Consider the following 144,179-nt stretch of genomic DNA (forward strand, 5'->3'; position numbering starts at 1 on the left):
AAGTTTGCTGTTATTATTCACACCTTCTATACGATATTATTCACACCTATCCGCCTATAAATTATCAGTGGTACGAAACGTCCAATGCCCTCCTACACAAATGTCAGTGGCACGAACTGGTAGTGGCACGAAACGTCCAGCACCCCCTACGTTGACGCCCCCCCCCCCCCCCCGAGCTCCCGAGCCGCTTAATTTATTCAAGTAATGTTAAACGCACTGTATGCAAATTATATACATTGTAATTTGCACAACAAAGTTTACTTGTTTGTAACCCTATAAAAAATAAAAGTTCCGGTGTATTTTTGTGGTAAATCGCTGTATCTACTCGGCTGAGAATGAAATGGTCTTCAAGACTAAAGAGTTTATAAAAGTTAATTAGGAATTAACAACATAATTTGGCAAGTTATACGTTGATTCTGACGAACTTATACGTGGTAAAATATGGTAATTACCAAGAATGTTTGTATTAACCGTCAAAAGTAGTTTATTTCTAATGGAAATAATTTATTAAAAACTATTTTACCACGTACAGTGTAGCTGTGTAGGTCTTTACACATTATCCTAGTCCATATAAACGGACTCCCACTCCCAGAGCCTTTGATAATTTTTGCCATGGCGGCTCTGGCAGTCCATATGCACCCCTTCATAAACATGGGTGCAGTTCAGCGCAGAGAATCCATGCGCTTCACTAAACAGACGTCGTTCAAATGAGGAAAATAATGAATAAACTTCATAAACATGTTAAATTTACCTGAATGGCAATCTACAGATGTTATCCTTTGCATGCAACCTATAAAAACACGACGATGTTTCAACACACTTTTCTCGCTGACATGTTTATGTTTAAAGTTGAATCAGTGTATTCTGTTTCGAATACCACATCGTTATCTACTTTATAGGCTGAATCTGTTTGTCCGAAAATATAGAGTCACGAAAAATAATAATTAAAACAGGGCTTGCTTTGCCATTCGCCAAATTAGCCAATGCAAAGACCTATACCAATCTGTAATCTATAGGTCTTTGGCCTATGGCTACAAATTTGGCTACAGAAAATTATATTTGGCTACAACTTTTTCTTCATTAAAACCACAATATAGCCAAAAATAGACGAATTTTGCAATAGCCAGGTGAATTTGGCTAAAGAAATTTTTGAGCCAGGGGAAGCCCTGTTTAAATCTAAAAAGGAGGGTGTCCGAAAACTTGGAGTGTCCGAAAACTTAGAGTTATTACGGTAATCCCAATAAGTTCTTCCTTATTAAACCAAATTCAATGTAAAAAGAATACATCTCAAATTTGTTTAGCAATTCAATCAATGCAAAACAGCATAACAATCACAATACCTGTTAGGCCAGAATTTTTTAATGAAATGATTTCGGACCTGCCAACTCTAATTTTTGAAGAAACAAAAAATAAATAAATTGAATCTTGATTTTTTTTCGGATGCCAAAAGGTGGCGTTTAAACACAAAATGGGTGCCGGGTTTAAGAAAAAGTTCAATTGTGCTGGAATTTACCAAAACCTATACCACCAAGAACGATACAACGCTTTCACTACGTTATTGTCAATTATACCGGTGTGTACACAATGCTGCTAACTGAATAATTATGCAGCAGTCAAATGAAATCCTGAATAGAATCGATTTGTAAGTAAATAAATTATAATTTCTTTATGATTTTATAAAATTGATAGTATTAAAATGACTAAAAATTATTATGAAAGCAATAAGAAAACGATTTTAATTCAACAGGTGCCCGAAATGAGAAACCCATTTACTTTAAATCTTCAATATTTTACACACAAATACGGTCATATTTTAAAGAATAAAATTGAATGTGTTGTTTAATGCAGTTGTAGTGAAGAACTTGTGCATAAAATACGTGTTTTTTCCTTATTTTCAATGGGTACAAAATGGGTAATTCCTGACTGGTTCGTACCAAAAGTTCAAAAATCGCAAAATCTACAGTTTTTAAAACGATTTCAAACCATGAATATCCAAATAAAAATAATTAATTATTTGAAATAGTTTATTTTATTTTTTCGGGTTAAAAATGTGCAGTTGTATCCAAAATGAAATTCCCTTGTCCAACATGTCAGGCACTTGGCATCCGCTGTAAACATTGCAAAAACTTGACTCTTTGAACAATGGGTTAGTGATGGAAATAAACTAATTTTGCAAGAAAGAAAAGCAGGAATGTTTGTATGGCCTATCAGAGAGGATACACAGACTGTAGAGAGAAAGTTCATTCTTGATGTTTTCGACCTGCCAGAGTGCATTACCTCAGGACGCCAGTGTTTTTTTCTCCAAAATATGAACATTATGACATATTAAGATAAAGATAAGTTTTATTTAAAGTCGGCAAGACAGCAACAATACAAACATAAGATCATGCGAGCTTTTGAACCGACTATTGTACAACAAGGGTTTATAATAAAAACAAATGTAAATCAGCTACAATGTTTAGAATGTAAGTTACATGATGGTTACACAATTGTAATGGATTCGAGGCATAGTATTAAGTTAAGACACATCATAATTGCAACTTTACAGTAAATGTTCAATCTCCAGTCCTTCCCAAAATTATAATTTATTGCCGGCCATGAGGTCCTGTAATCATGCAGCCTTTTCCGGCCCAGAATGATTATTTCAGGCCCAAAAAGTAAAAGATGACGACGAAAGACAAAGATGACATTTTTAACAATATTTTAATATTATCAGATTAATTTAATGCCCTGCTTGCCTACAAATTAATCAGATATAACGGGAACCAAAAGTATATGGTATCGTTTCTCTCCCTTTGCGAATCTGCTCATATAGTGATGACGTTGTGTGTAATTTGCATTGACGACGCAGCAAAAATCTTCGGATACCGTATATACATGTACGTCATTCAAGAAATGCAACCAATGAAAAAATGTTTTACATGATTGGAGTGTTCATAAATAACTCAGTTAATCCCTCCTTTTGCCTTGAAACTTTTCAGGAAATAGCTTATGGAATTCCAAATTTTGCCATAATTTTATAACCGGACACGAGGTCCGGTAATATTAGAATCATTTCCGGATTTTCCAAATTATTATCGGAAAAATCCGAGGACCGACGGTATTTCGGAAAGACTGAATCTATAGAAGAAATTGTTCTTTTAAACAACACATGTATTGCAAGTAACATTACTATTGTTTAATACATTTAAGAGCAAAAGGGGTTTTCCTGATTTTCCTGAGAAAAGATATACCTACCTTGTTTATATATATTATATCAGATTTTTTTGTCAAAATGATGAAAAATGTTGTTTTATGACATATTGATAGTGTTTAAATGACTTGAACACGTGCCCAACACCTGTGCTCCGAGTCTGTGCGTTTATTTGATTTCACATGGTTTTACATGTGACCCGCGCGTGTTTAAATTTAGATCATTTCTGTCCATGAACAGATATTGAAAAGCCCTATCTTTGTACTGAGCATTTCTTGACCGATTTTGACCAAATTGTTTGCACATCTGACGTAAATACCATCACATTTTGACTCAAAATCACTTTTTTGCGACACATAACAAAAATGGGAGAACATACCAACATCAACTCGGCCATCTTTAACCTTTGATTAAATGTATATTTATGTAAATGATGTTTTTATATACCATTTCAGGTAAGAGATTGCAAATAAGTGAAGTTGTACTTTGTTTAAAGCAGGGAAAGGAGAGTACAACACAATAAAATTACACTGTTACTCCAATATAGCACTCTCCGTTAGAATGCTGAATCCAATATAACGCAGGGGTTGATTGGATCCCGTTTTTTCTCCAACCTTCCATTTCTGATTCAAATCCATGTTATGCCTTTACCACTTTTATTTTGTTCAATACTTTTAACTATGTAAAGACATGAATGATCTGATCTATAGCTCGTTATATAGGAGTCACTTTGTCGGTCTGTCTGTCTGTCGGTCTGTCCTGAAAGCTTGTCTGGGCCATAACTAAGTTGTTCATTATGAGATTTTAAAATCATTTGGCACAATTGTTCACCATCATTGGACGGTGTGTCGCGCCCAAGAATTACGTCGATATCTCAAAGGTCAAGGTCACACTTTGAGTTTACAGATCAAAAATGGCCTAAAATGAGCTTGTCCGAGCCATAATTTTGTCGTTCATTTGAGATTTTTAAAATCATTTGGCACATTTGTTCACCATCATTGGATGGTGTGTCACGCGAAAGAATTACGTTGATATCTACAAGGTCAAAGTCACACTTTGAGTTCAAAGGTCAAAAAAGGCCATAAATGTGCTTGTCCAGGCCATATATATGTTGTTCATTGTGAGATTTTAAAATCATTTGTTCACCATCATTTGCTGGTATATTGCACGAAAGAATTATGTCAATATCTCCAAGGTCAAGGTCACACTTTTAGTTCAAAGGTCAAAAATGGCCATAAATGATAATGGCATAATAATTCTTAAAAGTCACTATAAATTAGCTTCTCTTGTTTTGTGAAGACAGCATGCAAAATAGTCTGTGTCAATGCGGCAATTGGGGGTATACGTCACGTCTGTAACAAAGCTCTAGTCTGTTGTGTAATGTCAATAAAGGTGTGAAAAACTCGCGTGTCAGTGTTTATTACATGTTTTCCTTATCAGAGCGGTTTCGGTGCGCTAATTTCAATAAGTGCAAGCGGGATAATTGCGCACAGTATAAAACAAGTTTTTCTGTCATTTCATTATCATTCTAGTATTTAGTAGTCATTTACTCTTTCAGTTCGTGTACGAGAAATTAATTAAATAATCTAGACGATTTATGTACATGCTAACGCACTGTAATTATTAACATGAAGTTGCATAACATGGATTTGAATCAGAAATGGAAGGTTGGAGAAAAAACGGGATCCAATCACCAACCGCGTAATATTGGATTCATCGTTCTAACGGAGAGTGCTATATTTGAGTTACAGTGTGTTGAACATTTATTAATTGGGTTTTATTTCATTATAATAATTGACATACAACCATAACATGTATGTCTCTAAATTTTTGGACACTCTTAATTTTTAGCTGGTCGTTTTCGGAGAAAACCCGAGGTATTGTCATAGCCAGCTCGTCGTCCGACGTCCGCACCGTGCTGAAACCTTAACATTTTGTTAAGGATTTGAACATTGGCTCTTAAATAAAATTGCTTCCACCTGCAACTTTGAAACTTCATATGTAGATGCACCTTGATGAGTTCTGCACGCCACACCCATGTTTGGGTCACTAGGTCAAAGGTCAAGATCACTGTGACCTTTAAAAAAAAATTATTTATTCAAAACTGCACCCATAGCCAAGCATGGCACCTGTTATGCGGTGCTCTTGTTTTATATTTGTTGTATCTAAATTTTAGGACACACAAAAAAGTTATTATTTTTAAGTGTCCAAAACAATTACAATAATGCATCCCTCATTAATTAGAGGTCACCCCTTTCCCCAGCTAGCGGCCAGCAATTTTGCATCCCAAAATACAATCAAACATGTAGATACACATGGAAACGTAGCGATCACAAGGCGGTCTTGACCTTTTTTAGCTCGACTATTATATATGAAATATATATAGTGGAGCTATCCTACTCACCCCGGCATCGGCGTTCCCGTTCCCGTTAGCGTTAGTGTGCAAATGTTAAAGTTTGCATACTACCCCAAATATTTCTTATGTCCCTTGACATATTGCTTTCATATTTTGCATACTTGTTTACCAATATAACCCCAACCTATAAACAAGAGCAGACAATTGTATCAAGCATTTGGTAAGAATTATGGCCCTATTTATGCCCCCTTTCAAAGAAAAGGGGACATATAGTGATCGGACTATCCGTCTGTCTGTCCGTTCGTCTGTCTGTCCGTCTTTCCGTCACACTTTGCGTTTAGGTTTCGAAAAATGCCCTTTGAGATATACCCTTCATATTTGGTATGCATTTGTATATAAACAAGGCCTTTCCATACGCACACAATTTTTTACCCATGACCTTGACCTTGAACTTAGGGTCCGCGTTTAGGTTTCGAAATCTGCGTTTAGGTTTCGAAAAATGCTCATAACTTCTATGTCCCTTGAGATATAACCTTCATATTTGGTATGCATGTTTATATGGACAAGGCCTTTCCATATGCAAATTTTTTTTTACCCCTGTGACCTTGACCTTGAACTTAGGGTCCGCGTTTAGGTTTCAAAATCTGCGTTTAGGTTTCGAAAAATGCTCATAACCTCTATCAAAGCGTTTATAAGGGGCATAAGTCATCCTATGGTCACAGCTCTTGTTTCACTAAGAATATGCATATTATTGATAAATCTATGTTAAAGTTTGCGTACCACCTCAAATATTTACTATGTCCTTTGACATATTGCTTTCATATTTTGCATACTTCTTTACCAACATGACCCCAATCTATAAACAAGAGCAGACAACTGTATCAAGCATTTGACAGAATTATGGCCCCTTTTATACTTAGATAATTGAACATTTTGTTAAGTTTTGTGTTTTGGTCAATTTTACTCCTAAAGTATCATAGCTTTTGCTTTTTAGACTTTGGAAACTCGCTAACTATCATAAGGGGACTGTACAGGGCAAGTTGCATATCTCTGGTTGGCTTTTAACGGAATTATGGCCCTTTTTTGTCTTTGTAACTTTGAATATTTTTTTATGTCCCCCACCACTATAGAGGGGGACATATTGTTTTTGCCCTGTCTGTTTGTCTGTCTGTTGGTTTGCACCAACTTTAACATTTTGCAATTACTTTTGCTATATTGAAGATAGCAGCTTCATATTTGGCATGCATGTGTTTCTCATGGAGCTGCACATTTTGAGTGGTAAAAGGTCAAGGTCATCCTTCAAGGTCAAAGGTAAAAAAGACTAAATCAAAGCGGCGCAGAAGGGGACATAGTGTTTCTGACAAACACATTTCTTGTTTTATTTGGTGTTTAGATCCCATTTACTTCTAAAGTATCAAGGCTATTGCTTTCAAACTTCAAATACTTTCTTGCTATCATGATGTTACTGTACCTGGCAAGTTGAATTTGACCTTGACCTTTGAATGACCTTGACTCTCAAGGTCAAATTAATAAATTTTGCGTAAATTGCCATAACTTCTTTATTTATGATCACATTTGATTCATACTTTGACAAAACAACACTTACCTGACATACCACAATGGACTCCACCCAAACCATCCCCCACGCCCCACCCCAGAATCCCCCCCCCCCCCAAAATAAAAACCAACAAAAAAAACAACCTTTTTTTAATTTTTTTGAAAGATCATCTATTAAATTACCACACACCCAAATTATACCCCCCTCTCCATGATGGCTTACGTTATACTGTCAAGCACTCAAATAGTCGAGCGCTCTGTCCTCTGACAGCTCTTGTTCATATTACAAATATGCATATTAGTAAATTCTAAAATGCAAACGAGCTATAGATCAGATCATTCATGTCTTTACATAGTTAAAAGTATTGAACAAAATAAAAGTGGTAAAGGTTTATAGAAATTTAATAATGCATTGTTATCTTATATAGAATCAGTAATTTATACTTTGTATTCACTGATTATCTTAGCATTCAGCAAAATTGGTATTTTCTGATAGTTATGGTGTTTAGCAAATCTTGTAATCACTGATTGTCACTGCAAAACTCGATGAATATTTCAGTTGTTTACCGCACATCCATTGCTGTTTCTTTTCAGTGTCCATAGGTGATAGATGCTCTGTAGTCATGAGCTTCTGTGGATCAAGGGACGGCTCGCTGAGTGTGAGGCACGGTGTACTGAAGAACAAATGCTTCGTGGACGTGTTGAACATCATCCCTCACGCCGTGATGATAGTCATCAGTGTGGTCATCATCCTAGTCTGGAGGAAATCCATCCTGGGACAGCTGAAGGCAAAGACTTGGGTCCATTTTAAGTGTCATTCTTTACGATGGATCGTCACGCTAACACTCACGTTTGTTATCGCGTTAGATATTGTAGAAGGGTTTATCTCTGACTTCATTGATCCAGACAGTGTCAATTATCATATTTTGATACCACCATGTATATCGTTTATCAGTACCGTGTTGTCGCTAGTTCTGTATCACAATATAGAAATGTGGAACTCGCCGAGATTCCTTCTCATGCTGGCACTGTACTGGACCAGCTCATGTGGTCTAAAGGTAATTCATGTATATTGTAGCAACATGTATACATGTATATGGTGCTCTGGGAAAACTGGGCTAAATGCATGCGCATTAAGTTTCATCCCTGATTAGTCTGTTCAGTCTGCACAGGTAAATCAGGGATGACACTTTCCTCTTAAACTGGAGTTTTGAAAAGAAGGCCATTCCTTTGACAAAAAAATACCAAAAAAGCAGAAAGTGTCGTCCCTTATAAGCCTGTGCGGACTGCTCAACCTATTTTGGGATAACATTTTGCACACATGCATTTAGCCCCATTTCCTCATTTATACATGTATATTTCTTAACAGTTAGTGCATTATACACACATATACCTATATATTGTTGTCTTAAATATTCACCAATGCATAAATTACTATTATTTTACACTAATGTTTTTGATTTTCATCTTTGTACATAAATTATATGCACATATTTCAAGGTTTCATTTATTTTCTGACATAAGTACCGTGTGTAAACAAAGAAAATTGAAACTTTACGTAATTAAAGCATATACTCGTCATCAAAATTTGTGATCTGTTAAATTAACATCTAAAGACAGGTTGACATAATATCAGGGACATTTGATCTGTTTCTGGATGCTGCTGGACATATGGAATGTTTGCAAATATAACTGTTTATTTTTTCACATGACCATTGATATCCCTGCAGTTGCTGAAGGCATTTACCCTGTACCAGAGTGAGATACAGACTGTCCACCTGCGTCTGTGGACCTGTTGGATACAGGTGGCACTATACGCCTCACTGGTTGTCATAGAGATAGTCGTGCTTCTACTGCAGGTGAGGTGCAGCATTTTTGTGCTGTAAACTTAATGCCAATTTGCAAACACTCGTTTCGGTGACATACAGCCATTGTGTAGATTACTATATATCATGACGACTAAAGATATATATCATGTTGTTTGTATCTAAAACGTTGAATGCATAGTTAATTATCACAGGCATTTCATTAATCCCCAATAGCGTTATCATGTCCATCGTTAATTCGATTGTTATTTGTCAATTTTGACAAGAGTCACAATTTCTTTTCTGTATTGTCTGTCATTTTGTTAGAATGATGTAAGACAAAAGGTGCGCATAGAAACAAAAACATGGGCAACCATCTTAAGTATTTTGGTTACTCGGAGTAAGACTAAAGAGCCCAGTATATGTACCATGTACATGTAGAGTCATATGTATCTAATACTTTCTTTAAATAAAATAATTGATAACTAATCGACAGCATTGCTAATATGATTCTCTTTCTGTGAATTATGTTTGAATATTGTCTGAGTTGAATCATTTCCTTGGCCTTGATTAATGAATAGTATAAAACTAATTATTAATGCACAGTCGCAAATTTTTATGCCCCCTGATCAAATGATCAGGGGTATATTGTTGTTGGCCTGTCTGTCTGTCTGTCATTCATTCATTCATTCATTTATTCTTTGTGTGTGTCCCAAAACTTTAACCTTGGTCATAATCTTTGCAATATTAAAGATATTTGGCATGCATGTGTATCTCATGGAGCTGCACATTTTGAGTGGTGAAAGGTCAAGGTAATCCTTCAAGGTCAAAGGTCAAAAATATGGCTTCAAAGCAATAGGGGGTATTGTGTTTCTGACAAACAAATCTCTTGTTAAAATTGATTAATTGCACTGAATTGCTTCAAGCTTAAAAAAGCTAGCTGCCTAGCCAGACTGCCAACTTTTGAATTTGAGTTGCACAGGCCAAAATCTACTGGCCCCAGGCTCACGACAACCACTAATTTCTAGCCCTGAATGACACACCACACAGTGACACATGTGATGATGGCATTTATTTTGAAAGACCTGTGTACCATTCTTAAGGTCAAGGTCACACTAAATAGTCCACCCTCAAATATACAGTCAAACCTGAATTCAGCGGTCAGTCAAGGGAAATGAGCAAAGTGACCGTTGTCCACAGGTGACCGTTGAATTTGGATCACAATTTTAAGATGGTTTGTCAGTTGGCAATATTGCTTCGTCGTTTCCCCACCCAGTCATTTGCATACAGTGTAAAACAAATGCCCATTGCCGTTAACTAAGCATAATAACAGAATTTACTTACATTGAATAATGCAGAATAATATCTTATAGATTGATTTAATTTCATATTGTTATTAAACTTAAGCAATGACTTTATCAACGCAAGTATAATTGTTTACTCATGCATCTCGATCATTCAGTTAATAAAGCTTGTCACGTGCCGTTGACGTCACATCCGTACAAGTCAAAAAGCAGATTCGCTGTCATAAACTGATAGTACGGTGTAATTGTACCGTTCTAATTCAAAGAAAAAGACGCAAAAAGTTTGTTAAAATTTATTTGTACGCAAACATCACACAAAAAGCATTTTAATTCAACAACCTCATACAAAATACAAACATTCATTCATTCTTTATCTAAAAAAACCATAGCACATCATGCACAAAAAACAAGATAACTTATCACCCAAAAAACTTACAAACATACTCAACTATTATCACTAGCAACAATAAACAATTCACTCCAAGCTAAAAAAACTCGCTTATCTTCTTTTGACCACTTGCACACTTGACCCGGTGCGCAAAGAATTTGTCCTGAAATTTCAGGATGGAGTCAAGCATCACCTGGTTTTTCTTTGACAAAGCAACGTTCTTTTGGTGATCAATGTACTGGCATGTTTCGCTGACGGAGCAGACGGTGCTGGATGATGGAAGTGCAGAGTTATCTTCCTCCTCATCAGATTCTGCATCCGGCTGTGTGGCTTCAGTTCGTCCATAAGTTCCGACGCCGGCCTCTCCCAGTCCGTGATGTTGGTATCACAAATGGCCAGGTCCTTATGAATGTCCGTCAGATCCCCAATGTCTTCATCAAACAGATCCGGCGAAACACACAGCAACGCGAATGGAATATCGTCTTCAGTGTCGTCCACAAAATAGACGGACAAATGGCGTGCTGTGTTTTTAATTTTCGCGACTCGAGACGACTGACGCATAATCGTTGATTTCAGTTAAAACAGGATTTTTCGAGTGGAATATAGTGGCCGTAGGCCGTTATGGAAAGGTGGCCGTTAAATTCATGTGTAATATAGAGTGTTTTTCGTTGGGGGGATTCCAGCCTGACCGTTGTCTGCAGGTGACCGGTAAATTCAGGTGGCCGTTAGGTCAGTTTCGACTGTATGCATCATAATGTTTTTGCAAACTAACTAATAATCATTTATCAGTCAATTTTATAATAACTTGCACCAAATGTTCAATATTTGGTATCAACATGTTGGGGGACATGATCTGTGTCTACTCCAAAGTTCAAGGTCCTACTGTCAAAATGTCAATGCTCAAAATATGGGCATAAAACTGCTCATGTAGGCTGTAACTTTTCTAATATAACTGGCAATTTTAAATAGCATGCCTCACATGTTTTTATTGTTAATGGGATGTATTGCATTAAATGCATATGTCCCAAACTTTAAGCAGTGATTTTTTGTTGCTTTTATTTGTTACAGCCTGCGCGATAAACCATGAAATTGGGAAAAAATAGCATGCTAAACCATGAAATTGGGAAAGATAAAGCATTATAAATGTGATTATAAGTAACAGAATTAAAATTGCTTTTTAATTGCATTTTTGACAGCATTTTTATTAGCTCATCTATTTTTTGAAAAAAAAATATGAGCTATTGTCATCACCTTGGCGTCAGCGTCGGCGTCTGGTTAAGTTATGTGTTTAGGTCCACTTTTCTCAGAAAGTATCAATGCTATTGCATTCAAACTTGGTACACTTACTTACTATAATGAGGGGACTGGGCAGGCAAAGTTAGATAAATCTGGCGTGCATTTTGACAGAATAATGTGCCCTTTTTATACTTAAAAAATTGAAAATTTGGAAAAATTTTGTGTTAAGGTCCATTTTATTCCTTAAGTATCAAAGCTATTGCTTTCATACTTGCAACACTTACTAAGTATCATAAGGGGACTGTGCAGGCAAAGTTATGTAACTCTGACAGGCATTTTGACAGAATTATGTGCCCTTTTTATACTTAGAAAATTGAAAATTTGATTAAGTTTTGTGTTTAGGTCCACTTTATTCCTTAAGTATCAAAGCTATTGCTTTCATACTTGCAACTCTTACTAACTATCTTAAGGGGACTGTGCAGGCAAAGTTATGTAACTCTGACTGGCATTTTGACAGAGTTATGGGCCCTTTATACTTAGAAATTGAAAATTTGATTTAGTTTTGTGTTTTGGTACACTTTACTCCTAAAGTATCATAGATATTGCTTTCATACTTGGAACACTCGCAAACTATCATAAGGGGACAGTACAGGACAAGTTGCATAACTCTGGTTGTCATTTTGACGGAATTATGGCCCTTTTTTGACTTAGTAACTTTGAAAATATGGTTAAATTTTGTGTTTAGATCCACTTTACTTCTGAAGTATCAAGGCAATTGCTTTCAAACTTCAAATACTTTCATGCTATCATGAGGGTACTGTACATGTACCTAGCAAGTTGAATTTTACCTTGGTCTTTGAATGACCTTGACTATCAAGGTCAAGTTATTAAATTTTGCTAAAATTGCCATAACTTCTTTGTTTATGATTAGATTTGATTGATACTTTGACATAACAACTCTTACCTGACATACCACAATAGACTCCAACAAAACTATCCCCCACGCCCCCACCCCAGAATCCCCCCCACAATTTTTTTTTCATTATTTTTTTAAAGATCATCTCATAAATGACTACACCCTCACACTCCACCCCCCCTCCCAATATTTTTTTAACATGGTTAAAAAAACAAAAAAAAAATTGTTATTATTTTATTTTTTTAAATAACCCCCCCCCCCAAAAAAAAAATTAATATTTTTATATATATATGTATTTTTTTAAACATCATGTAATAAATTACCACACCCCACATTATACCCCCCTCTCCCTCATGTAATAAATTACCACACCCCATATTATACCCCCCTCCCTCCCCCCAAACTTCCCCCCCCCAACCTCTTCCCCCCCCCCAATTTTTTTAAAACATCATGTACTAAATTACCACACCCCACATTATACCCCACCTCTCACCCCCTCCCCCCCAACCTCACCCCCACAACCTCCTCCCCCCCAATTTTTTTAAACATCATCTAATAAATTACCACCCCCCCACATTATAACCCCCTCTCAACCGCACCCCCCTACCCCCCCCAGCCCCCCCCCCCCATTTTTTTTTAAACATCATGTTATAAATTACCACACCCCACATTATACCCCCCTCTCCCTCATGTAATAAATTACCACACCCCACATTTTACCCCCCTCTCACATTACCACACCCCACATTATACCCCCCTCCCCCCAAACCTAACCCCCCCACAACCTCCCCCCCAAATTTTTTTTAAACATATAATAAATTACCACACCCCACATTATACCCCCCTCTCCCCCCCCCCTCCCCCCGAACCTCCCCCCCCCCATTTTTTTTTTTTTTTAAACATCTTAAAAATTACCACACCCCACATTATACCCCCCTCTCACCCCACTACCCCCCCCCCAATTTTTTTAAACATCATCTAATAAATTACCCCACCCCACATTATACCCCCCCCCCTCACCCCCCCCTACCCCCCCCCCCCCCCAATTTATTTTTTTTTTTCCCTTTTTTTATTTTTGAAAGATCGTTTAATAAATTATTGAATATGAACAATTTACCCATGATGGCTTACGTTATACTGTCAAGCACTCAATAGTCGAGCGCGCTGTCATCGGTAGGGTGGCATATAGCAGTTGAACTGTCCGTCAGTATGTCAGTCAGTCTGTCCGTCCGTCCAAAAAAAACTCTAACATTGGCCATAACTTTTTCACTATTGAAGATAACAACTTGATATTTGGCATGCATGTGTATCTCATGGAGCTGAACATTTTGAGTGGTGAAAAGTGAAGGTCAAGGTCATCCTTCAAGGTCAAATGTCAAATATATGGCGTCTGTCCGTCCGAAAACTTTAACATTGGCCATAACTTTTTCAATATTGAAGATATCAACTTGATATTTGGCATGCATGTGTATCTCATGAAGCTGCCCATTTTGAGTGGTGGAAGTTCAAGTTCAAGGACATCCTTCAAGATCAAAGGTCAAAAAATATATTTTAAAGTGGCGCAATAGGGGGCATTGTGTTTCTGACAAACACATCTCTTGTTTCCATTATTTTTGGAAGATAATGTAATAAATGACCACATACCCACACTATACACCCCTCTCCACACACCCCTCCCTCCTTTGTGATTGAAGTATTGAGATAGGTCCCTTCACCTTTAAAAGAAAAATGAGCGGTCTGCACCCGCAAGGCGGTGCTCTTGTTTTATAAAGTGCTGCTTTTATTTCTTCTTACAATAAAGACAATGTTTAGTTAGTGCCCTTTTGCTTGCATATTAAACTTGCAATAATCTATATATTCTTAATGCATATGAATCTAATCATTACATGTACACAGATCCACTAACATATAAATCAAATCATGTTCGTCTCTTCAATTTTTGAACGATACTCATCTTAACTGCTTTAACTTTGCGAGTAGACTGAACTCCAATTTTCCAAGTTCCAACACTGGTTTCCGTGACACACATTCACTGTGCAGATTTCTAATAAATATTAGTTGTTTTTAATTGAACCGTAGACTAAGTCCGTAGTATTTAGCGTTAATTGACACACACATTAAATTAGTTGCTAATAACCATATGATATCCGTTGTTTATTTGAATGTTATTTATCATTTTCGCCTTTCATCGTAATTTCGCTTCTGCTTGCCGCCATCTTGGACGGTGAGGTAAAACAGGCGTGCTCAATCATGATACATCTACTATCTCTGGTATCCTCCACAATAAAGAGATGTGTGGGTAGCAACGTATAATTGTACATGTTTGGCTACATTTAGTTTAAACCTATTTATTTTAGCTCGATTGCATCGAAAGCCTTAGGCTTATATAAACGCTCTTGAGTCCATTTCCTGGGCCTAGAACCAGTACTTGGTGTCTTTGGGGGAGATCTTAAGAACGCTCCAACGGTGGGGATCGAACCCGTGACCTCCAGGTCGCTAGGCGGACACCATATCCATTACACCACGGCGACCTTTTTGGCTACATTTGCGAACCAATACGTAAGTCAGTTGTTATTCGGCGACAACTCAACATGCTCGATTGGCACTCATTCTACGACATCATCGCTGAACAACATTCTAATGTTATTGGGTTTAATTGGGAAAATTTGGCATTTTGGGGGGAAATTTGGTCAGATATTTGGGCAAAAATGTTGATTTTTGTGATTGGGCAGCAGCCGAATATTGGTGGTAATTTTTGGCAAAACAAATCGCTGTCAAGGTCGCACTGTCAGTTTTAAACAGTATAAATGATATTCTTGACATCGGGGGCAAAATATTGCAGACACGTCTAATTCGCCATTGGAGCATCTTACAAAACTCAATTTTAATATCTGTCCCTCAAATTCATTGTCAATATCTTTTTTGTTCCATTTCCAGCGCTATGCCTGCTACAAGAAGTGTCGAAAGGTCCACCCAGCTCCCGGCTTAGAGAAGACGAGATACTACGCCACTTACGCCAACTTTCTTTCAAGAGTTACCTTCTCCTGGATGAATGAGATTCTGGTGGAGGGATTCAAAGCTCCACTTACCATTGAACAGCTCGGAGCCTTGCCTCAGGTGTGGGAATGGATTGGTTACGTTCAATGAGAATAATAGATGTGGATGGACCGGTTCCTGATCAATGGATATAAACAATTGGAATGGACTGGTTACTGTTTAATGAAAGTAATAAATAAGGAATGGACTGGTTACTGTTTAATGAAAGTAATAAATAAGGAATGGACTGGTTACTGTTCAGTGGGAATAATAAATAAAGAATGGACTGGTTATTGTTCAATGGGAATAATAAATAAGAAATGGACTGGTTATTGTTACATAAGAATGAATCAATTGAATGGACCTTTTATTGTTTAATCAGAATTGATAAATGGTAATGGACTGTTTTCTTTTAACATGTTAATATAATTGATTTTTGGGAATAGGATGCTATATATATGGGAATAATTAAATAATTATTTATAGACATGTTCTGATATATGTTGAAACCTTAAAGCATTGGTTTGAACTTCTATTCAATGTGTTTTCATTTGAATTTTATCTATAACTAAAGAGATGTTTATCTCAATGAAAACTAGTAAAAAAAGCGATAAACATGTAAATGCTTTTCCTTAATTATTCTCACAGACAGACACGTAAACAAATTTTTACATGTTAAGCTCATCTGAGTACAATGTGCTCATGGTGAGCTTTTGTGACAGCCTTTTGTTGCGAGCACTCTTAGAGGCCACATTTACTGTCTGATCTTTATGAAATTTAGTCAGATGATTTGTACCAATGATATCTTGGATGAGTTCAAAGATGTTAGTACTGTAAAAGTAACATTTATAGTTCACTCTTCATGAAACTTGGTCAGAACATTTGTTCTAATGATATCTTGGGCTGCAGAGAACAGGTCATTTCCTTTGTATCTCAGGTGAGCGACTTTTAGCCTTTCAGGCCTTCTTGTTTAAATAATATTTTTGGTTGTCATTTGTTATGGATGATGCATTTAGTTTGAAGTTTGCATGTTGTTTATTATATTTCAGGAAGAGAAAACAGTAACAAACTACAAGAAATTCTTCAATGCATTTGAAGTAGAAAAGGTAGAACATGTTCAATTTATTATATAAGAAAACTTAATTTTTAATGTATTATATAAGAAACCTGTTTATATTGTGATATATTTGACAAATTAATTTCATAAAATTATTTTATCTATTATCTATTATTACAAAAATGTGAGGTACTAAACACACAACCAGTCACTTAGTTTATGTAATGTATTGATAATTAAAAAAAAAGAAAATTAATCCCAAGCATTAAAAACTTTTTTGCAATGTGAGATTTTTTAATGTTCCAGTTCCATTCAAAATAAAAATCAATGATCTTATTATTTGTTTGTTCCAAGCAATTGGCAGAAAAAAAAAATCAGCTGCCTTCATTGCATCGAATATACCTGCGCGCCTTCTGGCCATACATCGTCCTGGGGGGAATCTGTCGGCTGTTCGGAGACCTATTGGCCTTTGTGGGGCCGTGGTGTATAGAGAGTATAGTGAATTTTGCCTACAGCGCACTCAACAGTAATGGGACAGTGAAGTTGCCGCAAGCTCCCAGCTTGCCAAATGCTACCTTCTATATGATACAGAATGGTGACAATGTGACAGTTGATGTGACAGAAACAGGTGTACCAGTAAGAATTCATAATGTGATTTAAGTATGTGATATAATTGTTTGATGCCACAATATGGCAGTTATTTAACAATGGATTTGAAACTTAGGGGTGTGCCAGTTAGTAAACAGTTTGCAATGTGTCAGGAGTTTACAATTCAACTACATGTTTCTGTTTTCAAAAAGTATTACACACTGAATATTATGTAGTATATATTTTCCCCCATGCATTAAGCCCAGTTTTTCCAGTCCTACATTTCATTACAGCACAAGGAGTACTTTGTGACAGTGACAGACTTCCTCAACAACGGGTATGCCCTGTGTGGGGTGCTGTTCATGTCCACACTGCTCCAGCACACGCTGCTACAGAACCACCACTACTTTGTGATCAGGGAGGGCATCAGGCTGCGCTCAGCGGTCCAGGTAGGCTATTAGTTTCATAAAGAATTACATAAAATTGGATCTCGCTCTGGAAAAATTGGGCATAGTGCATGTGCATAAAGTGTCGTACCAAATTGATTTTCCCGGAGAAGAGACTTCCTTTAAATTAAAAATACTGATAAATCGGAAAGTGTTGTCTCTAATTAGCCTTTGCAGACTGCACAGGCTAATCTCAGACAACACTTCACACACATGCATCCATGCTGGTTTTCCCTGAATGGGACACAACTAAAGTGGTTTTCTCTTTTTTTTGGCTCAGAAACCATCACTGCTGCCCCTATGTCAACTGATTAGTGTTAAATATATTTTTGCAAGTACATTCCAGAAACCTGAAATAAAAGTTAATATGTTAGTACTATAACACCAATTGATTATCAAATGTTCATATAAATTGCCTATTCAATCAATGGAATAAAATTGTCATCAGCTGTGTTGTCGTCCATCTTAAATATAGAGACTATGCCATGGTCTTACCCTCTACAGGTGATTGTTTGCACTGAACATGAGCTGTGCTGTTGTCCACAATACATACAGGTAAAGAAACTACCATGTATGTGTTCTTCTTCCCCCACCCCCTCCCTGTAGGCAATGGTGTACAGCAAGGCCCTGAGTTTATCAAGCCTGGTGCTAACAAGCAGCAAGACGACCATGGGCCAGATCATCAACCACATGTCCATGGATGCCAACTTTCTTATGATGCACCTGTTCTTCATCCACTACATCTGGGCCACACCTTTACAGGTAGTGTGATGTGATAGCATGACGCATACCTTTCAGGGCTTGATGGGTTTTTTCAATGCACATGTTCAGTCATACTAGTTCCCTAAAATTTCACCAAAAAGTTACATGTCCTTACCATAAGATGTAATTTTATATGCTGTGTAAGTTTTTAATAATGCTGCAAAATATTATGGTAATATCTAAACTTGAGGCTTATTTGATGAATCATTTATTGGCATAGCATTACTAAGAACAGTTACCCATAATTTTGTCCGTAAATCTTTACAACGTTCATCTACACTTTCTCACAACTGTTAACTGTAATAGGTGGTCACATGTATTAGCTATGGATGGAAACGAATATTAAAATATTCAAACATTAAGATAGTATTAAATTAGGGGAAGATTTTATCCAAATTTCCGATTAGAATATTTGAAAAAAAATCAAACAAGCTTCCAAACAAATGATTTTTTGCAAACAAACTTACAAACAAATGTATAAGTGCAAAGTCATTTTTTTGTTTTAAAGCAGACAACTGTTGTGTATCAATAAGATCTTGTGTAGCGTTAAAAGTAGATTGTCTATTTTAATCTTACATCAGGTCATCTATGTTTTGACTCCCAGATGGCCATCTTCTTTTACTCTTCCAGCTTCTTTGCATGTGGTCATGTACTTGTATGTTTATTATTTGAGGTGGCCATCTATGTATGGTCTTACAGTTGTATATTATTAAAAGTCACAGCTGGTGATCTGGGTTTAACCTAACAGGTGATCATCTATGTTTTATGTTCCAGATGGTCATAAATGTATATATTTACAGGTGATCCTCTGTGTTCACTCGCACAGGTGGTCATCTATGTTTACTCTCACAGGTGGTCATCTTTGTTCAATCGCACAGGTGGTCATCTCTGTTTATCCTTACATGTGGTCATCTGTGTTTACTCTTTCAGGTGGTCATCTCTGTTACCTATAACAGATGGTCATCTATGTTTACTCTTTCAGGTGGTCATCTCTGTTAACTATAACAGGTGGTCATCTATGTTTACTCTTTCAGGTAGTCATCTGTGTTAAGTATAACAGGTGGTCATCTATGTTTACTCTTTCAGGTGGTCATCTCTGTTAACTATAACAGGTGGTCATCTATGTTTACTCTTTCAGGTGGTCATCTCTGTTAACTCTAACAGTTGGTCATCTATGTTTCCTCTAACATGTGGTCATCTGTGTTCACTCGTACAGATGGTTATCTGTGTTCACTCTTACAGGTGGTCATCTGTGTTAACTGTAACAGGTGGTCATCTGTGTTTACTCTTATAGGTGGTCATATATGTTAACTCTCACAGGTGGTCATCTGTGTTTACTCATACAGGTGGTCATCTATGTCTCCTCTTACATGTGGTCATCTGATTCACTCTCACAGGTGGTCATCTGAGTTCACTCTTACAGGTGGTCATCTGTGTTAACTATAACAGGTGGTCATCTGTGTATACTCTTACAGGTGGTCAAATATGTTAACTCTCACAGGTGGTCATCTGTGTTTACTCTTACAGGTGGTCATCTATGTTTCCTCTTACATGTGGTCATCTATGTTTACTCTTTCTTACGGTCATCTGTGTTCATTCTTACATGTGGTCACCTTTGTTTCCTCTTACATGTGGTCATCTGATTCACTCTTACAGGTGGTCATTTGTATCTGCCTGATGTACTTCAAGCTGGGAATCAGTGCAGTGTTGGGCGGGCTGCTGATTGTGCTGTCTGCACCTGTACAGATTGTTGTTGGGAGGTCCATGTCCAACATGCAGAAGAAATGCATGGTAGGATAAGAACCTATCCCTCTCCCACTCAGGAACAAAGTGTAAATGGCTATATGCAACCGGCATACAAGCAGAACAGCCTTCAAGTAACTGGCAGTCTGTTTGCTGCTAATAAGTGTCTTAGGTTTAGAAATAAGGCTTTTAAATTTTAATCAAGTAAAATAGGTTTTTAATGTTTTAAGATTTTTTCAGGGACTACAAACACATTATAAATATGTATCTGAGCAGGGAAGAGTTAAGGTTTTAACCTTTAAACCTTTCGTGCTCTGAAGCAAAGTGACTATTTGCAACCAGTATTGAACCAGAACAGCATGCAATTTATGCGCAGTCTGGTCAGGATTCTATGCTTCTTGCTGTTCAACAGTATCTTAGGTTTTGAAGTAAACCAATATCCAAATATTCAAAATTGTCCTTATATTGGAATATAAAATTCATATTCAAATATTGATTTTAAATTTTTGTATGCAAAAAATTGTAAAAAAGTATATGTGCAGTCACATTTTTGGTTCAGTGCAGACGACTTTCGTGAATCTGTCATTGATTGATTAAGATCTGCCATCAATTGACGTGATGATAATTGGCATACTGTATGGTATCAGGAGAGGAGTAGTGTCTAAATTGATTTAACTGGCACTTTGCAATTATGTTGAAACACTGCGCGTAATCTATTGTTGACAATAATTGACAATTAAATGACAGTTTGGCACTACTCTTTTATTGCTCATGCTCTTGTAGCAACATGCAGACGCCCGGGTGAAGAAATGTAACGAGATGGTTCAGGGCATCAAGGTCATCAAGCTGCTTGCCTGGGAGACGTTCATTGCTCAGGGGATCTCGGAGTCTCGTAAGCGGGAACTCAAGGCCGTCATGATGAATGCGATCTTTAAGTCGCTGTTCAGTAAGTTGGCATGAACCAGATAAGTGATTGATATGAGCAGCTTTTAAGGAAAACAGGGCTTAATGCATGTGTCAGAGTTTAATCAGGAACAAAACTTACGGCTTGTTCCGTGTTTTTATAGAGAAAGTCTTCTTAGTGAAATTCAAGTTTAGTCGGCACATGTCGTCCCAGATGAGCCCGTGAAGACTGCACAGGGAAATCTTGGATGACACTTTATGCACATGCATTAAACCCTATTTTCCCATAGCAGGGCTCCCATGAATTGTGAAGTTATGTTATTGGAATGACTTGGCTGATTGGACACAAATAAAGTTTATATTGCAAACAAATATCTCTACTTTTATTTATTTGGTAGTATGTTGTTGAACATATTTTACTTGAAATATGTTTTAATCTGTTTCCAGCTTTCATAGGGACTGCAGCGCCTATTTTAGCAACTTTCTTGGTAAGAGATTTAATAGCATTTAATACATTTAATTTTAATGCATTTTATTACTTATTTTGAGTATGATGTTTATGTAGATGGATTTTATGTTCTCAAATAATGCTGCCTAAGGCCTAGAAAGCTCGCAACTGCTGATTAATAATGCTTTATGCACCATAATAAAAATCCAATATTATTCATCTGAATTCCACATACAGGATTATAGAATCCATTTATTGTTGACTGGAACCCTAACTCAACTCTCTTGTCAAGAAAGGCCCCCATTTTTTAACAAGTCTCTTAAAATCTATTGTGTCAATATAATTTTCATGCGTTTCAATTGGTGAGTGTCAGTTTCTTCAGAGAAGGTATTTTCTATTCTCATTTGATAGAGGCCTAACCCGATTAATATTGAAAGAAAAATGCGTAACTAGCTTATAAGGAATATAAAAAAATTGTTATGTATGGATTTAGAGGAGTACTGCATGATATTAAAGTAAACGCAATTAAAACTGTTTCAGACATTCGTTCTCTATCCTGTGCTGGAGAATCAGCCCCTGACTGCCGGGAAGGCCCTGTCCACCTTGGCCCTCTTCAACATCATGGCCGTCCCGCTGGTGTTGTTCTCGCTGTGTACCTCCACAATGATCATGGCAAATATAAGCGCCAAGAGACTGGTTCCCTACCTGCTGGCCCCGGAGGTGGAGGGACTTCAGGGGTCACAGGGTCACGTTGACTCCATCAAGACTGATGCTGATGAGAGCTTACATGGGGATGAACCTGAGGTTGGTTTAATGTTAGAGGGCTGGATTTTATTATGCCCATGCTTTTGGATATGGGGGCATATAGATTTGCCCTTGTCTGTCCTTCCTTTTTTTCCAGTCTGTTTGATTTTTGTGTTGCGAGTAAGTCAAAAGTATTGCAGTTAGAGAAATAAAATTTGCAAACAACATATAAACTTGCGCTAGTCCATATTTTGCTTGATTTTTTTTATTAACACCTTATATAGCGTCTTTTTATCAAATAAATTAATGGGAGCCAGCATGAATTGCACTTGTCCCTATGTCCCAAAGCTTGTGTTTTCAACTCCTGGTGAACAACTTGGCGGATCATGCTAAACCTTTGACAGTTGAATGACCTTAATGTATAGATGATCTGAAAGAAAAATTGCTGAAGAAAATAATTATAGCCCCACAATTTTGTGTTTTCAACTCATTTTAAGCTTTTGGGTGGATCTTGCTGGAACAAAAATTGTGCAATTATATCAATACGTAGATGATCTTTAAGAAAGGAATTACTGCTTCTCTGAGTGTTTATAGAGAGTTATTGCCCTTTGTTGGTTTTCAAGCATAATATTTTGTGATTTAAACTACTCTTAAAAAATTTCTGGGCGGATCTCTCTGCAATATTCAAAGTTTAATTACCTTAATTGTGTAATTTTTTGAAAGGCACTCGCTTTTACATTTGGGACATATGGATTTGTCAATGTCAGTTCTTCCTTTTAACCATTCCGTTGGATTTGTGTGTTGAGCGAAACTCAACAAGTATTGCTGCTAGAGGAATGAAATTGTGCATAAACTTTAGAAACTCCATATGTTGCTGTAAATTTGTTCAACATGACTGGGTATTTGGCCCCATAGTTTAGCAAAAACATCTATTGGAGCCATAAAGCATTGTACATGTCCCGGAGCTTGTATTTGCAACTTATTCACAACCCAGTTTGTTTCACCGGTTTCGAAATCTGGCTGGTTCCATTGGTATTGGGCAAAAATGCGTCTTTTTTACTAAAATTGGGCTATAAGTGTTGTTTTTTTTTGCTTTTAAAATGTAACATTAAGAATAAAAGTGATTTCAAAATTATATTTACTTAGTTTAAACTTATAAGGCTGGATTGGAGATGAACAAGATGCTAAGACTTATTTGACAAAAAATGTTTGTTGTTTTGGGAACCTTTAGAAGGGAATTTTAATGTTCCATTTGGGAAAAATGTATACATTTTTCCATTGAAAATGGGTCCCTATACCAACCCCTAATTAAAAAGAAAAAAAGCTCAGCTACTGTATTTATCATGCTCTTACTTTTACAGTTGAATTTTAAGAATAAAGAGGAATAACAGCCGTAATTTACTTCATGGCATTATGACCATAGCATTCAATGATAAGTGTATCCCTTATAGAAATCTTTGCACCATACATGTATCTACAACTGACCCTCCAAATTATGTTTACATCAATCCAAAATCTCAATTGGTTGATTGGTACATCCAATGAAAAATGAGCTGGCATTCCAATCAGAATGGCATGTTTTTTCCCCAGCCCAGTCACATTATTTGTGTGGGTTTTTGTCATGACACTATGTTTTAAACAATTTTACCCCAGCCTCCAATCCAAGTACGATAGTTGTCAGTGACTAGCATAAATGTTCTTTTGCGCGGTGAACCAGCCAATCCAGGCAAAGTGAGGGGCATTGATTGTCACTTTATGACTGAAATACTGTTGAAAATTACAAAACATCCTTATAATCATTAAAAATTTTGAGCTGAATTCTGGGAAAGTGAGCGTCAAGCATGTGCTGAAAGTATCATTGGAGATTAACCTGTGCAGGTTGCACAGGCTAATCAGGCTCAACACTTTCCGATTTAAGGGAATATTTTGTATAAAAGAAGTCACTTCAAGACAAAATTTCAGTGTTTGAAGGATGACACTTTATGCACATGCATTAGGCCCTGTTTTCCCGGAACAAGGACCAAACCATTTGTTTATGTATTTCTCTTCAGGAGTCAGGTGTTCTGCTGCAGCCGATGGGGGTCAAGGACAAGTTTGACGCCCTCAACGCCAGTCTCTGTAGCCTGAACAGCCACATGTCTCCCCGCCATTCCCGCCAGAACTCCAGCAGCTCTCTCGGCCTGCTAGATTTGACAGCAGAACACCATGTTAATCCAGGTACTTAATGATACATTGGTATTTCCAACAGAGCCTTGCTCTTGAAAAATGGGCCTTAATTATGTCCGTTAACTGTCGTCCCAGATTAGCCTGTGCAGTCCGCCGTAACTGGATTTTTGCTCTGAAGAAACTTTCTTTGAAATGTAAAATACCATAAAAGTGGAAATTGTTATCCCTCATTAGCCTGTGTGCACTACACAGGCTTACCTTGGATGATAGGTTATTCATATGCATTAAGCCCAATTTCCCAAATTAAGACTCAGGTACTTAATTGAACATTTGTATTTTGGATTTTGCTCGTTGTGTACACACATTGAAAGAATGTCTTGAACTCCATTTGTTTCCAAGTTCCTTGACCCATGGCAATGTCAGTCATAATCTCACCTAAAATAAAAGATAATGAGAATCATTTTTGTGTGTATAGGGATAGAAATTTGTTGTTGCCCATTCGCCCAGGGCGAGTAGATTTAGGTCAGGGCAAGTCAATTTCAAAATTTTGGTAGTCAGTCCTTATTGTTTGCTTTAATAAATTAAATATTTAAATAGTTTCCCCGCGTTTTATCAGTTTATTATGCTCCCCCAACATTTATATTGGGGGAGCATATAGTCGCTGCTTCGTCTGTCTGTGCGTGTGTGCGTCCGTCCGTGCACAATTTTTTGTTTGGGCTATTTCTCAGCAACTAATAACCAGAATTCAATGAAACTTTATGGGAAGCTTCACTACCAAGAGGAGATGTGCATATTATCAGCGGGTTCTGGTCGGATGATTTTTCACAGAGTAATGGCCCTTTGAAATTTTCTATAAAAAAATTATTGTTCCCCCAACTACTATGCCCTCAAGACATTTCCTTTTATCTGAATATATAGTGCAATATTGTGACAAAAAAACCTTTGGGGAGTATCACCCGTCTCCGACGGTTTCTTGTTTTTTAACAGCATGAAAGTTCAGGCTTATACAAGGGTATAATGCATTTAGTCATGACAGTATTTTTATAATATTGTCTGATTTTATTTTGTTAAAAATGAGCATGGAATAATTATGACATGTTTTTGGTTCTGCGTCACTTACACATTGGCCGGGCTACCAAAGCACTACAGATATTTGCCTGTTTCATTCTAGATCTTTCCCTGTCAGTCAGATGATATTTACTTTTACTAACACAGTTTCAGCAGTTGTTACTAACAGATATAGTTTCATCTGTTGATGTTGGATTTTAGGAGTACCGAGACGTCATTCTGGTAAGGGAATAGAATGGAATGAATGCGTGTCTTTTTTATCCATTTTCCCTTTTCTTCTTCATACAGTGTAATTATGCCCAAGGATGTGATGGGTTTAACAGTCTTCACACTAAACTTTTGAGAGCACTTTTCTGAGTATCATCTGATATAGTCAACTTACAAAATGTGCTTCTTGCCTGCCAATATAAATTATAAGTATATACATCCCCAATGGCTGTATGGTTAGCACAGTGGATGGTACACGCACTTCTCATCTATGTGATCGGGGTTCCAGTGATTTTTCACCATTTTGGGAATGGGGCCGGGTCCCTTTGATTAGGAAAATTTGCGGTGTTTTGACTTAAATTGGGAACTAAGTTTTGTTGAAGAGTTTTCAGTATTATATTTACTAAGGTTGAACTTAAATGGATGGGAGATTAACAAAATATTGGGATCTACAAAAAAAATTAAAAAATTGAAAACCTTCCATTGGGAATTTTTAGCTGCCATTTGGGAAAAATATATATACTTTTTTCCATTGGGAATGGGGCTGACTAGCGTAGTCAATGGAAAAACACTAGGTTCAGTCACCGTTTTGGTTGGTGGTGACAGTCACCTTACAAAGCAGGTGAGGTCTCCTGCGGGTATTCTGGGGTCCCACACCAAAATGAAAGATGTAATTCAGTAAAAAAGCAAAGAGCTGAAAATGGCAGCTATTCTTTAAAATTTGTCCCAACTTTTCAAATGTGCTGGGAAACATTACGGTCCTCTTATAATGCAGCCTCAGTCGTGGAAGGGCCTTGAATACACCCCCTCTAAGGTGAAGTTTCATTTTACTTGGCCCAGTCTTTGGGCATGTGGATTAGGGTGAAGACTTGGTTTATGGTGATGTGCGGAATAGTTTGTCATTCATAGGGCATTTCCAGTAATAATGCTCCTTTTTGTATGCCCCTTTGTTTGGTAAAGAGCAATTTCTAGACCAATATTATATCATTAGTTCAACTGTCAGAGAAATGTTTTGTTTTGCATTTATGTCTGAATGCAAAATTGTGTAATGGAAAATGTAAAGGTCATCAACCTTAATATCATAAGACTGTTTCTTTAAGCCTTAACTTATTATTTTTTTTTAATTTTGGTTAGTCTATTTAAAAAAAATTAGTAAGAATATTTTTCATTGGAGCATCTACTAGTACATAGCATATGAAGCTGCCACAATCTTGTGATTTCTAGAAATTGTTTTATTCCATTTTGAACATACAGGGAGATTTTTAATCAAAACCATGTATGAGCTGTCTTGGAATGAGATGTATCATTGTGATTTTAACATTTTTCCTCAAGATATGATAAATCGTAATAACTCAAAGTTTTTGGGCACCCCATTTTTTACTCAAAATAACTATTTTTGGTTACTCTAAATTGTTGGACGTATGGGTTTTTGTCCAGAATCAATGACTCTAAATTTTCAGACGGTATATTTTACGGCTTTATTTTACAAGATTTCTGCATTGATTTTGCTTATCTGGTTACCCTTTGATCATGGGGTTGTACAACCGAATTAAGGTCGTAAATCCTGGCTGATGAAGGCCTGAGAGGAATGGACCGTTCAATTTGCCATATTGGGTATATTATCCTTACCAAAAGGCATTTTAGGTAATACATCACAAAGATGTGAAGTTGCATTTATTTCAAAGCAGAGGAAGAATTGTACAACACAAAACAATTATTGCACGTTGATTTATTATGCTCCCCCAAAAAATTTTGGGGGAGCATATAGTCGCCGCTTCGTCTGTTCGTGCGTGTGTCCGTCCGTGCACATTTTTTGTCCGGGCTATTTCTCAGCAATTAATGACCGGAATTCAATTAAACTTTATGGGAAGCTTCACTACCAAGAGGAGATGTGCATGTTATCAGCCGGTTCTGGTCGGATGATTTTTCACAGAGTTATTGCCCTTTTAAATTTTCTATAAACTACATATAGTGCAATTCTTGTCCCCCCAACTACTGACTGGAATTCAATGAAGCTTTATAGGAAGCTTAACTACCTTGAGGAGATGCGCATGTTATTTGTGGGTTCTGGTTAGATGATTTATTTAGAGAGTTATGGCCCTTTGAAATTTTTAAGTTGCTAAACCATCCATCGTATTATTTTGTCCAAAGTTATGCCCCTCAAGACGTTTTTCCTTTTATCTGAATATATAGTGCAATATTGTGACAAAAAAAACCTTGGGAAGCATCACCCGTCTCCGACGGTTTCTTGTTGTTGTTTTTTTTTCAAATCTAAATTTTTCGACAAAAAAATACATATTTAGTGTCCTAAAACTAAGAGTAATTACGGATCATTGTGATTTTACCATCTTAATACTTATTGTACAGGTTTTCCTTGTGGATGGTTTTGACCCCAGTGTGTGATTTATTTTAGATTTTATGGGTTTGCACCATGTAAATTAACTTGCAGTACTGTCCAGTATCTAGCATTGCTTAGGTTGTGTGCAGAATGAATAATATAAACTGACCTTGTTTTTTTGGTGTGAACACACATAAAAGAAATGCCTTTATGAAAGTCAGAGATTGTGCAGCCTAATTCTTCATGTGTTTGCTTAAACCAACATTTTGGACATACAGGTCTGACAGGGCCAACTTATGCTAGAACATTATCATTATTGATTTATTATTTATAAATTCTAATTATAATATAAATAATAAATTAATAAAAAATAATAATAATAAAGCCAACCATTTTCAGTTTTGTGATGCTCATAGATTTTGAAATCTTTGGTAAATCTGTCCATGTCCAAAATAGATATTAAGTATTAAAAGTCCTTCAGGATTAAGCCATCTTGGCAGAGTTATTAAAACCAGCGAAGGAAGAGAAATTAATCTCAAAGTTGAAACATGGTTAGCTTCAACAAAGTTATTAATCTTTTAAACAGAACATCACAACAAAACATATGATGAAAATTTGGATGAGAAAATTGGCTTTAACACATGAATAATACATAGAACAACTCAGTTATGTGAGGGATACATTGGGATACACCATAAAGACTTACATTTTTGCGGTAAATTGCTCTGGTAGTACACATGCAGGCACTGAATAGCTTATATTTTATTTAGGACTTTTGTAATTGTTTGTGTTTGATTTTGTTTCCTTTTGTTTACCCATACATGTGTATGCCTTTTATCCTGGTACAATTTCATGTGTGTTTTGTTTAGTTTTAACTGATTTATTTCAGCTCCATTGCATCACATGCATATAAAGGCTCATTGAAATGCTCTCAATCTGTTTCTTAACTCTGTCAGTGCGGGAACTGAATTTTGAAGGCCTGTGCAAACAGTTTGGATCCAGATGAGACGCCACAGAACGTGGCGTCTCATCAGGATCCAAACTGTTTGCTATTCTGATAGTATTCTTCGAAAGAAATCGAAGAAAATGCTAATTTTAGAAATTTAGCAGACAACATTTTAGCAGACGACAAATTTCCCAGCATGCAAAGGGTTATTAAGTAGAACCAGTACTTGGTATATATAGAGGAGTTATGAAGAATGCTCCCACATTGGGGATCAAACCTGTGACCTCCGGGTCGCTAGGTGGATACCATACCCTTTGTTGTTGTTGAAACAACTTGTGATGTCCAAAGTTTGATTACCCAGGATTTTTCTAATTGTACCCATTTGAGGATTTTCAATGGTTTTATTGATATAGAGGTTAGATTTTGCTGTCCTCTGTTTACTATAGCATTTGATTCTGGCTCTGGGACAGCAGGGCTTAATGCATTAATTGCCCCGATGGGTAGTCAGCACCAGCTCATCTTAGACAACACTTTCTGCCTTGGATGGATTTTTGCTTGGAAGAGATTTTCTTTTGAACAAAAAATTCCATAAAAGCAGAATGTGTCTTTTCTGATTTGCCTTTTCAAATTGCAGAGGCTTATCTAGGAATACTCTAAGCACATACATTAAGTCTTTTTTCCCAGGGTGCAGATCATTTTTAGGACTTAAATTAATTTGATGTAAAAAGGTGTAAAAGTGCAACGTGCATTGCTCCAACTTGCACCACAGTATTATTATTATCATCACAATTGTTACTATGAACAACATTTTATATCAGTTATAGAGACATCTTTTGTATAGCATGGTGTCTAATGACTTGTTTAAGAAATCTTGGTAGAGTTCGAAATTATAATTGGTTCTTGTTGGTTGAAAAACACGGCCACCAGGGGGCGAGGCATTTTTTCTTATATGGCTATAGTAAAATCTTGTAACACTCTAGAGGCCACATTTATTGTCCAATTTTCAAGAAATTTGGTCAGAAGATTTGTGCCCATTATATCTTGAACAACATTTTATATCTGTCATAGCGACATCTTTTGTATAACATAGCGTCTAATGACTGGTTTTTGAAAATACTTTGCACAACTTATTAATAAATTATGTACAATATTTTTAATCATAATAGAATCACATAAAGCAAGTTACGTCTTTAAAAGAAGCAAACTTGTAAATTCTATGTCCTAAATAGCCTCTTTTAAAATTGTTGAAGCATTTTTACAATATGTAACAAATTTATTATGTGTCATAATACTAAGAAAACACACACTGTGATCTTGCTTTTTCTATGCCCCGCTTCGAAGAAGAGGTGGTATAATGTTTTGCACATGTTGGTTGGTCGGTCGGTCAGTCCACCAGATGGTTTCAGGACAATAACTCAAGAACGCTTAGGCCTAGGATCATGAAACTTCATAGGTACATTGATCATGACTGGCAGATGACCCCTATCGATTTTCAGGTCACTAGGTCAAAGGTCAATGTCAAAGTGACTCGAAACAGTAAAATGGTTTCCTGATGATAACTCAAAAATGCTTAGGCCTAGGATCATGAAACTTCATAGGTACATTGATCATGACTGGCAGATGACCCCTATCGATTTTCAGGTCACTAGGTCAAAGGTCAAGGTCACATTGACAAAAAATGTATTCACGCAATGGCTGGCTTTTCAACTGACAGCCCATATGGGGAGCATGCATGTTTTACAAACAGCCCTTGTTTATGAAAACTTACTGCACAGTAATTTTTATGCTCAACTTCGAAGAAGAGGGGGTATATTGTTTTGCACATGTCGGTAGGTCGGTCCGTCGGTCCGTCCACCAGATGGTTTCCGGACGATAACTCAAGAACACTTACGCCTAGGATCATGAAACTTCTTAGGAACATTGATCATGACTGGCAGATGACCCCTATTGATTTTGAGGTCACTAGGTCAAAGGTCAAGGTCACTGTGACTCCTTCTTGGATGCAGTTTAGGACCACATTTGCAGATTATATTATGTACCGTTGTGGTGGGGTCTCCGTCCGTCTGCCAGATGGTTTCTGGATGATAACTCAAGAACCCTTACACCTAGGATCATGAAACTTCATAGGTACATTGATCATGACTGGCAGAGGACCCCTATTTATTTTGAGGTCACTAGGTCAAAGGTCAAGGTCACAGTGACTCGTTCTTGGATGCAGTTTAGGACCACATTTGCAGATTATATTATGTACTGTTGTGGTGGGGTCTCCGTCCATCCACCAGATGGTTTCCGGATGATAACTCAAGAACGCTTACGCCTAAGATCATGAAACTTAATAGGTACATTGATCATGACGGGCAAATGACCCCTATTGATTTTGAGGTCACTAGGTTAAAGGTCAAGGTCACAGTGACAAAAAACGTATTCACACAATGGCTGCCACTTCAACTGACAGCCCATATGGCGGGCATGCATGTTTTACAAACAGCTCTTTTTTAACTGGATTTGCTTTGCAAAAATGCATTAAAATCATTGCAATGATTTAATATTTGGGTTATTGCTTGCAATATTGTTTTGTTTAAAACTTGAAACATGCACAAACATGTGAAATGTTTAAAATAATGTACCTGTATTATCAAATAGTGTGAACATTGAATGCATGGCATTCATTTCCAAGCTACAGGTATAATTTATTTAACTGGAGTTCTCCAATTTTATCACATTAGCAATTTCCATGTAAGTAAAACACAAGTTGCAGCTGATTAGTTTTTTTTGTGTTAAAAGTTTTTAAAAACCTTATCAATTAAAGGCTGGTAAAAGGTAACAAATCCAATTATTATGCATATAAACTGGTCTTAAGCAGGGGTCTAGATAGGCTAAAAATTTTGGGAGAAGTCACTTCTCCCTAAAGCCAAAATGGGGAGAATTGGTAACATTTTTGGGAGAAATGGTAGATTTGCATCATAAATCTTAGTTTTACGTATATTTTTCAGCAACTTAATGGATAAGTGATTTCTGTTCAGCTTTCAATCAACTCTTCTCTTGTTTTATACAATAAGACATGTTAAGTGTATAAAACCGACATTTTCCTTATTTCTCATTGATTTTTGATTATGATTGTATTTTTAATTATTTTTTTCCTGAACAGGTGTATCAAATAAACTTCAATAGTAACAAGCCAGTAATGTTCAGAATCTTTTAACTTCCTTGTTAATTTTAAGCAATTCAACATACAATCAAATTTAAATTTTGTTACAAATATTTGTTTTAAATATAAAATTCATTTAAAATCTCATTTTACAGCAGAGATTCCAAATCTGACCTGTAAATGAGCCCCATATCTATTGCCAGTTCTAGGTAACATCTTCCCATTTGATCATTGACAAGGCCTTTCCATACGCACAACAATTTTGACCCCTTTGACCTTGACTTTGAACTACGGGTCCGCGTTTAGGTTTCGAAATCTGCGTTTAGGTTTCAACAAAAGCGTTTTTCGGGGGCATATGTCTTCCGATGGAGACAGCTCTTGTTTCATGGTAATGTCCAATAGCATATATATATTATTTTTTGATAACCTTTAAAAATAACAAATGCAAAAAATATTTTAAAATCGGTAATAATTACGGATCTTCACCTTTTACGGGCCTTTAAACCATAGACTATCATCCTTCAAAATTAACTGTATATGCTTACTTACAGGGTTGCTAAAATGAAGTGTGAATTTCAAATACAAATTTCACATAACATATTGTTGCCAGTGTAGAAATCTGGTTAAAGGAGTTGAACATAAAGTAAATATTCTTAGAGATATTTTTGTTCATAAGGAATTTGGCCTAGACAGAATTTTAGTATTGTTAGCACTTTCAAATATTGGTTTTTGACACCAGAGTTTTTTGTTTTTTTCATTGATTCTGTCATCAAACATACTAGTTTGTTGCAACTTGTTCAGAATTATATTTATATTTTATTTAGCCAGAAAAAAAACCAGTAGAAAGAATGTAACCAGATTTGTATAAGATGTATGCTATATCACTTTCACTTTTGATATGAAAATCCAAGAGATGATCCCTGATGGAGAGATTGAAAAAAAGAGTTTAAGCGTTTATGTTAAATTAAGATCGGTATCATAATTTTATCAAGGCTTGAATATCTCCATTATTTTAACATTTCTTCTTTATAAAACAATTAAAGTTAAAGAACAATTGCTGATAACCAATAGATATTTCCATGTATATTTCGCCTCCTTGGAGCAAAAAGGTATCCTGTGACAATGATATCACCAGGCACATGACATGGTACCTTTTTGCTTCAAAGGGGCGATCACCCCCTTGGTGCAAAAAGGTACCATGTGACATTGAAATTAGCAGGCACATGGAACCTTTTTACTCCAATGCGGTTATTTATTTATGAAACATGTGTACTATGATATAAGTATACAGGATGAGCATGTCTAGCTAGAAACTGTTCTTCTTGAGTAAAACCTATTGTTTTCCTGTACAAACATTCTGAAAGTATTTCTGAATTGTTTTTGTATTCATTAATAACATCAGTGTCAGGTAAATGTCGGCAAGATACCAATCCTGATACAGTCATGCTCATTCCAGGGCCAACCCTGCTACAGTCATGCTTATTCTAAGGCAAGATACTAACCCTGCTACAGTCATGCTTATTCCAAGGCAAGATACTAAACCATGCTACTGTCATGCTTATTCTATGGCCAACCCTGCTACAGTCATGCTCATTCCAGGGAAAGATACTAACCCTGCTACAGTCATGCTTATTCCAAGGCAAGATACTAAACCATGCTACTGTCATGCTTATTCTATGGCCAACCCTGCTACAGTCGTGCTCATTGCAGGGAAAGATACCAACCCTGCTTCAGTCATGCTCATTCCATGGCCAACCCTGCTACAGTCATGCTCATTGCAGGGAATGATACCAACCCTGCTACAGTCATGCTTATTCCAAGACCAACCCTGCTACTGTCATGCTTATTCCAGGGCCAACCCTGCTACAGTCATGCTTATTGCAGGGCAGATTACTAACCCTGCTACAGTCATGCTCATTGCAGGGAAAGATACTGCTACAGTCATGCTCATTGCAGGGAAAGATTCCAACCCTGCTACTGTCATGCTTATTCCATGGCCAACCCTGCTACAGTCATGCTCATACCAGGGCAAACCCTGCTACAGTCATGCTCATTTCAGGGCTAGATATGAACCCTGCCACAGTCATGCTGATTCCAGGGCTAGATATGAACCTTGCTACAGTCATTCCCATTATATGGCCAACCCTGCTACAGTCATGCTGATTCCAGGGCTAGATATGAACCTTGCTACAGTCATTCCCATTATATGGCCAACCCTGCTACAGTCATGCTGATTCCAGGGCTAGATATGAACCCTGCTACAGTCATGCTGATTCCAGGGCTAGATATGAACCTTGCTACAGTCATGCTCATTCCAGGGCTAGATATGAACCTTGCTACAGTCATGCTCATTCCAGGGCTAGATATGAACCTTGCTACAGTCATGCTCATTCCAGGGCTAGATATGAACCTTGATACAGTCATGCTCATTCCAGGGCTAGATATGAACCTTGCTACAGTCATGCTTATTCCAGGGCTAGATATGAACCTTGTCACAGTCATGCTCATTCCAGGGCTAGATATGAACCTTGCTACAGTCATTCCCATTATATGGCCAACCCTGCTACAGTCATGCCCATGCCAGGGCAAGATATGAACCTTGCTACAGTCATGCTCATTCCAGGGCTAGATATGAACCTTGCTACAGTCATGCCCATTCCAGGGCTAGATATGAACCTTGCTACAGTCATGCCCATGCCAGGGCAAGATACCTGCCCTGCTACAGTCATGCTCATTTCAGGGCCAACCCAGCTACAGTCATGCTCATTCCAGGGCCAACCCTGCTACAGTCATGCTCATTCCAGGGCCAACCTTGCTACAGTCATGCTCATTCCAGGGCCAACCCTGCTACAGTCATGCTCATTCCAGGGCTAGATATGAACCCTGCTACAATCATGCTCATTCCAGGGCTAGATATGAACTTTGCTACAGTCAGGCCCATGCCAGGGCTAGATACCTGCCCTGCAACAGTCATGCTCAATTCAGGGCTTTCATCTTGAGAGTTCTTCATCTGTTTGTTTGTGGAAATTGAACACACTATTGTCATTTTAGAGGCAACAGCAATTATAGAAAGTTATTGTTGTAAATCAGCAATGTTGCAAATTAACTGACAGCATGTTGAGATATATTGACAACATTAATCTGGCATGGGTAAACCCTATAAGCATTATTGTTTACACTTAGATTTTCTCCTGTATTTGCATTCTCTTTTGTTTAGGCATGTTTTTCACTAGTTTAAAGACACCATTGATGTTTCATGTGAGTAATTAAAGTAAAAGCTTGGTTTATATTGCCACCAGCATTGATAGTGAAGAGATATATAGATATTTTTGTTGTCATTTTCTTAATTGTTTCCCCCCCCCCCCCCTCCCCCATTCTCAAGAAGTTAGAACACGGCCCTGCATTTGTCTGTCCATTCGCTCAGACTCCTTATACAGACTGTAACATAATAATTGCGGCATCCTTTGAGGAAGCAAAAACATACATGTACCTGACCTGTTTCCCTTGTTTAAAAGTCAAGGTCATCCTTGTCACATGTAAGACATAGTATAGTTGTTAATGAAAACCTTGTCTTTTTTAGCTCACCTGATTGCTCAGTTGAGCTTTTCTGACCGGTCTTTGTCCGTCGTACGTCCGTACGTACGTCCGTTAACATTTGCTCGTAAACACTCTAGAGGCCACATTTATTGTCTGATCTTCATGAAACTTGGTAAGAAGCCTCGTCCCAATGAAATCTTGGTCGAGTTTGAAACTGGGTTGTGCCGGGTCAAAAACTAGGTCACTGGGTCAAAAAAAAGAAAAAACTTGTAAACACTGTAGAAGTCACATTTCATGCCCAATCTTCATGTAACTTTGTCAAAATGTTTGTCTTAATGATATGTTTACAGTAGTTACCCTCCTTTGATTATTAATGTTTTCATAAAAACACAGTGTAGTTGTGTTTCATTAATGTGTTAATTGTTATTCGAGGTAGGATGTTTATATGCCCCCATTCGAAGAAAAGGGGGCATATAGTGATCGGACTGTCCGTCCGTCTGTCCGTCCGTCCGTCCCTCCGTCTTTCCGTCACACTTTGCATTTAGGTTTCCAAAAATGCTCATAACTTCTATGTCCCTTGAGATATAACCTTCATATTTGGTATGCATGTGTATATGGACAAGGCCTTTCCATACGCACAATTTTTTTAAGCCCTGTGACCTTGACCTTCAACTTAGGGTCCGCGTTTAGGTTTCGAAATCTGCGTTTAGGTTTCGAAAAATGCTCATAACTTCTATGTCCATTGAGATATAACCTTCATATTTGGTATGCATGTGTATATGGACAAGGCCTTTCCATATGCACACAATTTTTTACCCCTGTGACCTTGACCTTAAACTTGGGGTCCGCGTTTAGGTTTCGAAATCTGCGTTTAGATTTCGAAAAATGCTCATAACTTCTATGTCCATTGAGATATAGCCTTCATATTTGGTATGCATATGTATATGGACAAAGCCTTTCCATACGCACACATTTTTGTACCTCTGTGACCTTGACCTTGAACTTAGGGTCTGCGTTTAGGTTTCAAAATCTGTGTTTAGGTTTCGAAAAATGCTCATAACTTCTATGTCCCTTGAGATATAACCTTCATATTTGGTATGCACGTGTATATGGACAAGGCCTTTCCATACGCACACAAATCTTAACCCCAGTGACCTTGACCTTGAACTTAGGGTCCGCGTTTAGGTTTCAAAATCTGCGTTTAGGTTTCAAAATATACTATAACTTCTATCAAAGCGTTTATAGGGGGCATATGTCATCCTATGGTGACAGCTCTTGTTTTTAGCTTACCTGATTGCTCAGGTGATCTTTTGTGACTGGTCTTTGTCCGTCGTCTGTCTGTTTGTTTGTAAACATTCTAGAGGCCACAATTATTGTCCGATCTTCATGTAACTTGGTCAGAAGTTTTGTCCCAATGATATCCTGATCGAGTTTGAAACTGGGTCATGCTGGGTCAAAAACTTTGTCACTAGGTCAAAAAAAAAGAAAAAGCTTGTAAACACTGTAGAAGTCACATTTAATGCCCAATCTTCATGTAACTTTGTCTATATGTCTGTCTTAATGATATGTTGGTTGAGTTCAAAAGTGGTTCCGGTCCATTGAAAAACATGGCCGCCAGTGGGCGAGGCAGTTTTTCTTATATGTCTATAGAGAAACCTTGTAAACACTCTAGAAGTCACAATTTTGGCGCAATCATCATGAAAGTTAATCAAAACATTGGTTTTATTGATATGTCGGACAAGTTTGAAATTGGTCCAGATCAGTGAAAAAACATGGCCACCAGTGGGCGGGGCATTTTTCTCTATATGTATATAGTGAAAACATGTGAACACTCTAGAAGTCACATTTTTTGCCCAATTTTCTTGAAATTTGGTCAGAATTAAATTAAATTTTGTTTCCTTGATACAAGAGTTGAGTTGGAAAATGGTTCCGGTCAGTTGAATAACATGGCTTTCGGGGGGGGGGGGGGGGGGAAGTCACATTTTTTGCCCAATCATCATGAAACTTGGTGAATAGATTTGTTTTATATATATCTCAGATGAGGTTGCAAATGGTCCCGATGGGTCAATAAACATGGCTGCCAGGGGGGTGGGGCAGTTTTCCTTATGTGACTATATAGAGAGAAACCTTGTGATCGAACACTATAGAAGTCACATTTTTTTACTATCACTACGCCAGAGTTTTGGTTCAATAATGATGAAACTTGACCAGGATGTTTGTCTGGTCAATATCTAGGTCAAGTTTGACATTAGGTAAAGACTGAATGAACCGACTCCTCTGAGGTGAGCGAACTAGGGCCATCTTGGCCCTCTTGTTTAACATAAAGTGCTGATGGTTTTTTCAATTGCCAAATATATGTATGCAAGGAATTTTGTTTATAACACAGTTCGTTTCCTCAACTTTGTCTACACAAAGTTAGCAAGAAAATATATTTAAAACAAATTCAACTTATCTGTACACAAAAATTGAATAAGAAGTATTGATGATTTTTGTCACATTTCATGCAAAAGTGTTTGTGTTTTCCCTTTTGCTTGCCTTCTACATGTAAATAATGATTTGCTTAGTTAATAATTGAACACACAATCAACATATTCATAATAACTCTAGGAAATCATAATTGAAATTGTTTGTTGCATATTCTGTATGCCCCCAAAGAGACATGTAGTTTCCAAACTGTCTAGATATCTGTACGAGTATTCCTATCCCCGCAAATTTTTGCAATATTTTTATGAAAAAAAAATGTAAACTAGATAAATTTGTTATCTCTGCCATAACTTTGTCATATGTTGTGGAATTTGAAAAATAAATTGGCATATGTAAATTTGACCACCGGTACTCAAAAATGAAAATCTGAGGTCAAAGTTTAAATTTGGACATAAAACAGCTTGTCTGGAAAGTAACTCTGTCATGTATATACAATAGACTCTGCCAAAACCGGACTCTCCGAATACCGGAAATCTCCCGATTCCGAACGGTCGGGAAAGTCCCGTATTTTCCCCTTCTATTTCTTTGTTAAAAAATGTTGAATAAACCGAACTCTCTCAAAACCGGAAACCGAACGGATATCTCCGTGACTTTGGTCATTTTCAACGTAATATACATTGAGTACACCGGACGGTCCAAATGATCAAGATGCCCGAGGCGTGTAAATTACAATACCTAGTCAGCACGGCGCATGCGGTGTCACGCATTCCGCTTGCGCAATTATCAACAATCAGATTAAACATACCATAAAAGTGTCAAGTCGTTACCGCGCTATTGAAGTCCGATTTAATAATGTAAAACAAACTGTGAATGTCTATTAGAGATGTGCGGTAACACCAAAAAGTGATTGACGCGATCGTTTTATTAAGCTTATGATAAACAATTTAATTATAAAATTAATGCATGCCGTTGCAACGATCATTTTCTTGTGATCTTCTCGGGTAATTTAAAAGATTGTTAAGACATGTTTTCAAACGCTTGAATGGTTGTTTGTTTGTTTGTCAGATAAAACTGTGAGAAATATGACCGTTAAATATCCATCCATCTGTCTGCAAATTTATTCATTGCCTTTTCGTAATTTCAAATGCATCTTCAGTATTAATAATCTAAAAAGTAGGTATGGAATGTTTTTTGCTTTTAATCGAATACAAACACATTATTTAAAGATTACTTTAAACATAAACATTACATGAGTACAGTTATCACATGGTACATGTAAATGTATGCAGTTTGTTTTATTCTTATATGATTTTGTGCACAATTCATGCAATGTATATTTCGGCAATATGCCTACTCTTGGCAAACCGGAACTCTCTAAAAACCGGATGATCAGGCCGGTCCCCAGACCGTCCGGTTTACAGAGAGTCTACTGTAATCCCAATTAAACTTAGATACTACTTATGAATACCTAAAGGAGACGGCAGGCATGTCGGATGTAACACCTGTCTATCTTTTTGTAAGTTCAAGGTTACACATAAAGGTAAAAAGTCAAAATTAGCTACAAAAAGTGAGTCCATATTGTAATTTATTATTCATTATGAAATTTTAAATGCCTTACAACAAAAAACCACTATGTCGAGACAGAATATCATGTTTATCGTCTGTCCTTTTCCTAAAATGTCTAGAAAACAGCTTGATTTTGACATAGTTGGAGTTTTTATACAAAATTGTTAGATTGGTTCATCCATGACCGATGAACAATCATCTTGTTATTTCTGCTCATACATGCATATTACAGCATTATACTCTGGTTTGCAATTTGCAGCCATCTCATTGTCAGTTGGTAGCGATCATCATCAGCGACGTCGTCACCACAGCAACGTATCCATCGAGGAGACGCAGTATGATGACCTGCCATACGCACTCGAGATCACAGATGGCTCTTTCTCCTGGGATCTGGAGAAACGAGAGCCCATGTTGAAGAACATCCAACTGAAAATCCCACATGGTATGAGGATTTTTATAAAACAGTTTCTTATAGGAGTCCAGTCTAGGCTGAAACTGTTGCCCCTGATAAGCCTGTGCAGACTTTAGAGGCTAATCTGGGATGAGGCTTTAGGCACATGCAAACAATATTTTAAAACCCACAATTATGAGAAGTTGGAATAAGACATCAATCTTATAAAAATTACTTTCACATTTACAGGTGGGAAAATATTGTTCTAAGCAAGTCTACTGTATAGATATGTCATTTGTGTGTAATAAATGTTTCCTGTAGAGCTTTGCTTGTGTCATTAGGTATTGACCCACCTACAGGTCACTTTCTGAAATAAAACTTATTTACAGCCCATGAATGACTTTTTCTCATGTTTCAAACTGTTTTTCATTTCAAGTTTTTTTGGGGATTGATTTTTAGCTCATATCTTCTGTTTTCTGCCAGTTGAATGCTAAAATCAGTGAAACAAATAGTTCTTAAGTCCCCTGCATTTGTTATAAGTTAAATGTTTTGATGAGCCTTTTTAGAAAGGTAGCATACTTAACTCGCCTGAGGTGCTTCCATAATCACCCCATTATCTATAACTTGACAAGTTTAATGCGAGAAATAGAGAATATTGTGTGAGTTTTTTATAAAGATCAAGTTAATCACAGAAGGCTTAGAACCATGTTAGTGCGAGGCTTGCCAAGCCCTACCATGGTTCGAGCAGAGCATGATAAACTTGATCTTTATTCAAAACTCAAATAATGTTCTATTTATCCTATTATTTCCTTTCCTTTTCCATTAATAAATATAAAATATCGCATTTTTTGACAATTTTGTTTGTACGTACATTACAAAAACAGATTCTGCAATATTTTTTTTAAACCCAATTCTTTCACTGTTATACTATCAATTTTCATCTGGTAATAGGAGAAAGGTTACTTTATCATCTTTGTGGTGAATTGTGCATATGCCTTTACCAGAGGTTCCCAATATAGCCACCCTCTCACATATGGAGTGCATACATGAAAAAGCTTGATTGTAGTCGATACACAACTTGTTCTTACAATACGTATGGTTGTTCATGCAATTTAAAATAACTTGCCTTAAATGATTTGGAGGCACCATGCTATGCATAGTCTTTTTTTACTCATGCACATATTCCAGCTAAGTAAGGTAACCAAGTGAGCCTTGTTTTGGGAATACTGGGCTTAATGCATGTGCTTTAAGTGTTCTCCCAGATTAGTCTGTGTCGTCTGCAGAGGCTAATCAGATAGGACACTTTATGCCTTGACTTGATTTTTACTAAAAAGAGACTTCCTTCAAATGAAAAATATACCAGAAAAGCAGAAAGTATCATCCCTGATTAGCCTTAGTTGACTGCACAGGCTTATCTGGGATGACATTTGTTCACACATGCATTAAGTCCAGATGACTCCAATTTAACATAGACATTTTACACAATGTACTTGTATGCTATGTTCTATTACAGGCAAGCTGGTGATGGTGGTGGGCACAGTAGGAAGTGGGAAGTCGTCTCTTGTGTGTTCGATGCTTGGAGAGATGCTCAAAGTCGCAGGCAAGGTCACATGGTGCAGGTGAGACAAAACAATGAATTTTCATGAGATAAGCACTCTAGAGGCCACAGTGTTGTGTTCATGTTGATGAAATGTCACCAAAATGTTTACCGTCTCAATATCTTTGTTAAGTGGGGTCAAAAACTAGTTCTGAGGGTCGGATTTTAAAAAACCCTGTAAACACTAAAAGCCACATTTCTTTATTCTTGATGAACATTTTTCAGAATAATTTTCTTTACAAGATCTTAGCCAAATTTCAATTTGATCAATTGATCTAAAACACAAAACAAATCACCAGGTAATCTTAGAAAAACCTTGGTGCCACATGAGAAGTCACATTTATTGATCAAACAGTTGTACCTTGAACACAGATTAGCACTCTAAAGGGCCATAAATGCCCTCGTGTTTAACTTAAAACATGCATTGGAAGTTAATTGAAATATATATGTGTCTTGTTCTGAGAAAACTGGGCTTAATTCATGTGCGTAAAGTGTTGTCCCAGATTAGCCTGTGCAGTCCGCACAGGCTAATCAGGGACGACACTTTCCGCTTTAATTGTATTTTTAGTTTCAAGGAAGTCCCTCCTTACTGAAAATCTAGTTTAAGCGGAAAGTGTCGTCCCTGATTAGCCTGTGCGGACTGCACAGTCTAATCTGGGACGACACTTTACGCACATGAATTAAGCCCAGTTTTCTCAGAACAAGACACATATATGAGCCTCGCTATGGGAAAAGAGAGTTTAAGACACATGCATTAAGCCCCAAAGTGGTATTTATATTGTATAGTTGATTATTCACATACACTGTCTTTAAGTAAGATTTTCAAATGAAACCATGCTGTTATGTTGACAATTTCGTAGTTTTTTTCCATGCCTTTTTTTTCAGGGAATAATAAATGTCTATGTCTGATATTTTTTTGCACAGAAACTCCAACATAGCCCTTGTCGCTCAAAAGCCCTGGCTACTGAATACAACCCTGAAGGATAATATTCTTTTTGGAAGCCCCTATTCCTGGAAAAGGTCAGTGTTGTCCTAGTGAAAATGCCAAACAAATGTGTTTTCAGACATACATGTACTGTTATTTTGGAGGTCTTGTACTACTTTCTTGTAAAAAATGTTGTTTATTATTACAGTCTTGTATTATAGTTTTTATACCCCCATTACCATTGGTAATGGAGGCTATATAGGAGTCAATTTGTCGGTCTGTCCCGAAATTTCATCTGATCTTCACCAAACTTGGTCAAAAGTTGTATCTAGATGATATCTAGGTCACATTCGAATATGGGTCATGCCGGATCAAAAACTAGGTCAGGGGGTCACTTAGTGTGTTTTTAACAGAAATTTTGTCCGAACCATAACTATGTAATTTATGATTAGATTTTAAAATCACTTGGTACATTTTGTTCACCATTATTGGACGGTGTGTCGCTTGAAAGAATTACGTCGATATGTCCAAGGTCAAGGTCACACCTTGAGTTCAAAGGTCAAATGCTTGTCCGGTACATAACTTTGTCGATTATTGTGAGACTTCAAAATCATTTGGCACATTTGTTCACCATCATTGGACGGTGTGTCGCGCAAAAGAATTACATGGATATCTCCAAGGTCAAGATCAAACTTTGAGTTCAAAGGTCAAAAATGAGCTTGTCCCGGCCATTACTATGTCATTCATTGTGAGATTTTAAAATCATTTGGCATATTTGTTCACCATCATTGTACGGTGTGTCACGCTAAAGAATTACGTCAATATCTCAAAGTTCAAGGTCACACTTAAAGTTCAAAGGTCAAAAATGGCCAGAAATGAGCTTGTCCCGGCCATAACTATGTTGTTCATTGTTAGATTTTAAAATCATTTGGCACATTTATGCACCATCATTGGACGGTGTGTCGCCCGAAAGAATTATGTAGATATCTCCAAGGTCAAGGTCACACTTTGAGTTCAAAGGTCAAACATGACCATAAATGAGCTTATCCGCGCCATAACTTTTTCATTCATTATGAGATTTTAAAATTATTTGGCACATTTGTTCACCATCATTGGGCGGTGTGTCGCGCAAAAGAATTACGTCCATATCTCCTAGGTCAAGGTCACACTTTGAGTTTGAAGGTCAAAAATGGCCATATATAAGCTTGTCTGGGCCATAACTATGTCGTTTCATTGTGTAATTGTAAAATCATTTGGCACAATTGTTCACCATCCTTGGAAGGTGTGTCGCGCAAAAGAATTACGTCAATATCTCCAAGGTCAAAGTTACACTTTGACTTCAAAGGCCAAAAATGGCCATAAATGATCTTGTCTGGGCCATAATTATGTTGTTTCATTGTGAGATTAAAAAAAAAAATCATTTGGCCCATTAGTTTGCCATTATTGGACGGTGTGTCATGCAAAATAATTAAGTAGCTATCTGCAACATCAAGATCACACTGTGAGTTCAAAGATCAAAAGTGGACATAAATGATCTTGTCCGGGCCATAACTATGTCATTCATCGTGAGATTTTAAAATTACTTGGAACATTTGTTCACAATCGTTGATAGATGCGAAAGAATTAAGTCAATATCTCCAAGGTCAAGGTCACACTTGGAGTTCAAAAGTGAAAAATGGCCATAAATGAGCTTGTCCGGGCAATAACTATGTCATTCATTGTGAGATTTTAAAATGACTCTGTACATTAATATTGTTCACAGTCATTGGAAGGCGTGTCATGCGAAATAATTCAATAGTTCAAAGGTCAAAATGGCCATAAATGATAATGGCATAATAATTCTTAAAAATCGCTATAAATTATATTCTCTTGTTTTGTGCAGACAGCATGCAAAATAGTCTGTGTCAATGTGGCACGTGGGGGTATACGTCACGTCTGTGTTAAAGCTCTAGTTTGTAAATACTTTCATTAATATTTAATCTTAAGAAGGTTATGAAAAGAATGCATGTATAATAATTTAACTGTTTATTTTTATGTGTTAATTTCATATTACAATAACGCAGTTTAACGTGTTGAACTCTTTTTGTCAATGTCCGGTTAATTATGAAATATTACCTCAATATATAAATGTATTATCATACATTCTTTGTTCATTAAATACTGCTTGTGGGCAAAGTACATCTGAACTTCAGACAAAATACCCCAAGCATTATACAACATCTTGTACAAACTGTGTTACATGTCGGCAGGTATCAGAAGGTTATAGAATGCTGTGCACTGCAACCAGATATTGACAGCCTACCTGCAGCAGATGGAACAGAGATAGGAGAGAAGGTGGCAATTATGCCGGATAAAATTTACATACCTTAACCCTTACCACTAAGAAGCAAAGTGAAAATGGCTATGTGCAAACAGCATAAAACCAGAACAGCCTGCGAGTAACTCGCAGGCTGTTCAGGTTTAATGCTGTCTGCTGCTTATCAGCATCCAAGGTTTGGAGATGAAGTCTTAAAAACTTGAATCTGGTAGTCAAGTTCTTAAATTAAATGTAACTTTCTAATGGACTACAAATGCATGAAAATACGTATCTAAGTAGGAAAGGGTTTAACATTGTTATTTGAATTTTTTGTATACATGTACACTTGTCTCTTGATGGTAGTGTTATGGGAATACCCTTGGCTGATGGGCTGGCTGCACATTAATTGTGTGGGCTCTCAAAATTCATTTTAATACAGTCTTCACCTAACTTTCTTGAAAGTGATTGTTGACATAAAAATGAAGGGCAAGTTCAATTACCAGCGGATTCTCACCTGTAACATCAGAGTTCATGCCCTTTTCTTGTACAAAATTTTGAAATTATCTTTTTCTCCTCTTAAACTCTTTTTATAGAATCTTCTTTTATCTTTTTGGAAATGTTTGTTGATAAACAATGAGGCCAAGTTTGATGACCAGCCTCATTCACACCAGGCTGTTTAGACTTGTTCTCGTTGTGTAAATAAACAAAGCAAAACTATTACAATTCTGTTTTATCTCTCTTTACTTTATTATGCTCCCCCAAAAATTTGTTTGGGGGAGGATATAGTCGCCGCTTCGTGTGTCCGTCCGTGCACAATTTTTGGCCGGGCTATTTCTCAGCAACTAATGACCGGAATTTAATGAAACTTTATGGGAAGCTTCACTACAAAGAGGAGATGTGCATATTATCAGCGGGTTCTGGTCGGATGATTTTTCACAGAGTTATGGCCCTTTGAAATTTTCCATTAACTGTACATATAGTGCAATTCTTGTCCCGGCTATTTCTCAGCAACTGATGACCGGAATTCAATGAAACTTTATGGGAAGCTTCACTACTAAGAGGAGATGTGCATATTATCAGCGGGTTCTGGTCGGATGATTTTTCACAGAGTTATGGCCCTTTGAAATTTTCCATTAACTGTACATATAGTGTAATTCTTGTCTGGGCTATTTCTCAGCAACTAATGACCGGAATTCAATGAAACTTTATGGGAAGCTTCACTACCAAGAGGAGATGTGCATATTATCAGCCGGTTCTCGTGGAATTATTTTTCACAGAGTTATGGCCCTTTGAAATTTTCCATTGTACATATAGTGCAATTCTTGTCCGAGCTATTTCTCAGCAACTTGTTACGGGAATTCAATGAAACTTTTTGAGAAGCTTCACCACCAAGAGAAATGTGCATTTTATCAGCCGGTTCTGGTCGGATGAATTTTCAGAGAGTTATGGCCCTTTGAAATTTTCTATAAACTGTACAGATAGTGCAATTCTTGTCCGGGCTATTTCTACCCAACTACTGACTGGAATACAATGAAGCTTTATGGGAAGCTTAAATACCTTGAGGAGATGCGCATGTTATTTGTGGGTTCTGGTTAGATGATTTATTTAGAGAGTTATGGCCCTTTGAAATTTTTAAGTTGCCAAACCATCCATCGTATTATTTTGTCCAAAGTTATGCCCCTCAAGACGTTTCCTTTTATCTGAATATATATTGCAATATTGTGACAAAAGAAAACCTTTGGGGAGCATCACCCGTCCCTGACGGTTTCTTGTTTTGTTAGGAAATTGTACAAAATTTTCCAGATATGGGGTCGATATTTTGCGACGGACGTATATTTTTGTCCATTACACTGTTCAAAATTTGTATATGACATTAATCAAGGTGGAGATTTATTACACACAGATGCGAATGTCAGTTCAAACGTCCATATATTCATGTAGCATTAACCTTGTAATGTTCAAAAAGATCTTGTTGTTATTGTTGAAGCTCTTGTTGTTGTTTTCAGGGTGTGAACCTAAGCGGGGGTCAGAAGCAGCGTGTGTGTATAGCCAGGGCCCTGTACTCCAGTGCGGACATTATTGTCATGGTAACTAGGCAGATTGTTGTTAATCAGCTATATCAAAAAAGCTCATTAAGCAATGTTGGCGTTTTTTTTTTATCTATCAAAGGTATATGTCATGCTTATGACATTGTTTCAATTGTACATTGATGGAATATTATATAAGCCATGGTCAATGATCAAATAAAGTATCTGATAAACATAGAGTTATGGCCCATTATTTATATAGTGTTTGCCAGGCAGTTATTACCCCTTTTGTCGAGCAGCTTAGATCCAGTTATTATCAGACTTACACTTTAAAAATCATTTTAATCCAAGAAGCAGTGTGTGTGTGTGTATGTTTTTAGGCAGTGCCCTGTTCTTTTGTTCAGGAATCATCTGGAAATGTTTGTAAATTATTAATTTGTGTGTGTTTTTTGGTTGGTCTGAAACAATGTCTTTAAACACAAATTTCAAGTGGACTTATAGTCAACTTATTTATAGAAACAACATCTAAATCTTAAAACATTTACAAAGCCATGTGTTGTTAATCATAAAATCTATTTTTGCTTATCTCAATCAATATTACATGTGTAATGAATAATTCGTTATTGCAGTTTTATTTGTAGAAGTATGTTTAACAAATGTGTAAAACATTAACATAGGAAGACACTTTTTTGGTGCTGGACTGCCATTTTAGCCCTGTGTTAGCATCTGATAATACTATGAAATGAGCATAGCTTTAAGATAAAAGTGCTTAATACATGTGTGTTAAGTGTCGTCTCATATAAGCCTGCGCAGTCCACACAGGGTTTTAAAGGATGACACCTTACACAATGCATTAAGCCCAGTTTTGCCATAGCATGACTCATATACTTGTGTGTTGTGTAGGACGACCCATTCTCAGCGCTGGACGCCCATGTAGGTCGTCACGTGTTTGAGGAGGTGGTGCTGAAGAAGCTGCTGCAACGCAAAAAGACTGTCATCCTAGTCACCCATCAGCTGCAGTACCTCAACTACGCTCACAGTGTATGTAGCCTTTGGGAAGCATTTTGACTGCCTTTCTTAAAAGAAGTGTGGGCATATTTTGGTCTAGTTCTAGAAAAACTTGAAGGCTGTCTTATCGGTTTTTCCTTCAAAAGACCTTTCAAAGTGGTATCTTGAGAACTATTTGACTTTCAATCAACTTGGTATGCTGATTGCTGGTGAGGAAAGGGTCGATGCCTGTTGATTTGAGATCAAGACGTGAAATGTCAAGGACACAGGAGGTAGTAGCTTGAAATTTGTTTCCAAGTTCTTTCCCGGTATCAAATCACACAGGGCAGTAAGTTTCAAATCAAGGAGGGTCAGCTTAGTTTCAAATCACACTGGTTAAGTTAGATGCTGTGAAAGTCATTAAACTGAGTGCCATTCTTTCCACGGCTTTACATGTACCATAGTAACAAGACTGAACTTAGCCAGTATATATTAATTGACTTCATCTTTCCTATTTCTGAAACATCATTTAACATTTTTGTTGAAAAGAATGTCTTAAATGCTGAGATATCACCTGACCTTATATGAAAATATTCACCCTTAGCACGTGACCTGGCTTAGCCAATGAAAATAAGCAGCCTGGATGAGGTTAGATAAAAAATAATCCCCAATGTCTCCCACATGCAGGTTGTGGTGATGAAGGAAGGTGAGATAGAGTGCCAGGGCAAGCTGTCAGAGCTGAAGAGACTACATCCAGAAATCTACAACAACTGGAGAAAAGCTCTCAAGGAGGCCAAGAATGCAGAGGCGTAAGTATACCAGCCGCAATCTTGAAAAACATGGCTTAAAGCATGTGCTTATAGTGTCGTCTCAGATTAGCCTGTGCAGTATAAGCTAATCAGGAATGACACTGTCTGCTTTTATACAATCTTGTTGAATGTTATTCACTTCTTATAAAAAATTGAGTCTTGGTGGAAAGTGTTGTTGCTGATTGCAGAGGCTAATCTGGTATGACACTAAGGCACCTGCAATCTGGTATGACACTAAGGCACCTGCAATCTGGTATGACACTAAGGCACCTGCAATCTGGTATGACACTAAGGCACCTGCATGATTGCACAGGCTAATCTGGTATGACACTAAGGCACCTGCATTAAAGAGATCACAGAATAGCCCTTTTATATTTTGTAATGCAAAAAAATCATACATAAAAGTGTGTACTATTTATCATCTTGCTATTAATCAGTGTTTTTAAAAGGCAAGATAAAAGGCAAGGTATTTTTTTTTTATCTTTAATACCAGTTTTCACTTAAATCTTTTATAAATTACCTTTAAAAATAAATGAGAGGTTATAACTTTCTGCCGTTTCCTTTTATAATGCTCCCCAAAAAAAATTTGGGGGGAGCATATAGTCACCGCTTCGTCTGTCCGTCCGTCCGTGTGTCCGTCCGTGCACAATTTTTGTCCGGGCTATTTCTCAGCAACTAATGACCGAAAATCAATGAAACTTTATGGGAAGATTCACTAACAAGAAGAGAAGTGCATATTATCAGCGGGTTCTGGTGGGATGATTTTTCACAGAGCTATGGCCCTTTGAAATTTTCCATTAACTGTACATATCAGGGATCATATTTTTTTCGGTTTTGTCGGTCCTTGACCGATTGGGGTCATGAAAGACCGATTGAAAATCCCAAACAGTCGGTCCGATTCTGTTTGCTATTAAAATTCCCATGTCATGAAATCGATTACACAGTGTACATGCTAACACACCCTAATGACATGTCGATACATTTTCCACCAGCGTATTAATCCGGTAATATAATTATGAATGAAAGTCGCGGATCTGATCGACAGAACAGCCGAAAGTTATTTTTATGGACGGAATTTCACACAAAATAGTACACAAGAAAAATAATATACATTGAATAAATCTTTAGTAAAACCGTGTTAGAATCGAAATAATTCGTGTACTTTATACTTTGTTGTTGAATAACTCACGACCGGAAAATTAGATGCGTCGTTTCAACTGCTTCGCTCTCGTGTTTAAATCCCTACGCATCTAAACTATCGGCCGTGGGTTATTTGACAACAAATTATTTCTTAATTATTTAGTTTGTTGTTGTCAGTAGCCAACATACGCACAGGCATTTGTTTGGTTCAGTGCATGTTTGTAAGATATTATCGAGTCGACAACAATTTTAAACATTGGTATAGACTTACACAGATTAATAATATTGACATCGATGAAAAAAGTCTGATAAAACAGCAACAACAATGAAATACCAAATGATAAAACCAGTTGAGAAAACTCGTTCCGTTAAAAAAAAATGCCTAAGGGAATTTTACTTGTACATGTATTGTACCACCTTCATGAATGGCAAAATCAATGGTATATATGTTAACGTAATTTGTCATGATTTCGGATACACATTTTTCGGATATGTTTCCCCATTTATATCCGGACCGATTGATGTTGCGGGAAAATATGATCCCTGGTACATATAATGCAATTCTTGTCCGGGCTATTTCTCAGCAACTAATGACCGAAATTCAATGAAACTTTATGGAAAGTTTCAGTACCAAGGGAGATGTGCATGTTATCAGCGGGTTCTGGTCGGATGATTTTTCACAGAGTTATGGCCCTTTGAAATTTTCCATTAACTGTACATATAGTGCAATTCTTGTCCGGGCTATTTCTCAGCAACTAATGACCTGAATTCAATGAAACTTAAAGGGAAGCTTCACTACCAAGAGGAGATGTGCATATTATCAGCAGGTTCTGGTAGGATGATTTTTCACAGAGTTATGGCCCTTTGAAATTTTATATAAATATATTCTTGTTCCACCAACTACTGTGCCCTCAAGACATTTACTTTTATCTGAATATTAAGTGCAATATTGTGACAAAAAAACACTTTGGGGAGCATCACCCGTCTCCGACGGTTTCTTGTTACTTTTGTTAAATTTTTAAATGACGCTCAAATTCCAGTGGACTTTACTACGGCACATTTATTTAGTGGAGCTGTAATTAGGTCATTCCGGTAAGACATTTTGCAGCAAGTTAAGTTGAAAAATATAGCAAATATTAATACGAAATAAATGCTAGTTACTTTCTGTATGATATGCCTGGAAAGTGAGCGGCATTTAAAAAAAATTATACAAGTTTTAAAGGGTATAAAACAGGAATAATACCTTCCTTGGCATGAACGACGCCATCATGACTATATGTATTACGTTATTCCCCCCTCTGATACCAGCAGAAAGGATTCAGAGACACTGCAGGAAGATCATGAGGATCTGATGACCATGCGACAGATTAGCACCACCAGCAACCTCAGTGAGGTCAGCTCTTCCTCCTCCAGTGAGGATAAACTCAACCAGGAGGCTAACGGAAAGGTAAGCCACACTAAATGGGATAACTGGGCTGAAAACATTTTCTGTAAGTATGGTACATGTGGTAGATTAGCCTTTACAGTCTGCACAGGCTTATGAGGGATGTCACTTTCCGCCTTTACTAGAATGTTTGCTAAGAAGAGACTTCCTTTAATAAAAAAAACAACAACAAAGGGATATTGTAGTCCCTGATAAGCTTGTTTTGACTGCACATGCTAATCTGAGACGACTCTAATGCACATGCATTATGCCCAGTTTTCCAAGAGCAAGGCTAAGGGTGCGACTAGGACTTTTAACATCGGAGGAAGCAATAGATTTTTATGCCCCCATTTCGAAGAAAAGGGGGTATATAGTTTTCGCACTGTCCGTCGGTCGGTCACACTTTTCGTGTCCGCTCTCTAATTCAAATATTTTTCATCCGATCTTTACTTGGTCAGAAGTTGTATCCAGACAATATCTAGGTCAAGTTCGAATATGGGTCATGTCGGGTCAAAAACTAGGTCACTGGGTCACTTAGTGCATTTCAAGGATTTAGCATGGTGTCCGCTCTCTAATTGAAGTAGTTTTCATCTGATCTTTACTAAACTTGGTAAGAAGTTGTATCAAGACAATATCTAGGTCAAGTTTGAATATGGGTCATGCCGGGTCAAAAACTAGGTCATGGGGTCACTTAGTGCATTTCAAGAATTAAGCATGTTTTTCGCTCTCTAGTTTATGTTTCTTTCTGATTTATTTTGATATTCTAAGACATTTTTATGCCTCCGAAAGAAGGCATATAGTGATCGGACTGTCCGTTCGTCTGTCCGTCCGTCTGTCTGTCACACTGTTTGCTTAGATTTCGAAAAATGCTCATAACTTCTATGTCGCTTCAGATAGCAATTTCATATTTGGTATGCATGTGTATATGGACAAGGCCTTACCGTACGCACATAAATTTTGACCCCTGTGACCTTGACCGAAAAAAATATCTACAAACTGCAGCAGATGACATATGTAACAAACAACAAAATTTAAATATTGAACACCTGTTATGCAGCAAACTAATAGTTTAATAAAATGTAGGCGCTGTATTTCTCAAAACATTTACACAGTTATACTTTTATGTAGTGACAAAGTTACAGTTGAGGGCATCCGTGTCCTGTGGACACATTTCTTGTTAATTTAGTTATTGGTTGGTTTGAAAATGATGGCATGTTACATACTTGAAACTTTGAATATGTTGGGTGTAATAAATTTTACATTTTGTCCAGAATCATTAATGGTCGGACTCTTCATAGTTGTAACTTATGTGCAGTCCAAACAGACTATTCATTGACAACTTTTTTTGCTTTTCTTGTTATCCCTCGCCATAGGCGGAGGGAAATTGTTTTGGCGTTGTCTGTCCGTCCTTCCGTCTTTCTGTCCGTCTGTCCGGCACTTTTTTGTCCGGAGCCATAACTTGGAAGTGCTTTGGCGGATTTCATTGAAACTTGGTATGAGTATATATATGGATAAGAGGATGATGCATGCCAAATGGCATTGTACACCATCTGTTAATATCGGAGTTATGGCCCTTTGTAACTTAAAGAAATGCTTTTTTACCTCAGTGTCAAATATAACACTTTTGTGTCCAGAAGCATATTGGCAGGGGATATCAATTCAATGAATTTGCTTGTTTTTATAGTTAAAAGGAAGTCTCTTGTTTGTAAAAATCCAGTTTAGGTGGAAAGTTTTGTCCCTGATCAGCTGGTATGTACTGCATAAAGCCCAATTTTCAAAGAATAAGGCTGACCAATTTGTTAAGGTGCACAAAATCATGAATATGTGATAAAAGTTAAAGCAGTAATAACTAAGCAGTACTTGCTGGCAGGTGCTGGAGGTGCCCATGACGACAGACGCAAAGAAGCCGGCAGATGTTGTCCTTGACCAACCAAAATCAGTCCTCATTGAAAAAACAGATGAGAAAAGTAAGCTCTTGTGGTCAAGTAATAATAGGGTTCTTAATTGTATGCTTTTAATGCCCACGGTAGGGTGGCAAAAAGCAGTTGAACTGTCCGTCAGTCTGTCAGTCTGTCCGTCCATCCGAAAACTTTAATATTGCCCATAACTTTTGCAATATTGAAGATAGCAGCTTGATATTTGGCATGCATGTGTATCTCATGGAGCTGCACATTTTGAGCGGTGAAAGGTCAAGGTCATCCTTTAAGGTCAAATATATGGCTTCAAAGCGGTGCAGTAGGAGGCATTGTTTTTCTGACAAACACATCTCTTGTTTCTTATGTTATTGTTAAACATGACCTTTTTCTTTTTGTACAATTTACTTGGGTGGATTGTGTTACTTTATAGTGTCAGGTATCTTTTGGGTAAATAAAATTGTGTTTTTTAGCTCGACTATTATATATGAAATATATATAGTGGAGCTATCCTACTCACCCCGACGTCGGCGTGACCGTCTGCGTTAGCGTCTGCGTTAGCGTGCAAATGTTTAAGTTTTCGTACTACCCCATATATTTTCTTTGTCCCTTGACATATTGCTTTCATATTTTGCATACTTGTTTACCAACATGACCCCAACCTATAAACAAGAGCAGACAACTCTATCAAGCATTTTGTCATAATTAGAGAGAGGCTCATATCTTTCCTGCGTAGGCAGTTATCAGCACCTATCAGGCCTGTTGGGCAAGCTATTGTACCTGTCTTTGATAACTTGAGCATCAATAAATTTCATCTGTCAGGTTCTCATAACTCTTGCTTCCAGTCATTGAACACGACCAGTCGAGCCCATCAGGCAAGCTGATCAAGAAGGAGCACCGGGAGGTGGGCTCGGTGTCATGGCGGGTGTACCGGTCCTACCTGGCGTCCTGCGGCCCCCTGCTGGTGACCCTCTCCCTCCTCCTGATGGTGGTCAACCAGGCCCTCCTCGTCAGCACCAACATCTGGGTCTCACACTGGGCCTCGGACTCTACAATGTTTGTAAACAACCGTCCACCCAACTCTACTGAGGTAAGGCTACAATGCACCCAACTCTACTTAGGAAAGGCTGCAATACATTCTTAACCCTTTACCACTCACGCACTTCAAGATGTTTATAATCCCTTATTAAAGTAAATTCAAGCCTAAATTTCCAATCCTTATTTACTGATGAACAGCAAGATTGCTTAAATCACTTATAATAAATTATTTCGATTGAATATTTGAAATTTGCTAAACTGATAAAGTATGCACTCTTCTAAAATAGTTTTAATCTTATAATCATGAAACATGATCTGTGTTACCATGACCTTCAAACAGGCTATTATGTGGCTGGTTAGCAATCAGTTGTAATAATCAATAGTTGTAATAATATTATAATTATGTAAGCTATAATGCCCTTGAGTAGCCTGATGCTGTCTCAAATAGAGGCATAAAGAAACTAAGGTAGGCAGGGTATTTCATGACATTAGGATTAGACAAAAATTTCCTGCCTTTAACCCGCAGAATGGAGCTTTTTCCAGGCAGAGTAAAAAAAACACCTGATTATTTCTCATGATGGGACATGTTAATAGCACACACTTGGCAAATGGGTGTTTTCATATAATTGTCACAACACTTTCTGGCAATATTTTTTGACATTTAATGAAGGCCTAGTTTAATAACAAGCAAATTTGAATCAGGCACTTCAGAGCTTTATTTTAAAAAAGCCAACTTTGCGTGTGTTCGTCCGTCAACAATTTGTTTGTATAAACAGTAGAGGTCACAGTTTTCATCCAATCTTCATGAAATTTGGTCAGAATCTTTATCTTGATTAAATCTGGGAAAGGGATTGTATTTGGGTCATCTGGGGTCAAAAACTAGGTCACTAGGCCAAATAATTAAAAAACCTTGTGTAGACAATAGAGGTCACAGTTGTCATCCAATCTTTATGAAATTTGGTCAGAATGTTTATCTTTATGAAATCTGGATTGGGATTGTATTTGGGTCATCTGGGGTCAGAAACTAGGTCACTAGGTCAAATCATAAAAACCTTGTGTAGACAATAGAGGTCACAGTTTTCATCAGATCTTAATGAAATATGGTCAGAATATTTGTCTTGTTAAAATCAGGGATGGGAATGAATTTGGGTCATCTATGGTCAAAACCTAGGTCACTAGGTCAAAGTTTAAAAATAAATTGTGAAGACAGAAGAGGTCACAGTTTTCATCCAATCTTGATAAAATTTGGCCAGAATGTTAATCTTGATGAAATCTGGGTTGGGATTGTATTTGGGTCATCTGGGGTCAAAAACTAGGTCACAAGTTCAAATCATAGAAAAACATTGTGTATACAATAGAGGTCACAGTTTCCATCAGATCTTTATGAAATTTGGTCAGAATGTTTATCTTGATGAAATCTGGATTGGGATTGTATTTGAGTCATCTGGGGTCAGAAACTAGGTCAAATCATAGAAAAACCTTGTGTAGACAATAGAGGTCTGGTCAAATCATAGTAAAACTGCCTGTAGATGATAGAGGTTACAGTTTATCAGGTGAGCGATTCAGGGCCATCATGGCCCTCTTGTTATGGAATCTTCACCAAACTTTCTGGGAATGTTTGTTGACATACAATTGAGGCTAATAACAACACGCCTATTATTTTACAGGCACGTAAGAGCATTGCCCTCTTTTTGTACAAATAATGAAACAATCACCATTCTTACCCACACAATTTTCATTGAATCTTCACCGAATTTCTGCAAATGTTTGTCATCAGTCAATGGAGCCAAGTTTGATAATCAGCTGTATCTATCATACAGAGCACTTCAAAGTTATTGCCCTTTGTTATTACAAAAAATGCAGCAGTCACTTTTTCAGTTCCTTTCACTTATTCTTTACACCAAATTTTTCTGATATGGGGTCCTTTTTTAATGAAGGGAGTATATTACGGTCAGGTTTTTTTTTTACTAAGAAAGTGACGCCGATATTCGGCGTCTTCCCCTACCAGAATTTTTCCCCTAAAAATACCATTTCCCCTCCAAAAATATAATTTTTTACCAAAATATAATATTTTACCCTCAAAGAAATGTTTTTTTCTTTTGGGAAGTCGACACTTATCCAATTTGTACTATGTACAACGATCTCACTCTCTCTCTCTCTCTCTCCCGACGCACACTCAAATCTGGGAATCCCTGTGATTCTATATATAGCTCTTAAATTACGTCATGGAAACCGGGCAACTAATCGTATTAATCACGTGACTATTTTACTGGATTCCGGTCTTGCACGAGAAGGGTGTTTCGTCAATTAATTACCGGAAACCAGTTGAATTTTCATCCAGGTTATGTGAAAGCCAAGATATAAACGTTAAAACAGAAAAAAGTCTCACAATTGGCGTTCATACACGAACAAAATCAAACGTTCGGACTCGGAAAATATAAATTGCGTTTACGCATTTTTTAAGAATGAATCATCAAAAACCGTTGAAACCCAGCAGGATTGAGAGTTACATGTAATCAACATCGATTAATACTGTCGGATTATTGTGAAAGTGAAAGTAGACAATCGGCAGCTGCCGCACCTTTCCCTTCCAATACTGTAGCAGATCTAGATCGTCAACCCATTCATCATGAAATTGAAATCACAATATTGACATCGTTGCCCGGCCCCAGTTGAAAACATTTCCCATTATTAGATCTACCCCTGAAACTTTATTTAGGACTTTGACTTTAATATCATACTTGTTCATGTGTTTAAGAACAAAAAGGTCAGAGACATGCCTCTTTCTCTAAAAAAAAAACTCTGAAGTCTGTAGGTGAGTTATAGACATTGAAATGAACAGTTTTTATTTTTTCCCCAAATATGTCTCTTTCGCGCTCGATTTTCCCCTTTTACCCAGCGTCCAGCGTCTTCCCCTTTTTCTAAAAAAAAAACCCTGACGGTCAATGACCTAGTCAGACCATGTTGTAAATGATTTGTAAAATTTGGCTGAAGGCTAAGAGAAAAATGCCCATGTTTCAAGATGAATGTGGACAAATTTGAAATGCTAATAAGAGAATGGACAAATTAATTAGAACACTAATATGTAATTTTTGTATTATTATAATTATTATCTGCACCTGTAATTTGGTGTATAGTGACACAATTTAGGATTGTTCCAGTTGTTGTTTTTACTTTGCATGAACTTGTATACCATTTCCAATCTTTCCAGAAAAACCACTTTAAGCAGAAAGTTTCATTTTATTGCACCCCCCCCCCCCAACAGGCTTATTTTAAACGACATTATGCACATGCATTAAGCATTATTATACCAGAGCAAGGCTTTCATAAGACATCACTTGTTTCTTCATTCCTCACAATGGTACACTATTTCATAAGACATCACTTGTTTCTTCATTCCTCACAATGGTACACTATTTCATAAGACATCACTTGTTTCTTCATTTCTCACAATGGTACACTATTTCATAAGACATCACTTGTTTCTTCATTCTTCACAATGGTACACTATTTCATAAGACATCACTTGTTTCTTCATTCCTCACAATGGTACACTATTTCATAAGACATCACTTGTTTCTTCATTCCTCACAATCGTACACTTCCAGGGCTTTGACAACAGCAGGTACATACATGTCTACGTGACCTTGTCAGTGTGCGCCGTCATGGTAACACTTGTGTCGGGATTTGTGTTCCATTTCACTGGTGTGGTTGGGGCCAAGACCCTCCACCATGACCTACTTCACAGGGTAATGAACGTGCCCATGAGGTTCTTTGATACCAACCCAAGCGGGCGAGTCATCAACCGGTTCTCCTCGGATCTCAGTAATATTGATCAGGTATTGGTGAATGAAGTGTCTTGATTAAAACAATTATGGTGTTTAGAGATCAAAGCTTAAACAAATGCTCAGATGCCAATCAGTTTGTGCAGGTATATAACATCAATCCTCATTAGATTGTTTCTTATGAAAGTATTGATGATGCTGAAACCATTTAGTGGCCAGTTTTATGCTCTTTAGTCCTCTGCAACTACCTATACAAGTTAAATAATGCTTTTGCAGTACTTTCAAACTACATTGAGCTGCACTATTTTGGAAAAGGGAGTATAAGGCTTGTATGTAAAGTTTCCGCCTAAGAAAAGACTTCCTTTAAATGAAAAATTCCATTAAAGTGGGAAGTATTTTTTGCAGAAAATTCCTGGAACGTGGGAGTCATTTCTGCGATGCCTTTTCGCAACATTTGGTGCCATAATTGTCAACTGTATTGGGACGCCATATTTCATCATTGCTGCCGTCGGGGTGGCATTTCTATACGTCCTGTTAGAAAGACTCTATATTGCCACTGCAAGGTATTGTAATGATTAGCAAATTAACAATTTGTAGCTGAGGTATTAAAATCTTCATTTATTAGCTCATCTATTTTTTGAAAAAAAATTATGAGCTATTGTCATCACCTTGGCGTCGGCGTTGGCATCGGCGTCCAGTTAAGTTTTGCGTTTAGGTTCACTTTTCTCAGAAAGTATCAATGCTATTGCATTCAAACTTGGTACACTTACTAACTATCATGAGGGGACTGGGCAGGCAAAGTTAGATAACTCTGGCGTGCATTTTGACAGAATTATGTGCCTTTTTTATACATAGAAAATTGAAAATTTTGGTTAAGTTTTGCGTTTAGGTCCACTTTTCTCAGAAAGTATCAATGCTATGGCATTCAAACTTGGTACACTTACTTGCTACATGTATCATGAGGGGACTGGGCAGGCAAAGATAGATAACTCTGGTGTGCATTTTGACAGAATTATGTGCCCTTTTTATACTTAGAAAATTGAAAATTTGGTTAAGTTTTGTGTTTAGGTCCACTTAATTCCTACAGTATCAAAGCTATTGCTTTCATACTTGCAACACTTATTAACTATCATAAGGGGACTGTGCAGGCAAAGTAATGTAACTCTGACTGGCATTTTGACAGAATTATGTGCCTTTTTTATACTTAGAAAATTGAAAATTTGGTTAAGTTTTGTGTTTTGGTCCACTTTACCCCTAAAGTATCATAGATATTGCTTTCATTCTTGGAACACTCGCAAACTATCATAAGGGTACAGTAAAAGGACAAGTTGCATTACTCTGGTTGTCATTTTTACGGGATTATGGCCCTTTTTTTACTTAGTAACTTTGAATATATGGTTAAATTTTGTGTTTGGATCCACTTTACTTCTTAAGTATCAAGGCTATTGCTTTCAAACTTCAAATACTTTCATGCTATCATGAGGATACTGTACCTGGCAAGTTGAATTTTACCTTGACCTTTGAATGACCTTGATTATTATTAAATTTTGCTAAAATTGCCATAACTTCTTTATTTATGATTAGATTTGATTGATACTTTGACAAAACTACTCTTACCTGACAAACCACAATAGACTCCACCCAAACCATCCCCTGTGCCCTCCCCCCCCCCATTTTTTTTTTTTTTTAAGATCATCTCACAAATGACCACCACACCCTCACACTATACCCCCCACCCCACCCCACCCCCAATTTTTTTAAACGGTTAAAAAACACAAATATTTATTTTTATTATTTTATGTTTGAAATACTGTCCAACCATCGCACCCAAGAATCCCCCCCCCCATCCCCCCTCCCCCCACCTGAATCCCCCCCCCCCCCCCTATTTTATTTTTTTTTTTTTTATTTTTTTTAAAGATCATCTCACAAATTACCACCACACCCTCACACTTTACCCCCCCCCCACCCCCCCCCAAATTTTTTTTTTGAAACGGTTAAAAAACACAAATATTTATTTTTATTATTTTATGTTTGAAATACCGTCCAACCATCGCACCCAAAAATCCCCCCCCACTCCCCCCCCCAACCCCCCACTCCCCCCCCTCCCGATTTAAAAAAATTTTTTTTTGCGTTTTTTTTTTCGCATTTTTGGAAGATAATGTAATAAATTCCACACCCCCACACTATACACCCCTCTTCATTCCGCCCCTCCCTCCTTTGTGATTGAAAATGAGTCCCTTCACCTTTAAAAAGAAAATAGATGAGCGGTCTGCACCCGCAAGGTGGTGCTCTTGTTTATGTGTGTTACTGGTGGCAAGACCAAAACAACTAGGGTAGGGAGGAAGTAATGAACAATACATAAATGTCAACTTGATTTGAATGAGTCTTCCAAAAACATTGAAACTGTCCTTAATGTATTCTAAAAGTCAATGTTCAAAAATAATTAAAGAATATAATATTGAATTAAGATTTAAAGAAAAACTGAAAAGGTATATGAGCAACAATAAAATCTTAAACAGCAACAGAAATAACATCATCAACAAAAACCTTAGTATCAAACAACAGCATTATAAACAACACTGTCAACAACAATAGCATCAATATTAACTACAATACACTCATGAACAACAACAATAGTATCAATATCAACAACTACATAAGCATAATCAACATCAAATATAGTACCATTGACAACAGCATCATCAGCAACAAATACAGTAACAGCATCAACGTTACAATTTCCTCATCAACAGCAACAAAATAATCAATGGCAACAACAATTGCCTCACCGGTAATAATTGTACCATCAAGAACAAAAAAGTATCAAAAATAATAACTACAATAGCATCACCTGTATTAACAATAGCACAAACTTTAACAACATCACCATCAACAACAAAACCATCAAATACAGACTCAAAAGCGTCAACAATAATGACAATAGCAACAACTACAACAACTTGAGTGTCAATAATAACATTTCAGGGACCGAATTTAACCTATTAGGGCACTTGCATTTTTTGGCAAGTTGATTTTTTTTTTCACTTGCAAAATGAAAAACTTACTCCCAATTGAGGTTTTATATTTTGTATTTAAAAAAAAATACATTTCTTGTACCATATTGCTTAAAATTGTGCATTATATGTTGGCTACTTAAAATAGCATAATCATTGTCGCTGTCAACAACATAATCTTGATTGATGTTAAATTCAGTCATCTATCTAACTTTCAAGAGCTACTGTCGGAGTGGCTTTCTCTGTAGGTTTTGGAGATTTAAGTTTCTTTGCTGTCTCAGCGTCCTTGGATGTCGGCCTCTTCAGAAATTTGTCTATGATTGATGAAAGTTTTTGATCGTGCATAGGGAAAGATTTTTCGAAAGTCGCATTCACCAAGACGCTTATTAGCTGCAAGTGCATAGTGAACCATAGCTCGTACCAGAGTAGCTTCCCTTGAATCTTACAACAACAACAATGGCGGTCGAATGTGTTTATGCAATTCATTAACACTTTAATTGTTTAATTTAAGCAAGATTTTGATCTTGAAAAATTGGAGTTGTGATTATAGAAAGTAATTACATGTTTCTCTCAATACTTAAAGATTTAGGGAAAAACAGGTTTGAGAAATCTGAAATTTCTACTTGCAGAAAATTGCAAGCTTTATATTTTTCAACTGACTATCCATAAATATCACTCGCATTTTGCGATTATGCGAGCTAAGTTTCGGTCCCTGCATTTGAAAAGCATCAACAGCAACAACAATTGCATCAATAACAACAAAAGCATCAACAAGAACACCAAGAGGATGAAAACAACACATATAGTAGCATAACCAACAGAAGCAGCAGCTTATTACAAAATCATGTCAAGTTGTCTGTATTTTATTACTATCATAAAAGAAACATGAGCAGTATTTGGTTAAATTCTAATGTACTTTTTTCAACTTTCAGGGAGTTACAGCGACTGGACAGTGTTACCAAATCTCCAGTGTTCTCACATTTTTCAGAGACATTGAGCGGACTGCAGACTATAAGGGCTTACAAGTGAGATACATACAGTACCATACAAAATTGGTTAATTTTTGGCTGGAATTTCACTTAACTCTTTACCACTTAGATGCATTTTGACGCATGTTTAGTCCCTTGAAAAGTTAAATTTAATTAAATACATTTCTTACTAAATTCAAGTTTTAAAGGCTTCATTTCAGACCCTTAGATACTGATGAGAAGCAAACAGCATAAAACCTGAGCAGACTGTGAGTTACTCGCAGGCTGTTCTGGTTTTATGCTGGTTTCAAAGGGCATTTTCACTTTGCTTCTTATGGGGAAAAGGGATATTCATAACTATACTTCTCACCCATTTCTCTGCATCTGTGTTATGCTCTGCTCAGGTAGAGTTGCAACATCTCCATACCACTGTTTCTTCTAGAGGTATTCATTGAATCTTTACACATATATGCAGGGTCATTGTGTGAGAGTTGGTCAATATATTAGGCGTTTGACTGAAAACACTACAAAAGGGGAAGAATAGTCAGGTGCAGTTTTGAGGCAGCTCTTGTCTAGATATGAAAGATTGATATTCTAAAAGAGTGATGAACACTATTATGAGGGTGTATAAAACTTAACATGAAACTTTTTTTTCTGCATTATCCAGTTATTAAATAATTTGTGTATAAAAATATTGGGCCCTTGTTTGAATAAATTAATCTGTAAAGTTTTGCACTTCTCATGTCAGTATTGAGACACATGGTTAATCTGAATATCTTTTCAGAGCCCAGTCCAGATTCCAACAGACTGCTATTACCTCCATCGATACTAATGTTCTTCCCTTCTTGTTCAACCAAACAGCGAACAGATGGCTCGGTGTTAGACTGGTAGGTCCGCTCTTAACATGCATCTTTCAGTTTAACACTTTCCCTCTTAGAGTGTTAGAGTCTTTAGCCCTTTTTCCCTTAGTGAGGCTCAATTGGATTAAATATGAAGTGCTTTTTTATGTCCCCCACTATAGTAGTGGGGGACATATTGTTTTTGCCCTGTCTGTTGGTCTGTCTGTTGGTCTGTTTGCGCCAACTTTAACATTTTGCAATAACTTTTGTTATATTGAAGATAGCAACTTCATATTTGGCATGCATGTGTATCTCATGAAGCTGCAAATTTTGAGTGGTGAAAGTTCAAGGTCAAGGTCATCCTTCAAGGTCAGAGGTCAAATATATGTGGCCAAAATCGCTCATTTTATGAATACTTTTGCAATATTTAAGATAGCAACTTGATATTTGGCATGCATGTGTATCTCATGGAGCTGCATATTTTGAGTGGTGAAAGGTCAAGGTCATCCTTCAAGGTATGAGGTCAAATATATGTGGCCAAAATCGCTTATTTTATAAATACTTTTGCAATATTGAAGATAGCAACTTGATATTTGGCATGCATGTGCATCTCATTGAGCTGCACATTTTGAGTGGTGAAAGGTCAAGGTCAAAGTCATCCTTCAAGGTCAGAGGTCAAATATATGTGGCCCAAATCACTTATTTTATGAATACTTTTGCAATATTAAAGATAGCAACTTGATATTTGGCATGCATGTTTATCTCATGGAGCTGCACATTTTGAGTGGTGAAAGGTCAAGGTCATCCTTCACAAGGTCAAGGTCATCCTTCAAGGTCAAACATCATATAGGGGGACATTGTGTTTCACAAACACATCTTGTTCATTGTTAAGTAAGTTACTAGTTTTATGATAACTATCCAATGGTCCTACAAATTTGGAAAGAATAATGAACGTTTTTTAGCTCACCTGAGCACTAAGCTGAATGTGCTCATGGTGAGCTTTTGTGATCGCCTTTTGTCCGTCGTCCGTCATGCGTCGTCAACATTTTGCCTTGTGAACACTCTAGAGGCCACATTTATTGTCTGATCTTCATGAAACTTGGTCAGAACATTTGTCCCATTGATACCTCAACTGAGTTCGAAACTGGGTCATGCTGGGTCAAAAACAAGGTCACTAGGTCAAAAAAAAGAAAAACCTTGTGAACACTGTAGAAGTCACATCTGATGCCCAATCTTCATGTAACTTTGTCAAAATGTTTGTCTAAATGATATGTTGGTTGAGTTCAAAAATGGTTCTGGTCCGTTGAAAAACATGGCTGCCAGGGGGCGGGGCAGTATTCCATATATGGCTATAGAGAAACCTTGTGAACACTTTAGAAGTCACAATTTTTGCCCAATCATCATGAAACTTGGTCAAAACACTGGTTTCATTGATTTTTGGACTAATTCGAAAATGGTCCAGATCGGTGAAAAAACATGGCCGCCAGGGAGCGGGGCAGTTTTCTCTATATGTATATAGTGAAAACATGTGAACCCTCTACATTTTTGGTCCAATGTTCATGAAATTTGGTCAGAACATGTGTTTTCTGGATATGACGGTTGAGTTCGAAAATAGTTTGGATCGGTAAAAAAAGCATGGCCGCTTGGGGGGGGGGGGTCATTTTCCTTATATTTATATAGTAAAGCAGCTTGTGAACAGTCTAGTTTAGCATGTCAAGGGAAGTAACTGCAAAATGGCTTTTGAAAAATTATGTTGAATTGACAGAGTTGTCTCCCTTTTTAAAATATTTTTTTTTTAAGCACAAGAAGATTAAGTGGAATTAATTATAAATGATAGTTTTACATTCTGGAAGATAGCAAACTTTTGAATATGTTTTTTATTGTTTGATGATTCTGTACAATATGACATTCTTTTGTCAAACGTTTAAAGCAAGACTTTACGATTTTTATATGTGTTAAATTGTAATATATTGATAAATACATGTTACAATAACACAAAATAGGCAAGACATTGAAGACGAATTTCATAAAATGCAGCAAAGACAAATTAGCGCCCCGAGCCGATGGTGACGAAGATATTTCGTACATATTTTCCTACAATAACCAGATAATTTGTCTTTTTATTAGGATTGGAGTTAGTGTTTGTGTGTCGTATGAATAGACATCGCTGCAGGAATTTAAAAACAACCATTAAACTAAATTAAGATTCACATCGTACATGAATGATATACATTCTGGCGAATTCGACTTTACAGACATTTTTTATTTCAGAATTAAATATCTGGCTTATTTCGCATTTTTCGACACATGACTCTAGAGGTCACATTTCTTTTCCGATCATCATGAAACTTGGTCTGAAGATTTGTCCCAATGATATCTTGGATGAGTTAGAAAATGGTTTTTGTTGCTTTAAAAACATTGCCACCAGGGGCGGGGCATTTTTCCTTATATGGCTTAAGTAAAACCTTGTTAACACTCTAGAGGCCACATTTATTGTCCAATCTTCATGAAATTTGGTCAAAAGATTGGTCTCAATGATATCTTGGATGAGTTCGAAAATAATTATGTTTGCTTGAAAAAAATGGTTTCCAAGGGGCGGGGCATTTTTCCTTATATGGCTATAGTAAAATCTTGTTAACACTCTAGAGAGGCCACATTTACTGTCCGATCTTCATGAAACTTGGTCAGAAGATTCATCCTGATAATATCTTGGAAGTGTTCAAAAATGATGCGGGTTGGTTGAAAAACATGGCTGCCAGGGGGCGGGGCATTTTTCCTTATATGGCTATAGTTAAATCTTGTTAACACTCTAGAGGTTGATTTTTTTATCTTAATGAAACTTGGTCAGAAGATTTGTCCCAATAATATCTTGTTATCTCAGGTGAGCGACTTTGGGCCTTTCAGGCCCTCTTGTTTCTTGGCATTTATCAACTCCTGATACAAAAGTCTTTATTTAAGACCATGGGTTAATTAAATTATCATTTTTTTTGCTAATTTTATTTTTAAAACATACAAGTGTTTTAAATATCCTTACAACACATTATCAATGTTTTGCAGAGAAGTTTTTTCAGGAGTAAATGCCCTTTGTTTAAAATTACATTTGAAAGCTTCTGTACGAAACTACTACTAAATTGAATGCAATTTTTATCAAACTTTTACTAAAACATAATCTTCAATTTGCTTCAGTGCATGTTGTGAAGGTTTAGTTATTTTTTTAAAGGATTAAGTGCCCTTTGTTTAAAGTTACATAATGCCATTGCCTTGCTTTCTTTCCTTTAAAGATAAATTGCATATCCTTAATGTACTCTTTTGACAATGCACCTGTTTCTAGGGATAATATGATATGCTGTCTGTGATGGCTGCTTGTTTACTCTTTTCTTGATTCAAGATTGAGACTTAATTTTGGTCAATATTGCTCTAAAATGTTTCAGTGTTTAAATAGTCTTAAGAATAAGAAAGAATAATGTCCCTTTACTGACTTTATATTAATGTTCAGAACAATCTTTGTTTTTCCAGGACTATTTTGGTGCTATATTGGTGCTGGTGTCAGCAGTGACAAGTCTCTTAGCTGGACTTGCTGGAAAGATAGACCCGGCCTATGTTGGACTGTGTATTGCATATGCTCTAATGGTAGGCTCTGTTTTACTGGCAATATAGACTATAGTGCTGCTTTTGGAAAATGGAGCTTAATGCATACACGTTTTAAGTGGTCCCAAATTAGCTTGTGCAGTCCGCACAGGCTAATCAGGGACAAAACTTTCCGCCGTTAGTGGAATTTTGCTGAGGTGAAACTTTCTGTAAACGTAAAATACCAATTATAACTGGATGCTGTCGTTCCTTATCAGCTTGTGCAGACTGCACAGGCTAACCTGGGACGACACTTTACGCACCTATATTGCTATACATTTTTAAACTGTAAACCATTTTGTAATACATTTTTAAACTGTGTTTATGCAATCCTGTCAAGTTCATTATCATACGATGTGTTTTCTTATTTAAAAAAAAGATTTATTTTATTAATACCATAATATGACATTGTGAGACCGTTGTCACTTTTTTCCATCATATATTACGAATTTATGATATAATATTACGTCACTCAGATCTACATGTGACGACTTTGGACCCCGTTGGAAATAAGTTTTGTACGATCTTTCGTCAAAACTTAACGGGTTATCCAGTGCACTTTTATATCTATATTTCAAAATAATTTAATTTTGACCAATAAGTGTGATAAAGTGTAATAGAGTATATTATCTATGATGCTGACTATCTGTGTTTATTTCTGAATTGTTAATAACTGTTCATATGGATTTTAGTATTTTGTTATGTGCACAAATAAAATTATTATTATTATTACCTGCATTACGCCCATTTCTCCCAGAGCAATGATCTAGAAACATGGTGAAACCAATTATTTTAATAAAACATTAATGTTAAATAATTAAATTACAATCTTGTTATTCCTAAAATTTTACAAATAATCATGATTTTTTATGTTAAGGAATGGTCAGTCTCCCTATTGATTGAACCCTGTCCTCCTACAGCTTCTGATTGTCGATGAATAGTAACAAAATGGATTTAAGCAAGGTCTTTCAAAAACAAAACATCCAAGTTATAAATTAGGCTCTTAACAGATACGCTTTGTATAATGATTGTCCTAAGCTTATTCAATATAAATTCTTGTCTTTACTAATGATTTTTAAAGTATTGTTTTTTATTAATTTATATTTCTGTACCCACTAATGTTCCCCAGGTCTCTAATTACCTGAACTGGATTGTCCGCAACAAATCTGAGCTGGAGATGATGATGAATGCAGTGGAGAGGGTGGAGGAATACAAGAAACTGGACATAGAAACCACACCAGCAGGTCAGGGCTTAGAAAAACCTTGATTCTACTTCACAGGCAACATTTATGACTAAATTTTGATGAAGTGTGACCAGACTGTTTATCTTGACAGTATCTAGCTCAAGCTTGAATCAAAGGCACGTTTTATAAAAAAAAATAGGGCACCAAGAGATGTCTTAAAAAGCCTTGTTACATCTGCAAAGGCTACATTTATGACTCATTCTTGTTGGAACTTGTTGAAAATAATTGAATTGTCAATATAAATGCCATGTTTGATTGTGGATCAAGTAGGTTAAAAACACAAGGTCATCTGGTTAATTCTTTTACATTGTTACAAGTACCTTGATCTCAGGTAAGCAATTTCTTTGCTGTCATGGCTCTCTTGTTTTAAAGTTTCTCAAGTAAGGATCCCATTAAGAACCTCCCAGTCTGATGAAAAAAAGGTGCACACCACATCTATTACATCCTTCTCAATCTTTACGGAAACTTCTGTAAGATATTTTTTTAAATCATTAACCCTTACCCACTCAAAAGCAAAGTGAAAATGGCCTTATGCAATCAGCATAAAACCAGAACAGCCTTCGAGTTACTAGCAGATGGTTCAGGTTTTATGCTGTTTGCCAGCAATCAGTATTCTAGGGTTGGAAATGAAGCCTTTAACATTTGAATGTATTCAGAAAAGTATAAAATTTAATTTGATTTTTTGAGTGACTTCGTATGGGTCAAAATTTGTATATGAGTGGTAAAGGTTTGATATGTCTCTTTAACGTTATCTTTATTCTGCTTCTTAGCTGATAGCAGTACCAAAGTATCAGGCTGGCCATCTGAGGGCAGTATAGAGTTCTGTGATGTCAGTCTACGGTACGACACCAACCAGGATCCTGTGGTTCATGGTGTCAGCTTTAAAATAGAGCCAGGAGAAAAGGTTGGAAAATAAAAGGACTGCTGAGATGTTCTATTTTATCAAGTTTTTATAGTTGTGGTTGCTTATCTTTTATGAAGAAAATATTGTGAATGACAAATTATCCTGTGTTGTATTTTTATGCCCCTGAAGGAGGGCATATAGTGATCAGGACTGTCCATCTGTCCGTCTTTCCGTCACACTTTGTGTTTAGGTTACGAAAAATGCTCATAACTTCTATGTCGCTTCAGATAGCAACTTGATATTTGGCATGCATGTGTATCTCATGGAGCTGCACATTTTGAGTGGTGCAAAGGTCAAGGTCATCCTTCAAGGTCAAAGGTTAAAAAAAAACAACCCAAGGGCAGTAATAAGCTTTTAAGGGAGATAATTATCTGTACCTGCCAAATGATTTTTTTTTAATAAATCAAAGCGGCGCAGAAGGGGGCATTGTGTTATTGACAAACACATCACTTTTTTATTTTTTTTATTATTATTTTTATTTTATTTTATTTATTTTTAACATATGAATAGTATTGCTGATTTGTTCTTTGTGGATTTCTTTGCTATAATGTCTGGAAATTAACAAAGATGAAATTAAGAAAAGAAACTAGAAACAAATGAATCCATGTCTTATCTTATGTATTGGTGATGATTAATTGAAACACAAACTTTAATGGCGGGGGCAAACTAATAAGTCATCAAGGAATCAATTTGATGAAATGCTAATTGCTTTTCAACTGCAGGTGGGGATATGTGGTCGTACGGGCAGTGGCAAGTCCTCGCTAACACTGAGTATGTTCCGCATGCTGGACATCAGCTCAGGCGAGATATTAATTGATGGGCGCAACATCTGCCACGTGGCCCTTCCAGAACTGCGCTCAAAACTTGCCATCATCCCACAAGATCCCATACTTTTTACAGGAACTATCAGGTAAATTATGGACGTAATTGTTGTTGTTTTCTTATTGCTTCTCTGTTAAACTTCTGTTGGGTATTTCAGTGCCGATTTTGGGTAATTTTTCAGTAATATCTAAACATGCTCTTATGTTTTGTGAAATAACATTGAAATTTATGAATGAGTGATAGTAATAATGCTATGCAGTATTTTTCTTTATTATGTGTTGACTTTTTTGTTTTGGCTTAATCCCAGTTCAAATATATTCTTGACTTATTTCAGATTTAACCTTGCACACCAATTAAGATTTATCCGTTACATATTTCAGGTATATCTTGACACATTTCAGATATATCTTGACATCTTTCAGATATTAATTCACCCACTTTGAGATATAGCATTGAATGTCAGACCCAACTTTCATTCATTTTTAGTTCTACTGGCTGAAGGCCTGAAGAGCTTATGTCATGGCAGTGGTTTACGTTGTCCGTCCGTGCCGTGCGTTAGACTTTTTCTTGTTTACCCTATGAAGTCCACAGTTTTCATCCGATTCTTTTCAAACTTGTTCAGTGTCTTTATATTAATGAGGACTCGAACCCTATTGAAAATGGGTTACATCAGAGTAAAAAGTCCAGAATTATCTCCCATTGAATATGAGAAAATTTTGAAATAAGGCTTGTTTACGCAATAAAGTCCACATTTTTCATCCAATTATTTCCCAACTTGCGCAGTGTCTTTATCTGAATGATAAGTCAAACCCTATTGAAAATGAGCAATATTGGAGTTATAAGTCCAGAATTATCTCCCCTTGAATTTGAGGAAAAAATGAAAATTCAGTTTGTGTTTTTATGTGATAAAGTCCATAATTTTCATCCAATTCTTGGCAAACTTGCACAGTGTCTTTGTATCAATGGGGACTCAAACCCTTTTTATGCCCCCATTCGAAGAAGAGGGGGTATATTGATTTGCACATGTCGGTCCGTCCGTCCACCAGATGGCTTCCGGATGATAATTCAAGAACGCTTAGGCCTAGGATCATAAAACTTCATAGGTACATTTATCATGACTGGCAGATGACCCCTATTGATTTTCAGGTACATTTATCATGACTGGCAGATGACCTCTATTGATTTTCAGGTCACTAGGTCAAAGGTCACAGTGACTCAAAACAGTAAAACGGTTTCCGGATGATAACTCAAGACTGCTTAAGCCTAGGATCATGAAACTTAATAGGTACATTGATCATGACTAGCAGATGACCCCTATTGATTTTCAGGTCACTAGGTCAAAGGTCAAGGTCACAGTGACTCGAAACAGTAAAATGGTTTCCGGATGATAACTCAAGAATGCTTACGCTTAGGATCATGAAACTTCATAGCTACATTGATAATGAATGGCAGATGACCCCTATTGATTTTCAGGTCACTAGGTCAAAGGTCAGGGCAACAGTGACTCGAAAGAGTAAAATGGTTTTGATAACTTTTTATGTCTGTCGGTCCGTTCACCAGATGGTTTCCAGATGATAACTCAAGAACGCTTAGGCCTAGAATCATGAAACTTCATAGGTACATTGATCATGACTAGCAGATGACCCCTATTGATTTTCATGTCAAAGTTCAAGGTCACAGTGACTCGAAACAGTAAAATGGTTTCAAGATGATAGCTCAAGGATGCTTACACCTAGGATCATAAAACTTCATAGGTACATTGATAACGACTGGCAGATGACCCCTATTGATTTTCAGGTCACTAGGTCAAAGGTCAAGGTCACAGTGACTTGAAATAGTAAAATGGTTTCCGGATGATAACTCGAGAATGCTTATGCCTAGGATCATGAAACTTTATAGGTTCATTGATCATGACTGGCAGATGACCCCCTATTGATTTTCAGGTCACTAGGTCAAAGGTCAAGGTCACAGTGAAAAAACATATTCACACAATGGCTGCCACTACAACTGACAGCCCATATGGGGGGGGGGGCATGCGTGTTTTACAAACAGCCCTTGTTTAAAAAGAGCAATATTGAAGCAATAAGTCCAGAATGACTTCCCCTTGAATATGAAAAAAAAATTGAAATCCTGCTTATTTATGCAATTAATTCCATAGTTTTCATCCAATTATTTCCAAATTTGCACAGTATCTTTATATCAATGAGGACTTGAACCCTATTGAATATGAGCAGTATTGGAGAAATAAGTACACAATAATCTCCCCTTCGATTTGAGAAAATTCTCCTTGTTTGCACGATTAAGTACACAGTTTCCATCTTATTCTTTCCAAACTTGCACAGTGTTTATAGCAGTAGAGCGACTCTTGTTAAAAATATAACCTCATCTGGTTAATTCTTTACCGCAGTGGTAAGCTTGATCCCTATTTCAGATCTTGAGTTGAAGCCATTTTAAATATATCCTTGTTTTGTTTAATTTTAAACCGCTTTTAAACATTAACTTAACCCCAATAAAAATATAGTCTTGACCCCATGTCAGATAGAACTTTGATCCCATTTTACCCTTTTAAACTTTGACAGAAGGAAAGGGAAAAAGGCTATATGGAACCAGCTTAAAACATGAACACCCTGGGAATAACTTGCAGGCTGGCCAGGTTTAATGACGTTTGCTTCTGATCAGTACCTTGGCTTAGGGATAGAAATGAACCCTTTGAATCTTGAATCTAGTAAGAAAGGTCCTTAATTTAAAATGATTTCCTAAGAGACTACATACGAGACAAAATGCATATCTAAAGGGTAAAGGGTGAAGATATAACTTTGACCCCAATGTAGTCATACACTTAAGCCCATTCCAAAATATAATCTTGACCAAATATCAGATATAACCTTTACCCCAAAATTAAATATAAGCTTACCACCTTTGACCCCATTGTAGTCATACACTTAAGCCCATTCCAAAATATAATCTTGACCAAATATCAGATATAACCTTTACCCAAAATTAAATATAAGCTTACCACCTTTGACCCCATTGTAGTCATACACTTAAGCCCATTCCAAAATATAATCTTGACCAAATATCAGATATAACCTTTACCCAAAATAAAATATAAGCTTTCCACCATTTAAAAATACCTTGACCCCATTCCAGATATAACCTAGACCCCATGGCAGATATAACCTTGACCCCATTGCAGATATAAGTTAACCTTGACCCCCCATTGCAGATATAGCCCAGACCCCATTGCAGATATAATCTTAACTTCCATTGCCGATATAACCTTGACCCCTTTCCAATTATAACCTTAACCCCATTCCAGATATAACCTTGACCCCACATCAGAAATAGAAGACAGCAAGTTGTGGATGGCTTTGGAGTCTGTGCAGCTGAGAGACACGATTGAGGCACTACCAGAAAAATTGGGTACCGTTTTTTAATGACAAATGTTTTTGTTTTGATTGATTTTTCTTGATTGTATCAAAAGCCTTGTGTATGCTTTGAAGTCTTTTTCCAGGATTTTGTTTATATTCCAACAGGTTTGATTGATTTAAGTTCACAAAGAAGCAAAAAAATTGAGGACATATTCGATTTTTTTTTTTCGAGAAATGCTACCTTTTTGCCCTTGATTAATTTAGATTTGGCTTTTCTAGTAAGCTGTTAATGTTACTTTCGATTTATGACGAGCCAGAAGTTCTGAACACAGTTTCCCCCCCCCCCAGAGAGGGGAAAACTTATTTGATAATAAATTTGAAGGGTCATTTAGAGCAGGACAAGTAATTTTCTTATTTTTACCTTCCCCTGTTTTGTATTACATGCATTGTTAATAGTTCAAATAATCAGAAAACATTGCTTGTGCACATTAAAATGTTTTATGAACATTATTGTCCATACTTATAATTTTTTACATAAAGGGATTAAAGAAAAATCAAAATTATTATGTTAAGTAAACACTGCATTGGAGACTAAATAATTTGAATTTTCAACATTACTCTTTCAAATTTTTATAGCAAAATTCTTTCCAGCTCCCATCTTCTAAACTCTTCATACAAGGTTAACCAGCAAGCATATATTATTGGTTCTTGTTTTTGCCAGACGCTCATGTGTCAGAGGGCGGTGAGAACTTCAGTATCGGTCAGAAGCAGCTGTTCTGCCTGGCGAGAGCGTTCCTGCGTGAGAACAAGGTCCTGGTACTGGACGAGGCCACAGCCAGCATTGACCTTGAGACGGACAACAAGCTGCAGAAAGTCATAGGGACCGTATTCAAGGACAGGACTGTGATCACCATCGCTGTGAGTGCCAAACGCGTAGGGTGTATTGTCCTCCCAGAAAAGCCTGTGCAATCTGCACAGGCTTATCAGGGAGGACACTTTAGGCTTTTATGGAATTTTTGGTTTAAAGGAAGTCCCTTTGTAAAGAAAATCCTGATTAGGCAGAAAGTGTTGTACCTGATAATGCCTGTGCGGACTGCAGAAGGCTAATCTGGAACAACATTTTATGCACATGTATCATGTCCAGTGTTCCCAGAACATGGGTCATAGTATTTTATCAAACTTCATATCAAGTGGGTTTTTTGCCTGTTACAGCATAGAATCTCCACCATTATGAAATACGACCGTGTGATGACGATGGAGCATGGTCAGTTAAAAGAGTTTGATACGCCGTCTCGACTCTTGAAAGATGAGGACAGTCTGTTTGCCCGCCTTGTAAAACATTCATACAAATAAAACTGGATGGGCAGTGAGAGGCTTTTACAATGGGTCTTAGATCAATGTTAAGTGTGTTGTGACATACTAACAGGTTTAGCTTGAACTCGGTTAACATGTTTCAAAGTGTGGATGTATTAATATTGACAAGACGTATTTCACTTAAAAATAACATTTTATGTCCGATTATGACAAGAAAAATACAAAAAATAACACTTGTGTGTTTTAATCTGTGATTTTAAAGCTTGTTATTTTAGGGATGAAATAAGGTGCTTTTGCATTTTATTTTAAAGACATTTGGAGAATGTACATTAAACATGTGAGGGATATTCATTTCTTGCCACATAGACAGAGGATTTTTGAAATATATAAAGGATCTTTGTCCATCTCTCCTACACATTTCTGTGTCCACTCAACAAATCATTTACACGAAACTTGTCTCAAATGGTTAGTTTTTTCATATAGGCAATCTGCTCAAAGGCAGGAGTCACTCACACTGGGTCAAGGTCATATTTAAAGGTCAATAATTGTGACTCCATTTGTGTCTGCTCTATATTTGTTAGTGCTGAATTGTCTTAACTAGCTGTCAAAATATTCATCCCATTGAATCAATGTGCAGAGGACATGAGGAAAACATGAGGCAAACATTCCACCTAGGGTCGAGGTCAAGCTTGAAGGTTAAAATGATCCTGGCAGAGGATATAGCTGTCTATTGGACTCTCTCGATACTTTGATGCAATACTCAAAGATAGAATGTTACGAGTCTTAATTATAAGTTGTACCAAGCCGTAACTAACACAAATATACACTGTAATCATCAGGTTTCAACACAGCAGACTTTACACTTAGAAGAGGTCAGGTACCTGTTTCATAAACTGTTTCTTTCAACAATTTAAGATACTGGATTTCCTGAAGTGAAGGTTGATTGTTTATTGTATGTTTATGGTAACAAGATCTTGTTTTAAAATCTCTAAGGGCTTCTGGTTTATCATTCGTTTTTACATTTACATTTATATTAGGGATTTAAGATCATTTTGTGCAAATAACTTCTTCACAGTGTTTAACTGGGTATTGATTTGTGAGGGAAAAAATCTGAAAAGCTGTTTTATTGAGCAGAATGTAAGATGTAAAACTTCCAATTCTGTTATGATTTTGTTACTTAAGTTCAATCTAATAACATGTGGAAACAAGGAATATTTCTAATATAAAATAAAATTATGAAAACAATGTTGCATGACACAAATAGCATTTAAACATATATCAATGCATATGTTATCTTACTAGATTAAAGATTGTCCTAAATATATTGCATGTGTGTATATTTACATATTTTGACTGTGCTCTGTGAAAAGGGGGTGTAAAGCATGTGTGTAAACTGTTGTCCCAGATTAGCCTGTGCAGTATGATATGGCTACTCAGGGACAACACTTTCCGCTTTTATTGTATTTTTCATTTACAGAAAGTCTCTTCTTAGCAAACATCCAGTAAGGCGGAAGTGTCATTCCTGATTAGCCTGTGCAGACTGCACAGGCTAATCTGGAACAACACTTTACGCAAATGCATTTAACCCCCTTTTCACGGAGCATGGCTCATTTGTATTATCATGGTATTATTAGTTCATTAGATCTAGTCGCAACTGTGTTCAAAGCTCTACATGTATTTATTTTTTGTGCACTAGTTTGTTTTTTGCACACGCTATATTAAATATAACTGTGAATATAGTATTTAGCATTTTGTAAGGAAAGGTTTATGGTGGAAAAATAAGTAGTGAAGTTCATTGCATCACTTGAAGACCAAAAGGACATGCCAGCATTTATACAAAGAAGGCTGATTAGTCCTGCTGGTTCTTACCTGATATTGTGTTCTGTGAAAGCCTACATGGCCTATCAGTCTATGTGTAAAGAAGGCTGATAAGTCCTCCTGACTCTCATTTAATGCTTTGCCGCTTAATTTTTCTTCAAAATGGTATCCATTTTCACTTCAAATTGAAATTAATATGCTCAATAAGTCTAGCAGAAGATGTACTAATTGAAAGCCATATGCTATGTTTCTTTTGTCAAAATTATCATCCTAATTTGAACACAAAAAGTAATATTTATAAGTTTTTTATGAAGTGCCTAACTGCCCATGTTTAATTAAACAATTTATGTTTACTAGGTTGCTTGCAAGGTTCTGGAAATATTGCACAAAAACACTCATAAAATATTAGCTTTCTCTGTTTGAATATTGTGTGTTTTTATATTTTTATTTTAAGAAAGCTGATATCATAAATATGAAAGTGACTGTTTCACCTTTGTTTGAATATCTGTGTATAACATTTTCCTCTGATGTTTGTTGTTTTTTTAGTCCAAGGATACTTTCCACTAGAGGGAGAATTGGTTTAATCTCTGTCTGTTATGTACGTTCCTCAGCAAACATCCTTCATGCAATTTTAAAAAAAGTTCTATATAAACTTTGATGAAACTTGGTATTCTCACAAAAGGCAAAGTCAGAATTATGCAAGAACCTTTTGAACTAGAGGTCAAAGTTCAGGTTACTGTTACACTCCAAACACTACAAAACTGAAATTTGCAAGAAAGCAAAAAAGTAAAAGTGATATTGTAATCAATTTTTGGATACACTTTCAGCTATAGGTTTTTCTATGAGAAAAAAACTAATTATATAATGGGAAAATGCTAAAGAATCTTTGACTTAAGTACAGTAATATTTTGCCATGTGGGAAGCAATACATTTTTTCACCTGGGGACAAAGGTTAGGTCACTGTAAATAAAATTAAAAAACCCATATATTTTTTATATCTGATCAACTATTATATGATATTTGTATTACTCATCAATTACATATGCCAAGATCATGTACATTTTGCATAACTATTTGACTATATATTGCCTTTCGTAGGTATGTTAACCATTTCCTCTGATAAGCAATCCATCTGTCTTTTTGCAAAGAATATCTTGACAAATACATATAGTTAGAATTTGAAATTTGGTATACATGTTAAAAGTGTTTATAGGATTATGTAATATATGTTGTTTCTATTCATGTAAAGTATCAGGTTACTACATAGAACTACAAAAAAATCTTTTTTTCTAAAGGTGCATAAGATATGTGTCTTGTTCTGAGAAAACTGGGTACATGTGCGTAAAGTGTTGTCTCAGATTAGCCTGTGCAGTCCGCACAGGCTAATCAGGGACGACACTTTCCGCCCAAACTTGATTTTCGGTAAGGAGGTACTTCCTTGAAACTAAAAATGCCATAAAAGCGGAAAGTGTCGTCCCTGATAAGCCTGTGCGGACTTTTGGCACATGTACCATGCCCAGTGTTCTCAGAACGCGACTCATATAATGATGAGACATGTTGTACATGTGGATATCAATATGGCAGTAATATGCACTACCTTTTTTTCCACCAGGGGTCTACTGTCAATTAATGTTAAAGACTAAGGTGTTTTTACTTGATGGTTGGAGACTCTTGTATTGCAGACATTACTGTCAAAGCCTTGTTAGACTTGTTTTACTTCCATATAATTTCAGATTGAGTATTGTCGGTTTTTGTATGTATAAAGCTTTATTTGTCATGCTTTGTTCATTTTCATGTCTTAATTTGTGATAACAGTTATGTGGTTTCATTTATAAATTTCTGTTCTAAATTTTTTTTCATAGCTTTATTCATTATTTTAAACATTATGCCTAATTCTATATATTCTGCGAATTTAACATTCTTGATCTTCAATTATTATTATTTTCATTCCATGGTTCAATCAGTGGCTTTTATAAGTTTGTTTTATTCCCAATTTTTTACTTCTCTGTCAAAAAGCAAGTTTTGCAAAACAAAACAAAAACTTAAATTGGTTTACACACATTTGTTGTATAAATAGGGTGATTTTCCGGTGTTGTGATTGTGATTACTTATTTTGTTATTCTTCTGTTATCGCTACTCATTTTTATGCTCCCCAAAATTTTTGGGGGGGAGCATATAGTCGCCGCTTCGTCTGTCCATGTGTCTGTCCGTCCGTGCACAATTTTTGTCCGGGCTATTTCTCAGTAAATAATGACCGGAATTTAATGAAACTTTATGGGAAGATTCACTACCAACAGGAGATGTGCATATTATCAGCCTGTTATGGTTGGATGATTTTTCACAGAGTTATGGCCCTTTGAAATTTTCTATAAACTGTACATATAGTGCAATTCTTGTCCCCCCAACTACTGACTGGAATTCAATGAAGCTTTATGGGAAGCTTAAGTACCTTAAGGAGATGGGCATGTTATTTGTGGGTTCTGGTTTGATGATTTATTAGAGAGTTATGGCCCTTTGAAATTTTTAAGTTGCTAAACCATCCATCGTATTATTTTATCCAAAGTTATGCCCCTCAAGACGTTTCCTTTTATCTGAATATATTGTGCAATACATAGACAAAAAAACACTTTGGGGAGCATCACCCGTCTCCGACGGTTTCTTGTTTGAGTATTTTTCGGTGTAATTGTTGTTTCCTGTTGTTGCTAAAATTGACTCAGACATGCCATGTTTTGTCTCAGATTGTTCTACTGAAATATTAGCATTGTTTCAATTGATATTTGATAATAGTTGTTTATATAGGACTGCCTATTTTAATGTAGACGGGTACACCTTTTTACAAACTGTATCAGTTATATTAGTTCAACTGAGCACATAGGACTCAAGGGGTGCTTTAAGGATACTATGATGGCCGCAGTCCATATATGTGCCAGGTGATGGCCGCAGTCCATATATGTGCCAGGTGTGTTTTAACTTTTTCTTCTGGCAGATTCCCCTCCTTAACCCCTGGATGGATTTCAACAAAACTTCCCAGGTATAATCCTTTGATGACCCTCTTTCAAAGGTGTTCAAGGGATTGCCTAATCATGTTTTAATAAATCTGTTTTGACCTCTGATCATGCAAGTTGGTATAGTGGTGACTTATGAGAAATAAGCAGATGATGCAGTCACCAGTTCAAGTGATTTGAGAGGAAAATAAAACACATTCCCATGTTCAGGTCATTGGGTCAATGGTCAAGGTCATATGAGCTTGTACAAGCAATTGGTATCTGTATGATATCCAGAGAATGCTTGACCTTCAATCGTCTTTATTGGTATGTTGTTTATTTAGATAAAAAGATGCCTAATGATTTTGTGTTGAAATGGTAAAGCTCACTTGGGCTTGTATCAATACATTTGTTTTTTGCACAATATCTTGAGTATGCTTTGTCCTTTAATCATCAAAGTCAGCAAAGTTGATGCTTATTCGGAAAGAAACATACCTTGTGAGTTTGATGTTATAATGTCACAGCTTCTCTTTTAACCCTTTGCATGCTGGGAAATTTGTCGTCTGCAAAAATGTCATCTGCTGAATTTCTAAAATTAGCATTTTCTTCGATTTTTCAAAGATACTATCAGAATAGCAAACAGTTTGGATCCTTATGAGACGCCACGTTCTGTGGCGTCTCATCTGGATCCAAACTGTTTGCAACGGCCTTTAAAATTCGGTTCCCGCACTGAAAGGGTTAAAAAATTCATGTCCGCGCAAGAGATAAAGAGCACTTTCATCAGAGCGCATCTCAATTTGCTCTGCTGGGTTTTTGAAGAATGGAAAGATACCGAATGATTTTGATGTCAACAGATCATTGATCAAGGTCGGTCACAATGATGGCTTTGCTGCAATTTGGTGGAGGGGATGCATGTTTTACAAACAATTCTTACTCTTAGGTAGAATTCTCGATAAATATGTGTTAATCATTAATAAATCAGTAACTCCCAAACAAAAACAAAAACAGAAAAAAAATCGTGCACAATCTTTTAAGGAGAAAAATGTATTATATTTATGGTTTTCTATGAGACTTGATATTTTAAGTATTGAACTCATCAATATTTAATAAAAACTTGTGTGACATATTATATTGTTTTATTATTCAAATCATTCCTTTAATATTTAACCAAATTGTAAAGAAAATGGTTGACATTTAGTATTATTAAAAATACTTTATTGTAAGGTATACTATTCTGTTTGTAGCTGTAATACTTGTGCATTTACAAGTTGTTGTCAAGTATTTTGATTTCTATCATTTGTATTGTTAGCAAAATTATATTTAGACTTTAATAAAATAAATTTAGACCTGCCAACTGAGAATAATTTGTTTGGAAAAATAGAACAAAGATCAATCAATTAACATGATAGATCTTTTAATAGAACAAACATGGTCACATGAATAATACATAATGTAAATCGGGGCCGGTTCTTTCTCTTCTTTTTTTAGGGGGGGGGGGGATCACTTTAGACTGGGGCGGTTTGGGTTTAAAGTCAACATGGATACTGAGTATCATAGTGAATATGTAACATGTTACGGGCGAACATTTCCGATTTGAAAACATAATATCAGCAGTAGATCAGTGTCCAACTATAATAAGTCCTCAAAATCCGACCGAAGAATTAAAAGTCGGACATCGTCGATACATATCCGGTTGTTGTTGTTGTTGTTGTGATGAATTCCGCGGGAAGATGTGCCAACCGGAAGTACTGTGCTCCCCACGTGTTTACTCCCAGTGTGAGAACCAGGACTGATACGAGGTTCAGGATGAATCCACAGCGCATCTGAAAAGAACATCGCACATCTTAATGATTACAAATTAATGGACGCAGCGTTTTCGGTCGTGTGGAGGAAGTGCAGTTTTATTTAACTCCTAACCCTGGAGGAAACCATGTCATGCAAGATGCCTGTAACCTTCGGAGTCGCACAGGGTGTCTTGGTGCCAATCCTATTAGTGATCAATATAAACAACATAGCACTCTAAGACTTTTTGCAGATGATAGCATCGTCTACAAAAACATCAACAATCCCTCCCGACGCCCATAACCTCCAGCTAGATATTGAAGCTGTTGGTCGATAATAGCAGGACAAGTTAATGCAATTCCAACCAGAAAAATGCAGCATCCTAAGATTTAATAAAAATAGAAACCCTAAAATCTTGTCATATATTAAAACTGCATGGTCACATCCTTGAAAATGTAAATCACGCCAAATAATTAAGTCTTACACTCCGAAGTAACCTCGAACGTAAACATATTAACTCGATCACTAATAATGCAAACCAGGTACTAGGATTTCTTCAACGCAATCTAAAAAGTAGCCCATCAAAAGTTAAAGGTCATGCTTACAAAGCAATAACTAGGATACTCCTCCAGTGTCTTACTCCTCCACATCTCGGGACTTTTTGTTATTTTCTTAGGTAATGAAAATATGTGCAGGTTTCAATATAAATTGGCATTGTATACATATATAGATTTCTGACGAACATGTGATAGTTAAAAAAGTGAAGAAAACCGTAGAAATATAAATGACAACTTGAACCGATCATAACCACGGGGTGTGTAACAAAAGAATTTGACACAGGCTAGACTCGGACTAGTCCAGTCATTGTTAAGTACATGTATATTTAAGCCTCGCTCTGGGAAAACAGGGCTTAATGCATGTTTTACCGGACTCGTCAAAGATTAGCATGTGCCCTTCGCACTGAATAATCTGGGACGACTCTTTCCGCTAAACTGTTGTGTGTTTTTTTGCTAAGAAGAGACTTGAAACAAAAAAATACCATAACAGCAAAAAAAAATCGTCTCTGATTAGCCAGAGCTGACTGCACAGGCTAATCGATGATGACAATACGCATAAGCATTAAACACCGTTTTCCCAGAGAGAGGCTCCGTTTCATCCAGTTCACTTGCATCCTCAACCACAACTAGGCACCTCTTGTCATATGCAACCCTTGGGTTAAGTTCCCGTTTAGCGTGTATCATATTTATTGGTTGAAAGTATCGCGTGCAAGGTGATTTAGTATGCAATGAATTTACAAGTCATTTGTTTGAAAATGCGATCTCTGGATTGTTGATGGATATCTTGGTCCGTACTAGATGGGAGGACATGTTGCCTGTTACATACATTTCCGTTTGTGTCAAATAGCATACATACAACATTAAATATTGTGCTCGCAAGAATTATATGCACGACACAGAGTATAATGTGACGGTCGTATTTGTATTGCTATACAGCCTTATCTCACTCACTAGTCGTTTATCGTATTCATCTATATGGCCAAGAAACAAAGACGAATTCCACATCTCATCTCGCGTTTTTTTACTTTACACAAGTGATTTCGACTTTGATAATGATGCTGAATGACAGAAACGTTTCAAATACCTGTTTTGGTATACATTTTTGTTATTAAGTTAAAAAAGCGAATATGATCAAATGAAGACAAAATTATTGAAAACTCAACCGAAATACGAAATAGAGAGTAGAAATCAAAAACATCAAATTAAAAATGAAAATAAATTACCTTAAGGCTATTTAGAGTGTGACCAATTCATGCGCATCTGGACTACTATATATATTGTACGACAATTCGGCCAAACATTATTTACAGTTGAACATGCTTCTCCATTTACTGGAAACACAGTCGCTACGTCCCTTTAAAATATATTAATTGTCAGGTTCATCGTCGCAATGCCGTACTATTGTAACGTTTGTAAATACACATGTGGCTGCGTAGAGGCATTCGTTTATTAGGTAGGTCCTTTTAAACACAATTAACGCTCGGTATATATGTCTTCTACTATGGTTGACGTTGACGACAATTTATTGTCAACGTTTTGTCGCAAACAAAGATGGCTTAATTTTACCAGCGCATTATACATGTAAATATTATCATAAAAAGAGTTCAGCGGCTAATTTATTTCTACATTGTTTCAACAGATGTTCAAATGTCGATTGATCACATCTGTTATTTAAGAAAGGCAAACAATACCGAGCCACTAAAAACAATAATCCAATAAGACAATCTTATTGCAACATGAATGAAAAAGACCATATGTTTTAGTACAAAGTAAAACAAAGTTAATAAAATATGAACATTTCCACAGCAAATAACACAGTGCGCCCATGCTTCACAATGAAAGAACGACTTAACATTACAATCAGTTTGAGTAAAAACAATATACAAATCTAGGCAAAACCAATTGGCAAGTAAGTCTTTTTCAGTATGCTCAACGCGCCAATTTCGCCGTTTCTTTCTTCACGAGTCTGTTAACCTGCTCGATACTGATCGCTTTCTTCGCGGCCGTGTACACTTCCGGCTCCCAAGAGGCGCTTCCCACACCTGCCGACGCTGATAGTGCCGCTATCGGAAGCATTGCCTCGCCCTCAGCCATCATTGCTGACCCGTCTGATACGAGCGAGGGCATCACCATGGCACGGCCAAAATATACCGGTTCACTCATTACCGTTGCAAATGACCTAACAGTAGGTGCGCCTTTTGTGAACACTTTTCTCGCTTCTGACATGTTCCGCGTAGCGGCTATTTCAATTGCTCCACCTGTTGGCCCTTCCAGAGGCTGATCATTCAGCAACAGTTGTGTCGTCTCAACGTTTGCACTATGTAACTTCTGATACACATTATTGGCAATCTGTTTCTCGTCGACTTGGCCGCCAGCTTCAATGACTTTTTTAACTTCCTGACGAACGTCAGTAGCGAACTGCTGTAGGGACAGCTCTTCTTTCGCCCCGCCGATGATAGCGTCTATCAGTTTCCGCGGGCTATTCAATGGTATGTATTGGCCGCCCGTTATGTGCGCTATTGCCATGAAAAGATCCTTGTACGGCGTTATATCCGGTTCGCAACCCACCGCGTACATGGTCACGCCTAGTTTTGCGATTTCGTGCGCTATTGCAATTGGATCCAGACCGTTTGGTCCACCTTGTTTGAAAGTATTATCGATGTCGGGTTCAAGTCCGTGTGGAGGCGCGTCGGATATGAGAACCGCTACTTTAACGACATTCTTTCTCCAAGAAAGCCCTGTAGTGGCATTGAGAGCGTCTGCGACAGCTTCTGGTGTATCGCCGCCACCATTCGCTTCCGCGCGATCCAACCAGGATTTCATGTCCAAAACCGACGACGTAAAGTCATGCGTCCGTACAACAAATGTTGAATCTTGAGGCGGATGGTCTCGGTACTCAACGAGAGCGAACCGGATATCCGTTTTCGAGCTCTGGACAGTCTCGTCGACCACTCGCCTGATATTTTCGCGAGCGGTGTGGATGTAGCTAGACATACTGCCCGTTGTGTCCATTATGAACGCCAGATCAAGAACGTCTTGAGACCCGGAAATCGAGCTCTGCGGCGTCGTTCCGTTGTCCCGAGGAACAGAAAGTGGAGGAGCGACGGTGCGCGGTGGCACGACAGGTAAGGGTTCCGGCAGTATATCTACTGGTTGGAGCTCAAGCGCCCTTTCCACTACGCTGAACATGTGCACATACCGGTAGTGTAACACACACAAGAGTACCGTGAAATGTACGTAAGTCAAAAACATGTCGTGAGTTTAGAAAGCTTGATTGATCTTCGAAACGATATTTTGTTATGATGAAACTTTCATCCTTCTCACTTTAAATACTAAAAAATATCCTTAATTAAAATATACAGATGCAAAACAAATAACAGCATCACGTATAGTCTTCTCAGAAAAACCAAAGCCTGCCTTGTTTACTATACGTCAACTCAAAACAAAAGCTATCTTTCAAAAGCCTGAAAACATGATGTTAAATTCACGGGCTCATCAAATTTGTAGTAAACATCAACCTGTCTCACTCACTGTCTCATTTGTACCAGTGCGTTCACGTCGCTCGATTGCAACATAACACAGACGGAGACGTCACCGTACGATAACCATTACAAAAGCGGCAGAGCGCGTCCCGTGCCTCTGAGAAAAACCGCACGCTTCAATGTCATGAACGCATTAAGTGTAATTATAACATAATATGTAGCACATTGTTTTAATAAAGTTAATAAATGAGCCGTCGTGTGTGAAAAGGGGGTTTGATGCATGTGGGTAAACTATCGTCCCAGATCAGCCTGTGCAGTCCGCACAGGCTTATCGGGGACGACACTTTCCTCTATATGGTATTTTTCGGAAGTCTCTTATTAGCAAAAATCCAGTTTTTGCGGAAAGTGTCGTCCCTGATTAGACCTGAGCGGACTGCAAGGCTAATCTTGGACGACACTTAACGCACATACAGTAAACCTTTTCACAGAACACAGCCAAAATATTTTCGAACTGTTGTTATTAAGTGACCAATTTGAATGAATTAGTGGATCTATTGGCATCCATCAGAAATACACAACGTTGTAACATAATGTACATTATTGTACATTGTACTATCGGACATAATAATATATAAATAATAACAGAATTTAGCTCAGTGTACATTATTGTGTTGCTGTTGTTGTTGTTGTATAAATAAACTAATTTAGGAAATAGAATCTTCGGATGGGATGTAATGAAGTTTGGAAAATTGATTATGGTAAGTATGGTTTCATTTCTCCAATGTAGTTCAATTATCGGGAACACCTGTTGATTTGTCTTAGTTCTTGATTAACAATTTGGCTCGTAGGTCAACATACTTCAAACCAATTACATAACGAGTCCCAATTCAGATATGGTATATAATGAAATTTAAATAATTGATTATATAAGTGTAATTCCAATTTCCTAAGGTACATAACAGATACAAGTTCAGATTGAATGTGTATCGAATGTGTATCGGGGTTTACATAATTGATTATAGAAGTGTTAGGTTTCATATTACCAATGTGGTTTGTCCATAGAGAGCATCTGTTTGTATGATCAAGTATGCAAATGAAATGATGTCTCCTGTTCCCAAAGTGATAATTGTGTATTGCACTCTTCTGCTGTGACATGTGGTAGATGCATGAGCGATCCATCCAATCAACAAGGGTTATTCGAAGAGGTGGGTTTAGAAAATCGGGGGAAGAGAACAGTTAACCAACCAAGAATGGGATGACATATCTTAATTTTATGTTTATTTTCCTGAGAATAAAATGCTGTGTGGTTGTATTAAGCATTCATTCTGCACCTGAGATCTAGAGAACACTCTGATAGACTGATAGTTTTGAATCACTTGGTATTGTACTCTAGTTAAGAAAAAGATTAAATAGCACTTAGAAATTATTCAGAGACTTGTCTTCTTTAAGAAAATTGTGTTAGAATAGTGATTACGGTACAACGTTATTTATTATCTTATGCTTGAGAATCCAGTCCAGTCAGCGAACATGCTGTTGGTTCTGTTTCAAACAATAAGACCATTTCCTCTTATTACGATCGTTTCATAAAAAACGGATTTTATATCAACGCATTAAATTACTGAACGTCAACAAAACGTTTATTTCTGGACAAGTATTTGTTACTGGACCTAACACCATTAAAATATAAAATAAACTAAAATGACCGAGTTAAAAACATCCGTATTGACCAATCAAAATCATTGATTACTGATTTATTTACACGTACCATATTACTTTATTTGACACCCGCGTAGAAAAAGATTAACTTCAGGAGCTGAATATTCTTGACGGAACAAAGGCACCAGAAAATGAACATAGCTCCGGGTAAATGTGGCTTAATGTACGTGCGTTAAGTGTTATACAAGATTAGCCTGTGCAGTCCAAACAGGCTTATCAGGGGCGAAACTTTCGGATTTAATGGTATTTTTGTTTAAATGAAGTTTGTTCTAAGCGAAAATCCTTTTTAGGCGGAAATTGTCGTCCCTGATTAGATTGTGCGGAATGAACATGCTAATCTGGGACCATACTTTACGACATTGAGCCCCGTTTTCCAAGAACGAGGTTCAAATAATCCTGGGGATGGCTCTGTGACCAATCGCAGCCATTTAAACACAACGTCGGAACCCGCAGGTATACTACTCTGTTACCGCTACATTATAAGGGCCGTGCTCTGTAAAAATAGGATTTAAAGCATGTGCGTAAAGTGTCATTCCAGATTAGCCTGTGCAGTCCGAACAGGCTAATGAGGGACGACACTTTCCGCTTTTATGATATTTTCTGTTTAAAGAAAGTCTCTTCTTAGCAAAAATCTAGTTTAGGCGGAAAGTGTCGTCCCTGATTAGCCTGTGCGGACTGCACAGGCTAATCTGGGACGACACTTTACGGTAATGCATTAAACCCCTTTTTCACATAGCACGGTCCATATAGAAGCATGGCGGATTCAATAGAAATTGTGTTCCCGAGATTAAAACTAACGAGTAATTTTCAACCCAATATATACCAACTTCTTATTTTGCAATCACAATCATACACAATTAACGAGAGAAATAAAAGCCCCTTACCAACCTGCACTTACCTGCAAACCAAACTCCTCATATAACAATATCATGCGAAATGTCCAAGCTATATCAACACTTGCTATATACCAATCAAAATCAAAAACTAAATTTTCCTTACATCAATCAAAATTATGTTCAAACTACTAAGCTATTTTAAAATCGTAAAAATCGACCACTTCGTCAAGGTGCACCTATTACACGACCGTACATACCGCGTGTCACCTCTTTTTAAGATGCATTAATTTACGAGCCAATGCTAATTCCGACGTGGCGCTAAGGGCCGGAAGTTTAGAAAAATACACATAGAAATCTACTGAGTAAGAATGTTTTCTATACTTTTTTCAACATAGTTTTCAATAGTTTAAAAACGGGCGATGTAGTGCGATCCAGCGAAGATTAATTTATTTAAAAACGCAAAGAAACATATAATCAAAACCTAGTTGGAACGTGATGACCTTTTATAAGTTGTGACATAGTAGAGTTTAAAAAAGCAAACTGATGTTTTTTTGCCGGTGTAGCGAACAAATGTCCACCAAATCAAATCGGTAAAAACATCAAACGATTGCTTTCAACATATACACGTGTCTGTACATTTTGGATAAATTAATCTTCGCTGAATCGCACAACATCGCCCGATATTTAAACTAATGAGATAAGTTAAAAAAATCCTGTTCACACATTAAAATTCTGATTGTATTAATGGCCGTTTTATAGATACGTTCACTCACCATCTCGCTGATAGAGAAATAGCCCATGGAGTAGACCATGGCGTTAGGAGGCGTTGCTACTGGCAACATGAACGCGTATGACGTCGCCACAGCCGTGGGTATCATGAGATAGAGTGGGTTGACGCCTATGCCCAACGCCTGAAAAATAATAAAATATTACTTTGAGATGATAGACAGAGGACCGTATAATCCTCTCTGCGGTTATCTACCCTATAAATTGAAACACTTTGCGGCTGTTATCCCTTACATGTTTAATTGTGCAGTAAGCACAGGCTAATGCGGGACGACACTTTCCGCCTATACTTGATTTTGCTTAGAAGAGACTACCTTTAAACTAAAAAAATCTAATAAGCACGAAGTGTATTACCTGATTAGCCTGTGAGAACTGCACTGGCTAATATAGGAAGACACTACGCACATGCATTAAGTCACTTTGCCCAGAACGAGGTTCAGATGATCCCAAGCTATGTTTTGACACTAATTTTCTAGACGCACCAGTTGTGATATGATGGGCAGCACGAGCGTGCACGTGGCGGTGTTGGTGACCACTTCCGTTATCATCGACGTTATCAGAGCCACCAGGAAGCTGGTGAGCCACACCGGAAGTTCCTGAAACACCGTCAGCGCGTCGCGGATGGACTCGGACAACCCTGAAACCTGAAGAGATTGTTTGAGAATTATCAGTTTCATGGTTTTGTTAAACGGTTTGACGCTGGTAATAGATGTTCGGCCCAGCTTTATCGTATGTTATCGTTATCAATCATTCTTTCAATTTGCCGGGTAATCAGCACGTATGTATCGATTCAGTTTCACGTAGAGAGTTGTAAAATATCGTAAACATGAGATTTTAAATCACAAGAACGTATTCCTCAATTAAAGTAAACAAAAATTCACTTATAAATATAAAATATGCATGTATATCACTAACTTAAGTTAGATTAGTAAAAACATGAGTTTGGCATATATTTATAATCTGATTATTGCAAACCATTCAGAGCAGTACAACGATTTGTGCAAAAAGTTCACAAGCGTAATGCACAATAAATGAACTCGCAAGAAACAATATACATAGTAGTATCACATAGTGTGCATTCAATAATACAAAATATGTATACCTTATACAAATGATCAGTTTGTTGCACATCAAAATGGGCTTAATACATGTGCATGAAGTTTCTTCTCAGATTAGTCTCTTCTTAGCAAAAATTCCAGTTAAGGCGGAACGTTTCCACCCTGATTAGCCTGTGCGGACTGCACAGGCTAATCTGGAACAACACTTTAAGGAAACATATTATGTCCCTTTTCCCAGCCTATATGATTCTCTATCTCATGTCATCTTCGCCTGTGGTCCCGTCTGGGCCGCCAACCAGCTTCCTCTAGGCGCCTCGGTTATAGGCGAGTCTCTCCAGCTTCACCCATGTTTTTCTAGGCCGCCCTCTCTTCCTCTTTCCTTGGGAGTTCCATGTGAGAGATTGCCTTGTGGTATTGGATGCAGGCTTGCGAAGGGTGGAGCCTTTCACCGCCAGCGTCCTCGGAGGATGTCTTCATTAACTGGCTGCTGTTTTGGCTCTGGCCATGCGGATCTTGAGGATCTCACCGAGGCAGGTGTTGATGTAGACCTGTATTTTCTTTATGGTGGTGACAGTGGTTCTCCAGGTCTCTGCTCCATTATATTGACCCCACGATGATGTTGAAGAGCTTAATCTTGGTGGAGATGCCGATTGCGTTGGATCCCCAGATGTTCTTCAGCTGATGAAAGGATGCTCATGCTTTAACCAATAAGGGTTCTGACATCTGCATCCGTTCCTCCCTGGTTGTCCTGAATGCTGTCGAGATATGTGAAGCTGTCCACCTCCTCCAGAGCCTCGCCTTGGACAGCGAAGGGTGTGATGTTGGATGCGGATGCCCAGTCTAGCTGAGTTTTCCGCTACCATGTGTGTCTTTTCCTGCATCTGTTATTGGGTGTGAGAGAGAAGAGCCAGAGCCCATATCATGAACAGTGCATTATATAGCCTATCGGCTTATCTCAAATGGCGGTACCTTGCAAGCCTGAGCGAGTGCGAATCCTCCACCGAACAGCAGGAAGAGCCCCCAGGGAACCTTGTCGTTCACTGCACGCCACGTGAGTAGCGGCTTCACCGCCACCGGCCGACCCTCTGTCGCAGATGTTTAATATGTTGTAAGTAACGTGCATGTCTTATATGAGCCACGCTCTGGGAAAACCGGACTAAATGCATGTGCGTTAAATGTAGTTCCAGAATAACTGGTGCGGACACGACCATTCCGGCCTTAACTTGATTGTCGCTAAGAGGCTCCCTTTAAACGAGAAACCTCATAAATGCGGAAAGTATCGTCCCAGATTAGCATGTGCGGACTGCACATACTAATATACTACGACACTTTATGCACATGCACTAGGACCCATTTTCCCAGAGCCAAATTCGTTCGTAACATATTTTTGCAACAGTTGCATCAAAAACCAATATATGTTTAAATTATTTAATATATTTTTTAACTCGACTAACAACAGAATTATGGAAAGTTCTGACTCTTCGCATACGTACTTATAATACATTGTATTGAGGAACAATAACATTGAACACAGAATACTATGCTGGTATGTAATTAAAAGAGCCAGAATAATTCTGGATTCTAGTATTAAAGAAATTTTACTTTGTGTTTAAACGATATTGGAAACGTTTAAAGCCACAGTTTTCAGTGCGTATGCGCTATCACTCCGTAGAAGGGTGTGCAGACGTAGACCAACGAAGGTAACGCATGAAGGCCGGCATTTACATACACACGTTCTGTATCTTATCCAACAATTATATCGCAAAAAAAGGTGAACACAACGAAAAAATAATAATGCAGTCCTCCCCACCCCATCCCCATACAGTACATACTTGTTTTTAAGAAGTCGAGCAGATTGGCGGGTATAAGGAAGAGCAGAGCAGCCACCAGGGTCGGGGCAGCCGAGTCCGTCACGTAACTGCGAGGCAGACGTCAACATAAACGGCATTATTTTGTTGCATGTGTATTATCAAACATGTTCATTATATAACTTGATATCTACTGCTTGATATTATCATAAATGTGTTGCCTTTTTCGTTTTACAGCAAAATATAAATAGATTATACTAGCAGAAGAAATCCGTATGAGTTGAAATTGAAATTTTATGACAGTGAAATAAAAGTCACATTGGTAAATTCTCCACCATCATCATCGTTAAATTTTAATTATATAATAGGAACTGCCTCATATTTGATTATATATGTTATATTAGTTTACCCCAAAACAACCATCTTCTTTTGAAGATAGTATAGTATATTGATCGATAAAATATTATCGACTGGGAGATATTGGAGTTAATATATCAATAATATCAACACATTCGTTCATTAAAGCAGGAACCTTTACACTTGTCTTTGTTCCCGGATAAAATGGGGAACTAACTCGTACCGAATTAACTACTGTGCTTACTCTGATTTGAAGAGGTTACCCCACCCACCGGCCCCGCCCAGGTCACGTGATACCCACAGTACAACCAGGAGCAGGAAAAGGGAGATCACCATCACCTCGGGAAATCTGTTAATATATGTACAGACATTATTGATTTTCAATAAAGAAAGTAAAGCAATTGCGATAGTACGTATATTTCAGAGCAAACACACCGTATTTACAAATACCCCGAAAATGCGATATACTAATTTCACTGCAACAACAGAGTCACTTACCGGATTGGACCCAGAGATATATACTCTTGTTTGATAAAGTGCCGAAGTTTTCCGGACGTTTTTCCAGTTTTAGTAAAGCAGCTGAAATGATAATAAATCATCATTTAAACATTTTAGTCGTATAATAGCACGTGCGTAATTGTAAAATATGATTACGTGTCGTAATACAAATGGCTGTTTTGTTTTTTGGGTAATGTGGATATGTGCATAATACATTCACCGAGAAAGGTATCTGGAAAAAAGCTTTAAAACTAAATATTTCTGAGTAGTATTATGAGAAAACTGCACATAATGCATGTGCGTAAAGTGTCGTCCCAGATTAGCTTTTGCAGTCCAAACAGGCTAATCAGGGACGACATTGTCCGCCTAAATTGGATTTTTGCTAAGAAGAGACTTCATTTAAACGAAAAATATCATAATAGCGGAAAGTGTCATCCCTGATTAGACTGTGCGGACTGCACAGGCTACTCTGGGACGACACTTTACGCACATACATTATGCCCAGTTTTCTCAGAACGCAACTCATGTACATTTCAAAATTGTGTGCGGTTTATTCTTCATGGTCATATCGTACCATAAGTACGTTTTTTAACTAATGCTTTTGCTCAATGTGATAAATACCTATGGACCATAACGACCATATGAAATATTATCAGACAATTATCGACAGGCAATAGTATTTTCATTTTGAAAATAAAGAGTGAGAGGTTGAATGTGAATACAAAATTGAAGAAGCAGTTTGAAAACACGAGAAATGCAAATAGACTATTCAAACAAATAACCACAAAAAATGATGACTCCAGTATACAACCTTCCTCTGTTTAATCTTAATGTTATCTGGGTTACAAACTTTTGTAACAATTCTGCCTTATAAGAAATGTGAGAATAATTGGGATCCTCAGATCTCCCTATCAAAACGAAATGTAATTTCCTCCCCAAACACTTAACACGGTGTGGTAAAATTATAGAAATAATTTACATTTAACGAAACGCAGTGTGTCCCGCCCGTAATACGTATACAATATAAAATCCTTCATCATCTTAAGAATGTATAGCGTTTGTATACGTTTATGCCAATCCGTTTTCATTTTATAATAACTTAATTGTTAATATTTAGTCTAAAGTAAAACATGTTTATTATCAAATAAAAAATAAAGACTAATTTATATAAATTATCAAATATTTGGAATCGACAGATATCGCATGTATTTGAATGGCCACTGGATATAAGAGGGAGATGTTCGGACACAGTCATATATTTGAAGACTCAACGACTCACAGGCACATGTTTACCTGCATCCACGGAAGTAGAAGATGAGCCAGAGGAACATGGCGATGAAGATGATGAGAGACACGGGGAAACCGATCACAAGCCACGTGCCGAATGACAGGCCGGAGTCCAACCTTTTCTCCTTGAATATCCTATGTGTCGCAAGATGCGTGACGTAAGATGTGTTGTGACGGAAAATTTGTGACGTTAGATGTGTTGTGACGTAAATTTGTGACGGACGTGTCGTCCCTGATAAGCCTGGGATATGACACAGGCTTATATGGGACGACTCATAACGCACATGCATTAAGCCCCCTTCTCCCATAGCGAGGCTCTATTGTTTTGATTCCTGGTCTCCAATATAAAAACATATGGGAAATATGTCGTCCGTTGATAACACGAAGGGACGGAATCTCTACGTTGCTCGTTCTCTTTTGCAATATTCTGGTCATAAAGGGAGTATATTGTTAAAAGATGATACATTTTCCTACAGACAGATAAATATTTCATATTCATAAATGAACGCGCGCTTGGAAAGGAGCATTTTGTTTTTCTTGATTTGATATCTTTGCCGGATAATTAATTTAAATCTAAAATGCTCGCGCGTCAATTTTCAAACAAAATGTATCAAACTATTCATATTCGCAAACCGATCATCGGTTATAGCGGCTGTACATACTGATCCGCCATGCCTTTGAGGATGATATTGGAGGCACATCCGGTGAGGGTGGTGGTGCCCCCTATGCTGGCGGAGTAGGCGATGCTGATTGTAAGCGCCTTGGCCATCTGAAGGTGCTCCCGAGAAGGCGCTTTTTCTTTGCACGGTTCGGTGACTTCTCTGAAAATGTATCCATCATGAGGTATTTGGTTACAAAATTGCGTCTTCAAAAACCTTATTCCCATGCATGTAATGAATGGTATAATTCACATATTGTGTTTTCTTTCCCTAGTGACTTAGAATATCGGACCTTAAATATGAGCCGCGCTCTGTGAACAGGGGGTTTAATGCATGTGCGTATAGATTAGCCTTACAGTCCGCACAGGCTTAATTAAAAGGTACGGAATACCGTTAAGGCCATCGTGGTTACACATTGAAATCCAGTGGGCGACTATGCGACAATGCGATAGTACGATGGCGACAACACGATAGTACGATGACGACTGTGCGACAATACGATGGCGACAGTGCGACAATACGATTGCGACAATGCAATAATACGATGACGACAGTACGATAACGCGATAGTACGATGGCGACAATGCGATAATACTATGTGGAAGTGCGCCAATACGATGGCGACAGTGCGATAGTACGATGGCGACAATGCAACAATGCAATAGTTCGATAATACGATAACGACAATACGACAATCCGATGGCAACAGTACGATGGCGACAATGCGATAGTGCGATATTACGATGGTGACAATGCGATAATACGATGACGACAGTGCGTCAATCCGATGGCGACAGTGCGATAATACGATGGAGACAATGCGATAATACGATGACGACAGTACGATAACGCGATAGTACGATGGTGACAATGCGATGATACGATGGCGACAGTACGATATGACTATCGCCATCGTACTATCGCACTGTCGCCATCGTGTTGCCGCACTGTTGCATTGTTGTCATCGTTCTATCGCGTTGTCGCATTGCCGCCATCGTACGATCGCATTGTCGCCATCGTACTATCGCATTGTCGCCATCGTACTATCGCACTATCGCATTGTCGCCCTCTGGATTTTAATGTGTAACCACGATGGCCCTAACGGTATTTCGTAATAATGCGTGCATGTTTTTATTTGCATCGCAGGTAATACGTTGTTCGTATCCGAAACATACGCAGATTTGTGGTATGATAGTGGTCATTAACTGAGTTTCAATTATACTCTGAAAAAAACTCCAACCTTGAATCACTACCAAGTTCGCTGTTCACCTGACTTTCTGTCATTGACAAATGGTTTGAGGCGTGAAAGGGTTCGTCCGCTGAAAGTAGACGTGAATCATAGTAGAATTGTGCGCGTTAAGAATTTTACCGTTGCCACATTGTCTGGTTATAAAATAATATTTCGAAGCATACTTATTTAGAAGTTTTTGTTATTTTACAATTGGTCTAATAAACAGTTACATTTAATGACTAACCATTCAGGGGCGGATCCAAGATTTCTGGCTAGGGGCGGGGGGGGGGGGGGCGGGATATTGAAAGATTTGCTGGTGATCAAGGGCCGCAAGGGCCCCTGGCGGGTGCAGGACAAAGCTCTGCTAGGGTGTCCAGGGGGGCCAATGCCCACCGTAAGTTTCACGATTATAGTGATTTCGAAGGCTTTGACAACCACTTCTCGAGCATGTCACGCCTTATACTTTCATCAAAGTACCTTCTTATAATGCCAAAAAAGTGCATAGTTTGTCGTTTAGGGGGTCCAGGGGGCGTAGCCCCCCGAAAGCTTCACGATTTTAATGACTTTGAAGGCTTTGACAACCACTTCTCGAGCAGGTCACGCCTGATATACTTTCATCAAAGTACCTCCTTATAATGCCAAAAAAGTGCATAGTTTATAGTTCTGGTGGTTCAGGGGGGCGAAGCCGCCCGGAAGCTCCACGATTTTAGCGATTTTAAAGGCTTTGACAAGTTTAAATAGGTAATTTAGATCTAGTTAAGTGTAAAAAATCAAATGAATTTACTTGACTTTGGAGATTTTAGGGGGGGGGGGGCGTACGCCGCGTCCGCCCCCCCCCCTGGATCCGCCTATACCATTGGCAACATACCAAGCAACATATAATAGTTATACATGGCTATTAGTCTACATAGTGCGGATTACTATTGAGGTTTATATTAAGTGTGACATGCTTTAGTAACAAAAATACATGACGAAAAATGAAAACAGTCAGTAATGTGAAAAAAGTAAGTTGAGGAGAAAGAATCCCCAAACCTTTATTCAATTCTCTTTCAGCGCATGCGCCATAACCATTGGAATCAGATGCACATGCATTATCTGAAAATATCAGATGGAACAAGTAATTTTTTTTTAAATCATATGTCTTTCTTTTTTTACAGTACTTTAGCAACTAATAGTCAAATGCGAGTCGTTAGAAGCACCAGTTCTAAAATTACACAGAGACAAAATCTTACGCATTTACCACGCTGGATAAATACCGTAGAAATGTTTTGGCCCTCAATGTGTTTATTGAGTTCTAAGGTTCATAACCCCGAAACTGTCTTTTGTTGAGAAAAAAACTGTATGTTCGATAAGTGGACATTGTGTTCAACTTAACTTCATGTTTTGTTAATTTAACATTATGTTGGGTTAAGTTGGTATTATTTTGGGTTATATAAATATTATGATGGGTTAAGCTATTTTGTGTTAAGGAGACTGTATGTTGGATAAACGCAACATTATGTTTTGTTAAATTAACATTATGTCGGGTTAAGTTGACATTATGTTGGGTGAAGTTAACATTATGTTGGGTTAAGTGGACATTAAATTGAGTAAAGTTAAAATTACGTTGGGTTAAGTTGACAATATGCTGGGCTAAGCTGACTTTATGTTAAGTAAATATTTTGTTGGGTTAAAAGGGCCGTCCAACAGATAAAGCGTCGTGCGACGCGAAACGATATTTTGGGAAACTAAGAGGATTGCTTATATACCTAAAAATACATTTGCTTTAAGCATGAGCGTGGATGGTCGAGAGGTCTGGTTAGGAGATTTTAACTCAACGACTTCAGGGGTCAGTGGTTCGAGCCTTGTTGAGGGTTACTTTTTTCCTTGTTTTAAAAATTGTATTCTTATTTTTTTACTGGAAATTTTTAGTTCAAATGTTTAAATTTATCAATATAAAGCATTAAAATCATTTAATGACAAGCTTCAATACATGCCGAAATCTGTTGGACGGCCCCTTTAAGGTAATGTTATGTTGGAATAAGTTGACACCCGCGCAGACCAATTAAGGACGACACTTTCTGCTTAAGTGGTAATTTTCGTTTAAAGGAAGTCTCTTCTTAGCAAAATTCCAGTTGAGACGGAACGGGTCGTTCATGACAACAACCTTGAGGTCCGTGTTCATGATAAGCCTGCACAGGCGACTCCGGGACGACTCCGGGACGACACTTGACTCACAGGCATGATATCACGTTTTTACAGAGCGAGACACATTTTGGAATATGTTTATCAAGCCACATGCCAAAAACTTCAATACAATCAAACTAACTGAGTTCTTGTAAGCCAATATCATTAATATTTTAATGATTCCATATTATTTATCCAAGTACATCCATAGGCTAAGAAATACAATATGAAATAGAAAATTGAACACAAGTTGTTATTTCTATCAGATGGACAATATTGGTATCCAAAATAATCTCTTCCAAATTGTTCTAATTTCACCACCTGGAAAGCCCCATATGAGCGTCCTCGAAGTATGCAGCCCGATAAACAAAATTAACCAACTAAGCAAAAAACCCAAGCAATTCCACATAACCCATACCCCGATTTCAGCCTCATTCTATGAAAACGTGACTTAATGCATGTGCGTATTGTCGCTGCAGATTAACCTGTGCAGACTGCTTTAATTGAATTTTTAATTTTAAGGAGTGCGCGTTTACCTGCAAAACCACGCTGAGTTTACCTCCACCACGCTACGCGGAAAGTGTCGTGCCTGATTAACCTGTGCGGACTGCACAGGCTCATTTGGGACGACACTGTACGCACATGTATTTGGCCCACATTTCGCAGAGCGTGGCTCACTTTTATTACCATGTTCATTCGCATCGAGCTCGCACTCTCCCTTCTGCAACTCGTGAAGCAGGGCGTCAGCGATGGGCATCATCATGGCGCTGGTTGCTATGTTACTGGTCCACATGGAGAGGAACCAGGCGGGCAGCATCATCCCCAGCATCAGCCTGCAAATCACTGATGTTCAGTCTTAACCGTGTTGATGAAATCATAGTCCCTTAGACAATCAAATCAAATCAAAGGCATTTCTTTATAGAGTCAAGGATTTATGTAAAACCCTAAGATACTGATGAGCTGGCTGTGCTGGTTTTATGTTGGTTGCGTTTAGCCATTTTCACTCTTCTTCTTAGCAGGAAAAGGAAAACATAAGTGGTTGAGGCTAACTCAATTTATGATACATCGAATATAAATGATACATCGTTGATGGATGCAACGTCGCTTTTTTGTGTAACATGGGTGAACGATGATACATCGGTGATATATGTTACACCGGCGATTTATGTTATATCGGTATCATATGCTACATCGTTAATAGATGTTTCAACTGTGATAGATGCTACATCGGTGATAGATGCTACATCGGTGTCTGATAAAACATCGGCGTTTATGTTACATGGACGAAAGATGGTTTTTCAGTGTTTTGCTGTTATATTAACGTTGATTTTACTTTATTATTTTACTACATGTGTATCTACATGTATTTTAGCTATAGGATCCATCAGTTACTTATCATTTTTCTAGCTTACGTGTTGATCTAAGCATCAAAGACCATATCCAATTTATAGTTCTTTGTAAACTGTGAGTTTCAATGACCTTATCGTACTGTATGCAGGATACAGTGAAACTACACATCAAAGACTACACCGCGTTGCGTGTTAACTTGAGGAATCAGTCGGTACCAGTGACCACCGCGCGTTTCTAAGTTACCGCATTGGTGTATTGCTAGATAGATTACATGTTCAGAACTTATGATAATACAGTGATTCTAAATTACCTTTACGGCCTAAAATAACCATATCTTAATGCTTCTTTACATGTCCGATAAAATTAAAAGTGGCCTGTAAGTTGTTTGCCTTGGTACCGATTATCATACCGTGCTACCATAGGTTACTGGCTAATCTCTGTGCAGTTGTTCACACAGACATATAAGATTAACTGTGTGGCTCACTGCCGATTGCCCTACCTTGTTGCTAAGTTACCTACTTGTCTCACCACTGACAATCACACCTTGTTGGTAGGTTACCTGTTTGGCTCAGTACCAATGACCATGAGTATCTTCAGTGCGATCCTCTTGTGTATGTTCCAATGCTCGATAGCCACCGCCATGATCAGGCCGCCAACAAACAGCATAGAAGAGTCCTGCGCGGGAAACATGTGCGTGTAGCGTTTACAGTTCCACAAATCTCCAAAGCGTATTACAATTGTTAGTTTCCTCTTTAACTCGTGCAATTTCTGAAGTTTGTTTGAAAATATGAAGTCTGTTTTAAGTTAATTGTGATTTTTTATTTCAAAAAGTATAAACCATTTACCACATCATTTTTTTATTATAAATTAGACTTATCCAAGTAGAACGTATCGGAACGCCATACTGTCGAATTGCCATCTTTTTGAAAGACCCATATGCCACAGTATGGTTCTTAACCAGCCGATGCAGCTGCAGTTTCACTTTGATTATATATCTTACAACAAGACACATTTTCTAAGCTTATTCAAAGGATACTTAACCCATTTATGCCTAATGGACTCTCCCATCCTTCTAAATTGGATCAATTTATTTCCAAAATTAGGGATTTCTATTATATTTATTTCTATATTTATAATATTTCTTACAGAAATTTCTATAAGCAAACAACGCAAACCCTGATGAGACGCCGCATCATGCGGCGTCTCATTCGGGTCTACGCTGTTTGCCAAGGCCTTTTTTCTAGACGCTAGGCATAAATGGGTTAAACTCAATATTTAAATACCTTTTTTTAACCAGAAAAGTCATCATTACAATTTTATAACTATCATTGGTAAGAACACGTGCTTGTAAACAGTTGAAACAATGTTTGCAATTTGCTCACGTTTATATACGTTGCGGACACCTGTTTTCCCGTCATGATGCCGGTGACTGGAAACAGCAGTACCGGAAGTAGCGCCGTGATAGCGATAGGGAACGCCTCAGTGAGCCAGTAGATTGCCATAAGGAGAAGACAGAACCCCGCTGCGCCTTGCTGAATTGTGGAAGAGTGGCGTGAAATAAAGAAGAAAACTGTACTGACACGTTGCCTACTTACTATACTAGTTTACTCTCCAGGAATACATGTCGTGTATCGTAATCATCATCATCATCATCATCATCATCATCATCGTCATCATCATCATCATCATCATCATCATCATCATCATCATCATCATCATCATCACCATCATCATCATCTTAATACCATCAACTATGCTGCAGTTAAATTTCTTCCACATTCAATAACCTTAAAATTGTGATGTTTTATTTGTGAACTTATTTAAAGATAAGTAGCCACCAAAGTTTTCCCCATATTTTCTTCAGTGGAAAAAAGGGCTATAATTAGACAAAAATTGGTTGCTGTCAAAAACCTGTACGATTACTTTCACATCAAATCTCTTTGAATGTGAAAGTATGTTGAAATACGTATGGCGATTGTAGCGGGATGAGTCCACACAATGTATGGAAGAATGATTTCTACAGTGGTTAAAATGAACCTATACATTAAGGTTATGCAGCTCTGAGAATTTGCGCGAAATTCGCACAACATTACGCGGGAATGCATAGACACATTTTTTGAAAAAATATATTATAGTGTAAAAAAATTAAACGGTCATTTATTTGCCAAACTTGTCGCAGCTAAATAGCCATCCTTTGCGATCATCTGCGCAGTATGGTCATTCAGCTGTGAACATGTGAGCGACATCCGCCCAGAAGTTGAGTACGTAATGATGACATGTTAAGTATTAAATGCACCCCCCCCACACACACAGCGTAGGCCATTAAGATTAAACACCATCAATATCGCTATCATTATCATCTTTAACATCGGCCTCATATAATTATCATCGGCATAATCATAGCATCACAAAATAATAATAAATTTTGTCCAAAACTAAATAGTACAAAGTGACATTTAAAGCCCGATGTCGCGTAGACATATAGTTAACAAGCACGTGCACATACCTTTGAGCCGTACACAAGAAGTGGCGAAAGCAGGACAGGGGTCAGCACTATGACCAGAACAGTGCGTAGGGTCCATAGAGTCCGCAGGATAGCCATTGATGACGTCACGTCTGACGTGTATGGAAAACGTCCAAACAAGAGATGTACCAGGAGCGAATACCGATAGGTGCTTGTTTAAATATCCCGTTAACGTGCACTGGTTAGAGCTGGTGTATTCCTCGAGGAAATTTACGGAAATATAAGCGATTCAAGCTTTTCTTCGTAAGTCCGTCTTAGTTTCACACAATTATTCGCAAAAATCCACAAAATTGGCGATTCTAGCAATGTCTTATAATAAGTTTGTTTCAACTTTAATTTATAATGTGTGTTCAGAACTTTCTTTTCTTAACTTATATAAGTAGTTATTAAAACGCACAGTAAACGTGCACGTAAACAGCATGCGGTATGAAGACCAATGTATCACATTAAATTCATAGCACATTCTGTATGACCTCTGCACGTGTTTGTTTTACTCAGATAAACTACCAATGAACTGTAACAATAGAGAGGATGTGATTGAGCAGCACACACTAGTCTTGTATCTTCTAACTGCATGTCGCGGATAATAAAAAGACATATGATTAAATTGACCAATGTATAACCGTCAAACCATGACTGTATGACTGTGTGACCAATCATGAGTTTCCATGTGTTGTGGTAAACTAACACATATGGCTGCATAATCCGATCAATCATTAGTAAACCATCGAACAAAGAGCCGAAAGAAATGGCTTTACATTTCTGTCTACTAATTTATAGCAAATGAATCGCTAAGATGGAAACAAATGCCATGCAAAAATGACTTAAATAGCATAAGCACACATTTATAATTTTGATTTCCGACAGTTTTAAAACAGTTTTTCTTTTTTATAATGTACATGTATTTTTGAATAAACTCGTGAGAATCACATAATTGTTACATATTACATCAGGTGCACAGCACACATGCAAACAAAACACATACATGTACATGCAAATAAACACTATCAATAATTATGATAATTATTATTACTGAATATGAATTATATTTATGATTATGATGGTGTTGATGATAATGATTTTATTGTTGATAATGATGGTAAAGATTGTTTTCAAAAATAAATAACCGAAAGATAACGCAATCGAAATACAAGCGCAAAACAGACACGGCTTTTCTTTTAAGAAAATAAAACAAACACTGAGTACTGTTTATGAGTTAGTGTTTCGTAACTTCTGCGTAACATTGAAGTACCCGTACTTTCTTCGTACTTGGTCACAAATCAAAATAATATAGTTTCGCAGGGGAATCATGTTTCATTTAAAAAACAATTATTTTATTTCAGAAAGTCAGCAATTCGCCAACACAGCGAAAAAGGTAATTTACGCTGAGACGTAAAGTTGATTATTACTTACGCTCCCACACAATTTTAATAAAATATTGCAATAATTGAACCAACTCAATGAACATTCATTGCAGCATAACGTTCTGGTAATATGTATATCTAGCTCCCTGGAATACTACATTTCATTTAGCAAGTTGATGAGAAATAGACGAATGAATTCGCATGAGTCAGACACATTCGCCCTTAACACGACACAGATTTGTGTTTAGCATTTATTTGGTTATCCATTCCCTTTATTTAAAAAAATGCAAATTGCATAGTACAGTCCTGTGTTTACTTTAAGTTTATTCTTTTGTCAACCTGTTGACGAAAATAAGTTTTAAAAAGAGGAAAAATGACAAGGTCACTTTTAATGTGTCTATCCGACCTTTACAACAACGGAGCCAATTTTAGCAGCGGGATGACAAAGAAAATTTCAGACCTACAAAGATAAAACATTATGTGATTTTTGACGTTTGTCAACTATGGAATTCTTTATAGATTGAGTCATGTTAATTCAGGCCCGTAGCCAGGGTTTTCAAGAGGGAGGTGCGAATTTTGGCCATCGACGATTGTTATTGAGCAACGAAGTGGCGAAGGGGGTATGTGCGGGAAGGGATGTCCCTCTCCTTTGGAGGTCCTCCCCTAGACAATTTTGAAAATGAAACGTAAACTACTGCATTCTGGTCACTTTTTAACTGTATTTAGAGACTGAAGTTATAGAGCATTTTTATATGAAATTTCACTTTCATTGACCATACTCAATGACTGATCGACATGAATATGATAAAACATACATGTATTCCCCACCACGTTTTTCAATAACCACCTTGTTTGATCAGTCACGGATATACATCATTTTATACGGTGTTTAACCCGACACTAGTATGCGCGCACACACTTTGTTTACATATGCAACAACAAATTTATAAAATGTTAAATCAAACAATAAGAACGGTATAAAATATCATTATTTATTTGAATCTTGGATCCGAATCTTGATAAAATTGGTGTGTTTCACCATTCCAACATATTATACCATTCATAAATCGAGCAAATTAGATGGAAATATTTGACTTTTTTTCAAAACAATTGTTTGTCTGCTACTATGGATAGTACCAGAGGGTTAGCATTGCTCTAAAGGTGATTATAGTGTATTGTACAACAAACACTGATTAACAAAACTGGGTCTTCTCTAATCTGCATCAATACTAAAAAGAGATCAAAATGGTATGAATGGTTATTTTATTTATTTGTTTGAACTATTTTTAACAAATAAGTTATCTTTTTCTAAACGAATTTCAGAAAAATATATCACTTTAGGCTTCATTAAGACTCTTTAGTCACAAACTACTAGTCCTATGGTCTCAAAGTCCTTAACAATGTATACCAGGACTTCGAAGCAAACAGATGTACTTATTTGCCCATTATATGCTCAAGATCCGTCACAGTTGAACATTAAACGTTAACGTCCACCTTATCATATGTTATAACGTTTTAAATTCATTATAACAACTGTTTGAAAGTAGGGCATTCCTAGTGTCAAGTTTGACATGATTAAAACATTGTGGAAAGTTATGTATGTGGAGCAGAACAGATGCCATTAAGTGTTAGTAAACTACAAAAAAAAGCTACATTGCTTTGTAGAAATGATTTGTTTTCTTGTCATCCAACAACAAAATTAGCCTGTCTTGAGCATAGCTGATATTTTTGTTGCTGAAAACCCATTTAGGGGATCCGAAAATGGTTGTACGGGGATATATCAAAAAGACAGCGCAGTTTGTCGAAAATGCTGTGCACAATGTGTAATTGTTATAAGTCGCGGCTTCATCATATAGTTATGATATCTATTAAAGTTACGGCTTTAACAGACATTAATAACGATGACAAAAGTTACAAAACAATCATTTAGTATCAAATATCTATAAATAAGTATCGATTTTACACGGATTAGAGTGCCAGGTTAATAATTATGAATAACACAGAAAACAAATATCCATTTATAGCAAAGATTCCAAATCCATTTTGCTGGGACCGGCTTCCTAGACCTTCTCAAATTTTGCTATCAAAACTTCTGTTGATTTCAACAATTGTACGGTAAAAAAAGTTGTAAATCAAAATCACGCGCTATCTTGGGAATGACTTAATCGAGAAATTAATTATATGGTAACCTGTCGGCTGCATATTGACAACGTTATTTTAACGCTTAAATACGAAGACTCACTGGGTTCCTGGAAAAAATAAATAACCGTTTTCGCGTAAAAAAAAAGTTGGTTACAACTTATAGTACATTTTTTTTTACTCGTCCAAAAAGATTGGTTGCGAACGCACCCAACGCACCCCCCTGGCTACGGGTATGCAATTGGAATGAATATGTGGTTAATTCTCATCCGTATGCCTCTGTCTGTACATAAACTCATGTTCGCCATAAGGGCGAATTGCGTTCGCCTCAAGGGCTGATTGAGTTGTAATTTATTTTACTGTAAAACTTATACAATAGAGCGAACCACTGAACATAACCTTTCATTATTATATAATAAGGTAATGTTTTCAATATAAAGTCATTTGTGAATGATGTGAAACTTTTCTCACCAAAATGCCGATGGAATAAAGATAAAACAGAATCCAAATATTTAAAGCTTATCACCGTACAGCGAGTAAGACCAGCGATATTTCGCCATGAATCTAAATCTGATATAATTGGTCACCTACCAATTAGACATTAATTATTATAATTCCCAGAGGGAGTGTTTAGTTAATCGAATTGGAAAAAAACGAAATAAATTTAGGATATCTCACTGATATATTTGTTTGAACAGCGCTCATATAGTTGTGTGTACAGCGCTTATATGGTTGCAAGTACAATGCGAATATAGTTTTATATACAGCGCTTATATGGTTTATGTTTCCTTTGTTTATTGCGCATATGGTTGTATGCAAAGTGCTTATATGATTGTATGTACAACGCGTATGTGGTTGTTTGTACAGTGCTTATATTGCTTCAAACGGTAGCAGCTATCGAACAGCCGTGAGAAATACCAGAGATCTAACTTCTGTCGAACATCAGCGGGGTATGGGCGATACGTGAATGCGCACAGATACAGTATACGTAGATAAGGTATTGTAAGTAGTCGAACACATGTTTAAGCAGTCAGTAGTTAAAAAGCATTATGTACACTGCATTTATTTAGAATTGAATTGAGGATTATGTGTTTACAAGTATCATACATATATAGCATTTTTTTTGCAAAATGTAAAGCGATAAAAGAAAATAAGTTATTATAGAAGCACGCATGTTCAACATTCTATAATTAATAAGCCATACAGGATTTTTCAGATCCCTAAAGGTATAACGTCAGCCAGATATGTGTATTAACACACATACCTGTTTCAGCGAAAATTGAGCGAGTTGAATGATTATATAAAGATCTATAGGATCATGGACGATTATTCATATATAAATAAAACACGTGTAACATATACATAGCATATCGTAGACTGGTCCATTTTCGACATCAAATTAGCTACAATACGCACACTATAGATTATTCAATGCCAGAATAATATTATGATATTTTAAGTATTAAATTTATATTTAATATTCAAGAATACAAACTACACGTACTCACGAATTTTGGTCGTGTTTACGCAAACCAAATATATCCAAATTGTATATTAATATATTAGATAATGAATGATTACTTATATATAAACAAGTCACGTGTAACATATACATAGAATAACGTAGATTCACAAATTCGCTACAGTTTAAATACATACAAAAATACGTAAAATATTAATTATACAATACAAGTAAAGTATGATGTTATCCTAAATATAATACTTACTCAAGATAAATAAATCCAAAATTTATGAAATCGTGGTTTGATCAATGTCCTTCATTTAATAACAAACACGAAATAGCTAAATTAGATGCTAAGCCAACTGTTCAATGCAAATATATTATTATGATATTCTTTGTAAAATACTTATATTGAATAATCACGAATACAAACTACATATACTCACGAGTTTTGAACGAGTTTACGCGAGATAAATGGATTTAACATGTATTAATGAGCACTTATAAATGCGGACACAATTCAGAGTCTTGCATATTAACTATTTTACATAAAACAGATTGTAAGAAATCGTTAATAAAACATGCCACCGAATAAACCGATCGCCTACAGGCAGGCTGCTGTTTACGGGTCGTGCGTATACGATAAAGTGTTCGTGTTAATGCAGAAGTTGTTGTCCTTTGTCTTAATTCTTAGGCTATAAAGATATATACTAAATGACGATGGGCGACACGTGCTTGTGTTAATTACATGTTTAAAGTCGATCTCTGGCTTAATGTTATTTTGCTTATGTTCTAATTATGTACTGCGGTAAACATTTGACATGCAAAATCTAAATAGCGAATAGAACCATCAATAGTATTCAATGAATCTAAAACTAATACAATTGGTCATCCGCATTAAATCGTTAAGTAACGACTATTCACATAGACACACTTATGTGAATCCATGTATGAAAATACTGAAATAAATTGCCTACATTTCATTATATACATGTATGTACAGCGCTTCAATGGATTCGTACACAGTGCTTATATGGCTGTATGTACATCTCTTTTTACGTTGTATATACAATACTTATTAAATCTAAATGTACAGCGTTAATTATACATTATAATTATATGGTCAGCCCTTACATAGATTTATATACATTGCTTATTTGATTTTATGTACAGTGCGTATATAGGTATATGTTCAACCCTAACTGTTTCCTTTAATTGTAAAATATGGGTTCACAGCAACCATAAAATAGTGGTCTCTTAATGAAAACGAGCAATAACTGCAATGGCTTTATTGTTTCAGCAAGCAGTACGCACTGTTCCTGACACACAGTGGATAGATTTCGCTCCGTTGTGGCGGATGATGCTTAGGTGGAAACAGTCAGGTGGTGATCCTGTCCGTGGGTTGACGAAGTTCAAGTATTGAATCGTTGTAATTTTCGTTTGAGACGGGATTTCCTTAAGTGAGCTGTGGACTCATGGTTATTTACATATGCATGCTCACATTCCTATCAATAAAGAACACATGTTAAAATACCGCCACTCCAAATAGAAGTCAAAATCACGGTTTTAAATCAAAATATCCCTCTGATCATGTGAAAAATTACGAGTTCATAGAAGTTATACAAATTACGTTTCAGACAATAGCACAAGTGTTTCTTGCAAAATGTATTTTGTGGTTTAAATAAACGGCGAATATTACTATATTAAAAAATTTACAGGAAATTAGCTAAGTTCTACTTCGTACAAGATGAAGAAATCGAAATGTTAAAATGTTCTGTATGACTTGTGAAACGTCTCACTTAATTCCGCATGTTTTTATATCAGATTGTGAAATGATGTACATTTCGTTTTGGGCTGCATTGTTCGTAATATTATGAGTGCACATATAACTCTTGCGCGCTCTTATAGGAACAACGACGAGATTACCCTCCCTTTGTGTATCACAAAACAAGTTCATTGTGTCGCGCAAGGCACGTTCTCCGTAGAACAACTGGATTTATGTTTTATATTCCATTACATTTTATGACAAACATAAATTATTTATCATCTTACCATTTAGAATAAAAACAAACACATTTGTTTAGGTGTCATGACAAGCAGGGTATTTTATTTCTTGAAACACACGCACGGAGTGGGTGTTTGTATCTGATAGGGCTTTCTACACATAAATGCAAGAAACAAATTTTCTGACGATCGTATGTGTTAAACGTGCAACAGATATCGACCCCAATGGCACCGCTCAGTTGAAGAGTCTCGAGACGTCAGTAAACGTTGCGACATCCTTCTCATATCTTTAAGAACTGAAACGATACTAAATCCATTCTGTAGAACACGTCGTTATACGTATCATTAAAAATGCTCATGCGTTACATGTGAATAATTGAATATTATTAATACCCATCAGACGTAAAGCCTAAACTCAAAATCATACAATTGCACAATTTAACTACACAATTCAAAATCACAAGCCCAACCAAGGACGCCACGGCCCTAACAACCGCCCGTCCGCCGCCGATGCCCAAAGCGCACCGCGGACGCCCCCTATGCCCATCCACAACGCCTATTCGCGAAAAGTACATAAAGTGCAGCATTAGCTTTGATAAAAGCAGCTGCGATAATTACAAGATTTATTCATAACCATTAATTAAGAGAAGTGCACATGACTTCACGTACACCCCAAACATAATCGGTGGTAACGAACGATTCAGGTGTAACCGCGAGCGGGATACGCAACCCTACTGCTCATTTTTCATTTTTCTTTTAATGGCAGGGGGACGTATGAGGACCCATGGGTCAAGACCGGTGTCTAGGTGCCTTCATCACCTCCTGAAACCTCTAATTTTAGAGAAATCTACAAATAATCAGCTGTAAACGTTAAGTATTCTTTTTAGAAAACCATGTAAATCTAATGGTAAAATGTCCGGAACAAATGCCCCTTTCTATCTCAAGTCAGTCATCCGTCTGCTCTCATAAAACTCACTGAAACACATAAAACATAATATTTACATCATCACACAAACAGAGATAACTAAATAAAACGATTTAAATCAAGTCTTCGCTCTACCCTGCTTGCCTGTCGAATGACTAAACCTACAAATCTGTGCACGAGGAAATCTTGATTTCCGCATCATTGGACATATATCACCTTCAAAAACCTGTATAACCAGTTTATTCATTCACACAACGATAATAAATACATTTATGTTTTATATTCCATTACATTTTATGACAAACATAAATTATTTATCATCTAACCATTTAGAATAAAAACAAACACATTTGTTTAGGTGTCATGACAAGCAGGGTATTTTATCGACAGAAAAAGAACGGGGCAACAAAAAAAACAACGCACTACTAACAACATACAACACCAAGTACCATATATTTACAAATCCAAACGAGAAGAAACAATTGTACGTGTTTCATCCGAATCTTTCACGTAGCCATCCTAAGCGCCAACAGTCTTCCACTGCCTATGTTTTTTTAACACTTATCAGATACACCGCTATTTGCAACAGCAGTTGCTTCCCATGACCGGAATGCATGCAACCCGTGAACATAAGGTTTAAGTCAAATTTCACGAAAGATGTGGTGCAAAATATCTAATTGTCTACTGTAACTCATCTGCTTTGAGCCAACTAGAATGTATTTATTCATTTTCTTACAATTTGTTATGTTTCTAAACAAAACATATATTGCAATATCTAGAATAGTTGCTGCCAAGATACATTTTTTCAAGTAGAAGACAGGGCATAAAACTGCATTTGTTTTACAAAATGTCAATACCTGTTCGCCTTTGCACAATTGAACCGTTTTACTATTGAAAATAATAATTATAGCACAATCCTCAAAAAATCTTGTATCGCATCCTTTCAATTCAAAGTCCCTAACCGCCAACCCCCCCCCCCCCCCAAAAAAAAAACGCACCAAAACAAACCGTTACACATCTCAAATCAAAGAATCAAAGCCTCTACACATCCGCTTTGGTCACTAAGCACCTCCGAACCAGCGGCCAAGAATTGGCCCTTTTCAATCCATCATCAGAAAACACAACCAGACCAGAATTACAAGAGCCCACGAAATGCCACACACAATCGCGTCTACCCCAGAGGCAGACAGGCACAAAACACACACACCAACATTTTAAATTGACTTTCTATAACAAAACCGTTTCCCATGCTTTCTTTTTTGCGAGTATTTTCCAATTTGAAATAAATATTACCCTTGCTATCTTTTTGCAAGTATCAAACTTTTAAAACTATTATTTTTAACCCTTGCTTTCTTTTTTGCAAGTACTGATTTTGCTTTCTTTTTTGCAAGTATTCCATTCCTCGTGTACTGTACACGACTTCGTAAGCACCAGATGTAAACGGACATACATCAACATGGTTTCTATACATACTTAATGGCCATACAAAAACAACATTCATTGAATCATTTCTACACATATAAACACGTGAAAAATCCCAACTATACCATAAGTATATCAAAACAATCAAAACATTCATATCACCAATTCACATATAAACGACATATAGTGTTGTTAAATTCGAATAGCAAGAACATTTCTTGAAAAAGATCTTGAACTGAAACAGAGTGGTTATTACTCATACAAATAGTTTGCCCTTTGTCAAACACAATAATATCATTCTCAAAGTGCATTTGTACATTACCAGCCTCAAATAAGAATGGCCAAAATGCTGCACTAGGCCATCTGTGTACCACCAAAACGCCATATGCGTTACATTCTAGAAAGTGCAAAATTGTTTTTCCTACGAGATAAATAGGGGCATCAACCAACTCAAATCGGCACCCCAAAACTGTGTAAAGCAATCTGCTTCTGTTTCAAAATCAAAGAATTTTGAATTATATCTTTAACTATTTCCATTTTCAAAAGTAGCCAAGCGATCAATCAAAATCGGACCCGAGCTACCATTTAAATACTCAAAGAAATCTCGTGAAATTTACCATTCATCTGTATTGCTCATTTTACTTATACTGGCAATGGAGTTTAATTCTCTTGGAACCCATTGTATTTCTAGTCCTATATTCATCTTGAAACACATACTAAAATGCTTAGTGCTAGATCATGTTACTTAATTTTAGAACTTCCTACCTTTACCAACTTTACACGTGATTCAGAGTCAGAAAACCTCTTAACAGCCCCCCCCCCCCCCCTTAAAAAATTCCCATAGGCACGTAAAACTAGAACTACTCCATTAATTTTTCTATACGTAGAACTTGTATTGCAATCGTCATTTGACCATATATCGTGAAAAATAAAACCTGACATATCAACAATATAAGCCCCACCGGCAAACCCACTTGCATCACTGTAAACCTTTAAAACTTCGACACATGTAGTTTTACTAAAATGTCTTGATTGTATGCCATCTATGCGACCTAACCAAAATCTAAATTCGGAAATAAATAAGCTATCTGGTTCAAGGGCTATAACTCTATGCATTGAAACGATTTCAGAATAAAGATATCTAGTCTTTACCTAGCCAGACTACCAATAACAGGCATCATTGAAACAATTTTCCCCGTACATCTAGCTAAAGCCCTTGCCGAAACCATTGGCATGGAAGAAAATACCTTTAAAAGATTATTTTTAAAATCAGTTATTCTTCTATCGGGAATTTCAAAAGAAAACATTTGGCTATCCCAGATTAATCCTACCCATTCTAGCCTCTGAACTGGTACTTATATTGACTTGTCCTCATTGATCACAAATCCAGCTTCCGGCTTCATTCACGGCTACACTTGATTGACTAACAACATGAGGGATGTCTTTTATTTCTTCAATACAGCCATTATTTTACATATCCTGCACCGACTCGTTAATATCTTCTAATCTATCTGCTTTAAAGCTGATTGGTTTTTTCCAGATACACATTTTTCAGGTAATTATAAGAATGGTAATGCGTAAGCGCCGACAATACAGTCAATTATATCAGGATTGGCACCAATGATTTTCCGAAAAAAAAGGACATGCCTCTTTAAACTACATTTTACAAGAGAAAAACGTGAGAAATGATACTTTTCTTCACAATGTGCGTAGTATATGTAAACCAAACACGTCAAACAATTCTCCTCTATCGCCGAGGGCCTACCTTCTTGACCGCTACCACGTGGTCGCTACGTGTGTCCATTTACTGTGCCAGCCCTGTACCCGCCGGCGAAGCGATCTCTCCTCTCATCCTGACTGTCCATATTAATAAATTACCAACGCCAATACGACACAAAAATAAATCAAATTTCACAATTAAATGTGGTTGAGAAAATGAATAAAACGATTTAAATCAAGTCTTCGCTCTACCCTGCTTGCCTGTCGAATGACTAAACCTACAAATCTGTGCACGAGGAAATCTTGATTACCGCATCATTGGACATATATCACCTTCAAAAACCTGTATAACCAGTTTATTCATTCACACAACGATAATAAATACATATATTTGTAGCGGATTGTGTCACTCAGACATCGGCGTGCGAGCATAGCTCGATACCTAGGAAACTTGAACAAGATGCATACCGCTATGAAAAGCCGTTCCTATTGTCACTCGAAACTAACCTATAGATATTTGCCAACATATTCATGACCATCTAATAATTACCGTCTATCATCACCTACGGAAATAGCTGACCAGCGAAGCAAACGTAAACAAACCAACCATGGAGAGCAGTCAGTATTTTGCCTAAAATATCTAATAATTACTCGCTCCTGGATAATCAGTGCGTGTTAGGCATCTTACAGAAAGGTTACTATGTTTAAAAATGTGTATCTATAATGCAAATTCGTATTGATGAAGCGTTATTTACACAAATTAATGACTGCTTGGTACCGGTTTAAAATTAGTACTTCTCGAAGAAACAGCTGTTCTTTTATGATGACATGGTTTATCATCGTGTATGGAGTTGATTTCCTATTTTTATAGGCAATTTATACCATCTTAACGCTATTTCTGGTCTTGGTTTGATTATTGTTCGTGGAAATCTATTAAAATAAAATAACTGTAGTCTACGGCGAATAGTTGTTTATGGCAAAAGTCGTGTACGGTGAATAGGTAAAGTCATGTACGGCGAATAGTTGCAGCGTATTTGCATTTTAACACTAGTCTGATAACTGATTAATACAATATAAATTCTGATATCAATCGATGATTTAAGAATGAATGAAACGTATATTTTTCTCCAAATGAGCGTGGAAATTAAACGGTTTTGAATGATTTTATTTTTGTTAAATATTAGCAAATAATCCTTTTATCTCAATATTTTACAGCTTTGATTCATAACTAAGGTTTTGCTTATACGAAAACAATATGATGCAATTTCAGCAAGTGCCATTTACATACATTTAGACAAAAATATGAAGATGAGCATATTTTTCTTAATATATTTGTACCTGTGATGACACTGCCACAGACAACATTGCATCAATTTGATCAAATTGATAACATTTTAGAGTTGGTGTTTCATCAATTAATTTACCTTGAACACGTTGTGATAAAAGGAGAAATTGCTCAACATGAGAAATTTCTCCTTCAGTAACAAGGTTTAAAAAGGTGTTTTGCTGCAATACAAAGAATGTGTCTGGAGGGACAAAGCATTAAAGATTTAAATTTAAACTGACTAAATGTACATTTTTCAAGGATTTACCACATGAGGTAATTTGAGACATTTTTCTTCAAATAGGAAGCATTAGCAGACAAGTATTGTTCATGAAAGGCAAATGACAATTTCAACATCAACATGGCTATAAAGAATTGTGATAAAGGGGAAACAGTTGTTTAACAATTTCTCTATTGGTGAAAATGTATTCATAAGTACAGTTTATGCTACAGATATGTTGAAATTTAAAACAGGATGTTTAAAAATAAGTTTCAGCAACTTTGCTGCTTTCATGTTTATATTGTTTGCTGCACATATTTAAAAACATTTTGCAACGTTAGTTGTTTTATTTATTTGTTTTGAGCCATTGTTGCATATTTGGAGTAATACAGTGACAACAGTCAGCATACCCAAATTCCATGGATCCCAACCAGTGCTACCATCTTAAAACAGGAGTCTTCCATCCAAGTGTAATGCTATCCAAATATCAACAAGAGATGTGTTTGTCAGAAACACCATGCCCCCTATTACGCCGATTTGATGCCATATATTTGACCTTTGACCTTGAAGGATGACCTCAACCTTTTACCACTCAAAATGTGCTGCTCCATGAGATACACATGCATGCCAAATATCAAGTTGCTATCTTCAATATTGCAAAAGTTATTGCAAAACTTTAACCTTGGTTAAAGTGTTGTGAAACACACATACAATGACTGACTGACTGACTGACACAATGACAGACATAAAGGCCAAAAAATATATCCTCGATATTTGGATCCGGGGGCATAAAACATGCTTTCGTTGCTTAAGGGTCTTAGGTATGAATCGGTCGGGATCGAACCTGAGACCACCCATTCCAGAGGGGGGCGCTACACCATGAAGCCATCTGGGTGGTCAATGCAGAATAAACAAAACAGGTAAAACACCTACTTAGGACATCTGCAATAATGAATATGTTATCCTATAAATTTGTCTTTCTAATGAAAAACATTTGAAGGTCAAACATTTAAACACAGCCCTCATACCTTAAACATATACAAATCTCACTTCTTTGTTGTTAAAGTCTTCTATAAGGTGGTTAATTTTTGTTCATTCATCTGAATCTTCATAAAGAATTTCATAAACAGCATCTATACCATCTCTGCAATGTAAAATGTTTATTACTGTTCCATGATACCATTTTTGTTTTCCATCAACCGTCCATTTGTGTTTTATTGTTCGTCCAAGAAATGTCACATATGCTGTACGCCACACACTGCAAGATAAAATATTAACACTCTTTTGGTGAATTTTTGCCTTTTGTAGCAAACAATTGAAAACATCGAGACAAAAAGTGTGATTTCTTAATCAGCAATTTCTCCTCTTAACACGATGTTTCCAAAGCTTATAATGTAAACAACAGCAAATAGACATTGCTATTTTCCCATTATTACAAGATTTCTTCCCAAATTTCTGATGAGATTGTCCTTGTCCCTAATTTACAATAGTTGTTTGCTGATGCTTTCAATATGAGTAAGACCACTCCGAATTGTTGGTCGTCGGATTTGCCGCACCTATTTTTTCAAAATGGAAAAAAATATATTTACCGCTCGCACTCACTTTTTTGTGTCCTTCTTTAACAATAGCGCATGTTTTTTTGAAATTTGTGGGAAAAAAACACAAAAAAAACGCGATCTAGCAGAAACGATTTTGACGCTGAATTCGAATGCCAATTATAGTGTTTCGTAACCTTTTTAATCGATAACTGCAGACGCTAAAAAATTCGATCGAGACGACCAGAAAAAATGGCTTCCTGTGCGAGCGCAACCTCCGCGCAGAGATTTGACTGGAACCAGCATAGTTGGATCAAATCCCTGCCATCATACACAATCACGTGATGATAGCTGAGCCGCGTGATACATTAATCGCGTCTTACAGTTACAACGTCATAGAAAACAATGCCGAAAAAGAATGTGCCGGATAATTGTTTCCTTTGTTAAAACAAGAGTTTAATGTTTAACCGGAAAATAAGAGCCATATATGTATAATGATCTAAACTCCCTGCCGTTATTACCAACTAAGTCATAATAGTCGAACCACGTGGGCGTCTTACAGTATCAACGGTTATTTTTAAATTTGTCAACAGTAATTTTTACTTTTTTAATTAAAGTAATTATTTTTTATTATGAACCTAAACTTATACACTATTTTCAAAATATAAAATAAAATGATTTTCCTTTTCATAATATAATACTTTAAAAAAATAAAATAACATCCTACCGAATCTGGTAGGATTTTCTTGTGATGGCAGAGGTTGTATGTGAGAGCATGGAACGACAACTCTGCGTGGAGATTGGTGCGAGCGGTACATCGTGACCGTTTTAAGAAATTGCTGTGAAAAGTTGCTGAAGCCAACCCTTAAAAATATAAACACATCTACGTTCTGTGACTTATTTAAATGTGTTTGTTTACGTTTGAACATGCAACTATCAGCAGATACCGTTGAAGCATGTTCAATTTCAATCAACATCGGGAAACATGACATAAGATTTTTTAAAATAAGTTTTCTTCATTAAATGGGCATATGGACGGTATTTCCCTACATATAGGCACACTTTTCATATAACACAATTTAAAGTGAACAAAACATAAAGATAACATCATTAAATGCTGGTTCTAAAAGTTTCACAGGGACAATGTTCTATCATTTTTAAAATATATGGTTGACCGAACATGTTAAACAGCTAGGTCCGTGTATTTCAGAAACATCAAATGAGTACTTTGTACTGTATAAATTTATTTCAGAAAAATACAAAACCGTTCTGGCCATCGATATGCCCCTTTTACAATAAAGTTGCGACAATGGATTATATGCATGGCCTTTGTCCGACCGTTATTATCATTTTGATGATTGTCCCTCTTCAAGTGCTATTGAAACATGGCATACCTTTTCACAGCTTGCAACATGAAAAAAACAGCTTGCAACATGGTATACCTTTTCACAGCTTTCACTGTTTAAAACTTCAAACACATATAAGAAGCAGTAGGTAGACATGTGTTCCTCACTTCAATGATATGGTTACATGTATATTTCGTGGTCAAAGGTCATATGCAACTTACTCCTATAAATATGAGGTCGATATATTTCTTTGTAGAATAATTGATTTGAATGTAAAATATAGCTGTTTAAACCTGTATCTCTTGATAATGCAAGATTTTTCTATCGAAATGTGATTTATTTTAATTTTTTTATTCTTCGCTCTTCGCTCGCTCGAAAATTTTCCTGTTTTCAAATTTTTATATATATTTTTTTCGCTCGCCTCTTCAACATTTTTCAAGAAAATCCGTAGACCAACAAATCAATTTGAAGTGGCCTAAGTCTAAGACAATGTCATGGAGTAAAGGGTCAACTTTTATTCCCTACAGATGCATTTTTTCATCTTGCAGCAGATGACATTTGAAAACCTACTGACAAAAGCAGAAATTGCTCACGATGAGCAATTTCTCAATTTGTCACAAGATTTTCAAGGGCTGATGACTTAAAAACAGCTGTCTTAAATTGCTATCTGCCATTTATGTAAATGAACTTAAGTTGTCTGCTGCAAACTGTAAGAGGGACGAATGGGTAAATGCATATTTTTACAAACTTTGATGAAAACCCCCATTTTTTTACAGCTATCTCTATCTCCTCCTCTATTTCCCTATCCAAATCAGCCTGTAGATATTCATTCACCAATTGTTCATTTTAAGTTCTATATCCAAGAATGACCTTCGAGATAATCCTGGTGAATCCAGGACAGCAAGTAGTTCATTTAATTGTGATAGTCCATTTCCTGTTACCAGTGTTCCCCACACAGCTCGAACATTCACATCAAAATTACCACATTCAAGTCTTGGAGTGGTATTAAATTTGAAGGCTTGGTTACATCCAAGACACTTTGCTAAGAATATCATATTGATGCCAAACCATAGGAGTTTACTTCAGAGACAAGATCAGCTGGGGCAATTCCTCCAGTAACTAATTCTTTGGCCTTTTCACATGTTGCAGCATGCATGCATGTTTCTTTCAGGATCATCTGCACTGCATGTAGTTGAATAATCCTATAGCCACTGTAAGGAGTGATGCAACTTTTTCTTTTTCTTTTGTAGAGTTTTCCCCCATTCCTGTAAGATTTTGTAAGACCATTTAATACAAGTCCAATATGGTTAACAATTTTACCAAATTATGTTACATTGAGTTTGAAATATTGGGTTGGCATTGTTTAAGAACCGTTAAAATCATTGTAAAAAATGAAGTATTTCCCTGTTTCACCAAATTCTAAACTTTATATTAAACAATTTCTATGAAATAGTTCCAATTCATAAATTTTGTCTCAATAGAAGAATTTGCTTATCCTGAGAATCTTTTTAGTTTGACTTAGTGCTTTAAAACATTATAGTGTGAAATAGCTCAGCAGATGACATCAGAAGGTGTTTGTAATGTGAATATTGCCTGATCCAATCAGAAAAATAAATGAATGTTGAAATAATATAAATGTTTAGAAATAAAAATTGTTAATAAAGTCTCTGAACAAAGCCTCATTCACAACCCTTAACAAAATGCTCACTATATACTTGTTTCTTTATCAGAAAACCTACTTAAAAATAAAAATTGATAAATGATGAAATTTGCTTTCACAAGCAATGAATCATTTTTTTACAATGTACTTAATAGCAAAAAGAAATTGCATGTTGTCATTAAATAGTATTTTCAATGTAATCTTTCTTAAAATCCATATATGTAATGTAGACCTGTGAGAAAAACATGCAGCCATACTGGGACCCGAACCCGGGACACCCGTATACCGTGCCAACTCTCTACAAGCTGAGCTATTCGGCCTACTTACACACAGATTTATACTTTGTAAATATAAACCGCTGCTACATACTCCACAAGCCAAATGAAATTACACTTCAACACCGTTATTTCGAAGTCGTCGGGACCGTTAAAAAAACTTCGGATTAACGATTATTCGAAATAAACATTTGACAGACGACTTCTTTGATCCTGAAAAAATACAACATTGTGGAATTCGCATGGTTGGGTCACACTGTACTTTTAATAATTGTTTTACTTAAAAACGTAAACTAGTCAGATAGCAATAGATTTCTACTTGTAACAAACGGAGGAATAAAACGATTCTTTTTCTTCTTTTTATTTTTCTCTAATTACAGAACATATAAAATATAATGCATAGCGTATCATACATGTTAATACATATGAATACATTTTCGGAAATGAATTCACTTTTTTTAATAAGACGCGATGTTAGCAGCACTAAACTGGACGCGTGTAACATATTTCTCCAATTATCAAGGAAATTGAAGAACTGGATTCCGCCCGTGTTTTGCTCGCAGAACTGCCTTACGTCGTTGATGCATGTGATCACACGTTGATTAGATATCATGTTAATTCATGTGTTGTCGGCCTCGTCGTCGGCTTTTGACGACATTATAAAATTAACATGCTACGCGCAGGCGACAAAGGTGTAATTATCGGCTTTAACGTACAACGCGCAGACGACATAGGTGTGAAATTCCGCTCAGTGTTTTGCAGTTTTTACTTCGGATTAAAGATTGATAATAAGGTGCAAATTATAGTGTTGGGACCGACATAATCACTTCGAATTAACGACTTCTTCGGTTTAACGAAGTTCGGATTAACAATGAAATTTTACATTGAACAAAGAACAACTACAATCGGGACCCGAAAAATACTTCGAAATAACGGTGACTTCGGATAATCGGTGTTCGAAATAACGGTGTTGAAGTGTATGAAGTGTATATTCACCCCTAGACATAACTATGTGTAAGTAGGCTAGTCCGAATAGCATTCGCATGGTATGCGGAAGTCTATGGTATGAGTCCTTGTATGGATGCACGTTTTTCTTACCTTGGGGTGATTTTAAAAATAATTAAGCCTAAATGGAAATTTTTCTCAAATTTTAGATGTTAAGTTATGGTAACAGTTTTGTTTGTATTGCATAGGGAAAGGGTTCAAGTTTTATAAATGAGTAGGGCCGTTCTGTCAGATGTAATCACTTTTTCACAACAAAATATGTTAACCAAATGTTTTGAAAATTGTGTTGATAAATGTACATGTTTTTTGCACTTAATAAAATCCTATTTAATCATGTTATCAATATTTTTTGTGTTTTGTCATAATGAAGTATGTTCTTTAGTAAAATTTAAATACAAAAACAGAAGTGTTCTTCGCAAAATTATGGAAAAAATGAAATTGTCATGTTTTTTAACACATCTTTTTTTAAAACTATACTCATCAAAGTTTTTTCCTGGCGTCAAAGCAGTGTATCTTAAATGAAATCTCAGATTTATCAAAATTTATGATGGTCTTCAAATATATGTGAAGTTTCTTTTTTATTTACTAAGAAAATCTGCAAAACTAGCTTTTGCCAAAACTGTATACAATTTTCAAACATTTGTACACTTGGGACACTTACATGCATACAAGTAAAATAAGCAAACCATTCAACATATATAAATACACACACACACACATATATATATATATAAATATATATATATATATATATATATATATATATATATATATATACTTTTTTGGTTGTTATTACATTTGACTTTAAAAATTTATACTGTAAGCAAAGAGAGGTTTGGCTTGGCTGAGAAGAAGCCAGAGAAGCCAGCCCCAATCATCAGCAGAAGACAGAGGCTAATCAAACAGACCAGAAAGGAGCTTACAAGTGTAAAGAGGCAGTATAGAAAAGCCGAGGAAGAAGAGAAAGTAGGACTCCAACAGTAACGAAGCACTTTACGAGAGAAACTGAGCACTCTCAACAAGGCTGAGCAAACAAGACAGAGGAAAAGGAAGAGGGAAAAACAGAGAGCTAGATTCATCCAGAATCCATACCAGTTCTCCAAAGACATCCTTGACAACGAACGATCAGGAACATTAGAGAGCAGTATGGAGGACATAGAACAGCACTTACGCAATGTCCACAATGATCCTTCACGGGAGGTTCCACTGGGTGACTGTTCAAGGCTAGAACCAGAAGACCCACCAGAAACTCCTTTGGACACAAAGGAGCCATCATTGTCTGAGGTACAGCACGTAGTGAAGAAAGCGAGGCCCGAATGGCATTCCTTATCGTGTCTATAAGATGTGCCCTGGCATTCTTCGGAAACTATGGACCCTTCTTAGAGTTATTTGGAGAAAGGGCAAAATCCCGGATTGCTGGAAGAGAGCGGAGGGAATATTCGCCCCAAATGAGAAGGACTCGAAGGATATTGGTCAGTTCCGGACCATTTCTCTGCTCAACGTAGAGGGGAAGATATTCTTTGCAGTCATAGCCAAGCGACTGACAACGTTCCTTACTGACAACAACTACGTTGAAACGTCAATTCAGAAGGGTGGAGTTCCCGGATTTTCAGGCTGCGTCGAGCATACCAGTGTTCTCAGCCAAGTGATCAGGGAGGCACGAGTGAACAATGATGACCTGACTGTAGTGTGGCTAGACCTTGACAACGCTTATGGATCAATACCCCACAAGTTGATTGAGTTGAGCAGTATCATGTACCAGAACACGTTTGTAACCTGGTAAAAGACTACTACAGAGGCATTAAGCTACGCTTTGCTGTGGGAGACAAGACAACAGCATGGCAAAGCTTGGAGAAAGGCATTGTCACAGGATGCACAATCTCTGTGGTCCTGTTTGTGATGGGTATGAACCTCATCATCAATGCGGCGAAGAGAGAGACACGTGGTCCAAAAGCAGCATCAGGAATCTACTTACCTCCAGTTAAGGGATTCATGGATGACCTCACTCTGACAGCAAAGACCCACATCCAAGCAAGGTGGATGCTTTCGGCCCTAGAAGAGGAAGCAACTTGGTCCAGAATGAGGTTCAAACCCAGAAAGTCCAGAGCACTTGTTATCAGGAAAGGCCAACCAACCAAGAAATTCAATCTGACAGTGCAAGGTGAGGACATACCATCGACAATGGACAGCCCCATTAAATGCCTTGGGAAGTGGTATGATGCTACACTCCAAGATGGGAACAACATCAAGCGCATCAAGAACCAGCTCACTGAAGGGCTGAAGCAGATTGACAAAAGCGGACTACCTGGCAAATTCAAGGCCTGGTTATTCCAGAATGGACTTCTCCCACGACTGATGTGGCCACTGATGCTTTTTGAGATGGCAACAACAGTGGTGGAAGGACTGGAGAGAACCATTAGTAGGCATTTGCGAAAGTGGCTTGGCGTACCACCCAGCTTCAGCAACATTGGACTCTATGGACGATCAAATCAACTACAGCTCCCATTGAGATCGTTGGTGGAGGAGTACAAGGTGGCAAAGGCCAGACTTGTCATGACGCTGAAGGATTCAAGGGAAGACATGGTCCGAAGAGCAGGTGTTGAGACCAGGACGGGAAGAAAGTGGTCCGCTAGCCAGGGTGTAGCGCAAGCCGAGAGCCGCCTGCGACACAAAGACATTGTGGGAACAACGGCAGTGGGAACACAAGGTCTGGGCTCTGCGGAGACGAGGAGTTGGAAGAAGGCGGACAGTAGGACAAGGAGGGAGATGGTCCAGGCAGAGGTATGTCTGGCCGAAGAAGAAGATCGAGGCATAAGGGCAGTGGCAATGGGGTGCCAGGGTGCTTGGACAAAGTGGCAGACTACAGGAAAGAAGATGACATGGGCGGATATCTGGCGTAGCGAACCTCTGCGCATCAGTTTCCTGCTCAGGTCAGTCTACGACCTGCTACCTTCTCCAGCAAACCTGCACAGATGGGGAAAACGTGACAACCCAACCTGCCCACTTTGCGGAAAGATAGGCACGCTAGAACATACACTATCATCTTGCCAGACAGCCCTTACACAAGGAAGATACAGGTGGAGACACGACAAGGTCCTCCAAGAACTGGCAGACATAGTGGAAAGGGAGAGGCGAAAGTAGAGGACTGTGAAAGAGACCAGAAAGATGCAGTTTGTAAAGGAAGGGGAAACCATCAAGAAGCAGCAGGCGCAAGCAGCATCGATCCTAGATCGTGCGCAGTCATGGGAGATGGCTGTTGACCTGAAACGCAGGCTGGTTTTCCCAAGTGTAGTCCAAACAACACAACGCCCCGACATGGTGATCCGGTCGGCAAAGGACAAGTGTCTGGTGATGGTTGAACTCACAGTTCCTTGGGAGTCGCGCTGTGATGAGGCGATGGAGAGGAAAACAGCAAAATATGCTGATCTGTAGAGGGAATGCAAGGAGAAGGGGTGGCACACCTGGCTATTCCCAGTGGAGGTCGGCGTCCGAGGCTTTCCGTCAAAGTCTCTCTGGAGACTTTTCACTGCACTTGGCCTGACAGGAAGAGACAGAAAGCGAGCGGTCAACAGACTTGGGGATGCAGCGGAGAGAGCATCGAGATGGTTTTGGCTGAGGAGAGAAGAGAGGAGCTGGCAGCCGTCTACTGACACGTAGGGGATTGATCAACCCCTGCGGACCCACCACCAGGAGAATGTATCGAGATTAATGGGTCGAAACATTCAGTGATCGGTGGCTCTCGACTGAGGATGTCAGTAGTCCAGCAGTTTAACGACTGTTTACATCTCATTCGACTTTAAAAATTTATGTTTCCCTAAATAATTTACTGTGCTAGAAGGTCCGTTTGATGATTTAAGGTTGATGTTTAGAGAGGTTATTTGTAGTTGACAACTTTAGTTTTCATTTTTTCTAACAAATACCCAAACAGTCAATAATATAGAATACAAATTAAATTTGCATACCATATTCTTATAAAATTACAATATAAGTTAGAGGGAACTTGAATTGTTTGCTGAAAGGATCTAGCATGATTTTAGGCCAAATCTGTACACTTGGGACATTTTCAAAATGGATGAAAATCTGAAGAAAAATAGCATAACTTTTATATGTATTTCATTTGAGGTATTTTTGTGGCCCTTAGTATGTTTATAACCTATGGGATATAAGAGGCATAAGGAATCTCCATAATTATGCAGTGTGTCATAGATCTGTTTTTCCCATAAAAAACATTTATTTCACAAATTGTAGATACATTTGACCTGGTTTTCAATTTATTTAACATAGTTGTATATATTTGACCTTGGTTCAATAATTTATCTTGTTCTATATAATAAAGATCTATTTGACATTGCTCTCTATATGCTGGAGATCTTTATGCTGGGCATTGTTCTCTATACAAATGGATATCAGACCTTGTTCTCTAAATATCGAATGATGTTCTCCACATATTAAACATTGTTCTCTATGGCATTGACCTTGATCTTTAAATATAAGACATTATGTCTCTTCTATATGTCGGAATTTGATCTCTATATATAAGACATTGCTCTCTATACTTGAAGTTGATCTAATATTGTGTTCTCTATAATTATATTGGACGCTTTTCTATAAATATTGAACATGGTTCTGTATACAAAATGCATGTTTATATTTTTTTAGAATGTTTGACCTCGTTTTCTATAATATAATTCACTGTTCTATATTTAGACCTTGTTCTCTATATATTAAACATTATATTTTCTATATATTGTACCTTGTTCTTTATAAATTAGACCTTGTTCTTTTTATACTTTATACATAACACGATGTCCTGTTACTTGACCTTCCTCTGTAATACAATATATCCTCTATACTTTTTGGTAAGGTGTCATTACAATAATGAAATAATAATTAGTGCCAGGGTCGACATTTTTTCCAGCAACTTGCCCTGCAGGGCGAGTAGCTAAGAATTTCCACTTGCCCTGCTGAAATATGTACTTGCCCTGCAATTTATTGAATCAATGCAATAAATCAATAATTTATATGTTTTATTGTAATTATTATTGGTTTTCAAATAGAACTGTAAGTGTTAATACATGAACTTCAATAAAGTTAATAAACTGTTTTAACACAATTTTATTTTGTTTGATTTTCATTTTTCCCTCATGGTCACGATCATTATGATTACACTTTAGGAGCACTGGAGAGTCCGAAAGGCATTTTGTAAAACTCAAATAAGCCTCTTTGTGTACAAAAGGCAGTTTTCTCTTTGTCATTTTCTTCCATTAAAACTTGCCAAAATCCACTCTTTAAATCTAAAGATACCTGTGAAGAATTTAGACGAAATTTTTAGCAGTATTAAAAGACCGTATACCGTATTGTATAGGATACATTCACGGAACATACCGGTATCGGTGCGTAACGGGAACAGGACTAATTTTAGCGCAGTGTGCAATAATCAACATCCGGTTAATTTTAAATCCCCGATTAGAGTTGTTTTGTTTGGCGAAATGTTTTTAAAACTTGAAATTTTAATTGTGTCGGCCAGAAATGCCACTCGCCCTGCAGGACGAGCGCTGCCGGAATATTCACTCGTCCGGAGCCGATTTCTACTCGTAATTACGAGCGGGCGAGTGGATTTGTCGATCCCTACAGTGCTGTACCGTTGTTTATCGTAGGTTTTAACATGGTTTTGAGTTTAGATGCGTGGGAATTGTACCACGAGGGTGACAGCCTGCGTGGTTTAATTATAAGTGTCTGAAAGACTTTATCATCCATCATATTTGACATTTGACCATGTTCAACTTTTATTTTGGCTTGTTTCTTCAGTTTTGATTTTGAATGCTTTCTTGAATCGAAATTTAATCATTAATTCTGCTATAATGTAAGTTTGTTTTCACTTTCTGGAGGTTTATAACAAAAACGTTAATTTTGTGTCCCAAGTGTACATGTACAACATTTAATTACCAACTTCAGGCTAACATTGTCTTCCTTTAGGCAAACCAAATATTTTTATATATCGATTCCTTCTAACCATTTTGAAAGCGTGGCACTCGCTTTGCTGCGTAGAAAAACGTGCATTACAAATCGGTCGAAATCACGTGAAGTGCTAAGAAAACACATCATTATTTTGACAGTTGGGCCGCAACTAGTAAAACAACTGTTAACATTTATCAGGAAGAGATCGCACTTAATAACAGAAATGACCACACAGAGATACAATCAATTTCCCTATTGCAAATCTTTTCCAGCTGAAAATTTTCCCACACCCGTCTTTTTTAGTGTATTTGTATTGTTTTTCTGGAGCCGAAGTTCATCTCACAGAATATCCATCCGACTTCCGTTGTTGTCACTTTCGTATTAAAAACTCCGTATAAAAGAATTATTTTTAATGTTAGGTTGTTGAAGCGATGTATTATTCTATATTATCAATAAAATAGTATACCGTGATGAATTGAACGGAGTTTCGTTTCGATCTTTCTGTCAGTCTGTAAGCGTACTTTTTGTGCGCAATAATACGAGTACATGTGATTCGACAACAATTGTAAACATTGGTGATATTCTTCTTACAAAGTTATATTTTTTGAGTGTTTATGAGGTCTGATCATGCAGTTTGCACACATCAACGGAAAGAATACAATCCAATGCATTTGTCATCGTCAACCATTTGGAATGTCAATTAGGCGATGAGTGAGTTTTTAGCAAGTTTCTTCAAATTTTATTAATTTAAAAATGGCTTCCCCCATCGTGATGAAATGGCATGTGTTCGAGTTTTGATATTTCAAGATTTGTAAACTTTTTTTCACTTTTTAAGTGTAACTTGCCCTCGTTAATGTCGATATTATTCACAAGTGATATACTTTTCCACCGAAATACGTTGAATAAACATGATTCAGATTTTTGAAAATAATGTATATTTTAGTGTTAAAATCGCTCTGTATTTTGCTTGATTATGTCGATGGTATGAGACATTGCTGTACAAAATTGGTAGCAGTTTGAAGAAAAACCATCCTTTTAAGCATATATATATACATTTTCAATGTGGCACTCTTCGTTTAGTCAAATTTGACTTCAATGCTAGGGGTCCCACATTTTTTCAAACTGAAGCCTCTTCAGGAACCGTAAGGAAAATGATATACTATTGTATTGTGTTTTGCGTAATTGTCTGAGCCATACTATAAAGACCGACGCTCGGTCAAGACACGTTATACGAGTAGTAACGTTCGGAAAATGGCTCGTGTTCCGAAATCAGCAATTCGAGGGTCGTAGTCCAATCTGGTTATATATATATATATATATATATATATATATATATATATATATATATATATATATATATATATATATATATATAAGTAAAAAATCAACGAACTTTTGCTTTTGTTGTTTTTATATTTTGTATAACAAAAGAACAATTTTTAGTGTTTTGTAGGGGGTGGGGGTAGCAGCTTGGGGGCGGGGGGATTGGCAACTAGTGCCGAGTGCCTGTAGATTTTGTGAGATTCGTTCGTTCCTTCTATGATCTTTAGTTTCGTTTCACAAAGGTGCAAACGAATCAGCAAAGAAATACGAAACACACTTTTAAAGACCGATTTTAATAGGAAGAATGGGAAACGACAACCAATGACATCGCTCGTTAAAAAAATGCTTAGGCAGAATATACGAGTGTAATATGCGGAGAGGTTTCGCAGGCCGCGGTTTTTTCGGGCCGCTTATGAAATTACAAAGTTATTTGTGTGTTAATTAATGATGAAGAATATGTTTTAGACACAAACAACAAATATGATTAAAAAATCGACTCAGCAAGTGTATGTCACAGAAATAAATTGACAAACCAAGTATGACTTGATATTAATAGGTACGTGGATTTGTGAATTATCAATATATATATATATATATATATATATATATATATATATATATATATATATATATATATATATATATATATATATATATATATATATATATTCTGCTTTATAATTCACTTTACACTGTACAGTGAACTGAATTGGAACTGATAAAATGGAAATGCAATATATTGGAAGGTAAACTAGTTAAATATATTGATTAAACTCTTGGTAATACATCAATAACACATCAAGAACACTACCGTGTCTCTATTTATATGTTTTATTTTGTGCCCACATACTATTTTAGAGAAAACAAGAGCTGCGTTAGTTAAACACACTGTCCCTTAATGGACTATAAAGCCATAGAGCAGCTATATCCCAATTAAAATGCGTTATTGCGAAATTTCAGTCCATCGATTTTTGACAAAGTTACGGGCCTTAATGTACCGAATCTATAAAGCGTTCCGTCAAAAATTATGGAGTGTTATTTTAAAGGGGCATTTTCACAAATTTTGGCATGTATTGAAGTTTATCATTAAATGCTTTATTTTGATAAATGTAAACATTGGATCTAAAAAGCTCCAGTAAAAAACAAGAACAAAATTAAAAAAGAAAAAAAGTTACCCTCAACTGGACTAAAACCACTGACCCCTGGAGTAAAAGTCTATCGCTTAGATCACTCGGCCATCCGTGCTCTTGTAATGGGTGATGAATTTTATACTTCATGTAAGCAATCCTCGTAGTTTTACAAAATACAAGACAACAATAGAACTCTCCAAAATATTTAATCGTTTCGCGTTGCAACGCTTTATAATTTTCAGGTTTTTAAATCGTCAAAAGATGCATAAAATGGATATTTTAGATCATGGTTAATGTTCAGTATTACTGGTTCCTCACAAATAGCATAACTACAAAGAACATTTGCGAATCTGAAACATTTTTTTTTAATTTTGTCAATTTACCAAAACGCGAAAAGTCCCCTTAACAAAAGTTCATAAGTCTAAGGACCATAACTTCGCTTAAAATAAATGGACTGGAACGAAACTCACCCTTTATCTGTAAGTCATGTAAACTGTGTCACTTAAGCAAAAAGACAATATCTGGTCAATAATAATCCACTATTAAAAATACTTTCAGTTTCTGCCACATATATTTTTTATGTCCTATTTGAGTGAGCAATTGCCCTTTAATTTGGTTTAATGGTTCTCTTGATGCAAATAAGAATATATAATATTTCTGTTTCATGAAAAATGTGACAAGACCTTTTACAAAAAAAACAACAGAATAATACATTTAAAATTCTTGAAAAAAAGGCAATTTATGGTTAAGTGGAAAAGCATGGTATCTGCTTAAATTAATTAGACCACACCTGATAGTTTGACACTGGGCTCTTTATTTATTAGCAGCGAATTTCACTACGTTAACCCTTTCCCACTCAGAAGCAAAGTGAAAATAGCTATGTGCAAACAGCATAAAACCAGAACAGCCTGTGAGTAACTCGCAGTCGGTTCAGGTTTCACGCTGTTTGCTGCTCAACAGTATCTAAGGGTTGAAAATGAAGCCTTTAAAACTTGAATTTGTTAAGAAAGGTCTTTAAATGTAACTTTCTAAGGGACAACAAATGTTTGAAAATACGTATCTAAGTGGTAAAAGGTAAAACTTAATTTGAATTATAATTACTAAATGCAAGCAACGCAATCACCCTCTGCCTTTGGAAAAGTACTTTGCGAAAACTTACCACAGTTCAATGTCCAGGCGGTTTAAAGTACGGACGTCACATAACAGGATACTTGCTTCCTCCCTGGATCTGTGTGTTGATCCTGAGAATCCCACCAATTACACAGTAAACCTGCGATTGATTGATATACCCTTTTCACCTTTTTTATCCTACCATAAAACAATCCCTTTTAAAAATATTGTGTGAACTTATCAACAGACTCTTTCAAGCATGTTCATCATATTCAGAAAAGACTACGTACCGTGACCAGTAGCAACAATAGCAATCATGGCTGAAACATAATAAAGTCAGTTTAAACTGCCTATAAAGTCTCTTATTGACATTGACATTTCTGAAAATATTTTTATGCAGATTTACACTATTCCAGAGGAGACTACAACTATTTCCAGACATGAATGAAAGATGCAATTTAGATACCAATGGCTTTCTTAGTACCAACTTCATCATGATATCATATGTTAAGCAATTAGCACCTTTGTACAAAACAGCTCGCTCATTTGTGTGTTTTAGTTTTGTTTTACTAAGAGCATTTGATAATGTTTGAAGTTATGGAAAATATTGATTACCTTTAAATTTATTGTTAACTATGGTTTCAGCTGTTAAATAAAACATTATTCGTGTGAATAACATATTTCCTGCCAAACAATCCTTTAAAGAGCGTAGAGCAACATAAAGATAACACACAATATATCTGATTTATGGTTTTAGATATCAACTGACTACGTTTCTATACACTGACTCAACCCTTGCATGTATCAAACGTGTTTGTTTAATGTGAACATTTCCAGGTCCTAAGGCTACTAGAGAATTGGCTATTTGGTCATGTATAATCAAAATGGTGTTTCATTTATTTAAGTATCAATTTTGTGGCCCTAATGGAAATTTGAATAAGCATATTGTTGAATCAAATGTTCTCTGACTAAAAATGAATTCATACTATTTTAATTTAAAACTGTGCCCACAATCAAGTTTGATTTTTATGACATATTTATAAGTGCACGATTTGGCTACACATTTTACTTTTATTCCATTCATTTTGAATGTTACACGTTTCATGATTGCTTTCAAATTAAGCTTAATCCTAATGAATTTTTTTTAAGTTTTTGAATCACTATACAATTACCAGGCCCTTCCGATGAAAGTATAAAGATAATAGGTAAAATATAATCAGCACAATCATTTACACCGTACTGTCAGCATGAAATGTATTGTTTTTACAAAAAATCACAATTTTACAGACACATATTTTTTTTATAATTTCGTACAAAAATGGATTGTGCATCAGTAAGTGTTCATAACATGTGTTCGCGATACCAATTGATGTCCGCGATCAGTTGTGTTGGCAAGTCACTATATGAGGTTGGCCCTGTTTATCACATTGCAATTATGTAGCCAATTGTTATGACCAAAAAAAAACCTAATACAAATCAATTTGTGTCTTTATTTGTATATAATAAAAGTACAGACACTCTTTAAATACTGAACATTTACCATGCTCTAAAATATCCATTATTTGCATCTTTGACGATCTAAAAACCTGAAAATTATGAAGCGTTGCAACGCGAAACGATTGAATAATTTGGGGATTGCTGTTGTTGGCATTATATTGTGTGACACTACGAGGATTGCTTTTATAAAGCATACAATACATCATTCATTGTATGAGCACGGATTACCGAGTGGTCTAAGCGATAGACTTTTTTTCCAGGGGTCAGTGGTTTGAGCCCAGTTTAGGGTTACTTTTTTTTCTGTAATTTTATTCTTGTTTTTTTTTACTACAGCTTTAATCGAATGTTTAAAATGATCAATATAAAGCATTTACGGACAAACTTTAATACACGCCAAAATCTGTGCAAAGGTCCCTTTAAGGAGTTCGTAATTATATACCCCGTTTGCTTTAAAATAGTGTTTTCATGTGCAAAACTAAAAAAAGAGTAGATTTTATAAATTGTAGATAATGTCCACGAAAATTAGTTTTTCAATCTCATTAATACTAAAAACAATCAAAAATCCCATAGGGAACCCTTGAGTTCCCATACGTTTCAATTAAAAAGACTTATCTGCATTGTGCATGTAAAAACATTTTTATTTATATTTTTTAAATATGTTAAGACCTTACTGATGCGAAATAAAAATCTTTAAAAATGACTACGTGTAATAAAGTTCGGTTTCGCAACGCTCCAATAATGGTTTAATTAATACATCTCAGGCATTACATATTATTTTCTAATCGCGGACTACCTTATTGGAAAACTTTGTACGAAACATTAAAATACATTTTGATCAATCAAAAAAAAAAAGAAAATTGGGGACTATATCGCCCTATCGCAAAAAGGTACCATGTGATTTCCAATTTCAATATCAAATGTTGCCTTTTTTGCACCAAGCGGGCGATATGCATACCAGTGGTAATGGTTTTCATAGCATAGTTTATGGTTGAGGTTTTAAAAGTTGTCACAGCAGTATTTCTCGTATAAGTTGTTGTTGCATTTATACTTAAATTTGTGGCAGACATTGCTGCGAACATATTGTCAGTTATGGAAATATGGGTGTTATGGAGATCTTGGTAATATTTGCGCTGCTATCAGCAATGGTTTTATACTTTTTGTGTCGGTGAACGTTATGGTTGTGGTTGTTCCGTGGTCTGTGATGAAGGAGGAGACTTCATTTTTGATGCTGATATTGTTGTTTTGCAAGTGATTGCGATAGTATAATGACGTTTCTGTTCCTGCTGTGGTGCTTCGTCTTCTGGAAATGGAGGTGTTGTTATGCTGTTTGTTAAAAAGTTGTCAATCAAGGATCCTTCATGGATTGCAACACACATCAATAATAGTATGCCCCTTTAGCCCATCATACTTATAAGATAATCTCCGATTTTGCAATAGACAAAACGAAAACTTGTAAATCTACAAAGAATTAACATAATCAAAAACAAATATATGTTTGTCACAACATGTTGAAATCGAATAAATGAAGGCAATGATGTAAGTTATAAAACAGCTCGTTTACAACATTTAACACATTATTATTCAGTAAATACTATTTGGAATTCAATGAAACATGTGATTTATACCAGAGTTGCGATATTGTTGTGTGGTTGTTTATTTTATATGATCTTAACATTTGTATATAATATTTCTCGAGGCCTTACACGAAGGAGCGTCAGGCTAATAAATCCTGTGATTTTAAATCAGTAAATCAATATATAAATTGTTTACTTCCTTATTCTGCCTCGCTTATTCGCGTGTAACTAAAATCTTGCTATAGAAGTATTTGAAACAGTGTTGTTTATCATTCTCGTTCTGAGAGCAAGACGTTTCACCAGCCTTATCTCGCAAGTGCTAAAATGAAGTTTGTTCTAATCCAATAGTTTTTGCTTTTGCATGTGTTTTTTTGCATTTGGACATAATATGATTTCAAATTCGGAAAATCAAACGCCGTTGCGAAATTCGCGTTCCGTCTTCGGTAAGTAATAAATTTAAAACATAATTTTCTTTGCAATTAATTATTCGATCCTGATATAAAACAAAACTTTGATCATCGCTTTTTTAAATTTAGGACTATATTCTCAACTTATTTTATATAAAATAAAACTAAATTAAATGCAAAACAGTTATTTTACGTTTTGGCTTTCATAATTTAGGACTATTTTTGTGAAGCATTAAACTCAATGATCATAAAGAAGTGTTAAAAAATAAAATATTGAAACACCTTTGTCATTGTTCAGAATGATATCATTGTAACAATCTCAAACGTTTGTAGTTGTAAGATGTCTTAATAAATGCGTACAACCTACACATGCAGCCTGCAAAATAGTACGGGTAATGTTCGAAGGGTATTACCTTTCAGTAACGGTCTCAATTGTATGAATTGTAATAATGTTATTATACATCAGTTCAACATAATTGTTGTATAAAAACACAGTTGTAAATTCGAAATTATTAACATGGTTTTGAAATCTTAAAGTTCTGAACAGGTTTAGTTTTGTTTTCATTTTCATATTGAATCAACTATGTAATTGTTAGAACATCCGTTTTAGATACGTATAATGAAGAAACCATCAACTGAAAATCTGTAATTACGTTTCAATGGTTAGACTGTTTAGTACATACACACGATGTTTTTATTCTGTGCGTATATAACTTCACTTTAAGGCTTGCTTCCCCGTTTAGAATTGTCTAGAGCGGTTATTAAGTCGCTGTAAAAATAACTTCAACGAGAGTTTATAGACATAACGAATTCCATTAGTTCTGTTCTTATTTTGGTAATGGATACATTTAACATGGTTTATAATCACATTATTGTAAATATATACGCGAAATTGAGTTAAATTTCTTTCTTTCCTCAATTAATTGGTCAATTAATGTGTGTCACTCAATATTTGGAATTGAAGTCCTTTAAAATTATAGAGATTAAGCAATAAGACAAATAGTTGTGGCTTTAAATAATTTATCTTTTACGGATACAGTAAGTAGATATATAGTGCTGATTGTTAGTTTTCCGTCCTTCTATGCGTAGTGGATTGCTGCCTCGGTCGAAAATTCTTGTGTAAAAATCCGACTCTTCCTTGGGCCAGGAACCGGTTACCCCGGCCTAGAATGCTAGAAACTTATCAGTTGTGCGATGGCAGTACTGACTGCCCGCTCGAAGACGACGAATTCTGCACGAAGTGTAAGTTATGTTTCTGTTTGATTCGAAGTATAGTTCAATTGAACGTAAGTGTATATCAACATCCATTATATGCGAATAATAAGTAATAAAATATGCGTTCATTCCAATTAAGAGATTACATGTTCACCTTATGCCCGTCTTTTTTCCCGGTTAACCGTGTGTCCATGTGTCCTTCTGAATTTTAAACCTCTTCTTACTCAAACATGTTTAAGCTAGGTTAGACTGGTTTGTTAATTAAGGGGAATACGGGGTATGCGCAGTTTATTTCAGTTTTTATTTGTCAGACAAATTGTGTGGTTTCAACGGTAACATATACCATTGCAATTTAATCAGAACCAATCTAGTATGATGCAACTTGGTATGAAGGTAGATTTCCCAATGGAAAATATGCCCGTTATTGAAGTTCCTTTGTCAGACAAAACTGTTGTTACAGATGATATGGTTAGAGAAGTAATTAAAAAATAAAAAGTTTGATATTGCGAAAACTCAGAAAGGACATCATGTTTAAGGCCATATTGAAAATATGCACGTTATTTCAGTTTTGTTTGAATGTTCGTTTGTATGTCTGTCAAAAAATATGGATTTTACCATTACTCGATACTTTAGCTAGGCTAATACAACTAGTTATATGTTTCTATTTTCTTTTATACAATCAGTATTTTAGTATTTCAAGGAACACACATCAATGGTGGATATTCGATAACGTGCCATTAACATATTTGTGTTTAACGTTAATGCAGTTTCAACATTCACATCTAACGATCACAATCAGTGAAATTTTAGCATATATATATATATATATATATATATATATATATATATATATATATATATATATATATATATATATATATATATATATATATATATATATATATTTATATATATATATATTTATATATATATATATATATATATATATATATAGTTTCAGATTGGGTAAAATGGTGGGTCAAACGTCCATTTTACGGCCGTATTGTTGGGTCTTTAGTCGATTGTCGGGTCCCAAAGTCGATTATCGGGCACTTGGACCCGACAGTTGAAGACCCACTTAAAAAAAGGCTGCTTAACATACTCATGACTATTTTTAAATTCAAATTTGCATGTGTAATTTTACTCGAATTGTCGGGCCTATATCTCCCATTAGCACACATTAGGTCAAACTCCACACAGCAGTTACTTCCCTTGGGCATTCGCCAATCATTAATGTCTTTTTCTAGAATAAGGGAGGCCACTGCGTATGAGATTGACCAACCTCGGCGCAGTGATTTACCGGGAACCAGCATAGCAACGAACGACAACTCGGCGCCCGACAACTCTGTAATATAAATTGCCAATTTTCGCGGTTAAACTTAAAAAGGTAAGTGGCGATAATATTTATTAGGTTTATTTATATTTTTGGTTATTAAAATTATTCTGCAAATGACTGAATTTAAACTGAAACTGCAACCAATAATAAGGACACAGTTTCTGAAACGTTTGCTGACAATGAAAACATATTTCAAACATGTAAAGCCGTGGCACGAATTTAGGTGACAACCTTGTTACCGCAAACAAACAAATGTAACCTATAATCTGCATTTAATGCAGATATAGTGACATTCATGAAAGCAAGCATGATTGTAGCATCAGATCATTTCCATGCGATACAAGTTCAATATATGTTTTAGGCTGACTGCAATGGTTAGACTGGGGAAATAAATTATAAAAGAACAGAATCTTTAACCACACAAGACAGTTGGACTAGCCTTAGTGGTACAGTCATGTTACTATTACCGGATCAGTAGCGTAATAAAGTTGTTCTGGGGAAAAGCAATAAATGGTTTAAGACTTCTTTTACATCAGTTTGATAAGGTTTCCAGACAAACGCTCCCACAAACAATCGCTCCTACGCTAAATTAGTTCTGGCTTCAATAACTTTAAAATTCGCTTTCTATGAATTTTGAATGGCGCAACATTAAAGTTATGGACCAACCCCAGTAGGAAAGTCAACCAGGAATATACGAAAAGTTGACAGTTAACAAAGACCGCTCCAAAACAGCTTGTAAAAGCAGTTATTGGCCCAAATCAGCTACTTTATGTCTTTATTGGAAAGATTGACATTTTTCACATTTAACTGATATGTTTTTTTACAAAATACTATCTTAAACATTTAACATTTATCTTTTCTGCTCTAACATATAGACCAGTTGACGAGTGAAGTCACGCGCACCTGCAAATATTACACTCCGCCCACTGGTTGGCAAAAAGAGGTGAAATTCATATAAGCGCTTATAGAGAAAGTTGAAATAATAATCGTTTTTATTGATAATCATGCACTATATCAAATATAATTTTACTAACTATGTCTGAATTAAACATAAGCGTGCAAGGAAATGCATTTTTGGAACGATTATATTGTTGTTATTATTTGTTTTTACTATAAACGAAATCTGGAGTGGAACACAATATACGAGCACGGTATGCAGTTACCATAAAAATCTCTACTTGGCACATCTTCGCGACCATTTTTTAGATAAAAAATTCTCTGATATTGAAATTTTTTCAGAATAAAACAAATTTAATGAACGAACAAAAATAAGGATGTAAACAAACAGCAAATAGATCGACTTTATGTACGCAACATATAGTAACTGATTTGAACATGCCTGTAAAAACTTGCCTTGTTACACATTAAATAAATTCTCTTGATAAATGTAATTGTTTTTATTTAATTATTCACACCAATTTTGACACTCTTTGTTTCAGCGTTTTTAACCCGGTGTTTTATTGCACTTTTGTTCATCATAAAGCGATTATCTCGTTATGATCGGATACTGTCCAAACAATTACAAAGAACACATGGTGTGATAAATCCAGGGACCTATTCTTGGCCACTGCATAAACCACATGTGGCATACAAGTGTCTGGTCATTAAACATCATTTATGATACCTCCATGTCATCTCTTGGCATATTGAGCGATCATCTAAGCAAAATTGTAAAGCCAAAATACGAAACAGTTGCTTTAATAAAATATTTGAACATATTAAAAAATGAAGATATTTGTCCGAAATGGATTAACAGGAATTAGTGTATGTATATATTAGCCTGTTTAATCATAATAATAGAGTGTTAATAACTATAAATTAAAAATATTGTGCAATTTCATTGCTACACAATTAACGTATTTAACGAGTACCGGCAAATGTAAACTCGGCTATTCATGTTAAGATTGTACGTTTCTGTAGTGTATGAAATGACATGAAAACAAGCAAACAACAAAAGGGTAAAAAATACTTGCGTAAAATAAATTAATATATAGATATATTTATCATAAAATGCTAGATTGTTATCACTCCTTACCACCAGTAAAGAGAGTGCATGCAAAGACAGTTTAATTTGCTTAATATGCAGTTCTTGTTTTTCATATGTATGCTAAACTTTATGATATTGTCATTCGATGGAAACGAAACGGTAATTCATTCCATGTAAAATAAAATTACTACAATGTTTATTAATTGTAATGTATTCCGCTTTTAGGGCTTCGTTTTATAATTGATTAAATGCCCCTCTTGCACCTTCGTTCGCTTATGAACAATAACAATATCTGCACCACTTATAATTATAATCAAATTAATGTATGTGTTATTATCTTTGAAATATAATTTACCAAAATCTTACAATCACAAAAAATATGAAAGAATATTTATTGTTTTGTTTTGTTGGATTGCCAGTTTTTAGTCTGATGTATTAATATTATTAATATGTATTTTTATACAGAGGTAATTATATTTATGAAAATACATTTATTGGTACTAAATATTATATTTTTGCACTATTATTTAAGAGTTTTTATGTTTATTTCGGATTTTTGTATCGTTTTATTGACTAAACAAACGACATGTATACATGTTTTACGTTACTGTAACCAGTGTTTTTTGCCAACCAGCCAGTGCGCATGCGCGGAAAATCCCGAATGTAAACAATAACATTCAACTGGTCTATCGAGAAAAACAGTGACGTGACACACATGATTGAAATGCGAATCTCCCGAGATTTCACGGTCATATGATGTTATTTCTATTTTTAGTAACAAACCATGTGCTCAATTGTTTACAAATTCAGAAAGACATTTCCCGTTTTTTTTTTATAATTATTCTTGCTTGTTTTGTAAACAAATTGTAGTGTAAATACAAAATCAATGTACAAAATATTCAAAATTACCAAATTCACTTTGAAATCAGTGTTTAAATCCACCAGACGTAACTTGTTAATCACAAATAATAGATTTCAGAAAACGAAAGTAATGTTTACAATTCCAGCAAAAAATGTCAAGGTCGATCCGAAAGTATCCAAATGAAAACTCGTCACATGACAAAGCGACAATGGTGCAAAATTATGACTTTCAGGCTGATGAGAGTTATTTTCATCTATTGTAAGATGCATTTGAAACATTTGAATCTTAAAATATGCCCCGATGCAGTAATTTATATTCATTCACCAATATATGAAGGAATGTATCCAAGAAAACATACTGTCTTTGATTTATAGCGTGACATAAATCTGTCACCACTCTGGTTGACTTTCGATACAGGGTTGACTTCAGCGTACAGATATGTCAATACTATATAAACTGTACGCTGAAGTTTCTTTAGCTAACGCTAAATTTGACAGGGCGGACATTCGCTCCTACAATGTTTTGATAGGGCGGACAGTAGCTCCTATATTATTTTGCAAACTCGGACAATCGCTTCTACATTATTTTGTCAACCCGGACAGTCGCTCCTACATTATTTTTATTCAACGGCAAAACGTTCTATATGCCTATCAAAGACTTACACCTATAATTAACCGACAATTAATTTTGCCAACTTGTTGACAGTTAGCCAATTCAAAACATTACATTTCCTACATTACATTTATTGGAATACATGTAAGTGCCATTTTGCGAATGGGATAAACATAAAAACCGCAAATATGTTGTTCTTAATTTCATTTGTTTTTATGATATGACATTTATATGACATTTATAAACATATATATACACAAAATACACAAACGAAAAAACATCCAAACAAAAGGTCTTTTGTGTCTGTCAGTGGCTCACCGTCTTCTTTCTTACGCGTTTTATCACCGATTATATTTATATAATAGCAAAGAATTAAATTGTTATATATTGATAGAATGTTATACCAGAAAAATTATACATTGAAGACGAAATTCATAAAATGCAACATGCAGGCAAATTCGACTGTACAGACATGTTCGATTTACTGCATAACCATCATATGGTTGACTTAGACATGTGCTTCTTTGAGTACGAGTGACCCTCTAAGCATAGCACAGACTGACTGCGTTTGTTTGTTAGAAGTTCCATGTTGGTAGTAAATTATTGGCGTAATATTGACATTACAATATATACATATTGTTTTCACAGATTGCTAAATTACATTTAAAGAATCGACCAACTGTAACATAGTTTCTTAATAAGTAAATTGATTTATTAAAATCACATTGATCCGCTCATGTTAAATTGGCTTTCTGTTAACAAGTTGGCAAATTTAATTGTCTGTTAATTATAGATGTTAGCCGGGTTGGCAAAATAATGTTGGAGCGACTGTCCGCCTTGTCAAATCCAAAATGTATTTGTGTTACCTTTTTTTCGCCGCAGAATTCATGCATTAACGGATCAGTTGTAGCTATAACGGATCACATGATCAAAACCACTCAAGGAGGGGGGCATTTAACATATTATTTAAACTGTCGAAACATGAACTTTGTTGTTTACAAGGACCAAGTTATATTGCCAGTTATAAATAATATTCATGTTTTTGTTATTGTTATTGATTGTTTTCTATATGTGATCTTGTATTCTTGTGTGAAATATCTGATGAAAATCCTAAATAGATCAGAAAGATATGGGCGTGTTAAAAACCATGAAATTATTTGAATCATATATAATCATCGATATTAAACATGGATCATAAATAAAACTATAAGATTGATGTCATTTATTGTAAGAATCAACAAGATTTTCATATATTTTAATATAATATATTAGCAATACGCATATTATCACGCTTGATCTGTTATTGTCCTTATTCTTTATTTCATTTAAGGTGCTGCAAAATCTTTAAACACGAATCAAAACTGAAATGGACTTTTGCAGGCAGGACTACTAAATGGCCTTAAAATTAATGCTTAAACTTCTTGCTTGCCAACATAGTTATACTAGCATGTGGCCGCGAACAATGTTTAACCTCGATTTGGAAACGAGACAGAAATCAACAAAATTGTATATAAATGTCAGCAAAACATACCGAAATGTTTGACAAAGAGTCTTTCCCATTACGACTCAATCAGTGCGTTTTAAAGAACAGACCTTGAAGATGCTATATATTAAATATCATCTAAAATATCAACTATTTATCGCAATGCGCAGTCTGTAATTTACTGATGTTTAGGAACCAAAAGTTAGGTAATGTCCGGTTATATGATCATATGCTAAAAATGAAGTATGCTTTCTGCTTTCTGTGCATTGATTTTTTTAATCCAAAATGTTTTGGGCCTGCCCAGCTAGCTGAGTTGATGGCTCAGTTGATAGAGCGCCAGACTGTCAATTTTTAGGTTTGAATCTGGGGGTAGGATAAAGTTTCTTCATAGAGATTGGTTCCCGAACATTGTAACATTGTATTTGTAGGTCATTCTTCCCCAACCTCTGAATCAAGTTGGGAAGAAGTGGGTCACTTGTGGTTGGCTAATACTGGTCACAAGAAGTAGGAAAGCTGGTTCATGTCCTGACCACTTGCAAAATGACCTTAATTTGGGTTCAAGAAGGCATTAAACCTGATCAATCTAAATTCAACCAAATTCTTTTGCCCAAAGGTCAGAGTTTCAAATACATTCCAACACAACAGCTGTTGGCAGTCACCTCGATTATTGATTATAAAGCCCCGTCCAGTTCGATTGTCAGCGGCTAGCAGTCAATAGTATGGTCGTTTCAATAACATTGCCAACAACGATCATTTGTCTAAACTGTTTTCAATTTTCTAAAGATTGACTGTTTCCAAAACACAATTTAATATTAATCTTAAAGAACTGGACCAACGTTATTCCTTCTTCTGTTTGAGATTTTGCAGAACTTCTCCCTAAAGTGACTAGTCTTTATGACATTAAGTGAGTAATAAGGCCTTTCAAAATTTCATTCTCTACAGTTATTTGATTAATCATTAAATATTATGAAAATTTAAATATCATTTATGTTAGATATAGAGCCATGTATTAATCTTGCATGATTTTCATGTCTGATAGATGTTTCACTCAACAGTTTGTTTATGCAGAAATAAAACAAGTAACTGATTTTTATGCCCCCCTTCAAAGAAGAGGGGGTATATTGCTTTGCACATGTCGGTCTGTCGGTCCGTCCACCAGGTGGTTTCCGGATGATAACTCAAGAACGCTTGGGCCTAGGATCTGTGCAAGTGGAAGTCAAGTTCTTAAACCTTTGCATGCTGGGAAATTTGTCGTCTGCTAAAATGTTGTCTGCTGAATTTCTCAAATTAGCGTTTTCTTTGAATTTTTTCAAAGAATACTATAAGAATAGCAAACAGTTTGGATCCTGATGAGACGCCACATTCTGTGGCGTCTCATCTGGATCCAAACTGTTTGCAAAGGCCTTCAAAATTCGGTTCCAGCACTGAAAGAGTTAAGAAAATCCCTGGAGTTGGTACTGTGCATCATTTAAGATTCCTCTTTGTAGCCTTGACCTTAAGTCATTTAATCTTGTTTGTTAATTTCAATTTCAGCTGGCACTACATGTTTTTGCCTTTATATGTTTGAACAAATAAAATGGGCATCAAATCCTTTAAGCAAACAAACAATTGACTCTGGGATACGGCCTTACCTTTCAAAAGGGGAAAATACCATGTGACGGGCACTTTTGGGGAAAAATTGCAATAAATTGTCATAAACCGAAGGTTAATTACATGTAATAACCATTATTTGCTCCACTTAAAAGCTGTAGCTTTTTATATGGCTTTCCCCTACCACAAGTGATTGGAGCTATACTGCAATCACTGTGTCTGTCTGTCCCACATGGGTTTATGAATAAAATAAAACATTTCAAGTTTCAAATGCTTAACTGTTCCCTGGAATTGTTCAGGAAAAATGCCTTGTAATTTGTTTAGCAGTCACATAAACAACCAAGCTATGTAATATGGAATTTTTACACCCATTATTGCTGCTTCTTCCTGTATTTGCGCGATGATTATCTGAGATATTAACTCTATGATTCTGTATTCTCAAATCTTTTCTATAAAGAAGGAATGTAGTTGACAATTGTTAATAGTTTTATTTGATCGTTCGTCAAAAAGTTGTAATTCTGTTACTCTTGTATCTTCAATGCAATTGAGTAATTAAATAGCAATTAAATTGAATGCGTTTTAATTCCCTTTTATTATTGTTTAACTTGAGTAACAATGCTATGACGTTAAATTTTATTTACACTTAAATGTATTATGAATATTGCTGGGCCAAGTGTGAGGTTGAGCGCTCTATAACCAGGTTTAAACCCCCAATGCTTTGCATTGACCGTTCCAAGGCGGTGACCCCAGCTTTATTCATATTTTGTGTTTATGTTGGTTTGTATTGTGCTGTATTGTGCTGTTTTGTACTGTTTGGGCAATCGGTCACTTGCCTTAAATAAAGGACCTACTAATTGTTTTTAATGAAAATTCAATACTGCTCCAGCAGCTGGAGTTTCACTTCTTTATATTGTATTATTTTTTAACCGATTTTTTTTCAAAACTTTCCCTCTGTGTCATCTGTAAAAGACTAAGATTAATATTTCTTTGCCAAAATACAGAGGAAATTTTTAATGGAATATTGATTGTTGCTTTAAAGCTTTTATGATAATCAGTAACAGAAGCAGTAACATTCAGCCATAATTATGTATCCACACGGCTATAAACTAATACCAAGCTTCCCATTCCCCTTCTCTTCAGATACTTCCTTTCTTTCAAAGGGAAACAGTGGTGGTAAACAGATGATATTGCAATATTGCAATACTTCTTCCTCTGCCAAAATACATGTTATAAACATTGTTGGGCCTCTTATCAGTTATAAAAATTGTAGGGTCCCATATAAGAAATAAACATGTTGACACTAATTTTCAGATTTCATATAAGTCATATTGTTGAGTCTCATATATGAAATACTGTTGGGTCCCATATAAGTAATATTGTGGGGTCCCATATAAGGTATATTGTCAGGTACCATATAAGAAATATTGCTGGGTCCTATATAAGAAGTATTGTTGGGTCCCGTATAAGAAACATTGTTGGGTCCCATATTTAAGAAATTTTGCAAGAAATATTGTCAGGTACCATATTATATAAGAAATATTGTTGGGTCCTATATAAGAAGTATTGTTGGGTCCCATATAAGAAACATTGTTGGGTCCCATATATAAAAAGTATTGTAAGAAATATTGTTTGATCTCATATAAGAAACATTGTTGGGTCCCATATACGTAAAAAGCATCGTTGGGTCCAACATAAAAGATACAAGTTGACATTCTAGGGTCCCTTATAATTTAATTAACATTAAATGTATAATTAACACTTTAGGTATCCATATAAGTAATGAAAATTGTTGGGCCTGGCCCTTTATTAGAAGTAGACATGTTTACACTTAATGACTAATGTTGAGACCCATATAATTAAAATGTATTGCTAGTAGACTGAACTGCAATTTTCTAACACTGGTTTCAGTGACACACATTCACTGTGCAGATTTCTACTAAATATGTGTTGTTTTAATCTCAAAATTAGTCTTGAGGGTTAATTGACACACCCATTAAATTATTTCCTTATAACCATATGGTATCCGTTGTTAATTCGAATGTTATTTATCATTTTGCCGTTCATCGTAATTTCTTTTCTGCTTGCCACCATCTTGGACGATGACGTAAATACAGGCATGCTCAATCACTATACATTGACCACTGCCAGTATCCTCCGCAATATAGACAATCCCAGAATCGATAATAAGGGCGCCGCCATATTGGCTATTACGTATTTTTGAGTAGTGACTTAATGGACTTTCCTACATTAATAGATAGTGACATCTACAATTATTTTGTGCTGAAAATGAACACACAAAAACCATACCTATGCTTATTTGCTCAAAGAGACATTCAGACAGGAGAGGAGCTTCTTTATGACTATAGTGTGTCTGATCTACCATGGAAGGTTAGTTATATCATATACATCATATTTAATAAATAGATGATGCCATTATCATGAAGAAGCACACATGAATGGATGTCAAACTACTAACATAA

General features: G+C 36.5%; 4 protein-coding genes across 8 annotated transcripts; 2 read left to right on the top strand and 2 right to left on the bottom strand.

The window, feature by feature from the left end:
- Positions 1-312: 312 nt before the first annotated feature.
- LOC127850349 (ATP-binding cassette sub-family C member 9-like) lies at positions 313-80,472 on the top strand. Of its 4 annotated transcripts, none has more exons than XM_052383326.1 (35): positions 313-444; positions 7,701-8,164; positions 8,837-8,965; positions 15,693-15,872; positions 16,841-16,897; positions 17,203-17,484; positions 17,730-17,885; positions 18,489-18,644; positions 20,301-20,435; positions 21,171-21,333; positions 21,738-21,778; positions 22,279-22,542; positions 24,534-24,699; positions 25,918-25,938; positions 40,142-40,324; positions 41,787-41,892; positions 42,795-42,890; positions 45,045-45,129; positions 47,098-47,178; positions 48,022-48,159; positions 48,793-48,914; positions 51,363-51,501; positions 53,348-53,444; positions 54,236-54,480; positions 58,037-58,267; positions 58,619-58,776; positions 62,160-62,252; positions 62,980-63,082; positions 66,551-66,664; positions 67,791-67,905; positions 68,676-68,809; positions 69,532-69,719; positions 72,951-73,054; positions 73,724-73,920; positions 74,215-80,472. In XM_052383326.1, exons 2-35 carry the CDS (start codon positions 7,730-7,732, stop codon positions 74,353-74,355), a joined length of 5,055 nt encoding a protein of 1,684 aa, XP_052239286.1. In that variant the 5' UTR covers positions 313-444; positions 7,701-7,729; the 3' UTR covers positions 74,356-80,472. The 4 variants fall into 4 exon arrangements, with proteins under 4 accessions (XP_052239286.1, XP_052239294.1, XP_052239301.1 ...); XM_052383334.1 differs by having other exon boundaries at positions 51,366-51,501; XM_052383341.1 differs by lacking the exon at positions 25,918-25,938.
- A 43-nt stretch (positions 80,473-80,515) lies between these two features.
- Positions 80,516-101,788, bottom strand: LOC127850369 (solute carrier family 13 member 2-like). 2 transcript variants are annotated; one of them, XM_052383350.1, is made up of 15 exons: positions 101,198-101,788; positions 100,074-100,223; positions 99,251-99,366; positions 98,029-98,174; positions 96,208-96,270; positions 95,185-95,263; positions 93,948-94,106; positions 93,292-93,420; positions 91,999-92,079; positions 91,745-91,849; positions 91,168-91,253; positions 90,305-90,420; positions 88,760-88,921; positions 88,265-88,402; positions 80,516-80,941 (listed from the first exon to the last, which is right to left on the bottom strand). In XM_052383350.1, exons 1-15 carry the CDS (start codon positions 101,291-101,293, stop codon positions 80,780-80,782), a joined length of 1,788 nt encoding a protein of 595 aa, XP_052239310.1. In that variant the 5' UTR covers positions 101,294-101,788; the 3' UTR covers positions 80,516-80,779. The 2 variants fall into 2 exon arrangements, with proteins under 2 accessions (XP_052239310.1, XP_052239315.1); XM_052383355.1 differs by lacking the exon at positions 96,208-96,270 and having other exon boundaries at positions 101,198-101,787.
- Positions 80,956-84,946, bottom strand: LOC127850379 (uncharacterized). Its single transcript, XM_052383369.1, has one exon. It carries the CDS (start codon positions 84,707-84,709, stop codon positions 83,387-83,389), a length of 1,323 nt encoding a protein of 440 aa, XP_052239329.1. The 5' UTR covers positions 84,710-84,946; the 3' UTR covers positions 80,956-83,386.
- A 19,726-nt stretch (positions 101,789-121,514) lies between the features above and the next one.
- On the top strand, positions 121,515-122,756 carry LOC127852048 (uncharacterized). Its single transcript, XM_052385948.1, has one exon. The coding sequence runs from the start codon at positions 121,515-121,517 to the stop codon at positions 122,754-122,756; it is 1,242 nt and encodes a 413-aa protein (XP_052241908.1).
- The last annotated feature ends 21,423 nt before the right edge of the window (positions 122,757-144,179 follow it).

Source organism: Dreissena polymorpha, chromosome 1 (assembly GCF_020536995.1).
Source record: "Dreissena polymorpha isolate Duluth1 chromosome 1, UMN_Dpol_1.0, whole genome shotgun sequence".
Taxonomy (NCBI): domain Eukaryota; kingdom Metazoa; phylum Mollusca; class Bivalvia; order Myida; family Dreissenidae; genus Dreissena; species Dreissena polymorpha.

Bases quoted from the DNA above. Each gene is read 5' to 3' on its own strand.
- LOC127850349 (XM_052383326.1), top strand. From the start codon at position 7,730: ATGAGCTTCTGTGGATCAAGGGACGGCTCGCTGAGTGTGAGGCACGGT. The intron at 58,268-58,618 runs GTATTGGTGAAT...TATTTTTTGCAG, and splicing joins ATCTCAGTAATATTGATCAG to AAAATTCCTGGAACGTGGGA. The intron at 69,720-72,950 runs GTAAATTATGGA...ACCCCATTCCAG, and splicing joins CTTTTTACAGGAACTATCAG to ATATAACCTTGACCCCACAT.
- LOC127850379 (XM_052383369.1), bottom strand. From the start codon at position 84,709: ATGTTTTTGACTTACGTACATTTCACGGTACTCTTGTGTGTGTTACAC.
- LOC127850369 (XM_052383350.1), bottom strand. From the start codon at position 101,293: ATGGCTATCCTGCGGACTCTATGGACCCTACGCACTGTTCTGGTCATA. The intron at 91,254-91,744 runs GTAAGCACAGTA...TCTGCCTCGCAG, and splicing joins GGTAACCTCTTCAAATCAGA to TTACGTGACGGACTCGGCTG. The intron at 90,421-91,167 runs GTATGTACTGTA...CATCTGCGACAG, and splicing joins GCTCGACTTCTTAAAAACAA to AGGGTCGGCCGGTGGCGGTG.
- LOC127852048 (XM_052385948.1), top strand. From the start codon at position 121,515: ATGGGTATGAACCTCATCATCAATGCGGCGAAGAGAGAGACACGTGGT.